The 144,179-nt window shown below is 42.7% G+C and overlaps 4 protein-coding genes across 5 annotated transcripts; 3 read left to right on the forward strand and 1 right to left on the reverse strand.

The window, feature by feature from the left end:
* Positions 1-6,928: 6,928 nt before the first annotated feature.
* FGF4 (fibroblast growth factor 4) lies at positions 6,929-10,063 on the forward strand. The gene is made up of 3 exons (XM_086472350.1): positions 6,929-7,232; positions 8,048-8,151; positions 9,887-10,063. The coding sequence occupies exons 1-3, from the start codon at positions 6,929-6,931 to the stop codon at positions 10,061-10,063; spliced, it is 585 nt and encodes a 194-aa protein (XP_086328476.1).
* A 28,449-nt stretch (positions 10,064-38,512) lies between these two features.
* Positions 38,513-42,629, forward strand: FGF19 (fibroblast growth factor 19). Its single transcript, XM_086472349.1, has 3 exons — positions 38,513-38,877; positions 38,978-39,081; positions 42,297-42,629. Exons 1-3 carry the CDS (start codon positions 38,655-38,657, stop codon positions 42,627-42,629), a joined length of 660 nt encoding a protein of 219 aa, XP_086328475.1. The 5' UTR covers positions 38,513-38,654.
* A 5,773-nt stretch (positions 42,630-48,402) lies between these two features.
* On the forward strand, positions 48,403-78,247 carry LTO1 (LTO1 maturation factor of ABCE1). 2 transcript variants are annotated; one of them, XM_086472150.1, is made up of 5 exons: positions 48,403-48,472; positions 49,075-49,180; positions 51,707-51,777; positions 52,756-52,873; positions 78,177-78,247. In XM_086472150.1, exons 1-5 carry the CDS (start codon positions 48,414-48,416, stop codon positions 78,195-78,197), a joined length of 375 nt encoding a protein of 124 aa, XP_086328276.1. In that variant the 5' UTR covers positions 48,403-48,413; the 3' UTR covers positions 78,198-78,247. The 2 variants fall into 2 exon arrangements, with proteins under 2 accessions (XP_086328276.1, XP_086328275.1); XM_086472149.1 differs by lacking the exon at positions 78,177-78,247 and adding an exon at positions 53,226-55,439.
* CCND1 (cyclin D1) lies at positions 69,386-83,706 on the reverse strand. Its single transcript, XM_086472455.1, has 5 exons — positions 83,509-83,706; positions 81,518-81,733; positions 80,682-80,841; positions 75,071-75,219; positions 69,386-69,541 (listed from the first exon to the last, which is right to left on the reverse strand). The coding sequence occupies exons 1-5, from the start codon at positions 83,704-83,706 to the stop codon at positions 69,386-69,388; spliced, it is 879 nt and encodes a 292-aa protein (XP_086328581.1).
* Between the last annotated feature and the right edge of the window lie 60,473 nt (positions 83,707-144,179).

The raw sequence follows: 144,179 nt of genomic DNA on the forward strand, positions 1-144,179 counted from the left end.
AGATCTCGTAGCTTTGTTAGTGAAGAGAGAAAGGTGGAAAGGAGACAGAGGTAAAATTGTTGACTAGAATGAAGCTGCTCTAGGCCTTGAATGGCAAGAGAAATTAAATGATGAAGTCAAAAATCAAGCAATGCAGTATGCCATCTCTGCAGGTTTCTTCGTGTCAAGGGGATTTTTCTGGACAAGGATCATTCATCCGAAACTTATTTACTGATACCTTGTGTGATATGAACTTGGAGTAAGAACTGGCTCTCATTGTAATCTATAAGGCCTGTCATTAAACAGCATAAAAAGAGTGAATAAAGAATGGAATGTGCCAAAACCTAAGACAAATCTTCTAGACATGTCTGATGACAGATGATTGATGTGTCTGTTGACAGATAACCTGTCTTACTCACTTCTGCAAAATGCTTCTTAGCTACATATCTGGTTCTTAGCTTCTCTTTCCAAACACCTTGAAGAGGAAGAAATGAAATTTTACCTAATGCATTACTGCTGTCACTAGCTTCAGGCAACACAGAATTCAATGAGTAACCTCCATGCTGGTTGGTCTTCAAGCTCTAGAGCTGTTATCTGGGTACACTTTGTGGCTTGCAGTTTGCATTTCCAAAACTCACCCAGCAAATCGTACAGTTGTTTCTAGCTGACTTCATGAGGAGTAAGGTAGTGCTGAACTGAGTACTTCTCTGAGCGAGCTCTCTGTTAAACTGTGGTTTTGGAACAGTTTTCAGGGCCTTTTGTGTCCCAGAAAGCACTATAAAGTTTTTGCCATTGCCAATACCGCTGGTGGTTATTAGGAAAGAAGAATATTTGGAGACATTTCAGGATGTCTGTGTTCTGGCCCCCACCCCACGCAGCCCATGAGGTGCAGAGCTTGTCCAAAATCGAAGGAGCCCAGCTGTGTCTCCTGGGGCAGGTGAGTGCTGTGGTCCTGCTGGACCCATGGAGCTGTCCTGTCCTGGGGGTCAAACTCAACACTGTAGGTTCTCTGCGCGCTGTGCCACGTTGGGAAAGCGGCTTGCCTAGACCAGGCTTTGTGAACCTCTACCACAACAGTTCATCAACCCTGACAGATCACACAGATCTTCCACAAGCTCTCAGGTCTTGATTCCCCTTCTGCCACCCCAGGTATGTGTGAAGGCGTCTCATCTGATGGCAGCATAGCTGCCCCTCACCGCCACAGCCAGCAATGGGCTGGGAAGGAGGATAGCAACTCCCAGCTCACGGAGGTATTCTGAGGATACGGCCACTACCTCCACAGAGGACTCAGACCTTGCAGTGATAAGCACCTTGAAAAGTCCAACAGTAAATAAGGAAAAGAGACATCCATTTGTTTCATGGTTGTGACACTAAAGGTCAACTGGAAAAGCTGGTCTCCTACATGCTCGGAGAGGTTATGAATTGTGCAGCTATGTCCATATATGTTCTGACAGATTTTAAGTGGTGCTTTGCTGGGAAGTTTTAAAATTCAGCAATACACGTCATTTGCTTACAACAGCCAGTTTTCTTCACATTAGCCACTGGTAAAGAATGATTCATACAAGAGAGGCCACATGTTGAACAGACTTGTGTAAACCAATTATGCTACATTCAAAGTCAGCTAAAACATTCTCACACAAAAAGTTAACTTAAGCTACTATTTCCCACAATAATAATAATAAAAATAAGCTTAACAAACACTTACCCTGATTCTCAAAACTCATTTTCTATTATGTTTCCTTTTACCAGTTTTGTTTGGCAGACTGTCAAGTAATGTATCAGCAAAAGTATGTGTGCCATAATCTGACAAAAGGAAAAAAATGTATATTTTTAGTTTTAAAGTGTTTATAATTTCAACAGGTAAAAAGAATACAGGACAAGGAAGAACAAAATAGCATATGCGGAAATGTCAGCAATGAATGTGAAAGTATAAGCATGTGAGCTTTAGCGTAAGAATGAGCCTGGCTGGGAACTAAATTTTCTTAAAAAGACCTACATTAGTGACCGGAGCCCTCTGAACATATTTCTCCATCTAGGTTCTTAGCAGACTTCCCTTCCAAGCTGAGAAAAAGGCTGCTAAGACGCTGAATGTAGTTCACAGAAAGTCAAACATCTGTGCCTTGATCTTCCTCCTCGGTGCCCATCCCTGCAGCAGTGGGTGTATATGAGCAGCACAGTCACAAGCTGGAAGTGTGAACTGCAGAATCCGAGCTGCTGAAGACCTACAGGAGCCACACAGATGGGTGCAGTCCTGTCCTCTCTGATCTCTGCTTTATGGGGAGATACACAGAGATGTACGACTGCGCAAACTCACCAGCAGCAGAGGGAGTAGCTGTGGAAAAAGGCCGTACCCATCACAAGCAAAGTGGTGTTCATCCTCTCACTGAATCCAGCCAAATACACTGGAGAGAGGTTATTGGTGGCTTTGTTATCTGCCCAGTATTGTAGCTGCCTGCTGCTATACTCCACTGCCCTTTTCCAATATATGACACTACAACATCACTCAAGATAATAAGGTTTTGATCACGGCAAGACACTCACAACAGCAAACAGCCCAGGCGCACAGAGATCAAATAGACCAGCTGCAAACAGGAAAAAAAAAAAAAAAAAAAGGAGTGCATATGACTCGCTAGCTCGTGTGGGGGTATGTGTGTTATGCAGGCAGCAAAGGTCTGGATGGCGAAGGTCTCCCAGCGACCCCGGCCATTTGGGGCTTGGGCCCCCAGCACCGTGCTGCATTCCAGCCTGCCTCCTCTCCTGGGACCACTGCCCCTGCTCACACAGAGAGGCAGCCAGACGTGAACGTGAGAAAACTTTCTCAGACAAGTCCCTTCTGCAGATCGCTGGGTAGTTGTCTTCCCAAATAATCATAATTAAAAGGGGCGTACGCAAAGGGGGAGCTGGGGTACAGGTTTGCTTTTTTACCATGTCTTCATAGCATGCAAACGTGGTGAAAGGGATTTTTTTCCCTAACAATATACTTCTCCATGCCCCTTCCAGTCCACTCCCCATCCTTCCAGATCAAAGGGTCTCAGTACAATATTTGCCTTCAGCAGAAAATCTCATGAGCAATATCTTTCAGTGTCATTTACATCTATTTACTAGGGTTAATAAATATGTAAACTGATTTTTAAATTGTGGATCTAGGCCCCATTAGACATACAGACAGAGAGCCAAGTTTGGATGACTGCTGTGCCAGTGCAATTGCAGAATAATTTCCTTAAAGGTTGTAAAGATATTCCAGATTCCTTCTTCTTTTCCCTTTTTCTTTCAGAATACATGATATGGGGCTTGAACTTGGGTGTGGACCTGAATTCTGTGAATCCTATCTTCTTTTTTACACTTTAAGCCTGGTGGAATTTGGAAAGCAGAGCTGTCTGAACTGTGACATCCCCATATGCTTCTCAGGGAACAGAGCCAATACAAAGATGAAGACATTTTACCTGTTTTAATATTTAAACTATTGCTGTGAAAGAGACACCAGGCATAGGGGGCACACAACATCGGAGCATGGCATGATATAGAAGATTCAGAACAATGAATTATGGGATGATCTGGAAACACCGAGCTCCCCCTTACTCCGTGAAAGCTGATGGCATGTTGGAGAGCCTTGCTGACACAGTTTCATGACTTCCAGAAGGAATATGCTGCTTTAACCGTTTCCTGTGACAATAATTTCCAACTGGAAATCCCTGTGTCACAGCGTAAAGACCCCAAAGGTCAGCAGCTTCCACTTGCCATTTACACTTGGTTCAAATTAGAAGTGCTGCAGTACCGCTTTGCTTTTCTCCCTACGGGTTTTTCACAGATACAAACAACTCTGTGATCGGAGGACTTCGAAGCATCACAACTAGTGTTTAATAGGTAGACTGTACATAAGCTTACACATGCGTGAATATATGACATTTGAAAGCAAAAACCAAACCTCAGAATTTCAATCTTAGCTGAAAACTTGCTGCTTTTCCTCTCAAAAATGTTCATTTGAAGCCTTTATGGGAAAAGTACCATTTAATTCTGTAACAAGTTTAAGAACAAACTTGTAGAAGCATCCCTTATTCATCAGGGATGTTGTGGCAACTTAATCTGATGTTCTGGACGCGCTGTGTAATCGTTTAGGACGATCTTGCAAACCTACGGACTCAGAGCCTAACAGGATGTTTTAGGACCTACTTCCGTACGTCCCAAAGGAATGAAGGTGTCACAGCTGGCCGAGCCTCCAGCGTGCATCCCTAACTTCAAGTTTCAACGCGCTTTCTAATTCACAGGACTAAGGCCTCAGAGTTGTTGCTTTTTTGGGTCAGAGACAACCACTGTCCGTGGCAGCACGGCTGAGCAGACCTGGCCCTGACCCGTTAGCTGTGGGCATTAGACTACACTTCTGCTGCAGGAGGGAAGCTGCTGGGTAGGTATGTTGGCAGAAGTACCTCTCCTTGGCCTTATCCTTCGGAGGGTAAACAAATTAATCCCAAACTAATCCACTGCTCTTTGCTAACAGCAAATAATTCAGATTTTGAAGCATTGCTGTTCTAAGGACCCCGAGGAAGGACAAGGTGTAGAGCCGGGCAGTTTCCAAACCTGTGAGCTGCTGCCTTTGCCTGATGCCCCAGCCCTTTCATCCAGAACAGATCCAGCAGGATTGTCAGGTGTAAGAGGGGCCTGGACGGACCTGATGCAAACGGAAAGGTAGTGCCTGTCTGTGCATTTGACCTCAATGGACTTAACAGCCTGTAAACCACCACTGAGAAAGATCTAAACTCTGCTAACACACATATAGAAATCTAATTGCTTGACATTGAGATAAAACTACATCTAGGAGCCTTTTACCTCTGTAGCACCAGGTTGTAATCACCCACAAAGAAGCAGCAGCCTCTTTTCCATCCTGAGAGGTGTGGTAAGAAAAAGACACACGCATACGCTGTGTGTACGCACCTCACAAGAAGAAATAAGAGCACATCATCTAAGTTTGCTTAGGTTTAGCGAAGGTCAGAGATTTTCGCACCTAGGTGAGCTGTCATCTGGCTTGGGGCAATTCTCTTTTCTCTCGCATCCTTTGCTGGAACAGCAGGAGAGCTTTACTGGCGTGAAACGCTAAACTGCCCTCAGGCTATAAAGGACTTGAGTCACAAACCACTTACACACACACACACTTTTGTATTAATCCAGGACCTTCCAAAATTGTCCTAATGCCTCCTCACCTGTTGGTTCTGAAAACCTGTAGAGGGCCAAGGCATAGGCTAAGGAAGGGGGCAAAACAGGGGATTTGCTCTACACCAAGTAATTCCAGACTGATGGGGTCAAAACTTCTACTTTTAAATACTGAGATTCATTTTAATGAGCTTAAACCAAGTGAAGTAATTACCTAAGAACAACTGCATCAGTAAGACACAACAGCAACATCTAAGTGCAGGCATAGCAAAGATTAGGAGACAATCATACCATTAAAAAGCGCAGCAGTACTTGTGTGAATGGGCAGCTTCTAAAGCTCGGGAACAAGCTCCTGTCACTAGAGCCCCTACCAGTACAGTGACCAAGAGGAAACTCCACGTCTTGTACTCCAGAGTAATGCTGTGCTTTCTGATTTCCTAAAGGGATATTTAAAATCAAAAACTTCACTACTGCTTTTAAGCACATGCTGCCTCTTTCAATGTTTTCCTCTTTATTAAAGCCTTGGCCCTTTCCTTTGATAGTTTGGGTTTTGTTTTGGGTTTTGTTTGTTTGTTTGTTTTCACAAGTTCTTTCATTTTTCATTTCTTAAACCTCCCATGCAACTATTTTGGCTTTTAATGAAGGGAATTTTTCTGCATCCAGCAAACTGTAAACCATGTCGCTTGGATACAGCAAAAGCTGAAATTCCACAGATTTCCACAAAGTCATACATTGTGTTGGGGGAAAGTGTGCTGGGCATTCTTTGATTTTTGTGTCCTACATTAGCATTTATAAGCACTTAGGAAAGAGAAAAAGAGAAAGAAAAGAAAAAGAGAAAGAAGAAAGGGGGGGGGGGGAGAAAGAAAGACAGAAAGACAGATAGAAAGACAAAAAGACAGAAAGAAAGACAGACAGAAAGAAAAAAAGAAAAAGAAAGAAAGAAAGAAAGAAAGAAAGAAAGAAAGAAAGAAAGAAAGAAAGAAAGAAAGAAAGAAAGAAAGAAAGAAAGAAAGAAAGAAAGAAAGAAAGAAAGAAAGAAAGAAAGAAAGAAAGAAAGAAAGAAAGAAAGAAAGAAAGAAAGAAAGAAAGAAAGAAAGAAAGAAAGAAAGAAAGAAAGAAAGAAAGAAAGAAAGAAAGAAAGAAAGAAAGAAAGAAAGAAAGAAAGAAAGAAAGGGAAAAAAGAATGGAAAAGAAGAGAGAGAGAGGAGGAAGCTGCTGTGATGAACGCAAAATATGACCTTTTCTTTTTAGAAGTTTGTGCTGTCCCTCTTGTTTAGCACCAATGCTACTCACCCTTTCCCTACAAGACTCTTCAGAGCTGTTAAGCATCTAGGGGTGATAATTTGACTTTCAGCTAAACCGGAGGGCTGCAGCAGACAGCAGTAGGTGGTGATGTAATAGGTACCAACGCACATGGATATATAAATATCGTGGCTAGGGCTAAAGCGCTATGGCTGAGCAGCTATAGAAGAAGATCAGCACTTCAGACAAGACTCCTGGAGTTGAGATCAAGTTCAGAAGCTCTTGCTGCCGGGATTTCCTCTCCATGCAACCAGCCCAGGGAAACCGCAGATCCTCGGGGGACTGAGCGCTGGGCTCCCTCCCTCCCTCCCCACCCCGCCTCGCTTTTTGATTTTTTTTTTTGGTCTGTTTTGGGTTTTGTTGATTTTCTTTTTTTTTTTTTCCTTCACCGCCCCCCCCCCCCCCCCGCCCCTTTGACCTCAGTATAAAGTGGGAGCTGGGGGGCGAGCGTCTTTTCGGAACGACCGGCCGCCGGCCCGTGGCTACGCGCCCTTAAACCGGGATGCCTCTCCCCGCGGCGCTGCTCCCGGCGCTGCTCCTGGGGCTGCTGTGGCCAGGGGCGATACGCGGCCGGTCGCCCCCGAGTCGCCTCCCCGCCGGGCTCCGCCAACGCCGCTGGGACGCGGCTCTTTTCGCCCGCTCCGTCGCTCGCCTCCCGGCCGAGCGCCGCGACGCCGCCCGCGACGGCGACTACCTCCTGGGCATCAAACGGCTGCGGCGCCTCTACTGCAACGTGGGCATCGGTTTCCACATCCAGGTCCTGCCCGACGGTCGCATCGATGGGATCCACAGCGAGAATCGATACAGTAAGCCGGCGACGACCCCCGTGGCGGGGCAGGTGAGGGGCTCCGCGCCCGCGGAACCGCCCTGGGGCGGTTCCGCGGGCGCGGAGCCCCTCACCTGCCCTGGAGAGCGGTATGTGCCCAAAGGAGGGTTGGTGCATGGCAGACCTCTCACTCGCTGGAAAAGTCCGCCCGCCCATGGCACCGCGGTGCTGCCCGCCTCGGTTCCCCGGAGGGCGGCGGGTGCCCGGGGTAGCGGGGCGGCGGCGGAGCCCATCGGGCGCTCCGGAGGAGCTCGTCGGCGCTGCTCAGCGCCGTGCTGCGTCCCCTTGTCGCCGGCAGGCATCAGGTGTCGGGGTTGCCTCAACATCTGGAGGGTTCGCAGTCCCGTGGGCCGCTCACTCTGAGCAGGGGCCGGGGAGAGCCCAGCTCTCCCCCAAACCTGAAAAGCATCTGCTGGGGACTTAACCCCGTGGCCCCATGACTCTGATATCCAACTGAAACAATAAGATCCGGGAGGGGGGGATATAAGCTGCATGATGACAAATGTTTCATTCGCCCCAAGCACACTGGCTTATTTTAACCTCGTCTACACAGAAGGAAGCCTGGGGGCAAAGTAAAAATAGATACTCAGCTAAAAGAAGAGAGGTCCCAGCATGGGGTATGGGGCAGCACGTGCAGTATGAGGCGGGGGTTCTGGGGCCACCCACAGCAGTGCTGGGGCATGGGGTTCCACACCACACTGGGGGTGGGAGCCTCTGGATGAGCGCAGCACTGGCACCACACACTCCTTCAGGGCACAGCCCTTTGTCCCCCTGATTCCCATGTCTCCTCTGTAGGTCTGCTGGAAATCTCCCCCGTGGAAAGAGGAGTGGTGAGCATATTTGGTGTTAGAAGTGGACTCTTCGTGGCCATGAATAGCAAGGGCAAACTTTATGGATCTGTAAGTAGCCACCAATTGTGTGCCTGGGGAGGGGACCATGGTCAGCTAGGGAGAGAGGTGTGCATGGTGCTAGAAGCTGCCCAAGACCCATCCTTGCCCCTCCTGGGTCAAGCAACACAGATATGCCCTTGCTGCCTTGCCAGCAGAAGGTGTGCTGCCCGTGTGTGCTGCTAACTGAGTTTTTGAAGTAAAACCCACTCTTTTGCATTATACTTCCTTGGTTCCCCCATAAAAAATATAGTTACCCAACCATGGGTACCCGTTTCGCCTACCACCTAGACCAACAGAGTAGTCATCTGTGTGGCAAGACCTCAAGCTACCCTCAGTCTATATCTTTCTTGTATTTAAGTACAAACAGCCTTAAGCAGGTATGGCAATCACTCACTCCATCTCTCAGAGTGCACTTGAACTTGTGATCAGTCAGGCCCCCACAAATGATCCTTTATGATGAGATTAATCAGTGCCTGTCACATACCTACAGATCACTTTTTGTTAATGCGCTTGATTGGAGAGTCTGTTTCCATGACAGTTCAGCATCCTCAAGCTTTGGTCTTATATTTATAAGGCAGATCTATTAGGAGAAAATACAGATTTTTTTTACATTGCATCTTTGGAAAATACAGGTGTCTTCTAATATCTACTTAGGGCAGACAATAACAGTGCATGTCTTTGCCCACGTTGAGCTGTCCTCCTGCTTTTGAGTTCACCTCTGCATGAGTTGCTGTGATCAGCATCATTTCAAACCCATGTTCCCAGGTCTCCTTCCTTATCCATGGCTTTTCTATTTCATGTTTCTCATGGGCACTTTGAAGAAACTTGGGCTGAGGAATAGCCAAACTGTATCTAAGTTAACTAGGGCATTTTCACATGAAGACATGAAGCATCCAGAATTATTTTCTGGGGCATTAGTCTCATTACAGAGGGTTTTAAAAGTCAGGCAGAATCAGTCACCAAAGTTCAAGAGTTCCCTTTGCATCATTTCTAAGGAGAACTGCTGCTTTGGTGTCCCGGGTAAAGTAATTCCCAGCACAGTGTTGAGCTTGGCAGGCTGAGACCTCTCTTACAAAACCCTAGGCTTTTGCCCAATAATAAGAGATGAATTCTTTTGTTACTCTCCAGATAACAACACACTTGTAACACCTGTCCCTCTTCGTACTTACTTGCAAACGAAACCTCTTCACTGGAAGGGTGCCTTTTGTCAGCTCTGTTTTCCTGACCCATTATCATAAGTTATCCAAACCCTTCCTTCGATTTTAAAACTAAAGAAGCAGAAAATACCGTCCAGGCTGAGTGTCTTTAAAATGCCTCTTTCTCCTCAAGTGACGTGAGAAAGTGCTAGCATTCAGATTTTTCTGAAGCCTCTCGGGCAATTCATTTCTGGTAGGACAACCACTGAGCAATTGGAGGAGCAGGGCAGCAGAGTCGGGCTTGGGCCTTACTGCACTGCAGCTCTGTTAAAATGTGCCCCTTTTCATCAAGAGTGCAGACGTAGCTATGAGGGTCCTTCCCACCTTTAGGGGTACGTGCCTGGCCTGGACACCGCATCCTTAATGATCTTCTGACTCCTGAGTCCTGTTTGAAGCTTCATTTGGGCAACCACTTCAAAAGACTGCTAAGGAGGGGGGGAGTCAACTGCACATTTCCCCACAGCACACCTTCTACACCTGGTAGCAAGAATATTTCTACACCTGATATTTAAAATTCCTTCTCTCTCATTCTTTCCTTTTCATTTCAGACCCATTTCAATGACGAGTGCAAATTCAAAGAGATTCTCCTGCCAAACAACTACAATGCTTACGAATCCAGGATTTATCCCGGGATGTACATAGCCCTGAGCAAAAATGGAAGAACAAAGAAAGGCAATAAAGTATCTCCCACAATGACAGTGACACATTTTCTTCCTAGAATCTGAGACATCTCCCTTCAGACCTACCTCAGCATGGGGGAAGACACAGAACACAGCCGGGGAAAAGAAACATGGTGCACTTTTACTGGAGAGTTTTATGCAAGAGTAGGTGTAAGATATTTAAGTTAATTATTTAAATCTGTATATATTGCCACAAAATTTATTTATAGTTCCGATTTTCTTTTTTAATTTCTGCAAACAAAACAAACCTCCAACCCAAGGTATTTCATTTCATGGTGCAACAGCAGAAGACTTCTGCTTTGTGGTTTATTTAATTCATTTCTAAGTTATCACAGGTGTGCTGCTACTCCGTGTCCTAAACCAGGCGAAATTCAATTCCTCTATTACAATGTTTTGCACTGTTTGTGTGTTGTACGGTGTCTACCGTTGTACACATGTTTGTTTATTTGTTTGTTTGTTTGTTTGTTATGGTGGCTTTATTCTCCTCTGCGTGTTTTCCAAACCCTCCGTAACTCCCAAAGAAGCTCTTGGCCTCCAAGAAGGAGCTGTGGCGGAGGTGCCTGGGTGGGATGCCAACGCGGAGCCACACACAATGCCTGACCTCCTTTGTGCGGCGTTGCTATTTAATTGGAACAGTATCGGTTTACCTCAGTACAGAAAGCGCGGTGCTGAAGAGCTACCCCACAAATCTGTTTTTAGATCTGCCAGTGCTGAACTTTGAACTTCCCTGCAGTCCGTCTTCTTGGAGCTGCCAGGCGGTAGAGAGGCTTAAACACCTATATAAACTCGGAGGGATTGGGGTGGGTTTTTTCTCTTTAGATAAACAGGAGCATACAATCTTTTGTGGCTCTTGATGGAAGTTTGGATTTGATACAATTGCTTGGCATTAGGCTAAAAAATTGCATCTGTCCCTCCCCCAACGAGCGCACTGTGAAACACGCTACCGTGAATTACACTTCATTCACATCAAATTCCCTTTCACATTTGGAGACTACATTCATTTTTCAATGTTTGTAAAACTCTATAATACTCATAAGTTTTTAAAAGGCAAAAGCATTTGCTGCTTCATAGAACACACAAGCTCCACAAGGAGAATTTAAATTGATTACAAGGAATTGACGTTATTTTGTACTATTTATTATTTTTGGTGCAGTATTTGGAAGGAGAAATATGCTGCTTTTTTTCTGTCTCATTCCCTGACAAAGTTGATTAATTTCTACCTCACTAACTCTCAAAGCCAGTCTCCTAACAAAATCTGCATGGAAGGAAGGTACACGCTTTTCTGCTTGGCCTTACAGTTCTGGAGGAGTGCCTGGAGGAACAATCGTAATCCCAAATCTCTCCTTTTTTCCATATGTAGCCAAAAGTATTCAGGATAGAGTTGGTTGCATCCTATTTGAGCCTTGTCACGTTTGAGCTATCTTTATCCAGTGGTTTACTTTTAGTAAGGATAATCATGGTGAAAATATTTGCAGACAGCTGTCAGGCTGCAGTACTATATCGTCATCAAGTAACCCTATATTTTTCTTTATATATTTTGCAAGTGTAACTCATGTCTCTAATGTGATGAAGGAAAAGACAGATTTGATTATGTGGGAATCTCTAAAAGGATGCATTTGTCTTTTTCTCTTTTCTTTTCTTTTCTTTTCTTTTCTTTTCTTTTCTTTTCTTTTCTTTTCTTTTCTTTTCTTTTCTTTTCTTTTCTTTTCTTTTCTTTTCTTTTCTTTTCTTTTCTTTTCTTTTCTTTTCTTTTCTTTTCTTTTCTTTTCTTAAAAGATACATCATCTTTGGGGCATCAATATGTTAAGTCGGAACCAGGACTAACCACAATGTTTGACTTTAGAGGATGTTTACAGATCATCTTCCAACCTAAACTCGTTATTTCTGACTACATACAAATCTGAATTCAGTGCATTTTTTTTTTCTCTTTACATTCCTACACAAAAGCCTTTGTTCCTTTGTAATGGTATAGATTTGCCTGTATCCTCTACTTACACATGACCTTGAAGACAAAATCTTACTTACCGAAGTTCAGTAAGACCAGAGCAGACCAGGACCAGATCTTAAGCCAGCTGCTGTCAAAACAAAAATAACGATTAAGAAAAAGGAAGACAAATCAAGAAAGAACGCCTAGGAAATGTCATGCCTAAGGATTTTAAATTTTTTTTCCTGTCATTTGGGGGATTTCTGTACTTTCTATGTTTTCTGTATGTGAGTAATCATTGTGTAATTACCATCACTACCTCTGACAACTGATGATTTTGTTCCAGATTTCAGATAGCAAAATCAGACCACAAAGATTTTCTCTGGGAATGGTTCTTCTTTGTCACTTTTCACTCCATTAAATCCTCAGCCAATGGCCTCACACAAGATATGTTCAGAGATAGTTGTTGTAACTTTGAAATATTGTGGTAAGACCTTGATAACAATATTACATGGTATGAGCATTCACCATTTACCAGAAACTGTCTGTAGTTTTATACAGGTGCTGTTCAAGACTGTGGTGTATGTGCTGTGCACACTTAAATGCATAATAAACGATAAACGTTTACAACGTATGTCGCCCTGGTATTGCTTTTAACTCTTTAGAAGGGAATGCATCCTGCAACAACAGACAAAAAAGTGCTATTTCACTTTGCCAAAGACCGGGGAGTCTTTGCACCTATGCCAGCGACTTCAGGACTGACAGCCTGGATTTCTTACTCAGCTAAAGTTCCCCCTGGCAAAGTTGGAAATTATCCAGGAAAGCCCAGCTTCACGAGCTCGGTAACAGATCCGCACATTTGCATCTGCCACACGTCAGTATTCTTGTATCTTTTGCGTGCTTATTCACAACGGTGGCTTTTCGTGCAGCGTCTGATATTAATGAGCAGAGACAGAAACTGGCTTAGGAGTTTATGTTGCTGGATGTTAATGTTACAAATGAAACCTAATTGACTTTTTCTTGGCTTTAATGAGTGCTGCTCGCTCTCTCTCTGTGAAGCAGAACTACATCGATGCAAGAGGTTGCAGGGTTACCTGCTTGATTTAAGATACTGTCTCTTTTGAAATTGGTGATTATACTCGCACAAGTGTACAGAAATACACTTTGCAGCACACCTTATGGCAAGGTTCTTTTGCACAACTTTTATTTATAACTAACTCACACACCTGCACTCATACACGCACGCGCGCTCTATCTCAGCTCTCTGTACTTTCAGTTTTCCGCCCTTCCTAGGATTAGGGGAGGAAACATAATGGGAATGACAATATTCAAGTTTGATCTTAGGCACCCCGACGGTCAAGGGAGTTTGTCCAGCTAAGTAAGGGCCATAGAAAACAGAAAGCCAGACCCCAAGATACAGACTTCTCCATTTTCCATGGAGTGATGTTTTTTTTCCTGTCCCTGGTGAAGGGGAAGGCAATAGATGAGCTAGGAATGTCCAGTGCCCTCGCTCTGAGTAAGAGCAATTTCTCTCTGAAGTTGTATAGGCTCTATAAATATGTAGCACAGGTGGGTTTTTTTTTACTGGACAAGTATAGCTGCAGCGTGTTTAATGTCCCTATTAATAGAGACAGAATAAATAGGCAAGCGGACATATATATATATATATATAATCATTTTTCATAATGAACTTTTTTGGTTTTGATGCTTGTATAAAAGAACAAATGTAAATTTATTACTGCCAGGACTTCTGAAACTATAACAAAAAATATGGCCAAGGATAAAAATTTGTTTCAGCCTTGGGGAGACATCCAATTATAATTTCAAAATTGGAGATAAATCCTAAGACTTGGCTCTTGGGAAGGTGAGATTTCAGAGTAGTAGCTTTGCAGGTTCATAGCACTGAGAGTACTGGTGCTGCACGTGTGGTCCTACCCACACAAAAATATAAGGGCCTGCTGCCACCGCAGACGGAGCAGCTTGAGATGTCACAGAGAACTCTAGAGAAACGTTCCTCCTGTACCATCACCCGTTTTTTACTTCATTGCTGAGCCAGCTTTCCTCACATTGCCTTTGGAGGTAATAAAAGAAATGCATTAAAGGTGAAAATGAATTTTAACACCCTCAGAAAGCCTCTGATACACCACATATTGCAGCATTTCTGAGATCACTGAGAGCGTTGCCACACTCCAGGCATGCCCAGTGCTCCTGCCATCCTCCACCAAACATTTCTCGGCACAGAACAGCAGAAAACCTTTCCTGAGGACGGATTAACCCCTTCCATAAGCCAGGCACGTATTCCTCCACTCAGTGATGGCCCAGCCTGTCCTGTAGGACAAACGAGGAGCAGTGCCAGCCTGGCCCCATGCCATGCCCCTGCGTGTCAGGGAAAGGACAGAGACGAGGCTCAGAGCCCCATCGTTCATTTGCAGACTTGCATGTTTTAAATGGCCTGTGCTTAACATTTTCTGACTCATCCGTGACATCTACCAAGTTGTCTGTATCTAATCTGTGCTAATAAAAATCAGCATGACAAAACACTGCCTTGTATATAAATAGCCACAGGTTTCAGAGCGGTCACTGAGTTTATAGTGCCAGATTCAGTTGTTCACACTTTACCACTTGGTTTCCACCACAGTATGTTAACTGACCACGCAAGTGGCCAATTAAAGAGAGTCTGTTAAGAGGTGAGGAGTCTTTTGATAAAGGCTAGCAAGCACTTCAGCAAGAAAGTTGAAAGGGATTCCCTGAAACACTGCAGCTCCCTTTATATGACACAAAGTATTGTTGCTTGCCAAGCACAGATGAGAACAGGTTTTTAACGTAGAAAACCCAGTCTGAAGCTATAAAAAAAACCCCACCAAAAACCCCAAACCAGCCCTGTTCTTCTTCTACTAAATAATCAAAACATGGATGGGATAGTACAAAATTGTAATACCTAGCTGCTTTCAGGCAATACAACACACAAAAGGGAGGCACAGCCTGATTTCAGTTTCCTGCGCACCAGCTGTGATTTATGGACTTCAAACAAGAAACATTACCCTGAACTGTTTGTTTTAAAAATTGATTACCTAAAAAAAAGCGCTTAATAGCATGCCAAGAAATGCCTATGGCCAGTCATTTCGGGCAGACAATTACTTAACATAAAACAATGACAATTTCTGATATTGCAAGTTTCATTATACATTAAAAAGAAGCTGGTTATGCTGTCAATAGAACAGGTTGATTGTTTTTTCTTTTTTAAGACTATCTATAGATACTTTAAAAATTATAAAATTCAAACAAATATTTCTGAAAATCGAAGATGATTGTTTTTTTCCTTTTTGCAAGCATGTCAAAAATGATGCAATGCCTTCTGAGTACGATATTAGAAGATATGTCTTGACCATGCTAAAGACAAACGGAATTTTAAGAACCATTTCCTAGCAAAGTCTCCTGCTGCTAGTGGACTCGCAACCTGAATGGTCCTGTGCTGGGACTGAAGCAAGTAAATAAAACAAAGACGACAGTTGTTAATAGGTTCCCTATATGCTTCGTTACACAGGCAGAAATTACAGAGTGAACGGAAGGTTTTTGAGGAGAAAGTAGTTCAGTGCCACACTGGAGAATCAGATGTTAGCATTATCTCTGCCACCAGGTAACATGTGATGCCAGCAACGTGGTGCAACAAGCGGTCCAGCCCTTCTTTTCTGAATGCCCAACATGACAGAAGTGTGGTGAAGTGGGTGAGCACCTGAAATTTAACCCAGCCACGGCTGTGTGGTGGATATAAAGGATGAGTAATGACAAGCACTATGAAATACCATGCCAGGGAGGTTTCAGCCTGGGCAGTTTACCTTTTTGACACTAATATCTCTGTGCTTCAGCTCCCCGTTTCCAAGCTGTCATTAAAGACTGTTCAAAATATATCCATTAATGTATTAAAATTTGTGAGACGCAAATACTGAACTTGTGAGAGCGTGCGGTCAGCAAGTTGTTCAGCTTGCGGCTGAGCAAACTAAAGTTAGGAATGGGTGCTCATTTAGTGAACGTCCTGTGTAGTGGGCACTGAATGGGGCAGGACTCCTGACAAAACAGGTGGTATATGATCAGATTTTAGTTGCATGGGCAGGTTAATTAAGTTTTTATTAAATTCCAAGTGGTGGATTGACCTTGGGTACCTTCTAGTATCATTCTGTCTGTGTACATGCAATTACATTTTATTACTAATCATGCTATTTTATTGTGGGTAGATACAGAAGTACTCATTCTCTATGACTCCCCAGGCTGTGTTGACCCTCGCTATCGTTCATTCACACTACTTCGTATAGGTTAAAGAAAGTGATTTAGTGATGTTTGTACCAATTAACATATTCCAGATTCAAATTGGTTGCTAATCAGGTTACCTCTGAAGTACAAATCAGATCTTTATCAGCTTAAAGATACGTGGCAAGTGTCAAAGCCACTTGGTAAAACTCTGTGGTTTCTGGGGAGCTACTATTTACATACTTTTTCATTATCTCCGCAGCTACATCTGTTTGCTTCCAGTGCCTTCAAGAAAAGTGTTTGTAATGCTAGCTGGGGCCACTACAGCTGTTTAATGTTGTTGAGGTTAAGGGGGCCTGTGAGAAGAAAGGGAGTACCACCTGCAGGATAGGCATCCATTAGAGATGAGAGAGACCCCAACCTTGTGGGGATCTTGTTAAAGACGTTTAGAAGAAATGTCCAGCTGTGCACCTCTGACTGATGGCTGCTCAGCAAGCTTGAGAGCTCACCTATGAGGAACATTTTGGAGCTTTTGTTTGATAAACCTCTTTCATAAGCTCTTTCACTTGGCCAGATGGTAACTGGGCCCCCTTCTGATCCCTGTCCAGGATGGGGATTGCCCCAGCTTGGCTCCCAGCGGCTCATGGCTGAACAGCACAGCGGGATGGATGGCCTGCACAGTGCTCCACCACCAAGCCAAGGCTGCTCCAGTGCCTCCCCGTGCCCACCAACACCGAGACTCAGCACCACCATGGCCGTTTCCCATCTGCAAGCCCCCTCCCAGTCCTGCAGCAGGGCAGTCCCCTCCAGCCGGGAAAGACCAGGGAAAGCCTCGGCTCCTCCACCAGGCAGTACCTGAGGTGAGGACCCCTGCTCTGCCAGGCCTCGGTGGCCCTCTCCTCTCCCTCCCATCTAACGCTAACCAGCAGAGTGGCTCTGATTTACCTGGTGGGGAAAGGGCACGTTACAGCTCCCCGGCGCTCGCCTTCCATGTCAAATCCAGCTCCGAAAAACCTTGGTGCTACTCTGAGTAGGAGCTCGTCCATGAGGAGTTACACATTAACCCAGGCAGTTAACTTGCTATATCAACCGTGTGGTCTCGCTCTGGAGCCAGAGTGTCTTTTTGTCGGTGCCTTTCCTTCAAACGAGGTTTGAGATAAGCGGGCTGATTTCCCTGGGCACAAGCGTTGTAGACAAGAGGTTACCGCAGTGCAACGACCTCGGATCTCGGGCGGTGCTTGCCCCAGGAGTGGCCATGCCCGTGCGGCTAGGCAGGTCCAGCCTGCCAACAGCCATAACTTTGGCTGCAATTTATTATAGCTTTTCCACAGCCCCTAAGGAAAATTACCTTGGTTGCTTTTTCCCTTGTTTTTGACCTTCCTCCACCGGGGCTGGGTGACTGGCACTGCCTTTCTCCAGCAGCCCTGCCCATGCCTGACTTCCTCCTTGTGGCTTCTGCCAGAAACATCCCACATTCAACCCAGCACCCTTCCTTCTTCCATGTCGTCCCATTTTGACACCTTTTCCTCTTTGGCCTTTTCTCTTTTTCCCTCATAATCCTGCTTTGATTTTCTACTCACCTTTTCTTATGTTTCTTAGATGTGTTACCTCCAACTGCCCTCCATTTCTCTACCACCTTTTCTACTCTTCCTCTCTCCCTTGAGATCTTTTGTTACATTTTAGCCTGGAGACCTTATGAATCACATGAAGGCCAAAGACACTCAGGCTTTAACCAAGCATGTACCTGGACCTGCCTGCTGTGGCTGGCATGGGTCACAACAGTGTGATGCAAACTCTGCCAACATGGGAGCGACTCGTACCTATAACCGATCCTGTGACTTGGACTCGTTCCTGCAGATATTAATACGCATGGACTACGGGCTACGCTCTTGTCAGGGTGGATTTATTTCCATAGAATCATGGATTCATAGAATGGTTTGGGTTGGAAGGGACCTTTAGAGGCCATCTAGTCCCCCCACTCTGCAATGAACGGGGACATCTTCAACTAGGTCAGGTTGCTCAACTTGATCTTGAATGTTTCCATGGATGGGGCATCTACAGTCTCTCTGGGCAACCTGCTCCAGTGTTTCACCACCCTCATCGTAAAAAAATTATTCCTTATATCTAGTCTGAATCTACCCTCTTTCAGTTTAAAACTCTTTCTTACTGCTCCGGTCAGTGTCTGCCCTTGGTTTTCATCTTCTGCGTTAAGTTCAAGCTCCTTTTCAGAGTAGCACAGAACTTCTCACTTGCCTATATTTTATTTTGATCCACATATCTCCTTTCCCTCAGTCCTTAACAGTTTCTCTCCCCAGAATCTGAGGCCTGCAGAGGTAATCAAACCAGCCTTCAGCGAACAATGGCCTAGCTGTGGTGGTGAAGAGTTCAACACACGCATCCGTCTGAAAAACAAGGTTTATTAGCCACAAAGTGTCACGGAAGCAGACTTAGAACATCAAGTGTCTGTTTACCAGCCAGAAAAGCATAAAAAACAGGTCCTTTGTGTTCCCTGATATGTTATCAGATATGATTCACTGGATCGTATCTGTTCTGGCAATCATAGCGCGGGCAATTCAGCACAGGGTTTTTTAGCATGCTTAGCATGGTCAAGGAGAAGCACTTATATATTTATAGAACTATATAAGTTATAAATACAACGAAGATAGTCTTATGCTGTGCAAAGAAGGTATGCCTTGATGGCATAATCGAAGCAAATTTTATTTTAGGCCAAGAGATATCTACATAGATGGCTATCTCTACACATAGCTTTGTGTTAAATAGTGACTGCATTTTAAGAATTCGAATGCAGAAACGCTGCTGAAGTCAGATCTATAAATGAAACCTAAGAAATTACATAGTAACATAAACTGAAAGTCTTTGACCTTGAAGTTCAAGATTCAGAAATTTAGTGTCTTCCACAGATCTTTGTTCTGGTAATACTAGTCACATGCAAGACAGTCACTTGTTTTAAAATAACTCTTGTTATTTATTCTGCTCATTTTAATATATCTCTCTATATATAAATTTTAGTTATAGAATAGGTATTCTAGCCATAAAACACCATTTTATTCCATACCTTGGCAAATAACTCACGGAGTTAATATTTTGAATTAACGATTAGTGAATAGCAATGTATATGACTTTGTGGAATCAGGTACTTCATATGATTGTTGTTCAGGCTGTTCTAGACTAGAGCTTGTCCAGTAAACGTTACAATTTTGGAATACATCTTAGTTCTTTGCAGTTTCTCTCCCCAGTGTCTGACGGTTGCAACAACAATAGTTAATGTGTTGAAAAACTATCAAAATAGTTCCTATGGTTAAAAATTGAGACCTTTCATTTCAGTCTGGGCCTTTTACACTTTATATATCTCAATGGCAATGTCCACACTAGAAAAGTGACTGTAACTACCATGTTTCTAAACAAAGTCCTCCTATGCATACCTGGGTGGCCTCAGTATAGTAAGTAGTACATATCGTTAGGACTTATTTGGTCCCTTTAAGCTCCAGCTTACTGGTAGTCACAGGCACCCAGCAAAACAAAGAAAGAAAAATAGATTAGTCAAAATAGTTTGTGAATAAAGGCTGAAAAATCAATACCTCTTCAGGTTTTAACTGGTAGAGAAAGGATGTCCAGATACTTTCTGCTGGTGAGTCAGGTGAGTGTGAATAAGTGACCTGGCAGAATGAAGGAATCCATGTGCTTGAAAGCATACTCCACATTATTAGTTTAAAGCTCAGTGTTTAAACACATGTTCTTACTCTTCTGCAGAATGATTACAGAAAATAAATAAGGCTACCAGTGGAGTCATTGAATGACCCAGACTGAATTAGTGATTAATAGTCACAAAAATATTCTGCAGTAATCACCTTGTTGTGACTCTTACAGAAAGGTGAACAGATGCAGAAACAAGGACTATATATGCATTTAATAAAAAGTTGTATGTGTTCAGGTGGGTACCGTAGCTGCAGGTTGAAAATTATCATATTCCTTTCTCCTGGTGACATAAATCTGAGGTTTCCTTCCATTAGATTTTTGGAAGATGATGCAGTGTAAATTTGCATTTGTTCATTGTTTACACTCCCCAGAAGTTAATTAAGAAAAATATGGAAGCAAATATGTGCCTGCTTGCCAATTTATTCTGATTCTATTCATAGGAGCATCAAACACGCTGTACTATTGATTCTGTGGAAATTCCCACTGGCTTCACAGACATCTACTGATTTCCAGGGACACAGTTGGGCACTCACCTGTACAAGCTGCTGCATTAACGGCATTGCTTTTGCCTGTGACCACCAATAAAAATATTTCTTTCTGTTGGCAGTGGGAATGCACTAAACGATATATTCCTGATAAAAGGGAAAAGCGCATGAACTGATGACCATAAATCCACATTTAAGGCAGAACCCACATGGGTTCTTTATACGCTGTGCTGAAGGATCGCAAAAAAATCCAACAGCCCCAGCTCTATGAATGTGTGTATAGATATGAACATATATATATACACATGCTTACCTCTGCTAGCTATCAATATCTATTCATTTTTTACCTTTCATGGGGTCAATGAAATTTCATGGAAGTGTGCAGTTTCCAACTTTGTTCAAAAGTGTGACACTAGGGGAGAATCCATGCAATTATTCTGTTACAGAAAATATTAAAAACATCAATGTTAATTCATTTTATAATTAACACAAGCATTTAAAAAATTGAGCTACTACAGAAGTCTGTTTAATGACACACAGCTTCGGGATATTTTTGTGGCTTTCTCATCGATTTTCTGTAAATAAAATTCACTTGTAAGTTAATAGAAATAATCAGAAAAACTAACTTGGTTTTTAATAAATAGAGGGCCACAACAATGTTGGTCATAAAATGATGCGCAACAAAGAATAGCTTGTGGTAAAAATTTTCCTTTTTTCCTGCTAAGGAGATTACAAGGTTATCATTTGTAAAATAAGCATATTCCCGTTAATTAAATTAAGGACTTGGGCTGCATAAGCAAATACCAATCACAGGAAAGAGAGAGAGGGATGCTGAGTTTCACACATAATTTGTTTCTGGCTACTTAGCAGGGCTATGACAGACATTTGCTAAGTAGAAAGCAAACATTTACTATTTAGTTCACCTATGCAGCTAACACCTATAAGCCTCCATTAGCAAAAGCTGCCTCCTTTGGCAGAGTGGATGGTTTGCTGTGAAAAACTTTTACTGTGATGGCTTTAAAAGAGCATTTACTGCTAAATTAAAGATGTATCAGCACTGGCTCACACTTTTATACTTTATAAGCTGCAATGTCCTTTGTATAGCAGCCCTGATTCAGGTCTACTGACATGAGTAGGGAAGCTCCTACTGACTTCAGTGAAGTCAAGCCCTAAATCAAATGCTGGAAAGAAAATACACCCAGCGTGTCCCTCCAGATACGTATACCAAAATAACCTGTCAAAAAAATTTGTGCTCAGCCTTGCACGGGTACACGATCAGTGTCTTTATAGGGTTTGGAAAAGTCTTCCCCGCACTGCCTGCCCCCTGAAATGCCAAGGTAAATGGCAGTCCCTCTTCTCCAAGGAGGAATGGTTTTGCTCTATCCAGCTGTTTCAGAGGTGCAACCCATGCCCAAGGCAAGCTCCACAGCAAACCAAGCCAGGAAGCGGGGAACTCCCTTTTGGGATTCATGGCTGCACATCCCACTCATGCCTGTGCCAAAAACTTGCAACTTCAGCCAACTGCATTCAACAAGGAGTCTTGTCTTAGGGAGGCATTAATGCAATTTTGCTAAATGTCAGCTCAAAATCGTGGCAGCCTAAACAAAGCGGGAGGAATGCTGTGTCATGGCATGGGCTGCAAACTGGCAGAACACGCTGAAAATAACAAAGCGATTTCAACTGGAGTTTTGCAGGAATGTGTTCCTGGGGAGGAGAAAGGGAGGGAGGACTGATGGGCTTGGATGGGAACTGGCTGTTTGAAAACCTGTCTTGTCTGAGATACATCACTTTTTAGAAATTAGAAGATAAAGTGGGAGATTCCATCATTTCTGTGTTTATTTTTTTTAAAAAACTATTGTAATGGGTGGATGCTGATGTGGTAAAAGCATTATTTACATGGAGGTTTTAGACCAAACTGAGTACCACAAAGAGGCAAGCTGATGAATTGCTGCTACACGTTTTACCAGTTTGGTCTAAAAGCTCTATATAAATAATGTTTTAATTGTGCAAGTGTCCATCCTTTGTATTTTCTTTCTATTTCTATCCTGGCCTAAATGCAACAGGGTAATTAACTACAGGATATTTACCTGTGTTAGTCACCAAAGGGTATCAGAATGTAAATGAGCTCAGCTACGGACTCATTGAACTGCTAACTGGGATATGAAACTTCCTGCTTGCACCACCCTTAGTGTCAGAGGAAGGAAAGATAGCAAATGTGATGCTTTCTTCTGAAAGGGCTCAAGGGAAGACCACGAAAACTAGAAATCAGTAAATAATTTGCACTGAGTACCTTGTTTGAAACAATAAGGAAAAAATTTTAGCAGCCACAAGGATAAAGACAAAAGAGTGTGTAGGATACCACAGAGATTTTACAGAAGAAAGTTACACCTCAACTCTGTGGTTTTGGACCAGCCCCCCTGCCCACAGCTGCCATGGTGGAAGAGGGAAGTCTTGGAACTCCTGCTCCCTGGAAATACCAGAGCTGTAAGCAGTGGTCATAAAATAGACTGTTACTTCCATTATAAGGTGTTGAGAACAATGATCCAGATTGTAATCTTCATTTTATAAAGTCCCTCTGACAAATATTGCCAGAGATGGAAGAATGACTCTATGTGGACCTTTTTATCTTGTTCTGTAGATATCTGCAGCCAGCCACTACCAAATTGGGAGGATCCTGGACTAGACACATCTTTGATCTGACTCGTTCCAGCCATGCTTATGTCCTTGCAAGCCTGTCCAGGCATACTCTTCCTGCTACAACAAAATATCCAAAAGATGTTAAACACCATGGTTCTGGATTTATCCAATCCCTACCTCAAATAGCTCAACATGAGACCCAACTGGAAAGCAGGGAAACGCTGAATTCGGAAAATCCTTGGTCTTATGTCCTAAGTAGCAAACTCTTACACTTAACGTAGCAATCTTAGAGCCTCAAACCTGCTTATTCGTGAGGGACGTAGCTGGCACCAGGCAGCGTGACCAACACAGCAGTTGCTTGGGAAGACGTGGCCAACTCTAAATCAAACAGAATCTCAAATGCGATGGCATCTTTTGAAAAGTCTTTCAAAAAGTAATGGCAGTTACTGCCATTTCTGTGTAAGAACACGTATACTGCTTTTGAGCTGTGACACTGGGAAGTTTTCCATAGACATTACTTCCATAAAGCAGTTTTTGTACGATAGTGACTTTTTGTCACTCCTTATATGGACTGAAGTTGAATCTACGAGTAAAAAGTAATTAAACACGAGGCTAGAGAAGCTGACATTAATAAGATTTGTGTCTGAACTGATGCCATCGCATCTCCTTCAATTGTCAGGATATCTTCAGCTCTTTCACAGTGTGCTGGGGGCACTCGGCACCATAGCAAAGCCTTCACGTGCTCGTCAGCGGGTCTTGAGTCGGCTTCTGAGAACAAATTCCAGTCCCCAGCCCTGGCTATTGCCTAAGTCTGTGGGGCCAGATTGCTTATTCTTTGAAGGTGAGTAAAAAGAAAATGAATGAAACAATCACCAAGTTAACAACATACAATTTCAAGCGAGCTAAAGAAAAAGAAGAGAGTGACATTTGTAAGTGATGTGTGTCCTGCTGATCTTTTGTAAAGCCAGCTGTGAAACGTAGCTGCGATGTCTGTTTATAGCTAGGTGTGCAGGCTTCCAGATGTGTGAGTGTAAAGCCTGCAGACATCAAAAGGACTAACATTCAAAACCATTACCTGAACACCACCTTTATGTATTTCAAAGGGAAACCAGCTGAACTTTCCCTGTAATCACTATCTCGCAACATCCCTTTAATGAGCCAGCTAGTACAGGATTGTTGCGTCAGCCAAATAAAGAGGATGCTGGTGTTTTCTTTTCTTCTGCTAGGAGTTGTTCACGTGCCTAGGATCCCTCGCAGCCCTGCTGCTCATACAGGGGTTTGAATAGGATTTTACAGCAGCATCAAGTGGGAAAAGGCAGGCTCAGCAAAGCCATTAAGTGGTATGGTGGGCAAAATCTGTGATGGTTAACTGGAAATGTTGGAAAAAGGCCAGCGCTCAGATCTTGGGATAAGGGGAGACACGAGCTGATAAGCTCCTTACAACTGCATTTGGTACTTTGTAATTTGGTTACTTTGCTTTCTGGAGCTTAAGAAGTCACCTCCTAGCTCAGGATGGTTGAATATTCCATGACAGTGACAAATGGGACTTTGTAAATTGCCCACAAAGAGTGTGCATTACTTTAATTAATTAATCAACCCATAATTGTTATACAAATAGTAGCCAGTGGACACTTTCTAATATGAAACTAGCATTGTGGCTGGTATACATTTCAGAGAAAAACTGTTGAACTTTCTGTATTTAGGATGTGCACATGCACAGTATTTCCTACCCTTCTGGGCGAGTGACTCCCTAATCCGTACCCTGGCATTTCTGCACCTTGGGTGAGTAACCTGTGCATTTGAAAACGATTCAGAGTTGTACTTCCAAAGCAACCGTCCAAGTGAATAATACTTTCCCTCTGCAGTGTTCACAGAAAATACATTTGTAATGTATTTAGTGGATAAAAAAATATGAATGGATACCTCTCTGTCACTTTATCCATTTTTCTGCTCTCTTACACTACTGTGGCAGAGAATCAAGAAAGGGCAGTTTCCGTAGACAGGAGATTTAAGACCCACATGAACCACATTGTTCAACAAAACCATTAAGAAAGTATCTTAACCTGTGAACCCATGGATGAGAAATTAATTTCAGATTAAACCCCTACTTGCTGTATTGCATTCCAGATAAGAGGGTCATTCCTTAAACTCTAATTCTTTCTTCTATAGTCACAGAAAAATCTCAAAACTCTCAGCCAGCTGTAAACAGGACCATCTACCCGCAATTTTCTGAGATAGGTGACCTGCCTCATTTCCCTATTACGACTTTGTACAATTTGCATTTTTCTGTCTGGGAAAACTGGCATTTTCACAAGACCAAATTCAGGGGGTTTTCCCCAGACTTCATCCCTTTTGATCCATATTTATTTGTTTTTAATCTATCAGCCTGCTTTGCATAGCTACCTTGGAAGTTTTTGCACAAGTAAATAAGAAGTCGATGATAATCCCTTCCATAATTCCTTAGACCTACACTTCAGAAACCTGAGAACAAAGAGCTAGGAATCACCTTGTAAACAGAGATCAGCCCACGCCAAGAGCAGGCAGGCTGATGTAAAAGCTCAGGTGCAAGAATCCACCGCAGTTTGGTTCGCACTCTTCACTTCATTAGCCTAAGCTGGCAGGGCAGTGAATTGGGATATGAAGGACAGAGTCAAAGCATCTACAGTGCATAATAAAACATTACCATGTTTTCTGCTGAGCAGATAAATGAAATCTACAGCAGAGTTTATTAGATACCATGTCAAGATTTGGAATTACTTGACATGCTGTCTGTCATGCACAGAAAAAAAGTATTTATTTAAGAAAACAAAAGACAGTATGAATATCATTGATTGTCCCATAATTGTCCCTAGGTGCTAAGGACCTATCATCCACACTGGACACAGCTCAAGAGGCTTGCTTCAGGCAAGGTCTAGTCTGGTCCCATTGACTGAACAGCCATTAGCAGTTAACAGCACATCAGGGGACTTCACTGAGCACATATTCAGGTTTAGTTTAATCCAAAGTGAACTAAGTCCACGTGCTCGGATATCACTTACTCCAAATAGCAAACAGAAGCTCAGCAAGGAGGGAAATCAGTTTCCCTTCAAACCATTTGTCCTGATTTAAGCTAAAATGCTGCCATAAACACACCCTTTTTCCACTGGGATACTGCACACCAAAAAAAAATCCAGCGATTTGAATTAGTCTTATTCTAAAGCACCACAGACAGTTGATGGAAGGTAGTGAACACAGGTATGTACACCTGCAAGCAGAAAGTACACCTGCAAAGTACACAGGTTAGATAAAATGCATTCAGCCACCTGCTTCTCTCCCCTGCCACAAAGCTTTCCAGACCAAGGTTGCTTCCTTCTTGAAGATACTGTAATTTTCCTGTGGCATCCTCACCCTCACAACCAGCCGTGCTGCTGAAGGACTGAATTTTATTTCCCACTGGCTGCCAGCAGACGTGAGACAGGATTACAAGGTCACTGGCCACATCGTAAGGGTCAGGGCTCCCTCCCTCTGCCAAGTACCCATGCACCGGCATCAGTGCGTGCTGGTGGAGATGCTCACAGGCACAAGCAGCTCCGCTCCCACTCTGGGCTCACAGGAAAGCCCTGCAAAACAAAATCATTACCGGTCTTCTCATGGTATTTCCAGTTTCTTTGTTTTACTCAGTTTGATTTAGAACGTGAGCGCCACAGAGTCGATCTGGTTTCACTGGGCTGTAGAGTAGCATCCCATCGCTCACATGAGCAGCTAAGCAGAAGCAGTCGATCTACCTTTTCCTGTGAGGATCAGTCCTGAGAAACAAAAGGTTATTTATTTTCCATTGCTTGTTCAGTCCTTCTTTTGTTGTTTTTTTTTTTTTTTTTAACTAACACCATCATGAGTAACAAAACTAGTTCGTGTTTTTACTTTCATTTAACTTAATTTTTAGGGGCTGGGGAGGTGGCTAAAGACCATCCATAGCTCAGCATTAATATTGAAATCATATAAACACAATTTGATAAAATATTTAAGTTCTAAGCACTCCTTGAAAACTGTGGGAAGAGGATATGTTTAGCTCTATATGAGCAGCTGCTAGCTGGCTGGCTCATAAACAGGCCCACAGTAGCCTATTTAAAGAACGTTGCAAACACTTTGGACAATGTGCATTTTATTAGGAAAAGGAAGCACTGAAGAATCAATTATAATATACACAGCAGGAAAAAGTAAACGCATTAACTGGCTTTAATGTGGATTAAAATGGTGGCGCAGGGAGAAATTCTATTTCAGAAAGGTCATTCATTTGCCTCTGCATTCCTTCCCCACATTTACATGCTGCTTGCTGGATTCATCAAAGGTCTTCATTATTCGCTCTTGGCACGCATAAAACAATCACTTTCAGATATAATGACCTAATTACTCAAACAAGACAAATGAAAACAAAATGGCAGTTATTTACTTCAGATGTTAGCATTTAACAGCTCTTCAGGAAAGAGATTTAAAGGACTTGTAGCATGTGTTTAAAATCTGAGAGCCAGTATCACCTAACAGGGTGGGTTTTGATGACTACAAGCAGTAGTCCCCTCCACCATGACTCTCTTGGGCTGCCCCAACTCATATTCCTCTCACTACAGACCAGGTAGCCATGAACTGCTGCAGAACTAGGATGTTTTCACCATGTTTCTCCCCCAGCTTCGCCGTGGTCAACTCCAGCTCATCCTGCACACCCAGATCCGGCCCAGGGGCTTTCAGTGACACTAAGACCTCTACAGCGGGGAAGGCCCAACAGCCAAACCTTACCTTTAAAGGTAATTTCTGCTCCCTCTAGAAACTTTTTCTACTGCCCAAGGAACAAAAAGATCAGATGTAATAAGGGAAAACTTTAGACTGGATATTTGTAAACTAATGCATAATTAGGGCAATTTATTGTTCAGATTTGCTGTCTCTGAAAAGGAGACATTGTTCGAAAGGTGGACCATCATGGTTTTGTTTATTTGGGGATGTTCTGTAGGATGGCATAGTAATGATGTAATCACTACCAGTAAATGTCACAGTCAGGCAATGACTCATTTAGAGCTCACATGATTACAGAAAAAAATAGATAGTGATGTTATTATGATGCTTATCAGTACTGTGTCATACACATAACTATATTAATTGTCTCAATTAAAAAGAGTTGATTCTGGGGACAAGAGTCAAAGCACGAACTTTTGAGCCTCTCTGCACTTTCCCCTACAGAGGTGTGTTTTGTTTGGTGTCCCAGTATCTCTGCAAGTGTGGAGTATGTGTCCAGTGTCAGCAAATGCTCACAAATATTACACAGCAGTTTGCTTGAGCCTTTTATATTCATGTCAATATACACTGTTATAGAAAGATCTAGTTCATTTCCTAATTACTAAGCATTTCACACTGGATGGCAAATGAAAGGCTTAAGCCCCAGTGGGATCATATGTGTCTGACCCACAAATAATTGTTTGACATCAGAAGGTTTATTATCTCCTAGCAGGAATGAGAAGCATATTTCTTAATAGGTTGCCCACCCTGGGCAGTGCAAGCTTTCCTTTGAAGAGTGTCTCTATGGTAATTGATGTTAATGAGCAGCAAGCCAAGGAGAAACACTGGGTCACCAGGTAGGAAGCCCCCCAAGAGATAATCTAATTACTCTCCAAAACAAATTACTTTCAACCAAAACAAATTACTTTCAATCACTCTGCAACAGATAAGATCAGTGGAGGGAGCTCAAAGCTGATGACAGCTGGAGACGGAGGCTTCACGAGTTTATGGATTGATCGCTTTTCTCTTTGGTCCGTTTTGTTGAATGACAATGGAGTGACAGAAAACTGGAGCCAAGAACTGAGCTCCCTTTCATTTCATTCAGATGAATGAGGAGGACCTGCCAACTTGATGCTCTTTGCTGTGTGGCTCGTTGATCTAAGACTGGGAAAGCTGTAGCCATGCATGTTCACATCTGTAACATGAGCAAAACTCTCTAGGAGTAAATGTACAGGCTGGGAGACTATAAAATCCCCTCATTGTTCTGCGCATCATTACGCTAGGAAGCATAAGGGAAAACATGACGTCACTGCTTATTCGCGCGTGCACATGAAATGTGAGGCAAAATGGAGCCTTCATTCTTATGGGGCCTTAACAGGCCTAAACTATAAATAATGATACCCTAACAATTTACTATCAAGAATTGTTGCCAAATGTGTGACTGTTCCCACTGGAGTGAATTTTTTTCCACGGAAGGCAGAATTGTGCCTTAGCTCCTTTTCTTAACAAAGTGTTAACAATATTGTTCTGAACATTTACTTCGTATTAATAATATTAATAAGAATCAAATATATAATTATATTATCTATAAATAATAGTATTATTCATATTCAGTACTGTATGGTGAAGTCAACCTGAAACACAAACTGCCCATGATGAATCACTTCATTAACCAAACAGTAAGATCTATTTCAGTGCAAAGTGAACTAGCTTCATAATTGGAAAATCTTACCATCTCCTAATGACAGTGCAGAAAGAACTTGGGTAGCAAGGGTTACAAACTACCAGCAAACGCTGTAGTTGATATGTCTGTCACTAGATTTCTCAGGAATTCAAGTGTTAAAATGCAGCTTTAAAGGAAATATAAGTAAGGCAGGCAGTTAGTGTGAGGGGTGAATGATTAATCAATGAGTTTTTATATCACTGCTATTTGCCATGATGGTGCAAAGGGTTGTCATTGCTATCTCTGTGTGTGTTTGGGGGAAAAAGTAAATTTGGGGATTAATGTCTTTTGAGAATGGGATACTGGTATTGCCACCGGAGCCATAAATAAGAAGGGTTTGTGCAGGGCCATTTACAGTTCTATTGCTCTTTATTTCATTAGTATTGGCTAGTTCCTTCTACAATATGATACAATCAATGACACATCTGCCTAACAGAATACAAATCACACTGATGGCAATATGTGACCTATTAGCCAAGAGAACGGAAAAACGGCTGCTATTGCCTAGCAATAGCAGCTCTTCTGCAGAGTGAGGCTACAGTAATAGAGATCAGTAGCTGTTTTGTTGCAGGCTTTATCTGCTAGAGACCTCTGATAAAGAGTAATATACAGGTCTCAGGGAGCCTTCACTATTGAATGAAACCTTGGTGCCCCACACAGAGCTATGAGAAGGACACCTGCCATGCTCTGGAAATCTTCTGAAATGTGTTAAAATTGGAATTAATTGGAGGGCCTACCCTTTGCAAAGCGAGTGCCTAAATCATTAGATACATATTCAAGAGTATATGAACAAGAGACCAATCCATATGAAAGAAGCATCACAACTCCACTTTTTTATCCTTTGGTCTGTTTTATGCACTTCAAGAACTGAGGTGTCCCTGTCTCCCATCATGCAAGGATCTTCCTGGTACTTCCAGCCATGAAAGAACCAGAGGCAATGTGGCTCCCATTTTTGGTCCATAACGTTTAAGGAATTTCGTTTCCAGGAAAATAAAAAAAATTTAAGATGCGTTGAACATAAAAACAGTTGGGATTTAAAGATAGTAAATTAGGAGCCTTCTGACCATTGTATGTCTGATCACAATTGTAAATACACATAAAAGAAATACTGAGTTTAACTCTACTTCTTACACCAAGTCAAGGTATATAACATACGCGATAGCCAGATAGTGGGGGATTTTGCATGCCATTTAATATTTGCCGTGATGTTTAGACAGATAAATCCTTTTGTTTAATGCAGGTATTTCATTTCACTTTTCAGTGATGCTTCAGATATTATCTCATACTGAAACAAGTTATTTAATGAATCTGAATTACCTTTGGAGTAAGACATCCATTACCCACTCGTTTTCTCACTAGTCAGATGTGTAAAACCTAAGTAAACTTGAATTACTTTCTAAAGACCATCCAGGCTCTTTCCATGCTGATTTGTTCTGCTTCTCTTACTTTCAAATGGCCTTTTAATTGGCCATTAAACTAGGAAATTATGGCTGATTAGGATCAATCCAAACGCAATGTTTTGGATGGGCTGGCTATTTGAATACCATTCTTTTGGATCCCATGTTACTTCTGCTTTGTCAACTAAAGGTCAATTTTAGCTACGTTGGCAGGATGCTTCAGTGACCTTTGCCCTTCAATTCTTGACCCCAAATGTCCCACAGCCATGTTTCGTGGTAGCAAATGTGACTAGTTAAGAAGCTGCAACAAGGAACATCAGAGAAAGTTACTCAGTTTCCCTGATTCATGGTAGATTGTGCAGCTACTGCATGGCTGTGGTATAGGTTTCCTTTCGGTAGAAAATTATTTCCTCTGTCCTCCAAGTGGAAGAACAGTTATTAATAATCTTCATCACTTTCCTCTTGAGCAAAGACATTGTAAAAACTTTCTACGTGACCATCACCTACATTAAAGATTGAATCTGGGTGTCTTGTGAAGAGGGAGGGAAGATAATATCACACTTTTTAAAATCCAGATAAACTAACTCTGTCTACTAAAGAGATTTTGAGGGACTTGAACAAGAACTTTATTTCTTCTGAGATATTTTTCCATGGTTTTAGGCCCAGGATATGGGCTGGGGTGAAAGATGGACTTCTACTGATTGAGCTGAATCACTTTGCTTTCCAGAAGTCGAGGATATGGCTGTGTGCAAAATGTTCTTAACAGCCTTAAATGATGCCATTAGGAAACTTTGTACTTTTTTGAGTTTACATTTCTTCAGAGCTCTTTCATAAAGAGTTTCATTATTTCTGCAACGTTCCTTCCTGCAGTATCATGATAATCAAAAGTGATGACAGTGGGTGAATAAGCACTTGTGAACTGAAGTGACACTTGGACTCAACGTTCACCTGCATTCACTAATCATTTACATCTCTCTAACAGTTTATCCAGTTCTGTTGGCGACTTGCAACTCCTAGTAATGATAAGCAGTGGAGTGTAACATGAAATAATAGGCAGCAAGAAAACTGTGAGTCTTAGCTGGCTTCCTTAACTCCCTTTCTACTTCTTTTATTCCAGGTAAATTGTTGTATTGTGTTAAGCACAGACCTCACACTCCTTTTTATTTGATCTTTGTCAAGCATTTGAAGCCCAGATCCCAAGCCCCAACAGCTGTCTACAATGGCATATAAGCAGATGTTCCCCAGACACATCTAATTCCTACCTTTGATATCCTTCAGTCTTAATGGGACAGTGCAATATGGAACTAACCTGTTATAGGGACAATATGAAGACAGGCACTTCACCTCTGTACTCCAAGAGACTCACTGTGCCAAGTGTCTGCAGATCTTACATATATATTGGCAAGTGTAGGATTCTCATAGAAAAAAAAGCAGTGCCAGCTTCATCAAACCGTGCTGTGATAGAAACCTTCCACAACTTTTAACAGAATACAGTGGTGATTTAACAGCAAACAAAGAATGGAGGTTTCTTGCTCTGCAGCAGTTCAGACCCCTCAAGCCTTCCCTAAGAAAGCGTGAAGGCAAGCCTAGCTAGCAGTTTGAGCTGACAGTAGCTACGAGGAAACACAGCTTTTTGTTAGCACAACTGCTTACATATATGTTTGTTCCACTGATGCTATGACTCAGTGGTGTGGGACCATCCTCCCAAGACGTCTGCAGTGTATAAATTTTACATGCTGAAAAGCCTCGGATGAACGACTCAAAGGCATCTTACCTTTGTGGGCCATCAGGGATGACTGTAGGGTAGTCTGAGCCTCAACATCGCATGAGCCATAACAATTCTCCCATCGGTTCTCAGTCAAGCCTAACTGGTTGTAGCTAAAATACCATTTAGATGACCATAAGCCTACGAAATACTATTAGTGATGTAATTTATTATCATCTTCATGACTAAAAGACTTTGTGGTATCAATTTTACAAGTCAGGATTATTACCAGAGGTGCTTACGAGAAAGCCTCTGCTTTTAAGTGGAGTTATATAGGAGATACATAGCGGGTCTGTCTTCAAGTGAAAGGGAGGATTCAGTGCCTCACCAAAGAGACAGTCATGGCTAAACCACTTTTATCCTCCTTCTTACTTCTGACTTCCAAAAAGTCACCACCTGAGAGCCCCTGGGTCAGTGCCCTTGTTAACAAAGAAAAAAATTTTGCACCTCCAGCGAAATGAAGTTAGACCTTCATGGAACAAATTTATCCCAGGTGATGACTCAGTGAAATTGCTCCAGGGTCAGGTTTGGTTTAGTGTGCCTGTACTGGTCTCGTTGCTGAAGCCCTTGCACATCCTACCTTCCTGCTATGCTCTTTAGGACTGATTTTGTGGGAATCGTCACTCTATTAGACTGAGTAGGATCACCTGATTAATTGGCTCTCCAGGGCTTTGGACGTATTTGAACAGGACCACGGCTCTAAGTATGCACCCTTGTGAGTTTGAAGCAAAACTTTGGTAGAGAATCTGTTTCCTTTTCTTTGTGGTGTATCTTCTTCTATGGACCATTCTCTGTTTATTAAAGGAAACATTTCCAATGGAGTTGCAACTCGTCGTAAAGGCAACATTATACAGCCACTGACAAGAGTACAGGTAAATGCTCCATAGATACTGCTTTTGACTAAGAAGCTGGTGATTTAGAATTACACTTTTCTGAAAAAGTTTTCCTCATGGTTTTCACAACCACATTGCATAAACAAAGTCCAGGGGCATTACTCCCTAGGTCAAGCTAGAAATGAAAATATAACCTACTGGCAAAGAAACTTGCAATTATTCATTTCTGCTGCAGGATACAGGTTCACTCAAAGCATAATCAAAAATTAACTTTAGTTGATTTAGTGTAAATAAGGTGCTGGAGAGCTACTGTACTGAATACGTTCCCAGAAAATCGATACAGTTTCTTCTATACCAGAATTACGAAGGATTTCATAGCACACAGAAAAAATGGGGTGGATTAAGTATTTCCAAAGTGTGAAATAATAACTTACAGCAATGAAAAAATCAGAAGCTGACAGGACTTCTGTGAGCTTTAAAGTAGACTTAAACAGAAGGTATCATTTGACTGTAAAAGCTTCCAGCCAATTCCAGGCTAAGTATTGCTCTCAGGAATGCATTGACTGATAGCAATAGTTAAGAAAGCATTAGATAGCAGAATGGTGAGAGATATTTGTAATTAGTTGTCTGGCTGTGTTCATCGGAAAGAACCAGCAATAACACATGCAACTACAAATTACAGTGGCAGCAACCTCCAGAGCGTTAACCTTCTTTAGCAGGGCAGTTTTAGAAGAGGAACCCCTCCAGAAGTTGATCATTTGAAGAATCTTTAAGTATCTGATGCATTTGGATTCTACTAATTCATTGGGGACTATTATACTACATTATTATCTGGGGAGAGACTCCATGAATGCTCATCCCATCGTATGACATCCTGTCAGTGGGCGCACGCAGCGGGAGCTGTGGAATCTCAGTTCTGCACTCATTCACAGCCCAGGAAGAAATATTGTCACCTTTATGCCTCTTGGATTGCAGAAGCAGCTGGGAAGCAGAGCAGTCCTTGACATATGGTGGAGTAACCTCTCCTTCTTAGGCAGGTTTTTTAATTTGTGCTCTGCTGATAAGGCTCTTTATAGAACAACCCATGCTCAAATAACCACATGTCAGTGCACTGTGTCTTCTGTTCAGCCTTCCCTCATTTGCCTGACATACTCTTTTCTACTAGAAGCAAGAGAAGAGACTGGACTGTTCTGCTGGCCCTGTGCCACGGGGAAAATAAAGGCTTTCCTTTTGCTGTCACTCCTGGGATGACGTGCAGGAACTACAACAGAAATCAGAAGCCAAAAGAATTAGCGTTACCATCTCTAGCTCTGCTTGGGGCCTTACTTCCCTCAGAGTATTTACAGCCTCTGTAACTCTCTCACTTCCAACTTCAGAAAAAAGTGGAAAAGAACATACAAATCTCTTCTCAAAGGTAATACTGTAACATATTCATGTAATGCCTACTCCTAAATTTGTGGGACATCCCAAAGATACCCCAAAGGAAGGAGAAAGTCTTTAAAGTTTCTGTACAATTTTCCTCTTTCTGCAATGACATATCTATCCAAAGTTTTCACCATGATATTCTGAAGTTATTCTACCATTGAGCAGATGTCTCTTCTAGTTCATCACATTTTGACCCTCACTCGGTCTTGAGTGACTCACCTATGTAATTTTTCCATCGATCTCCACCACAAGGTAGCCTGCTATGAACACCTTCTACTCATGGGTGGCTTCGTGCCCTATTTCTGATCGTTATTTGTGGCCACCTTCCTTGTTTCATTTCAGCTAGTTCCAGCGATGTTATTGCCCAGTGAGGCACAAGCCCTCTTTTATTTTTTTGACATGTTCCAAGATGTCAGTGTCTGATTTTTAAGTATAGGTAGTTATGGTCTTCCAAAACACATTCAGTTCAGCTTCAATGTTACAGAAAGCTGAAGTTCTTGTTCTGCAGAAATTACGCTGGGACATTGAAAAGTGTGGTGGAAATAAATGATTCATTACAACAGGTGACATTTGCTTTTGCAGTTGTGTACTATTTAGACAAGAGGTATTTTTGTTCTGCAAGACTTTCCTCCTACTTTGTTTTGTTTTGTTTTTTTCCCCCTATCCTCATAAAAGCAAAAAGTCCTACACCACCAGATTTCCTTGCTGCAGGCTCTGTTTATATATGGAGCAAGTCCAGCACTAGAAGTGATGGTGTGATTTACTCTGTAATACATTTGTTCTGCAGATAAATCTTTCTGGAAACACATTTGTAGGAACATGCAAAGACATGTGTCTTTCTATTGAACTTCGGTAAAAACATGCCAATAAATGGTGAAGTTCAGTGGCACAGATAGGAACTGAAATGAAAATCACGTGTTACAACTCTTGTATTTCGAAAACAGTGAGAGTCATTGGCTCATTTAGTGCTAGCTAGAAATAAAGTACTTAATCTGAGGTAATCATCTGGGCTTCTTTTCCAGAGCCAGTAAAGAAATAGGCACTTCCAGAGATTATTTAACACATGTCTCTTCAACAGCTGTTTCGAGATAGGATTGGTACTACCCAGACCAGATAAGTACTTGGAAGCACTTACCTCTGTCACTGACTACAGAGGAACTTGGACAAATGATTTAGATTGAAAGCTTCCTATAACAAGAGAGGCCATTCCAAAAAAAATAGTTAAGTGTTTCATTTTCATTTTATTAGGTATGAACCTTTAAACATCAGCCCAAGTAATATCACAGCAGTAACAATGGAAATAATTTTTAAATGCTCTCTATCAATTGTTAGGAAATTCTCATTTATAGCCAGATTTTCACTGATTTGAAATCTCATTTTGTGCAAATGATTTGCCCTTTCTGCCTCAATTTTTGGTAATCACAAGGGAATAATAATGCTCTCAAAATGAATCAACAAGTTGCAAGCATCAATTCCTTACCACTTGAAGGAAGTTTGACTTCTTGATGAAGGAAATAAATACTTATGATCATGAATATTATTCACACTGTAGTATAGCAGAAATAGGAATAATAAAATAGCTTCTATTCACCGAGATGCTGAACAAAATGAACTAAAAAAGTCTTCCAGATTCATTTCAGACCATAACCTCTGTGTGGTGGGTGCTCAATGCCTTGAAGAATGCATATGTAGCCAGGATGAGTTACATGCACAACTGCTGTGGGGCCCAGGGTTGCAGGGCAGTGAACTGCCTTTGTAGCAGTCATGTAATAACATTGCAGAATTCTGTAGAGGAAAAAAAATTAGAGTCTCGGATGCCTTAGCATTATTTACTGGGTTTATAATATTGTGAAATGCTGCGATGTTTGAAAGGCCAGAATTTCTCAAACTAACTCATGATTTGGAGAATGCAGCAGGAGACACCTGAAAGCGAAGTTGTCCTGATTTTTATTAATTATTCATCAACTGCACAGAGAGAATCGGGCTCCTTTTTGGGTCTCAAGCTGGCCATCAATAAAAATCCAAACCCACTCAAAATCAGTAGTTGCTTTTGAAATTGTTGGTGACATACAATCCCTTGCTCCAGGGAGATTGTGGTGCACGACCCTGATTATTCAAACATTGATTGATTACATGATTAATTTCATTACCATAAGCTACACATGGTAATAAGTGTAAGCATTTATACAATTGCAGGCCACCATCCCACAAGACTGTGCTTTTGTATGACCTTTCTCTGTGCGCAACCTCACTGAGCTAAGATTGCTCATAAGGAAAAGTTATTTGTGGGTTCACAGGAGGGAAATGCAAGTGTAAAGAGAAAAGGATGAACGTAAATAGGTAGCGAAATATAAAACCAGTATTTGAAGTTGATGGGAACTTTGTTGTTTCAGAGAAGTTGCTGGGGGCATGGGGTTACGTTTCGCTTAATCGTTATTTAATGTGTCCTGTGAGGAAGGATTTTCTCCCTTTATGAAATTACCCATTTTCTCTCTTGAGATCCGAGAAAATTCCTTTAACGCTCAGTTTGGATGGACAGCAGAAAAGTCAGCAGCAATCCTCTCAAGTGCCCCTAAGGTGCAAAAAGCATGCGACAAACCACAACGTGCGTGTCTGCTTCTTCCCATCTCTCCTGCTGCACCCGCTGCCTGAGCTCCCGGGGGGGACCCCGCGTGGAAAAAGCCCACTCACAGGCCAGGAAAAAAAAAAAAAAAAAAATCAGTTTGATGCTCAGATCGGGCCGTTGGCTGGGGGCAGTGCAGCTGTACTACACACACTTCCCCCCCCCCCCCCCCCCCCCCCCAATCTCTTTGTACAAAGGGGGACGGACAGGACGGGGAGAGCCCCCCCTCCCCAGGATAGAGCTCGCCGGAGGCATCCCAGCCCGCATCCCAGGTGCCAGGCTCCATCTAGTGACACAGCCAGGGATGGCTGGGCGGCAATAAAGCCCGGGAGCAGCGCCGTACCGGGCCGTGCAAGGGTCGTACCGGGCCGTACCGGGCCGCCCCGCCGGCTGCCGGTAACGGGACCCGGAGGTACCGCTCACCCAGAGCCCCCCGCCGCGGCGGTTCGCCCCCTGCCCTGGGAGGTGACCTCAGGTTTCAAAAAGCATTCCCCGAAGGCACAGCTCTTTTCTTGCGGAAAAGGGAAAATAAAGGGCGGGCGAGCGCGGAGGCAGGAGCCGAGCTGCGGCGGGGGGCGAGGGCAGCCTCCCCCCGGGCCGGTCCCCCTCCTCCGCCCGGCCGCTGGGTGGGTTGGGGCTTCCACACGCCCACCCCCGGGCCCCTTCCCGCTCCTCACATCGGGGGCTGATGGACCCGCAGCGCCGCCCGGCCCGGCCCGGCCCGGCCCCTCGGGGGGGGGCAAACCTGGACCGCGGGGGTCTGGCCCCGGCCCGACGGGGAGAGGCGCGGCCGGAGGCTCGAAGAGGTCGGGGGGTGGGGGGAGCTTGGAGGTGCGGATGGGGAGGGAGAGACTTCAGGGTGTCCCCTGCGAAATGATGTCACCCGATCAATATTTTCGGGGGGAGTGACCGACCCGACCAATTCCCGCTATGAAATGGGCTCTATATTGGAGCTGGATGCGGCCGAATCGATCGGGCTGATAAGGGCGAGCTATAAAAGGCCGGGGGGCTGACTCGGCCCGCGCTACATCCCCGCGGCGCCGCCAGCGCAACCAGCGCCCGCCCTCCGCTCCGCTCCCCTCCGCGCCCCTCCGCGCCGTTCCGCTCCCCTCCCGCGGCATGGGGCCGCCCCCCGCCGCCCTGGCGCTCCTGGGTCTCGCCGCCGCCGCTGCCGCCGTGTCGCTGCCGTTGCCCGACGCCGGTCCGCACGTTAACTACGGGTGGGGGGAACCGATCCGGCTGCGGCACCTCTACACCGCCAGCAAGCACGGGCTCTTCAGCTGCTTCCTGCGCATCGGCGGCGACGGCCGGGTGGACGCCGCCGGTAGCCAGAGCCCGCAGAGTGAGTACCGGGGGTCGGCGGTGCCGGAGAAGGGATGGGATGCGACGGGGCCGCGGAATTAACGCCGCTTTTCCCTCTGCCCCCCCCCCCCCCCCCGCAGGTCTGCTGGAGATCCGCGCCGTGGCGGTGCGCACCGTGGCCATCAAGGGCGTGCGGAGCTCCCGGTACCTCTGCATGGACGAGGCGGGGCGGCTGCACGGGCAGGTGAGATGCGCCCACCCCGGTGCCCGGTCCCGGCGGTTCTGCCCCGGGCTCGTCTTTCCCCAGGGAGGTTTCCAGCCCGTCCGCCGCGCTGAAGCGGCAGGCGAGACCAAAGGGCTGGGCATGGGTTGGTGTTTTTTAATCGCCGTGGTTGGTAAGGGGTTAACAAAGCCTTCGGGTCCGCTTTTCTCTATAGGACCGGTGATTCTTGCCACTGTTACTGCTGAAAGGCCGTCAGGATTGTTAAAATTCAGCAAGGGACATCATTTAGAATGTAAAGTTAGGTATTGCGTGTCCGCTGCCAAAATATACAGTCAGGGCAAAATCGCGTTTGTGTTTATAAAGCTCCATCGGTGGGTGGCTGCGTTTCTGCTGCAGAAATAGGTTGTCACACCATGGATTCTGAATAACTTCTCACTGTTCAGGTCAGCTATTCTGAAAAAACACCCAAGATTACTCCTTGGGAAGGAGGTGCAGCCAGACGGCTGCCAGGCGTACAAGCCCCCGAAACACGGGGCTGCCATCGCTGAGGTAGTACCAAACAGAAACAGGATTTCGAGGGGCAGCATGACTCCTCTCCAGTGTCTCACTTCTGACCTGCAATAGCAGCACACCTGTGGGACTTCAAGAGGCTGAGGAGTTGAGTGACCTGCTGACACCACTTTGTTAGGTCACGCTTTTTCCCTGGGTATGTCAGCATATCAGCTAGTCATTGCCAGCCATAAAAACTTGTTTTTTAAGCCGCATGAGTAAGTTGCCAACTCTAGAATTTGAAGGTAAGATTCAGATTCAGTCTGTGTGTAAGTGCTTTACAGGAGCCTGAGTTTCACAGAGTGATGGCTTTTTATTATGCCATAGTAAAGATAGAGCTTGACTCTGATTACTTTGGCAAAACTTCTGCTGATTTCAGTCGGGCAAAGACTTGGCCTGTTGTCAAACTCCCAGTATCTTCAATAAGAGCAATACTGATGCAGTGATGTTTTGAAACGCGTATGTAACATAGCATTAAGCTTTTCTTTCTGAATTTCCTTGCTTTTCTGGGCTAGAATCAATTGATGCCATGATAAGGTGCATAGATTCAGACAATGTGGTAGGTCTATTATTAGCTTAATGTTTTAATGTATATCCAAAGCAAAATGATCAATGAAGACCAAGCAGAGCCTGGATCCTGCTCCCATCGGAGCTGCTGGCTGGACTTTAGCGGTCATAGAATTTTAAAACAGGTTTCATGTAACACCATTTTGAAGGCATATGCATGTGCCTTAACTGAGACTGGGTTTGTTGGTGTATAGTGTTAATTGCAGTGGGTTTTCTTCTGAAAATACAATGTCATGTAGCCATGCCATGGCATCCGTGTGTTATGGGCACCTGCTGTCACCTCTCTGCTAACAGACCTGGCAGCTCTGCAGGCGATTCTGCCTTATCAGCGCTACGCTCAGGAGTGGAACGAAAGGGCAAACACGGTGTCTGGGGACTGAGCTGGGCAACGACTTGCACTCCTGAAACATGCCCTTTTTTAACGCCGGAAAACTGATGACTAGGGTTGGTTTTTGAACGTGCAGTGTGCTGTAGTCTGTAGTTTAGAGGAAATCACGTAACTGCTTAATGTACAGACAAACTAAAAATTCCTCCTGTGAAAAAATAATCTGGAAATACTTAAAAAGTGTTTGGTACTCATTTAGAAAAACACACTGAGATAATCCCAGTGAAACGAAGAGGGAATGATATAGGTGAGACATGGGGGGTGCAATCAATAACTGTTATTTGTAATGCAGGCTTGCTCAAGAAGCTTTTTTATTTCATCATCCTTGTTAGTGAGGCTGAGCACTCATAGAAATAAGGACAGTTAACAATTTGTATCGCACACACGTATTTTTATGAGATACAATGTATGTAGAAGAATAAATATTGCCTGGTTTTATTTGGAAAAAATGTGTTTTATTTTTAAATTACTTCATTAGTTTAAAAAGTGCTTTTAGAAGACACCCAAATGCATGTATTTAGTTGTACTCCGTATTATCAAGCGTGTTTGAGAAAGGACTGAAGAGTATCAAATATGCTCTCTATTCAGACAGGCAGAACATTCATGTAAGGACACTTTTATCACTGCAGACTGAGACATAATGAGCAATTGTCTTTTATTGACCGTGAGTTCAATCACCTGTGGTGGCTGAGCCTGAAATAGCACCGGAGTTGTAAGAAATACAGTGCTTGTGTAAGGCTCTGGAAAGGTCTGACCTGGTGATGCAACTCCTGATATACTATACTATATATCACAAACGTAATTCTACAAATTCATACGTAAGAAAATACGTTCTTCTACACAAAATTGTAACTTGCACTGGTATTAATTTGACTGTTCTAACTAATGCGGGATGAGAAAATAACACTGTGTTAACTGCTCCTTTGCAATTTCAGTAAATGCTGAGTAAAAACCAGGCAATTACCTTTCTAGTATTGTTTCACTGATTGGCCGTGTTTGCCTAAGTGCTGCCTTTGGCAGCGCTGCCTTTCTACAAACTTGATCCTGAAGCCCTTACACAGGCAAATCTCTAACACAGCCAGAGTTTTATACCTGAGGATTGTTGGATTAGGTCTCATGACTGCAGTTAAGTACTGTCAGCAACTAAGCATAGTTTATCTAAATGAGCACTGCCATCTGAGGTTGTTTTTCCCTGTGCCTAGGACAGGATAAGTGTGGTAGCTGTGGGAAGTACACATCCAGGATTCAAAGCTTATTTAATGTGATGGATGTGCATTAACTTCAGGAGTTCTGCGTTAGGTCTTTTAACGGCCTCATAACCCAAAATGCCTAAGTGGGGAGTTATAGTAGGACAGGACAGGATAGGATAGGATAGGACAGGATATTTCAGTTGGAAGGGACCTACAACAAGCATCTAGTCCGACTGCCTGACCACCTCAGGGCACTTCATCTTGGTGGCTGTGGCCCATCACTGAAAGAACAGTCACCAGAGCGCTGGATCCCACCTGCATCCCCACCGCAGCCAGGCAGAGAGGCAGCAGCAGCAGCTCACCAGCATGGATTTGGCAGCAGGGTCTGCAAGGTGCCCCGAATCGGGGCACCCGCGGCCAGCCGGAGCGACACCCCCGCTGACAGCAGAGGGAGAAGGGCTGGTCACATCACAGGTTTATGTCGTGGTTGAATACAATGAGTCTGGTGGGTGTATTTGTAATTTTCATTACTCCTTGCTCCTCAGCTCAGGTATTCCACTGAGGATTGTTCCTTTGAAGAGGAGATTCGTCCAGATGGCTACAACGTATATAAATCAAAAAAATACGGAATATCGGTGTCTTTGAGTAGTGCCAAGCAAAGACAACAGTTCAAAGGAAAAGATTTTCTTCCGCTGTCTCACTTCTTACCTATGATCAACACTGTGCCTATGGAGTCAACAGACTTTGGTGAATATGGTGATTACAGCCAGGCCTTTGAACCAGAGGGGTACTCCTCGCCTCTTGAAACGGACAGCATGGACCCTTTTGGCATCACCTCCAAACTGTCACCAGTAAAGAGCCCCAGCTTTCAGAAATGACTTTGATCATACACACACACACATGTTTTTAAAGAAAAATTGCAGAATACTGCAGGTTTTTTAGCTTTTCATGTAGTGTATTTCGAACTTTTTTTGTATATTTCAGTATGGACCCAGCCTTTTCCTTGCCATGTGTTGTACCTATAAGAGATGAGTGCCCAGAGGCTGTTCTATAGTCTAAAGAGTTGCCTATCCATAGTTTTATTTGGAAAAGAAGGATTGAATAGGAAAAGCTTAGCAGTTTCATCAGTTCCTCCATTACCACGGTGATGATAAAATAATTATAATTTTTCTACATTAACTTCATTACCACGTATGTTCACCTGTTATTTCTGCTCATAGCAGCAAATGCAGAAAACCTTGTCCTCTTCAGAGGCCTTAAAGACAAACATTTGGAGCAAAACAGGATTAAGGAAAACCTAGCAAATGTGGTTACGCGAACTAGAGTTAACGCTGTTTCTTGAAAAGCTGCTGACAACGTTCTGGGAAAACTTTCTGTTGAAAGCATGCCACTGAAAAACCAATTCTGCTTGTATGTTGTGCTTTTTCTTCCTTTAGGAAATAAGGGAAGAAAGGGAAAAATTTCTTTGTTCCGTAACTGCTAAAGGGTACTTTGGAAAACTGGATCTTTGATTTCTTTTAAAGGCTAATTTATGTTCACTGTGGCATCAGCATCATCCAGCAGAGAGTTCTCATTAGCATTAGTGAGAATTCAGTGTGTGGTTGGAAGAGTGCACAGAACTACCATTTATGTTCATCAGGTAGGGAATGAGCAGTTCAAATTAGTGTTTAAATCAAGGTTCTGTTGTATATAAGCATGCATGTCATTAGCAAAGGGAGAGAAGGACTCAAAATGGGTGATGTATAGGTCAAATCAATCGCAAAACAGGATTTCATGTTTAACCTTTAACCATCAGCAATTCTTTCAAGCCCCTTCCAGGCTTGATTCTGCATCTGTGGGAATCAGTGAAGAGACATTTAGTGACTTAAATGCCACAGAACCGGGTCAGGCACACCATTCTTCCTGCAGGAAGGGCTTATGAGTGAGTACCTCCTGGCCAAAACACGGATGTCTGATAGCTTCATTTCTGTTCTCCCGTTGTAACAATTTGGCGAAGGAATAACGAAGGTGAAACCAAAAGAAAAAAAAAAAAAAAAAAAAAGAAAGAAAAAGCAGTGTGAGAAAAGAGTTCAGGGATTTTACTCATTTCCAAAGGTTCATTTATAATAGAGATCTCTATACCAAAAAAAGCTCTACTGGAAATACTGGTGTTCTTCTGACCTAGCACTTCATTGCCAATGCAATATTTATAATTAATTTATTGAATACATACATCTGTTTATTTTGTTACTGTTATTTATGCTCAAAATTCTATTTATATACTCCTGAAGGTGGGTTTTTTTTAGTTGTAACAAATTTCGTGAAGTTTTGTAATCATGAAAATTTAGCAAACGACAGCTTTTTAAATTTCTGTGCATTATCAGTAGTGTAATGTGTACATTTGCAATAAAAAAAAAATCGTCAGCCCAGTAATCTAGATGACTCTTTTGTCACTCCTTTAGTCTAGAGACTTCATGGCGCTTGAGCAAGCCGTGGCACCTGGCTCCGCAGCAGCCGTGTGGAGAAGGAATCCCTTGTGAAGGTGGCGTAGTTGAGGTGCAACAGACAAGGGCACAGAGAGTCAAAGGGGCTTTCCCAAAGCCAGGCAGTGAATGCCAAGGCTGGAATTGGAGTCTGTCTGCTGCCAGTTATTGGTGAGCTCCATGTGAAACTGCAAGTCTACAAAAACTCTCAGTTACAGACGGTTTTGGAAACAGCTCATTAAATGTTGACCTTGGGATATGTGAAGGTCACTCCATCTAGTCCTAAGTTACTGTTCTCTTAATACAACCAGTGAGTGAAGCTCAGTTTTAAGCTGCATGAGTGTGGACCTAGTTTGGTGGGCATGGTGGTGTTAGGTTGATGGTTGGACTCGATCTTAGAGGACTCTTCCAACCTAATGATTCTATGATTCTAAGATCATCAAGTCCAACCATTAACCTAGCACTGCCAAGTCCACCACTAAACCACCTCAGGAATCACCACTTCTACATGTCTTTTAAATACTCCCAGGGATGGCGGCGCCACCGCTTCCCTGGGCAGCCTGTTCCAGTGCTTGACAACCCTTGTGGTGAAGAAATTTTTCCTAATACCCAACCTAAACCTCCCCTGGTGCAACTGGAGGCTTTTTTCTCTCATCCTATCACTTGTTACTTGGCAGAAGAGACTGGCACCCACCGCGCTACAACCTCCTTTCAGGCAGTTGTAGATCTAGGCTGGCGAGTGCTGCCTGTAGACATCATCAGTTATACTTCATCTGCGATAAAGCAGTCATGGATTTGCATCTATTCTATAAAACAGCCCTTTCATATTCCATTTATGTCACTAAACCCTTTCATCTGCGCTGCTCACAGCCTTCGAGGTGCTAGACACGGAAAGGAGTGCTAACCCCCAGCTGCTTGGAGAAGGCAATTCCTCTGGGAGATGGAAAGATCCACTGTCAGGTGTGGTTTCTCTGATTCTTCTCTGGCTGAGCAAAATCCACCTGGAAAATGCAGAAAATCCTGCGTGTGGAAGGCTGCTCCCTTTTGAAAACGTGCAGCCAGGGAGAAAAGTGGTTACTTTTGCCTGAAAAAGATGTTAAATTCCATCAGGAAAAGAGACTGAACATTTCCGCTAGGAAATGCTGTGAGTCACAGGAATTGCAGACTTCTGGGCTGGCAAACATCTCCCACGGTGTTTCCTGTTCTGCTTTGTGCTGAGCTGCTGCCACACAGCCGGAGGGTTCCCGCTCCTCACGTACTGGGACATGTAGTCCTGATTTTCTAGCTGTTTTATTCCAACAGTTTTCAGGATTGGGGCATTCCGTTTTTCTGGTTTTCATATCCAGTTCTGATCAGCCACTATATTTTCTTTGAACGCTAGATACCTTTCAAGACCTCTTTGTAAGAAATAATAATAAAAACCCCGCAGAAAATAAAATAAAATAAATATGGACTTTTAATGTCTGGTAAAAAAAAATCCACTTTTGCTTTTCTGCTAAAAAACCCACACAGTTTTGATGGGAATCTCAGCAAATAACAGAGTTCAGAGGGTGCACTGTTTAACTTAACCTGTGAGACACTTTTTAAGTAGTTGTAACATCATTCGTGAATACTGCTCAAGAGCACAAAGATGAGCGCCCTTACGTTTGCGAACAGCATCTTGAGCTCTCTAGTGACTCTATTTGCTGACGCCTTTGGATTTGCATCTTCCACCAGCAGCACAATGTTTCTTACTGCAACAGCATGGTTAGAGGTTGGTTCAATATTTACTCAGACAGAGGGAAGAATGCCAGGAGCTAAATTACCCACACCGCTTCCTGGAGCACTTTAGTTTTCCTTGGAGGTTTCCCATCCAAGCTCTGACCAGACCTGGCTGTTTTGCTTATAAAATCTGACAAGATCACAGCTTGAGGTGGAAGGATTACTGGAAAATGCTTTCCCTGCCATCAGACACCTGACTCGGTCAGGAACTTGGTGTGCAAAACCTCGAAACACCATTGCCTCTGGTTCTGTGGGAATGTAAACACCACCACCACCACCGTTGGCTGTATACATCCCAGTAGATCATAGTTTCTCAAAGACAGTAGGACAATTGCAGTGCTTTCATTTGCAACAGCACATTTTATAGCCCTAAAAGGTTTTTAAAGGTCAGGTGTCAAATGGCTCCTTGTGAAGTCTCAGTTAGAGGCTATGATGTGCAAATACGAGTTGTTAGGGCGGTGGGAGGGCTGTAGGAAAGGAGATACCGGGCATCTTCATTTCCACTTTGGGGAAGTGTAAAAAGCTATAAATCCTTTATTCAAGAGCCATAATATCAACTTTACCTCTGCTTAAAGCACTGAAACTACGCTTGTGGAAAATTTGGGACCACTCTTTCTACTCTGCCAGTGTACTTTGTATATGAATGGAGAACGACACGATAAATCGAATAAATGTAGTTTCTTCCCTCAGAAATGTAGGGAAGCCAACCCTCCTTTTGGGCAGTGTCAGATGCAATGAAAGCAGAGATGCATTTCCCTTGGAAGCGAATGGGAGCGCAACAAAAACATCATTAGGACTCTGAATTCAGGGTGGATTTCTGACAGTCTAGGCACACAGCAATTTATTAGGAACCCTGTTGGATGGGACTGATGAAGCTATGTAAGAATGCCCCCAAATGAGGCTAGTGTTTTGTAGTCTTCTTGCCAGGACGTATTATATTTTCAGTGTTTTTCGTCAACCCCACTATCCACTGAGATCAAAGTATTTGTTTTTCATTAACTTCCAAAGCAAGATTCAAATTGTAGCTGTTAGCTTAGAGGAAACCTTTAAAGACACCTTATGTTTCCACTGACATCAGTGAAAAATACGTGTTTGCTTGTGGTTTTGTGGTTGTAGAGCAGGTAGGTATTCACACCTGGCAAACCTTCTGTGATTTCATGTGAGATCCCCTGGCAGCTACACTTCAAATTAATGCAGAAAACAAGCTGGCCAACTGATTACTGTCACTCTATACAAATCAGTAAATCCTGCTGCAATGGAGCATTTTTAATTACCTGTGCTGGTGCATCTGGTTAGCCAAACCTTTAGTAGCATGACTTTATTTTCACGCTAATGTAATTTTTTTTTTTTTCTTTAGAACCGTCTCAGAATTTCAAAGCTGTTTTTTTGAGTCCTCTCCCCTCCTGTGTTTGATTCGGCAGATAACAGACCCTCTATACCCTACTTGGATTGGCAGACTGCTTTGGTGTGCCCACAGCCACATTTTCATTAAATTTCTGGAAAACAACAGTGTAAGTTAACACTAAAATATATGCTTATAAATTAGTATAAATGCCTTCTTTTACCAGTGTCGATCTGTAATAACAAATAAACTTAATAAAGCAGTCTAGAATGGCACACTGCAGCGTGGCTTGGGTATTTACATCAAAAACATTTACATTTTGGGTATATATCATCAAAAATACACAACTCGAAAATCAGAAACGTCTCAGGTCAACGCAAAACCGCTTTGTGTCGGAGCCCAGGACTTGGGGGGCTGGAGATGAGCCTCCCCGCTCCTCGCGCCCTGACTTCGCCTGCACGAACCGCAGCTGACCGTCCAGGAGGAAGGTCAAGAAATCAGACAGAAGAATTCATCGGCAATAATTTTCTTTTTTTTTTTTTTTTTTTTTTTTTTCCCGGTACTACCGCCCCCGAGAGTTTTCATGGGAAAAAGCCCCAAACGGATCCTTTCGCCGTTCCTGCCGCTATTCTCCCGCGCCACCCCCCTTCCCGGCGGGGCGCTGAGGTCTCCCCACAGCCGCGCAGCCCCCGGCCGTACCGGGCTGGCTGCCGCAGGGGACCCGAGGAGCTCCAGGGGCTCCCCTCGACCCCCGGGCCCGGTGCGCACCCCCCCCCCCCCACCGCCGCCCCGCCGCCCCCCGGCTCTCCGGTGGCGCTGGGGCTCCCCCTGGTGGCGCCCACGGGGGCTGCGCCCTCCCCGGCGGCGGGGCGAGGGGCGGAGCGAGACCGAAGGAGGGGCGTGGTCATTGCCTCCTCGGGCCACGCCCCTCTCTGGTCCAGGCGCGGCCGAAGGGGCGAGGAGGGGGCTTGCGCGCCTGCGCACTGGCACCATTCCCCCCCCCCGGGCCGCGGCCCCTGCGGCTTGCCGTCCTTTCCCGGCATGCCGAGCGCGTGGGCGTGTCCGCAGCGGCGCCGCGGACGGGGCTTGGCGGCGCGATGGCGGCCGCGTCTCCGAGCTCGGACATGTTTGACGAGATCGTGATGGCCGAGGAGAGGTGGGGTTGGTGGGGGGGGCCTTGGCTGGGACCAGGGGACCTCGGGGGACAGGCGGGGACAGGGCGCGACTCCTCGGTAGCCGCGTAACCTGGGGGGGGAGGGGAGCCCGGGCCCGGGCCCTGGCCTGGGCCTGGGCCCGGGCCTGGGCATGGCCTTCCACCGCCGGCCGTAGGAGCTGAGAAGGAAAAAGTGAGGGGCAAAGGGCGGGTAATGAGCCCGGGGAAGGGCGAGGAAGGAGAAGGGTGAGGGAAATTCCTCTCCTTGCTCACGCTGAGCGATGGACCTGCTCGATCTCGGCTCTTCCCCTGTGTGGAAAGTGGAGCCGGAGTTGTGAGCTTGTAGTTAGCGGTGTTACCGTGGTGAAAGTTGGGAGCTGAATTGCAGAGAGCGTTGTTCTTGGCAAATTTTATAAACGTGTTTGGAAAGATCCCAGTGCGCATAGTTGCATATTAATTTAAATCAGTGTTATGTGATAATTCGAACATGGATCATTGCAGGACAGCATGCAGCATGTTTTTGTTTCTCTGAGTTGCTTGTGCGCAGCGTGGGTTTATTGTGAAATGAGAACAGGTGCTAAAGAACTATTTCTCTGTCTTTACAGGTTTCATGGTGAGGGGTATCAGGAGGGCTATGCTGAAGGCAGTCACGTTGGAGTTGTTGAGGGAAGGAGGTATGGATCGCTCCATGGTGCCAAGATCGGGTCTGAGGTAAACGGGAAGATACTTCAGAATTGCAGTGTTTTTGTCAGGAGAAAATTACTGTAGAGAAACTGTTGGGCAAAGCCTGATATGTTGGTAGTCAGAGGCCTGCAATGTTATGCTGCTTTGTATGTGTCCAAGAGGACCCATAAAACTAGTTTAAAGGTGCTGTTTTGATTTGGACAGTTAAGTAGATGGTTTTATTTTTTCTGAGCGTATTTGCTATATGGGGTTTTGATGATTTTTTTTTTTTCTGAAAAGGAGAATGAGAAGAAATAAATTCAGACAAGTTTGCTCAGGCTAAAATTACGATGGACTGTATATTTGTTTCAGTAACCCAAAATTGTGGCTGAAGGCCCCCGTGTACTATCTCCTGTGGCTCAGCATTAGGGAAAACCATGGAATGTTGAGACACCTTGGGTGGAGAACCATAATGGAGCAATTTTGGGTGTGTCTGTTGCACTCTTTGTTATTTCTAATACTAGGAGAGTTTGTTGGTTGAGACACAATTATTCTTTAGTAGATGGAGTTGGTGCTGTGTATTGCCACACAGCGGCGTGCCTGGATCAATAAGCCTTTCTGCCAATGAAAGGACCAGAGGATGGTGGTGGTGATGAGGCACCTTGACTTGTCTGATGTGTCCAGCTCAAGTTTATTGTAACATGGAGTTTGTTCAGTGCTGTACAATGTGCTTACAGTATTCGTGGTAGGCTTTGTTTCAGGTACAGCGCCACAAATGTAAATGGATTCGATGTATTGAAGACCTTTGGGTAATTTGGCAATTTGCCCTTTTGATATTTTCAAGTTTCAAAAAGTTGATTACCTCCAGAAAGAACAGTAGCAATGACATTGATCCATTTTGAAGTGGAAAACAAACTGCCAAATTCTGAAAGGATGGTTGTTGTACAATTTTGGTTTGCAGTTGGGTGTGATACAGAGATGGACAGTGATGAAATATTTTCCTACTGATGCTACAACTATGTAGTTCAAAGATGAGGATGTTAGTTAAGCAGCAGCCTCCAAAGGTGGGTGGTTTTATACAAAATGATCCTAGACAGAGCATAATAGAGAAGCACTCTAATCTACTTGTACTGGGGGAGCTGCAGGGAAAAGTAGGGTTGTAGACAGCGAGTCAGGTTAAATGAGAGGGACTTGGATAATCTTAGGCCTGTCAGCCTGTTTTGTGTCTTGGGCAGAATTTTGATGCTGATCTGATACTGGCCTTGCTTGATAGAGAACCAAAGTAAGACTTTATAACTAAAGTGTGTCTGGTTTTGGGCTTATCCCTCAGACAGGCTTAGACACAGTAGCTGCTTGGGCTCGAGCAGAAGGTTGGCGCTGTGCCTCTGTGGTCAGGCAGTGCTAATTGTGCTGAGAGGTCTGCTGCTAAGTGTCTAGGGGCCAGGTGTGTTTTACTGTAGTAGCTTGTCTTTACAGCAGTGGTAACAATCTGTCAGTTGTCTCCATTTACCTTCGGTCTCTCAGCAGTTTTGGGGCATGCAAATTAAATTTCTGTTGACAAAAAAATGATGTGGAAGCCTCACTTCAAACGTGCTTGAGCACTTAATAGGATGTTAAGTCCCAGACCCATGTTTGGGCCTTAAAAAGCAGCTCCACTGTGTACTTTAACAAACATAACTAACAGAAGACTGGAACTACCAAACACTCCCACTCTACTCTGAAGTGGTTTGCAGGCTACAAGGGCTTACAAGTCCAACGATGTTTGGTAAGTGTAAATGGCAGGTGTATAAACATGCAGACGTATGGACTGAAGTGGGATTAGCCTGTAATTTTGGACTTAATGTCTCAAATCAGTGAACTTTTGTCTTAGGTGTCTGTGTTGTTTTTCTGTGAATGCTAAGTCACCTTCAAAAGGGACTCCAGCTGACTGATCCATTCGGTGCATTGGAGAACTTGCCTATATTCCTGTTTTGTTTGGTGTCCAAAGTTGTAAGGAGAAGTTCTGGCAGCCAGGCTAGCTTAGTCAGCTCCTCGTGCCTCTTTCTGATTCCATGCTGCTCTCCTGAGTTAGGCTGCTAAAATGGTTTGCGTATTAACTCAGAAAAAAGTGTGGTTTCTTTGATGGACTTCATAGCTCCCTCAGTCCACCTTTTTGTAGGGCTGCGTGTGGGCTGCTTAAACTGACAGTGCTGCAAAAAGAAATACTTACCAAATCATCTTAAATAGATTGGTTTCGAACTGCCTCCCTACTGCCACACTTTAATAAATTTGGGGGTTCAAAGCATATAAGGTATGGCTAGTGTTTTGCAGAATTGCTTTTTTATGCTGCATTTTAAATATTTTGTCCTCTGGTGCTAAAGAGATTCTTACACGAAGTTTTCTGACTCTTCTACTATGTAACACAGATAGCCCTCATTGATCCCACTCTAGTTTGCTGAAGTTTCCAGCGTAGAACCGTGTTTGTATATCGGGTAATTTGTTTCCTGAGGAATGGGATACACTGTAGTGCTTTATTTATGTTTGACTAGGTGCGCTACATGTTTTCTTTTTTTCTTCCCCTCCTGACATTCGCAGGTCGGCTGCTACCTTGGGTTTGCGCTGACGTGGCAGTGTCTGCTCCAGGAACCCACGGACGAAAAGAACAGGTAAGGTCAAAAAACACCCAAACCTGTTCCTTTAATACCGTTTCAAATGATGGTGTCCAGTATTGCCTCTCCCCCAATGCAAAAGAAATACTGAGAAATAGAAGAAAGGTGAACAGGGAGCCACTAGGGTGGTCCTGGACCATGTGGTACTGAAAAGTCCATAAGGGAACGTGGTTTCTTCAACCTGCAGAAGAGAAGACAAGGGAGATACACAGTTCTGCCACGTAAGGGGAAGTTCTAGATGAGGTGGAGACGTGTTCCTTGCAGAAGCGCACAGTGAAGGGACAACAGGCAACTTTCACAATTTGAAACCAGTTAAGTTCCAGTGGGACCTGAGGAACTTGCACTTTCCCGTGCAAGCAGCTAGGCACTGGGACACGTTCTCCAGAGAGACTCTAGAAACTCTGTAGATTTTCAAAATCTGGGTGGAGATGGCCCTGAACAGCCTTATCTAGCTTTGGAGTTTGTCCAGCTTCTGCAGAAGGTGGACTAGACCTCCAGCCGTCCCTTCCAACCTGCATTGGTCTATGACTTTCATTCTTTTCTCTGTAATTTTTTTTCTGTCCAGTTTTGATTAATTTATCTAACAGAATTGCCACAACACTGTCAGCCGTTTTGATAAGTGTTCTGGTGAGCCTTTTTTATGGCCTTTCTTTATTGCACTCAGTCATCTCATCCATGTTTCTAAAGATTCCTCAATATTTCTCAGGTTTTGGCAGGTGAGTTGAAAGGAAAACCTTAACTTTGTCAGTTGTGCTACAGCTTAATTTCTGATTGTGGCTTAAAGATGTATCAAATGGAAACTCTCTGAGCTAAATGGGAGAAGTTGAATTAAAGAAGGATGGAGGGCTGAGTTCTACGCTCTGCGTTATTATATAAAAGTATTGGTGCAAGTTTCGTATTGAGAGATTGAAAAAATTTCTGTAGTAGCATCATTAGTTTTTCTGTTTTGATTTGATTTTTTTTTTTTTTTTTAAGCAAAAAGAGAAGGGCTCTGGATTCATTAATAGGGATGATTCAGAAATTCCCCTATGAAGACCCCACTTACGATAAGCTGCAAGAAGATCTGGAAAAAATCAGAGGAAAATTTAAACAGGTTTGTAGGATTAAGTTGTTATTTTAGCACAAAGTGGTATTAATTTCTGAAAATACTTAGTCTCTAAACCTGCTCAAAAACACAGTATTTGTGCAGAGCGATTATTGTTCTCCTTTTGCAATCATAGTAAAAATACTTGAACTGAGTGAAAATACTTGATAGTTGAAAATTCCCCAACTGATAGCAAGTGTGAAATAAAAGAAAAATATTCTTTAAGTGAAAATTGAAAATATTATTTGATGAGGAATTACAAGTGGGACAAGAAGTGGTGAAACGGAGGAATTTGGAGTTTTGTTGAACATTCTTCTTGGAAAATAGATGCTTTGAAACACTTTTGTGTATTCTTTTTTAGGTTTGTTCAATGCTAAATATTCAGTCTGATTTTAGAATCGGTACTGAAAGATCTTCACTAACATTTTGAATATAACAGATGAAGATAAACATGGATGACCAAAGAAGAAACTTTAAGAGGACAGATAACTGGAAAAGTGTTTATCTACTCTTATTTTAGACAAAATCAAAATAGTGGTGCTAAATATTAAAGGAGAAAGGGAAAACCGTTGAACTTGCAATAGTACTTTTCGTATGTCATGTAACATTCGTTATCTCTAGGTTTTATTTAGGATGGCTGAAACACCAGCATGTAAACCTGTTAAATAGGAATATTTGCTTTAATTGCTCATTAGCTTTGCACTGACAGATTAATTCCTCAAAAGGAAAACACGTGCATTTGCAAAGTTTCCCTATTTAAAGGGTGTGTGCTGCTTAAAAATCTGTGTATGCAGATCATTCAGTTTACACGATGTGTAGATGTTGTAGGTGAAGTAAAATACAATGGGTTGCCTGCAGACTTTTCAGTAGGAAACCTTTTTGTGCATAAAGGGTAGAATGACAAATGAAGTCAGGGTGCAAAGGAGGAAGATTAAGATACCGGCTCATAAAGTAGCTGTGGCTCAGAACGTGAAATCTGCACTTTCCACGAGTTCTGCAGACTGATGCAGTGTGGGGAAAGAAACCCACCAAACCCCAAAAGCTAGCAATCTGAAGTGATCAAATGAGGGAAATGTGACTGTCAGAAGAGTTGTGGTACTGATACTAGTAAGTATGAGTAACTTTTGTCAAGGAATAGCTTCTTATTTTCCAGTCTTGAAATTGGTCTCATTCAAAAAAATGGATGCTGTCAGCTAAATGTATCCAACTATGTTAGTTTGAGAGAGATACAGTTAATTATTTTACCTGAAAAATGTTTCAGGTTGGGCTGCTAGGTGTCTTTACATTCCATTTGCAATACAGTTACCCAATAAATACATACTTCCTTCAGCTGTAACGTCCGCATGCCCGGCCAAGTCTACTGGCCCAGTGTGGCTTCGTAAAGACAGGTTTGGCGACGATGGGTGTCGGAAGGTGTGCGCAGGGTAAACTGTCTCAGGCAAAGGACGTGGTTTAATGCGGCCGTGTCCTTGAACAGCACCACTTTGTGCCCTCTGGTCCACGTGCATGTGGATCAGTTGAGTTCAAACTAGTCTGTTACTTCTTGTCTGTTCCCTGAGCGTGCAAGTTTGCCAGTGTCAAAGGCTTTTCTTAATCACTGGGTGCTGGTGCCCTTTGTGTGTTTAATTGTCTTAGATGTGTAAGTGTTCAAACAGCTCTGATACATGTAGTGGGTGTCAGGGCCATCTAGTGGAGGAGGTCGTTGTATTGTGTGAGAAATGGATTATAAGTGTCCACAAATATTTACGTAGATAGAAGTTGTTAGAACGGAGTACAGCACATACGTACACCAGATACAGCTCTTCTAATTGTGTGGTGAGTTTCTCTGAAAGGAAGCAGCGCTGAGGTAGGCTTCATTCGTAGCTTGTTTCCTCGTTTGAGGCCTCGGTAGGGACGTGATGACATTGGTGGGCTCTTCGTTTAGGGCACTTTTGCGTGCAGCTGGCTTTTCATTGATATGCAGCTAAACCACTGGGAACCAGGACAAGCACCAAACTGCAAGTACATGAAAACAGAAGCAAAATACAATAGCATGCCCTGTAATCTCAGGAAATAGATAGGCACAAACAAAAAAGGTCACATGCTAAAGAAAAGAAAGCTCGTTTGACTTCAGAGGAATCCAAATTGGAAAATGTTGTCTCTGCATCCACAAATCAGTTTATTTTTGCAGATCAAAGTATTTTACCTGTTTACTTCAAATTAATGAAAAGTACTGAGTACTCATCTGTGATTAACTTTGACTCAAAGTATTTTTTGTTGCAATCCATGAATTATGCTCTGAATAAACTGCCCCTGGATCTTGGTCTAAAAAGGTAGTTCAGTTGTTCTTCTGAGTGATAGTACAAGAAGTGAACGCTGGCGGTCTAAATATTCATGTTTTTAAATGCAGCCTTTTTTTGGAATCTTTGCACATGGTTTACAAAAATGTGTGTACAAACAAGGGAAGGGATGTGAGAGCTCAAAGTATCTGTGAAGCATTTGATTAATAGAAGTGTGTATGATATGTAAATTATATGCAAAGTACTACTCTAAAGATTGTTCAACTAAGAGAAAGGATCTTTGTAGATCAAATGGTCAATGATTGAGTTTGAAAATTGGTTTGATAGCTAATTTTCTTGTATTGCTTTAATTTTATTTCTAACAAATTAATATTAGTAGAATAAATTATTATATAAATATGTATGTATACACACATATTTAACTATAAAGATTGTAGCAACCAGGATTTCAAACCAGCAGCCAGCTTTAGGGTTGCCTGTTAGGTCTTTAATTTAGCTTTGTATGTGTGTACATACTGATGGAGTCTCTTGTTCCACAAGTCTGTATTTTTCTGAGTATCTTCTATTTCATGTCTTGTATGGGCTTGATGGTGTTTATTAAATGAGGTACGGTTCAAAATTCTGTTGGCTGTGTAGTTGTATACTTTTTTTGGTGCCAATTTTTAAAACTGTTTTCTGCAACAGAGTTGTGAGGTTTTCTGTGATGTTCAGGGCTGTAACAGTGGAGTCTTCACACCGCACTGTAGGGGTATTTTTATACCTTATTTGCAGCTAAGGAGTGAAGGCCCAGGTTATGTCGAGAATACTGATTTGCCTTAACCAATATAAGATGTCTAATGTAACTCATTCCAAATAATTTTGCATTTTGAGTACTTAAATACTTCAGAATGTGCTTCTTGCCAACACCACGAGTGGCTGACTGCCTGGCTTTTTTGCGTGTTTGTATTTTTGCCTGTGTTTCTTAGATCAGTCACCTAGAAAATAAGGAACATTCCAGTTAGCAAACACCTGTGAAAGGTGTGTGCTTAAGCCAGCTAGAATGCTACTGGGGGCAAAAAAATCCATCACAGTTTCAAAAACCAGTATTCACTTTTGTGAGATGTAAGCGTGCGGTTTCTTTTCTCCGACACCTTTCCTGTTATGTTAACACCTTCCTAAAATCTGTAACAAATGAAACCAAATTCTTATAAATGGCTTCATTAGTTTCACACCCTGCTGACTCATCCTGGGTCTTGAATGGTCAGGACTGTGGTGGAAGCAAGTGTTACGCTGTAATTAAAGACCCTGTCAGTAGATCTGTGCACAGAGAGGCTGAATAAAGCTCCTGTGGACCACAGTCATTCAGGTGTTTCGTGGTTTGAGTGCTTGGCTGTGCAACTTAAGTGTCGTTTCAAGGACTGGGAGGAAAAGATACGGAAAAAAATGCGATCTTGTAGATTATAATATTGGTTATTAATCAAGTAGGACATAGAGACTGTGGCTTTGTGCTGTATCATCAAACAGGTTCGAAATTTTGCAGAAGTACTTGATCTGTTAAGAACAGTAAAGATGGAAAATTTCTGCTAAAATTATTGCAGCTGCTAAGACCTAAAGATACATCTGTATTCACCACCTCCAGTTATTGCTCAGTAGTAAGGGAGGAATGTTTGAAACATTTAACTTACAAATTTCTGACTTGCCTGGGCTGCGTTCTGTCTTGTTTTGTTTCTTCATGATCGTCTCTCAGCTGAAACTGTGGAATACAGAGTTTTATTAAAAGGTGGATACAAAGCTAATTACTGCTAGTGTACTGCAGTCATTGCAGTCCAGAAGGCTTGTAATTTTTCTTTCTATGATATGTGATGAGTACAAGAAATAGTGAGTTTGGAGGCATCAGCAGAATTCATTCCCTGCAGAATTGCGTGCTGCTTCAATGCTGTCTCTTAACCGTGGGATCATCAGCTGCCAATGCCAGATCAGCCATTGCTAGAACCTGTAAGTCTGACTCTGTAGGTTATCTGTGTCATTGTACGGCATTAGTACAGTGAAAAAAAAAAAAAATAGGATGGGGTTTGTTCAAGCTTCCTAGTAAAATTCACAAATAAAACGCTTGTTCTATTTTCATTAAGCAGCACATTTGTTGTAAACTGTAATATGAAGGGGATCGATTTCAGCTTTGAATGATCACTGTAATCAGCAGAAATGGGTGAAATAAATCAGAAAACAATCTGGATATGCAATTGTTTGCTTAAAAATCAGTCCTGTAGGAGCAGTCTGGCTCATTCAAATCCCATTATGTTTTTCTGAAACAAGGTTAGGATAATTTACATGTGGATGTGTAAGGAAAGTCTGGCTTCCCAGTTTGGCATTGCCTTGTTTGGTTAGGTGACTTTGATCCGATGGCTATCGAGGTGTGAGATGCATAAGCAATAGTGTCTTCTGGTGTGCACGCAGAACCTGTGCAATCCCATGTCGCTAGCTTTGTGCATATACGCCATTTAGAGGAAGAAAAATTAAAGACTGGTTTAAACACTTTTTGTAGGGTTATTTTTGCTGAGTAAAGTACACGTTTTGGTCTGTGTCTTTAGGATTTCTAGAAAAGTAGCACATTTTTATTCATTATTTTTTAATAGGTCGATTATGTTGAGATAACATTAAGAGTTTTCATTTTTCAGTAGATCAGTTCCAAAATCTAAAAATATCTAGATTTTGGTTTTAGAAGAGATGCAAGAGAAAACTTGAGCCCTGTGATGTATTTGTAAATGCTTATTTACACCATGGCTGTAAATACACCTTCCTGTATTGGAACGAAGGGAGAGCCTTCTGTCGAAAGTCTGCCTGCGCCCTAACGCTCCACAGCGCTTTAGAGTGAGAACGGGACCCTTTTAAGATATGACTTACCCCTAAGAAGGAGTTCAAATATCTGAATTTTTGAGGTTTTAAATATGTAAATCCTGTTTGGTTGATACCTTTTTATTCTGTATGTGTCTACATCCCTTTCTGAGTCCTTTCTGAATGTAAAGTTTTAATACCAATCTCCACATTAAGGTATCACAAGAAAAGAGCATTAAAAATAGAATCATGCAACTATAGGCCTGGATCTAATATTTATTTATTTACTCACAAGCTGCCAAAGCTGTATGTTTTATTAGATGCAGCGTTCTGTTTCAAGATCTGATTTAATAATCTTAGATTATTTTCTAGTTTTCTTCTCAAATAGAAGTGGGTGCCTTTTCCCTGGGTGGTTTGTTTGAACATTTGTGGTTGGGTTTTTTTTGTAAAGTCCAGTAGTTACTTGGCAGTGTTGCATGCTTGAAAGGGAACGCTGATGGTGTTAACAAATGTCGTTTTCTGGAGATAAAGGTGTGGGCAAGCAAGATGAGGATAAGACTTCTTGTGAGGGTAATTGCTTTCTTAAACAATTTCTGCAACGATAGCAGCATGAGGCGCTACGCATTTTTGACAGAGTGCTGGTGTTGGTGTGCTAATGATCTGAAGGATATAGTTTGAAATCTGCTGGAGTATTAGAATTATCCTTCTGGATTAGAATCTTTATTTCTGATGGGAGTTTGTTCAGGGCACTCCAGAGGAGGTTATAACCAAGCTGGATCAGGCAGATAAAGCAGTTTTGTGTATGATACTATATCTCACCCTGACCTTCTGAAAGAGAAAGGCTTTAATATTTCTATTAATGTTATATTTTTTTACATTCTCAGTGCTACTCAGGAGAGTGCCTTTTGAATACTGCCCTTTGCAACTTCTTATGGCAATGGGTTCTGGTCTAATTACAGCCTAAAACTTCAGCTTTCATACTTTGGCAAGTAACCATGAAGATTCTCATTTCGCAGTCTGCCAGAGTTGTTGTTTTAACGCATAAAGTTGTGACAGTACACGTTACCCCAGAAATGTATGTGGCACCAGAGAAAATGGAGATTTGGGAGGTGTGAAATGAGTTCTGCGGCGAGTTCCCAGTTGGAAATTTTGGCATCTAGGATTGACTTACAAAGGCAAACTAGAGCAATCTGGTACCGAAGTGCTTCACTGCGTCCCTGTGTTTGGAGTTGCAGAACCACCTCATCCTCTATCGACATTAAAAGTAATAATAAAAAAAGCTTTGTGCACTGTTTTGAAAGCAGTCTTCTAAGTATGTAACTCCATGCACTCAGACCTGAAAATAATGGCTTCCTTAGCAAAGACAAGAAGAGATCTTGGAGCTCTTGGATTCTTTGGGATTGTCTAGGCTACACTGTGCAATGGGGTGATACCTGGGCGAAAATTAAAGCCAGCTTAATGGACCAGAAAAAGTATCCCTATGTTAGAACAAAGCACTGATGTAGCTGATGTGCAATGCTGTTAAATACCCAAATAAATTCTGTTTTAATGCTGCTTACACAGTTAGTTCATTTGTAGCTAGCTTGAATATCTTTTCAGCATCGCACTGTCAATATTCCTGCCTTAGTCACAGGAGTGTGTGTTCCCTAAGTGTAGTAATTACATTCTTGCAGCATTTTTCATCCTAAGATTCTTTAAGTACTTTGCAACTCCTGAACGTACATACAGCTTTACCAAATGATGTAATACTATGTGGGAGGAAACATGGTCACTAAGCTTATCGGAAACATAGCCAATGTAGGAGACTTTGGAAATCTTGTATTAACATAAAGTAGTACCCATTCATTCTCATGAAATATTGAAAGATAAAAAAAACCCAGCCATAGTAAGCGCCAGTTGATTCTAAAGTCTCGGCCCATCTGCAGTCTTGCTGTACAATGGTTGTAATTGTCCTGTCGTGTTCCATGTACATAGGTAATTGATCAGGAATATGGCATTCTGTGTCTGGTTTTTGCATGGCAAAATTCCCTGCAGAAGACTTCTAAATAGGGATAAGAAACAGCATATAGCTTTTGTTTTGAAAAATTAAGAAAGCTTGGTTATAGTTGTGCAGGATTTGTATGGATGGCATCTGAAATAGTGGCATACTGACTGAAAGAGTTTAACTGATATTTGGTTATAATAAAATTACAGAGTTTATTTTAGCAAAACGTTTAGGTAGAAGGAAGGTTGATAGTTCAGTCTCTACATCCTGACTCTGCGCTAGACAGAACCAACCTCAGTGTTTGTCACTGTCCTTCATTTTTGACTGTCTAGCAGCATATTTTGCTGCTTTATCTCAATGTAATAGTAATTACAATTTTTAACCTTCAGCATCTTCAGGATTCTGGGGAATAATCAACACCGCATGGAATCTTTCTTGATAGTAGGAACTGTGAGTCAGCAACCCTTTAATTTTTTTAGTTGCAGCTATTGTTCCAGCAGCAAGCTTTACTGCTATTGTCCACTGTTTGTCCAGCTCACGTTTACTGGACTGTGGGAACGGATTAGGGTTTCATGGCTTTTTTTTTCCTTCTTGCATAAACTCTTGATCAAAGACATTCCTTGGATGACAAAACACTGTATACTGTGTCACACAGTCCTGACCAGACTGCACGAACAGTAGTTTAAAAACACATGCCTACATTGTTCTCTAAACTGGCTTTTTTTTTTTTGCAATGTATGTGCAGACATTGAATTTTTGAGACCCCGTTTACCTCCTTTAAAAAACACACATACAGAAGTTATTGTCGATAAGCACTTGACAGTTTCTGAAATACAAGTAAAAAACAAATTACTGTTTCAAACTAAGACTATATAATAGGATGTCACTTTTCAGCAGAACTAGAGGTTATGTCTGCAGTGTATTTCCTTCTTGAGGAGACCTTGGTCGTGGTGCAGTTAGTCAAGTACACTGTAAACGTAAAACCACATGGACTTGTGGCATCATTTTATGTGAAGAATGATTTGAGCACAATTTGGGAATTCATAATTGTGCTTCACCATAGGTACATGGTTAGAACCACATGTTGAGAATCTGGGTCATTATAGTTTTATGTCTTGCTCTTCTTTTAAGTTCTCTTATGCAATAAGATGGGGACAAACTTCACAAAAGTCCAGTAGCATCTTTATTTCTCTTCTCTTTATTATGAGAAAGAAACAAATCGTGTTAGAGAAAAATGTGGAGAGACTTTTTCAAGGAGCTTTGACTTGTGATGTGCCTGAAATTCTCCTTCAGCAGAAGCAGGGGGAGAGGTGGAAATTGATCCCTGAAGACACTGTAAGTAGGTTTATAGAGGGATTTAAAGAGGTGGTTGGAAGGTGGTTTGAGGATGAGGGAACACTTGGGTTTCCACATATGTGCAAGGCTTTGCATGTCCTTGTTTGACTCTGCAGCACTGAGGAACTTTTCTGATCCTTTGCAGTCCAAGGGTCTCCATGAAAAGAGAAACCTGAATTAATATGTGGCTGGTAGATGTATTTTCTAAGAACAACAGCGTGGTCATAGTGAATAACTGAAACAGCTACAGAAATACTGAGTCAAAAACATGAAATAAATGTATGTCTATAAGAAATAATGTGGGTTTTTGAGTGAATAATTGCTGATGCCTTCTGGAAGTCTTGGGAAGATGTTACAATGTCTATGCATATACAAAGAACATAGCTGTATTTAATCATATACATTTGTTGGAGATCTGATCTTCATATTTCAAGTAGCCAGCAAACCAAATATAAAGAACTATGGCCTGCGGGTGTTCAAGGAGCAAAAAAGCTGTTCAAAAATTTATTTTTGAATAAAAAGATTAAGATTAAGATTTAAGAAAAAGATTAAATAAAAAGAATAAAAAGAAAAAAAAAAAGATTGTTTGAATACAGGGTATTAACAATCTGTAGTGATAAAATCTAGTAAAAGGAGAAATAAAACATCAAAAAGCTCAATTGTCCGTTTCAGAGAGTTTGCCATCAGAGTAGTGATTTAGGACACGAGGTCACTCATTCGGTGCAGGCTCAGGTGAGTTGTCGTAATGCTCTAGTGGTGGTTTAGTGGTCCTTGCTAAATGGTTTGCCCATCTCAGCCCAGCTCCTTGGAGCTTGCTGCTAATGTTGCAGATAACATCCTTACGGTGGGCAACGTGTTCGCTGTCGTAGGGGACCAAGCATTTAATGGAGTACAGCTTGCGGTTGGGTTGAGACCGGTGTCACAGGGCAGCCAGGTGGGATGGATGAAATAACAAAACTGCACAACTCAGCAACGTGTGATCTAAAATTCATTCACTTAGCAGGCTGGGAATGGCGAGTGGGTAGCGGTTTGCATTCTGTGATGCACACGCTCCACAGGCAAATCAAAGCCCTAAACCTTCACCCCATGGACCGGGGAGAAGAGGGCTCCTGCTCCAACCAGTCAACATGTCAGGTCCTGGCTTGGAGCGATTCCTCCTTTGGTTCAGCTTTTGTGATGGTATTGGGTACCTGTACCTGGAGCTTTCTCCAGCCCCGCAGAGTTACCCTCTTAACCAGTAACTCTGCTCTATGTATTTGTCAGCCCAAGCAGTCCCAGGCCATTCTCTCTGACTTTTTCCCTATCTAAGGCCAGTTACTGGTGGGGAGGAGGTTTCTGTCACGCTCTGGTCACCCACCCTAAATGTGTTACCACCTGTGATTTTAGCAACAGTTGCCTAATAAACTGCTTCTTTTGCTTCTCTGTTTTCCAGTTCATGCCAGATTAGTCAGAGCTGAGCAGATGTAGTCAAGGTCTCATTTGACTGGGCAGTCTTTGGCTTTCAGGTAGGCTTCCCCCCTTGACAGACATGTTAGCAGGAAAGATTGTACTGTGACTGTCCATTAGCACATATTTTGAATATAATGGGAATATAATTTTCTACTGCAGTCTTGAAGTGAGTGGACAGACTGGTATTCTGGTTTTGAGATGGATCACTATGTGTTTTTTTTTGTCTGAAGTAAACACTAATTGTATTTCTTTAAGGATATTATCATAAATAAGAAAAGTAACAAAAGCCATAACTAAAATGAGGAAAGAGATCAAGTCCACAGGGATGGATTTTTTTTTTTTTCTCCACTGTATAAGAGGGAAGAGCTTTAGCAGCCCCTTAACACAGCCTCCTGTGTCGAGAGGCAACTTGAGAAAAGTAAAACTGTTACTGTGTTGGTCTGTGTGTGGTAGTGACTGCTCCCTAAAAACTTGGGGCTGTTCTGTGAAGGAATTGATGCTCTGAAGACCACATGAAAACCAGCTTCAGGAGTTCAGTAGAAGTGGTGGTGTGTACCCCAGGAGCAGATCTGTTGGCCACGCAGAGTGAGGATGCTGCCTGTGTGCCTTATTCTTGATTTGCTGTGAGCAGTCTTTCTGCCACTAGTTCCCTCTTTAGGTAAGAGCCTTCAGGAAAATGATGGCTGTGAATACTTAGTGACTTCCCTGAAATATGAGACTTTAATACGTAGGCTTCCCACAGGCAAAAAGTAGGACAGATCTAAGTAGGGCTCTGCAGATGCTAATAGGATCATCAAGAAAGTATTTCAATTTTCCCTCTTAAATGACTATCAATCACCTTAAAGAAACAAAAGGGTAACTTCTGCCTTGCTCCTAAATTTATACTCCTTGACCCTAAAGAACAAAATCAGAAGTCTGGCAACTCTCACATTATCAGTGCAATCCAGTTGATTAATTTGCAATCCCTTTCTTATCATTTGGTTGGAATATTGTGTGGAGCTCAGTCAAAAGCCAGATAGGAATCCATGATTGCCATGCCGATGCAATTACTATTATCAATTATATTTGTGGGATCGTAAAAATACCGTGTTTGTCTGAAGAGATACATTTCCCATAAAATGATGCTGGCAGGAATTCATTAAAATGCCATCATTTATAGCTTTACTGCTTTTGTCCCATTGTAGCTTTTCAATGACGTTGCCAGGAATCTTTATTAGGGTATCTAGCCCACATGCCTGGGTCATTCCTATGACTCCTTTGAAATAATAGCTCCAAGCTTCACTTTCTCCTCCATCTTCTGGAATTTTCTATCACTTAAAATGCCAGATACGCTTGAACTTAAGTTGATTACGAGTTTTTACGTTTAACAGATCTTGTTTATTCTTTAATAAAGAGTGTGTAAATTTTAAGTGTTCATAAAAAGGTCTAAGCTTGTCAATCGGTCTGAATTCAGCAATGGAATTGAGGGGTTTGGGAGGTCTTTTGGAGGTTTTTCTGTGTACAAGTCTCAATCTGATGTGAGAAAATACAGTATTTTTCCCTTTAATAAGCTACAGCATAGCCTAGCTGAACATGCATTTTTTTTTATAGCCTATAGTAAATTGTTTTTCTTGCTACATTCTTGTCTTTCTGCCGTTTGCAATGTGAGTAATACTGGCATAGTTCACCCAACATTCAAATTTAGTAGTCTGCATTTAGAGATGATGTTTGAGGGAAGGAAAATGTAAATAACAGAGCTGACCATGTGGGCTTAAATCTACATAAGTCACAGAACACTTTAGTCGGTTTAATGGAGGTTTTAAACAGATAGGAAACGCAGAACCCAATAAACATGTTCAACAAAATGCAGGTTTAAATTTATCACTGAATCAATTTATTTTGTTATCAGAAAAAAGGGGTTTGTCCAAATAAAGATTTCATATGTCTTCACTCAATTTTCAGACATTTAAAATCAGAGGTGTTAGCCACAGTGATACAAAAGCGAGCCTTTGGGTTTTTACTGTTTGTTTTTTTTTTTGTCTGTAAAATATGCTGAAATTTTGCAGAAAACTGATAAAAGATCTGTGTGGAAAAAATGAGTAAATGAGTAGCTTTGACCAAGTCCAATTTAAGCTTTGGCTTGATCGGTATTTAGTCACTGTCATCTAGTTCAGATCTTCTTTCACTGCTATACAAACCTTCCAGCTCCTCGATAGGACCTACCAGGGTAACTTGGCCAGATTGAGGAGCTACCCATTTTGACTGGAAAAAATGCCAGCTGACACTTTGTACTGATAGTACTTTACCTGATCTAGGCCACATGGTTCAGGTTCCTGTCTGAAATGACTGGGAAGCTGACAAGCTGATACAAGCTCAGCTGGGATTCTTTTGATGCAGGTGGTTTCCCATTTATGGGTAAATGCATTCAGACACACTTACTTTGCACTAGACTATGAGTAACATGTTAGGTGTTATCTCAGGAGTTTCATCTTTCATTTCCTTTGCTGTACTTACTGCATCGAATCAGTTATGATGTGAAATTTAGTCAATGGGAAACTCAGGAGGCAGATACTAGATTTCTAATTTGCAACAGGAGAGACAAGCACATGACATTTTACGTAGACTGATTTTTTTTTTTTTTTTAAAGCAGAAATATTTTCACAGGGTATAGTCAAACACGTAGGTTAGAAGCTTGACCATCTCCACTAAGAACAGGCTGTTTCTGTGGTGTTCAGCTCTGGTAATAATTCATAATGCGCATCCCCAGTTTTCAGAGGTATTTTGTAATGTAAATTGGGACACAGGTTATAATTTTTCTCTTTTTACTTTATAATTATAAATACTTTCTGTCCTTCTAGGTCCAGTTCTTTTTTACTTATTTTTTTTCAGTAGGCTTTAACATTTTTTCAGTTTTAGTCCTTATTATCTTAGTGATACAATAGTAAGATGCAAAAGCTGTGTATGAGGTGAAGGGATGGAAAAGAAGGCTAAGTTAACCTTACGGCTTTTAAAACAAACCGTCTTCTGTATAGGTATTCTAGGACACAAAACCTTACATTAATAAATACAAACAAGCATTCTGTACCATCCAACACCTACTTTATTTCACCTTTTATTGACAAAAACCACCAAAGGGTATTTTACTCTTGAGTGATTACCTTAGTTATTTAAAAGAAAGTCTTCAGCAAAAAAACTATTTTGCTTCTTTAAAAATACGTATCACTGTGACAGGCAGTCACCTACCCATTGCTAAAAACGCCTACGGTTTCCTACAGTAACGACAGGTTTTCAGCATTGCAGCTATTAAAGCATGGAGAGTCAAAACCAGAAAATGTCATGTGGTTTACTCACTGCATCGGGTAGTTACTACCGTTCAGCACGCGTGAGGGCAATGGCAATTCAAAAAAAAAAAAAAAAAAGACAACAAGCAGACGTTGGGTTTTACCAATTTTATTTCTAGACTTTAGTTTTTTTTGCTGGAAACTTGTCTGTTACAGGTCTGTTGGTGAAAATGTGCATTTCAGACCAGTGATGCCAATAAGTACAATATAAAAATGTACAAATCTGAATTGCTTGCTTACTACAGATTGTTAAAATAATGTGACAAATAAAGCATCTCTGTTGGCACGTGAACCCACATATCTGGATTTGGCCTTTTAGTACATACAATATTTTAAAGAAATTTGCAGTACACACTGCCACTCAGTGTAACACAAAATACAAGCACTAACTCAATAATCATGTTTGGTTCAGAGACACAGAGATGCCACAAACAGAAGTGTTTTATGAGGTAAGCAGTAAGAAATGTTCCTGAAATTTGGACAGAATGTATCCAGTCCTCCTGGGTCCTGCGACTGCTAGTAGCATTGCAATGCTTTATTTATGCACTATGTAGGATCTTAACTGCATTTGCCTCAAAATGAGTTCTAATTCTGTTTTGGTTTAGCAGCATACAGGCAACAGCTAGATTATTCTTCAGCATACAACTCTGTTAGCTGGCTTATTTATGAGATTTACAGGCTTTTTAAATTAGCATTATGCTATAATTAAAAAAAAAAAACCAAACAAAAACAAAAAACTAGTATATCATAACAGATTAAACACACAAAATACTTAGAGTTCCAGAAGATAACCTATCATACCAAATGATGTGTCCCAACGGATGGGAGACCACATCAGGTGGCATACAAGAGTTATATTATAATGCACCTTTCATATATCAATGTGGCTAATAACACAGCTTAAAACTACTATGATAATAAACCCCAGATCAGACAAAGAATCCAGCTTTATAAAATGCATAACAACAAAAAAAATGACATTACTTGATCTTCTGAAATGTCTGCTGTTTTTAAATTAATGCAACCTAGTTGCAAATCGCGAGACCCATTCAGAATAACGTTCGATGCATTTCCGTTTGCAGTAGAACTATGAGGCACTGTGTACGAACATTAAAACCTGGTCTAGACACGGTTAACTGAAGTATGAGGTATTGTGAAACAGGAACCTTTTTGGAATAGAGCAGTAATCACATTAAGTAAAAATTGATCACATAAAAAATCTACAAAAAAATGATGTCAATAATATAATTTTCTATGAGAAAATTAAAACCTATAACATGGCAGTATATGACATTGTATAACAAAAAAAAAAAAAACTGATCCACAAAATAGCAGCAAAACACAATGACAAAGATACAGAAAAGCAATGTTAATTTTTTTTTCAAACCATGCTGGGAATTTATCCATAGCAGCTCAATAAAAATGGAGCATCCACTCCTTTTCTTTTCTCTTTTTCTTTTTTTTTTAATTTTAATTTTTTTTTCTTTTTTCATTTTTTTGTTTTTTTGTTGTTTTGTTTTTTTACAATCAACACCTTAGCGGCAGTTTTCTCACATACATTTCACCATCACATTCTCCTCGAGCATCAACTTCAACAGCTATGTCCACGTCCCTTCAGCTACTTTCTAAAATAATAATAAAAAGATACATAGCCAAGATGTGCAAATTCTCTATTTGTAGCTAAATAAAAAAATGGGGCATATACTGGAATAAGAACTTCTTTCAAGTACTCCAATTTTCGTATCTATTAACTATGGCGTTTGTTTCTTGGTTAGACTGCTTTTGAAAATGTATAGGAAGGGGCCAAATAGACGGCTTGGTTTTGGGTTTGTTCTTTGAAGCGTGTCCTTTTTTCTTTAATAAGCTGTGTTAAACTGCAACATCAAGGGTAGAAAGATTTTTTTTTTAAAAAAAGGGGCGATTGCATTATTTTACAAATCATACTGGCCTTACGAACATCCTCTGCAATAAATATTCTTTTTAGCCTTAACTATAAATTATATATTTTAGTGTTTAAAAACCTTCAGTTGTAAAACATCTAGCGACAATCCTTAAACTATGTGTCCTATATGTGAACCTTTAAGGCCCCTAATTTATAAAGATGAGTTGGCACCAAAGGATTCTAAACTTCAACTTTTCTATAGAAAAGGATAGGAAGATATCCTGGCAATTTGTGAATGCAATTTCTCTCACTGGAACACAACCTTCGGAAAAAAAAAATCACCTCTCCTCTAACACCATAGTTAAATGCACTTGCTTTGCAATTCCAAGTTTGCGAACAAGCACTTATATATTTCCAAACCATTCCATTAAAAAAAAATTCCCACACAATAAAAGAATGTATCTCCTATATCTAATGGACTGAAAGTGCTTTGAATGGAATGGTTTTAGAATATTACAAACAAACAAAAAAAAAAAAAAAAAGACTGAACTGTGGATTGAACCTGACCATAATTAGGCTGAATATCTGTGGGGTCAGACCAGCATTTTTACACAGGTAACTACAAAAATATGAAGATTACAAAAATATAATATATTATGTCACTATTTCGGTTTCTCTTTATAATAGAGTATCGTATGAGTAGTACATTGGCCTTTCCCAACAATGCTAAGCTGGAACCCTACAAATGCCTTATGCACAGGCAATCCACAGGCACAAAAAAAAGATTAACATATAATAATGCTGCATACTAACATACACTAACTTACGGGTTATGTTAACCATTTATAAGGTGAAGAGGATAAAAAAAACCTAAGGAAATAAAATAAACATTTACAGATGAATTATAAAGTGACTAAATGCATAAGCAAGCAAGATACAGAAAAGCCTAGAACTGCGTTAAAGCTATGCTTTTTAAAGAAAAAAAAAAAAAGATATTTCATTTACTATCTAAAAAAAAAAAACCCTCTTCTACTTTAAAAATGGTTGGTTGGTTTGTTTTGTATGTAAGAAATCAAATCTAATACCTCCCCTGGAGACATTTTGTGTGTTAATGCCTATTTTTACAACATACAGACAAGAACACTTTAATATAAAAACTAGTTGATTATTATTGTATAAAATCCTCTATTTTTGTAGCACAAACCCCTGGGGGTAATGCAAATACTATTTTTTTCTTTTTTTAAGACAGTTTTTGGGGTATTTTTTGTTTATTTGTTTGTTTGAAGTCACAGATGGAAGGGAGACAGAGCAAGAAAAAATATAACAAGACTGGTTTTCCCTTCTGGTATAAAAATGTCCTGGAGAAAAGGGTTTCTGGGGGGGAGATCCTGAAGCTGATTCCTTCTCAGATGCCCTTTCTTTGTCTGCTTTTCTCGCCAAGCAAACCCATTAGAAGTCCTCTTAAATGTTCACATCTCGCACATCAGTAGGTGTGCAGGAAAGGTCTGCTTCATCCTCTACAGTCTTTGTTTCTGAAGATACGTTGTGCTGCTGTGCCTGACGTAGACTGGATTCAAGGAGGGATTCGATCTGTTCTTGGCAGGCTCGTAAACAATCCTAGAGGAGATTAAACGGAAGGAGAGAAAGACCCAGAGTCCTTTAGAAAAACAGTAAGATCACAGACCAAATACTGTTTCTTGAAAAAGCAAAAGAACTATAACCAAGTTATCTGGGAGGGCAGCAGACTGACCGGAGTGTGCGAAGAGCAAGAGAAACACCGAACACTGACAGGATTGGACGAGCTACCCCGTTTTCTGCAGGATGCTAGCCTGGATCCAGATTTTGGCAACTAACCCTTGCCATCTTCTGTTTAATGGCCTAGGTGAGCACCTCCGTACCCCGGACAGACCATGACTGCCGTTTTGTTGTGAGTCTCAGCTCGTAGGTCCATAACTCAAAGGGATGGACGCTCCACTACAGTGACACGTGTAGTGACTAACCTGGGCAGGACCTTGGCACAGCAAGGTGTGGTAGCTTGCACTGCTGCTGGTCTGCCCGCGCTGTTAACGCTCCAGCAATTCTGTACAAGTCCACTCATGCCACCTTTTACCTCACTGCCCTTTATACCTTTTGAAAAAATAGGAACAGTCTGACTGGACGGCAAAAATCAAAATTAAATGAGTGGAGGTGCCAAGACATAAAACTGGGCCGGAGTCAGAGTTGGTCCAAGTATTGCTGATGCGGTGACGATTCTATGATTTCTACTTTCACCGCAGAAGCACTTGGGCAGTACAGTCTACTAGAAGTGATGGTCATAAACAGTGATTTTCCCAGGCTGTGTTCCAATAATGTGAAGTTCTTAGCAGTGCCATATATATATTTAGAGATACGCGCCCAAAGTTGCCTGCCAACTGCTGCCACGTCCAGCAGCGGGCAGCTCAAGTTAGCCAACCGACTGCTAACTCAGAAAGCATCTGAACAGAACAATGTACCAGACTTTATGACCCTGAACTGGAGAGATCTCTCAGAAGCACCACTAAGCATCTCGTAACCATGCATTGTAAAGTGCTGCCAAGCTTTCAGTTTGCTACCGCGTTCACCTTGAAATATCCATCAGGGTGAGATCTCTTTCCCTTGCTTCAAAAGGATTTTCTCAGAGCTGAATGCGCACACAATCCTACTGAGTGTTCGGGAGGGTGCAAGGGCCTCGCCGCTCGCACAGACTTCGGTGTGAATGAAAAGCATAAAGCACCAAGCAGGATCGCAACTCCTGTGGGGAAAGGTAACTTCCCCCAGGCATTAAACCATACCCTATGTAGATATATCCAATTCTACCTGTCGATCCACAGATATTAGAATTGGAGGCCTATCAGCTCAACCTGTTCAACTTTCTGCAAGTTACGGTTGTGTTCTTCAGAGCCATTGCAACGACACAAATGGTGCCTAAAATAGGCAAAACGAGCACGTGACATTTTGCCAAAATTCCTCCAGCATGCTGTTTACTCGTATCTTTATAACAAACATCGTAAGCTTTTTCTCAACATATTTAACTCTGCGTATTAAGGACTTTGAAGTCTCCTTTCAGTATTGCCTTTTCTGATTTAACCTATGACATGTGTTAGCCCTTGCGGTGAACCCAGTCTTCCATGATAAATTGCCGTCAAAAGTGTTAGGATGTGCATGACTGAGAATGAATGTTGTTTTCCTGAGAGGGTGACCTGCCTGCTGTTTTCTTTATTTTCTAGTTTCAATTCTGCCTTCATTCAGAGGCTTCTTGTGTGATCTACCAGCTTTTCACTGATTCTACTACCACAAGAATCTCCTCTGCCACCAATAAGGGCACATGGCGTTTGGGGTAAAATAAGATTAGAAACCCAAGCAAACAATTCTCCGCAAGTCCTTTCTGAGAGAGAGGGAGGTTAATCCTACCTCTAAGCAGATCAGACCATCAGTTACAGCTCACTGAAAACACATAACCTATGACCTTTCCTGGTTTAAACCCTAGTGTAATATTTCCTCTTGACAGAGACACACAGCGTTTTAAATGACAAAAAGAAACGCCTCATATCCTAAAGTCATCATGCCTTTGGCTCCTACATACCTCTGGCCTTCACAATAGGATCTCTATGAAGTCCTTTTACCCCTTATCAAGATATGACAGATCAATCCTGACTGTAAGGCTTCTACTTGCGTGTCCTGTACCATGCACCTCAGTCAGACGTGGAATTAGACGTATTAAAGAGTAGTCCATGAACACAGGTTTAGCTATTTTTTTGGTTTTACAAATCCAGGCATTTTTGAGGCTAATTCTCTTTTAACAAAGTAGCATGTTCAGTGTCCCAAACTGAAAGACAATTTATTTTCAGAGCAAAACGAACCCTGTTGGCTTTTTTGAGGGGGAGGGGGGTGGATTGTGTGGTGGGTTTTGGTGGGGTTTTGCGGTTTGTTTTTGGGTTTTTTTTTTTAATCCTAACTATTTGCATATAGCATGTTTGAGCTCTGAAAACTAAAACCATTCAAAAGAATTTCTATCAATACCTATTCTTCTCCCTCTGGAGTCCAGTCATGAAGAATTACATAGACTATGTAATTCAAAGGTAATTTTGGACCACAGAATATTTTCTTCCTGTGAGATTCTCAGTACAGCGTGTTGTAACTGTATTTTTTTTTAAACATAATCTTTACAATTTATTATAAACAGACTATGTCTTAAGTGAATGAACAACATTTTTTTACATTTTAGGCATTTTTGTTCATGTCTTATTCAGATGACTGTTAGACGAATAGTTTGTCTGCAGGAATGTACCAGAGCTAGCAAAACTAACTGAAAAATACCAAATTCACTGTGAACAACCTCACCAAAGCTTTTTTCATTCTCAGGCCTTCTTAACATTGAAAAGCAAATACAAAACTTGTGCATTACTCTGATAACTTCTCCCAACAACTTTTCTGCTTCACTACCCAAATTTTCAATGCCCACAGTTTGTTCAAGGTCATAAACCCTTCCTGGATTAATTAAGCTCCTCAGTGAAGGAAAGGAAAAAAAAAAAAAGACTTGCTAGCTTAACTGATGTGGTCAAATACCTTTAACACACACAGTAGACATGATCGGACTCCAGGGTCAGATACTGAAGGAAACAAACAACAACAAAAAAGAAACTGCTTGGAAATCCTTTGTTACTGCCTGACCCGGTCTGGGTAACAAGCACATGTCTGAAGGTGCCTCTGAGTAGGGGCAGGCAGGAGACGAATTCCAATGCACTAACAGACAGCATGGAAACCCAATCTAATCTAGTTTAGCAAATTTCTGGCCTGGAAATGAATGTCAGGTAAAATTCAATCTGTTTGGATGATGGAGTCAAGAATAGAATGATGGAAGACAGCCCAAGACTTCTAATTGTGATTATCTGACTTCTAATTACCCCTGATCAAAGGCAAAATGGGAAATTGGACTCCTACCAACGTAAACATGAACCATAAAGGAATTCCAATCAGGTGATATTCATTTTACTTTAGATTCAGCTTTCTTTGAGACTAAAGGTAAAAAAGTGTAATTATATAACCTGAAATCCAACAGACCGGCTGCTCTAGCTAATAGATAATCAGGGAGAATGTTAGCCATGTTATAATGCATGCTCTTAATATTTCAAGACAATCCAATATAAAGGGTATTCATTTGTGCAGCCTGACAAGGGGAACCATCACTGTGGAGTAACAAACTTCAGGTACATGCTAGCGAAACGAGGTCAGAGGAATAGCATTTGCTACCATGGATTACATAGGCACATCTTACGGGAACTTGTCTGTGCAGGGGAATCATGCTACATGTGAAACCAAGCCCTTTTCTCTGCCCAACGCAGCAGTAGTGAAAGATGCTGTTCCCTTATTCCATTACAAACACAACAGTATATGTATACATAACATAAAATTTTATGATGCTTATTTTCTCTAGCAACCTATACAAAAACCTTATTTCTACCTCTAGCTGCTCTAACACATAAATTTACATTTAGCAATGAAAGCTGGAGGGGAGTTACTTCCTTCTAAAGCTGTTAACTTTTAAGTTCAGGTCATACACATTGTGGCCTTGCAATGACTCTGGACAATAAAAAAGAAATAAGCAAGAATTCTTCTTCTTGCTCTAACTACTTTCTTTTCTTTTAAAAGAGCTCTGTCATCGACTAAATCAAGTCACATAAGGACATACTGTGGTTCTCCAAGATGGGAGAGAATCCACTTCAACGCTCTGAATCAGGAATGATTAAATAATGTTGTTTGAATTGGATACTGTCAGAACAGCAGCATTTTTCCTCAGTACCTTCTTCAAATATCTCACACTGCATAGTGGCCAACCGTACACCGAAATATCTACCTTGTTCACAAACTGACTGAAAAGCATCGCACATACATACGAAACTGAGCAGCATTTTATTTCAGCACTTGAAGTTCTTATAGTATGTAACATTTCAGCACTGGATGCATATTACTTTAGCTACAGTAATATAAATGGCAAAAATAGCGTGCTCAATACTGAGGCATTGTTAAGGGGATCAAAATAACAAGCTGAGATATCGTATTTGTCAGCAGTTCTTTCACATAGCCTATCAAAAGTAAAATACTCTTTTGTGAATAATTAATGATGATGCATTCATCTCTCCAGAAATCACTCAATCCTATCAACAAAGTCCCAATTATAAAAACCTAGTTTTGCAGTGCCTCGACTAGTACCGTTCTCTATGTATTTAAATTATTAACATGTAAAATAATTTAACAGCATCTCAAAAGATTCTGCCGCTAACCACAGAGTTGTCTTTATTTGACTCATTGTCCAGCACTTGGAGACCTCACAAGAACCTTTTTAAAGCATCTATTTATTGGTCTTCCACATTGTTACAAAACAAAGCTCAACTCTGCCCCAACTTCACACACCATTATGACATGGATCATTGACTTTAGGTCTTCCTTGTAGGCTCCCTTCCTGGCCCATTCACTCATGAAAGGTTTATTGCTCACTAGTTACTGATGTGCATCTCCTGGAAGCTGCAGGGCAAAATGAGAGTCCTGTGAGGACCATCTACCTTGTCAGAAAGTCGTGGGACAAGCATTTGTTCCGAAAAGGAATTCAATACCAGCTACTGTGCAGGTCTAGCACGTAATAAACCAAATTAGATCATTAGAACTCTTTTAAGAAGGGCTTTTTCACACCACTTGGCACAATAAAAGGCCTCGAGAATGGTCAAAGATAAGGTCAGAGATACCACAAGGTCTCAGTAACTATTTCCTCGTCTTATTTTCAAAGTTTTGTTTTACAAAGACTCCCGGTATAATTACCTACAACCAAACACAGCCTCTGCAACGTCCTAAGTCGATGCAGGGTTTCCTTTGCTTTGTCAGATACGCCTGTTACAAACATTAGAGCTGGATGTGGCATTCCTATCAGTGAACTGCAGCAGCGTAATCACAGATTATTAATGGATATAATGACAGCTAAATAACTAGGATGGACACAAGAGAAAACGTTCAAAAACTCCACTCTGAGGTTTGACTTTTAGCAAGATTTGCTGTCAGATTAGCTACTATGCAGTGAGCGGGCATTCATTCTTAAACTCTAAGGCAGGAGATCAACCGAGAGAAAGAGTCACTTACCGGATCACATTTGATAACTTGTGATAGGAAATGTGTGAGGCATTGATAGGAGAGGAAAGTGTTAGTGTTCCCCAGATGCAGGCCTTGCACAGCTGCTACCACACTGCCAGCTGCGATCATGGAAGGTGGGTTTGAAATAAATTTAATATCTGTATGAAGAAAGGAGAGAAAAAAAAAAAAAAAGACTGAAATGATTGCTTTAGGAGAAGCCTGCCCATACACATACACTCTTTCTCGCAGCATGGCTTCAGCTGCCAACTAGTGCACCCGAAAAGGTAGGGAAAATTGTGAGCAGAAAGGTGCCTCCTGCTCTGAACTGTTACAGGTCCAAACCTGTAAACACTTCTCCACATGAGCAACTGCACTTCAGCGAGTAGCCCTTCCTAGCACTGAGCCTGGGAAGCCATTCATCACTTGGAGGTATTTTTATCATAAGCAGGTCCCCCCTTCTTCAAATGTTAAAATACTCCGCTCATGTGAATAATGCCACGGGGGTCAATGGCACTATGCATCTGAGAAAACGTGTTCGCGCGCTGAAGCGCTTCGCATGATCGGATCCTAGGTGCACTCTAATAAGGAGTCCTTGGGCCCTTCAGAGCAGAAACCTTTGCACCGACATTCAAAGGAATATAGCTTTAATGAACAACAACATCAACAAAAAGGAAGAAAGAGAAAGACTGCTTAACCCTGTCAGGAGGCAGATAATCCATATTTAAATTAAGGTTTCATCTTAAAAATGCTTTGTCTCAACCTAGTCTCTTGTCAGTGGCTGCCATCCATCCTGGCAACAGGGATTTAATGTAAATGTGGCATAACTAAGTGACGGGGGTCCCAAGAATTGGCGGACAATCAGTTACATTCTGATGTGACACCATGCTGACAAGAGGCTGGGCCCCCTTCCAGACTGCATTGCTGTAGGTCTCTCCACAAAGCCACTCCCATGATTCCTTAAGGGGCTATCTCTGCCATTTAGCATGTTTTTGGTTTGTTTTTTTGTTTCGTTGGGTTTTTTTTTTATAATCCACATTTTAATGCTAAGACTCTTTCTCCTGTTGAATAGGAATGCGTTTGATCCGTGGCAGGGTACACCTTGGAGGAGAATCAGAAACAAAGGAAGTAAGTGGCACAAGTAAACGTCTAATTTTGTGAGGAAGAAAGGGAAATGCCACATTATACACAAGAACCTGAGATACATTCCTTCAGCTTTTATCAGAATACAACTTCCTCTGGGTTGAAAAAATATAAACCATCTGTCAAACCCTTGAATGAAATCAAAGGAATGGACAGCTTAGAGGGCTCAGTGGAACAGTTTCAGTATTAAATCATGCATCTCCTTTATTATGATAAAATAACTTTTGTGTAAATGTTTTACCAGTGAAACTAAAGACTTCAGGACTCTATGAAAAGTCCTCTCTCTGCATCTATTCATATACCCCTGACATTCCACTGTAGCCCTGACCCATACCCACCTTCAAAGGGGCATTTCACCCAGTGTTCTATGAACCTTCAAAAGTAAAACCGATAGGACGAATTGTGGCCAAACTTTTGTGATGCACTGCCAGCGAAAAGCCCAGCTTGATCAAAAGTCATCTCATTTACGTTACCGTGCTTAAAATAAATTTAGTTTATCCCCTTTTTCCTAATCTGCCCATTTCTGGGCAGATATAAATACACCCACCTTCTAGCAAGCTTCTCTCATTCTTAAAAATCAAAGTAGCCCAGACTTGCTCATTGACACTATACGTGACATTCCAAAGCCAGTCCCCCAACTGAAATACTGATACACGGTTGCAGGTGGACTTCAGAAATGAGGGATTTCAGTAGGCAAGCGTGACTTCCACCAAGATGGGGTTGCTCAGAGGGGTACAGTGGCAGCGCGTTCGCGACACTATTTACTGAGCTCCACAAACAGAACATGACCAAAATGTGTCAGTTTAATGAGTCTGTCCTGACAGGATCACGTTTGGGATTAATATTTGCGTTCTTCTTTTAAATGGAGCAGTAAACAAGAACATGAATTCATAGTCACACCCTCATTCTTTCCAAGGTGGAAAAGTGATAATGAAGTTTAAATGACCAGTTTGTGTCTGTCCCTATAACCACTCCAGACAAGCAGCATGGACTGCCTTTTTGTTGCAACTCAACAAGGAATTATTTGTGGCAGAGGCCACTAATTTCAGCATATTAATCAGGGGGCCCCTCTCGCCTGTAATTGGATGCCCCCAAGTGAAGAGTGTGGCATCATTGTCAGCCTCCATCGCCTCATCTTGCGCTATTGAGCGCTCAGGAACAAGGGGGCTTCGGTGAGATGAATTAGACCTGACACAGCCACAATGGGGTAGGGGGCCCCATCAATTGAAGCACACATCCCCAGTAGCCTATCTGAGACTTCATCCAAAAAGAATAAACAACTTCAGCGTTGTTAAAAAGAGAGAGAGAGAGAGAGAGAGGAGGGGGAGGAGAGAGAAGAATGCCAGCCACCCTGAAGGGAGGACAAAGCAGGCATATAGGCGCTGCAGCGCTTTAAAAAAAATTCCTAACAAGGCGAGTCACCCCTTTTCCTTTTTAAATGGAGCAGCAATTCCATCCGTCTGGAGAGCTGGGGGCTATGAATGAAAATCTTTTCATTGAGGCAAATCAAAACTGCGAACATAAATCACTTGCTGCAAGATGCAACAGGTTCCAACTGGTCACATACCTTGAGACTTCCAATTTTATAAAGGCCAGAGAATAGGAGAATTGTAACACGCTTGTTTCAAAGGGGGATCTTTCTTTCTCCATCCGAGAGGAGGAAAGCAACAATAATAATAGCAATAATAATAATATAAAAGGAGCCTGGTATGTTTTGATAACCAGAGGAACATAATGAAATGCTGAAGCTCCAATATTTGTTGCTATTCATTGTTACGCTTGTATAGAGCTGCAGTTCTCCCTCAACACTGGTCTTAACTTGGGCCAAAAGAGGCCTGCTTCCTTTTGAGCTCTCCCTGCCTTGCTCGGCCATGCCAAAGCCCCATTCATTAAGCTCAATTATGTGTTAACTTCAAACAACCCCTGGTAATTTTTTTTTTTTTCTTTTTTGCTTTTTCTCCCGAACCTACCACAGCACAAAGACATCCTTTGGTGAAAATGGATTTTTCAAAACTAAACCAAATCAAACAAATCCACTTCTACTAGCCAGACAACTGAAGAGGAGGGACCTTAGAAGGAATTCCCCTCACCTTCACCTTGCAGCATAACCTTTTTTCTGGAGCAAACACATACTCATCCACAAACACTTCCACAGCCTTCACCTTGTTAAGCCAACTGGCGGAGGTTTTGTTTTCTAAGCAAGCATTATTTTGCCGTCTCTTGTTAGGAGACCCTCCTTTACCGTAGAGGACACAGGCTGTACTTCAAGCAAAGGATCTACTGCACTTGCCCCCGAGGCCACTTAAGCGAGTGTCAGTGTTTCCAGTGGACTTTGGATTGGGCCGCACAGCATCCAGGCAGCACAACGCGTTTGCAGTCCATCTAGGTTCATTTTGGCAAGGGGAAATACAACACAGCCCAGCAACAGCAAAGCAAAGTCCAGATGCTACTTAAGCCACATGTGATCTTCACTAGCCAACAAAGAAGTCATGAGGAAAGCAAGAGGTAGAGAAAATCCTGACATCCAAAAATAATAAAAATACAGAGCCTAGTGGCAGCCTTCCTGCGCGCTCTTTCCCCAGGCAATATTCCCAGCTTCAGTAGGGAGCTGAAGAGGGCCCCAATTCTGGTGAGCTCAGCACGGGTTTTTTTAAGAGCTACGTAAAACTCCCAGAACATGGTTCTCATTTACTGATCCATTCTCCAGCTGTGGTGTGTAGCAGTGTTAAATAAAGGCTCTGGATGTGCTTCCTAAAAGAAATATAACAACACCGACAGTAGATCAAAGTACTGGACTCTTAGCAAGTCTCCAACCTTTGAACTACTCTTGTTTTCATCCCTGTCATTGCCAGCACAACAACCTAGGTTAAACATCCCCACATCCAAAGGGGAGGCCGGGTAGCTGTTCTTTTTAGCTAACAGCCGAGGAAGCTTCAAACTTAGCAAGTCACGCATTCAGAGTCGCAGCAGCCTTATCTGGTGGAATCTGGAATGGAGAGTTACGTCTGATTTTCCCAAAATGTTGCTGCAGGTAGTCTGAAGGCTGGTTGAAGGTTGTAGCTCTCCGAACACGGAGCATTATTCCAGGCAATCTAACTTACGAGCTGCCCGCTATGCTGATGTTAGGCCCAAGATGAAAAGCAATGCCAGTGTTTATAAATTTCTCTTTTATGGCTTGGTTGTTCTATCTTTAGGCCTTGCAGTAGGGCTGATTCTATGAAATAAAATTTTTCTTCTGAGTGCCTGCAATCTTTCTTCGATCTTTTTATACCAAATCCATCTCTGGGAAATAAACTACACGTTAATTTGTGCCATTGACCACACACATCCCACCGACGTTTTCAAGTGTGGGTACCTCTTCTCAAGTCCAAATGCAGGCCTCATCTCTTTTTTTTTTAGCACAACTGCTACTGAACAGGAACATTTACTAAAGTACTGTCTCCTTTACACTAAGTTTTTATCAGCGTCAACAGAGTGCCTGGCGTTCCTCTTTACGTGCTACTGCAAAAGCAGATTTGTTTTGGCTGCTTTTTCTTCCTTTTGCCATTCCTGGATTGGTCTCGCCATACTAAAAGAAAACGCGCTGAACCCGTTTTGTTTAAGGAGAGTATCTTCCCTCTAGAACTTCTTTTGTCCCTGCTCCTCCACTCTTTTCCTGTGGGAACAGCGAGATTTGGAGAGCAGAAAGCCTCTTCTAAAACTTTTTCTCCTTCCCACTTGCTAGGGTTCAGTGGGCGAAGCCGGTACATGCACAAATGCGTACATGCATAGTCCGCACGCAAACACGGAACTTCAAAGAACCAGCGCGCGCGCGCGCGCACACGGTGCCCTTGAAACCAAAGATCAGGCCTCTGCAAACCTGGCCTAGCGAACAGTCGGCGTCTTTGGAGGCCGGCCCTGCACATGGCTTCAGCACAGCACGTGGTCCGAAGGGTGCAGATGGCTCAGTCCTGTGCCAGGCTCTGTGCCGCGTGGCCCTCCTCCAATCCACCAGCCACCGACGAGGGGGGGGAAGAGGCAACTTGAAGAGGGAAGTTTTAAAACGCCCCACGCAGAGCCATTCACAAGCCAAATCGCCCTCCGCCTCCGAAAACTGTCTTTTAAGAATGAATCCACACAGGGAGGGACTCCCCGTACGGGCAGTGAGCCTTTTGCAGCCCCCAGATAAAACCCGGCGTACAGAAGTGAAGAAATCGTGCCGCGCCGAGCTGCAACTCCACGGCTAAGCTACAAAGCCGGGGGTACTTCTCCCTCCCTGGCACCACCACGCACTCGACTCAGAAGCAAAGTATCTTCTGAAAAAACTTACCTCTGCAAAGTAATCCACCTTCTGCAAACAAGGGGCAATAACCGGGGCTTAAACTACCTCCCCACAGCTCTGTGAGCTCGCTTTAGACCACAGCTACGGGAGGCTTTACAAGGCAGGGGGTAGGTGCGTGTAGGGGAGCAACACGCTTTGCTTAACGTGCAGGGCTCATACCTGTCGCGCACAGAGCCACAAAAGTCTGAGCATGTTTACGGATGATCTGCTTGGTGTCCTCTGCCAGAGGCATTTTAGTGAGGAAATGTTCAATGAAATCGTGGGGGGTCATTGCAGCCAGATTCCATTTCAGCTTATTCACCAGAAGCAGCTCCATTTGCTGCAAAGACAAGAGGGAGGGAAGGGGGAAGAAGAGAAGAGGAAGGAGAAGAGGGAAAACGTGGTTAGCTCCGCTCGCACACGCTCGGACCAGCAGTATCCGCAGCCGGGCGGGTCAGCCCTCAGCCCAGCCCGCTTCCCCGGCCGGGGGCCGAGCCGGGCCGGGCGGGCGGGGCGGAGGGGGGGTGGGTGTCAGTCCTCCCACGGCGGGGCCCCGGCTCAGGCGGGGGCCGGGGAACGAGGCGGGGCGGGGGGTGCCGGGCCGCCCCCCGCCGGGAAGCGCCCGCCGCAGCCCCCCCGCGGGGCCGCCAGGGGGCGCCCGCGCCCCGCCCAGCCGCGCGGTGGTGGCTGCGGCGGCGGGTCCGGCCGGGGCAGCCCGGGGGAGCGGGGGGCGGCGGGTCCCGGTCCCGGCACGGCCCCGGCCTCAGCCCCGCTCCTCTCCCGGGCCACCGCCGCCGGGGCCGCAGCTGCCGAGGCCGGGCGGAGCGGCTCCCGCCCGCCAACGGCACCCCCGCCGGCGAGAAGGCAGCCCCCTCCCCGCCTGCTGCGGTGTCGAGGGGGCTTCCGAATCGGCGGGTTTGGTTTGGGGGATTTTTGGTTTCGTTTTGGTTTGGGTTTTGGGTTTTTTCCTTTTTTTTTTTTTTTTTTTTTCCTGAGGTGATTAAACGTGAAATTACCAGTAATTCGTCGGGTCTAATGGAGTTATCTGTATAAATGCACAGTTTTTCTGCGGTCAGAGGAATAGTTTCCTTCATTTTTGAAGCCACAAACATGCAGGTAGCTCCGAGCAATTGCAATCGGCTTTTCTTGAGGGGTTCAAACGACAAAAATCTGTCCAAATAATTCATAGCCAAGGGGAAAACTTCCTCTTCGCACTTCTGCTCCTCGCAAACCTGGAAGAAGGAGAGAGATCGTTGAAGAATAATTTAATATAAGTGAAAGCTGGGCTTGTCCCGCTGCCCTCGTTTTCCCTGTCCCCCTCACCCCCCAGGCTTTGCAGGGCAAAGTTGAAGGAGCCGAGGGGGGAAATGCATTTGGGGGAAACGGATAAACAAGGGAAAAACAGAGGCATCAAAGAAAATGAAAGAGAAAGTCACGAGTGACAAAGTGGGGAGAAATGTGGCGTTAGAAATCCGCAGGCGATTCATGGTAAAAAAAAAAAAGGGGGGGGTGTGGGGGGGAAATCGAAGAGGAGGTCTGTCCCCATCTTTCCAGCCCCTAGAACAAATTTTTAAAAAGCAAAGAAAAAGGAAAGCGGAGGAAAATGCGAGCCCCCGTGTTTGGGAATGGGGTGCTGAGCCGGGTTTGCCCCCGGATTTATTTATTTCGCTTTTATTTTTTCATCTAATTTGCCGTTGTGCTGCCGATTCCCCTCTCTGGTCGAGACACAAAGGTGGCGTCCAGCCTCATTTCCCCAGACGTCATCTTTTCAAAAAATATTTAAAAATATTTAAAAAATTATTCGAGCTCTCAAAAAAGGTTGAAAATGAAGCGGCGGGGGTCCTTTACCGAGCCCCGTGCCGATGGTCCTGCTGGGGGGCTCCGGGGAGGCCCCCCGAAGTGAAATTCACCGCCTCCCTCTCTCGCCCTGCAGCAGAGCCGGGCGCGACATTTCCCAGAGCAAGGCAGGGCGCTGCGCTTTCAAAAATTAATTAAAAATAGATCGCGGGCACCCAGGGCTTCCGAAAAGGGATGAAAATGTAGCCCAGCTCCTGGGGCTCCCACTGGGAGCCCCCTCAGACGTGTCCCGCCGGGGGACGAGGCCCTTTCCAACTCGCTTTTCCCAGGCGACCTTGCAGATCGCCGCCGCAGCACAAGCATGCCTTTGAGGGGTGACCACAACTCGAGCCTCTCTTCGCGCTGAACAAAGAAACTTTCACCCTGCGACTCCCCCCGAGAAATACCGGAGCCCCTCCGGTCGGTCCCCCTGCCCGCAGCCCCAGCGGGGTCCCCCGGCCCCCGACCTTCTTCCCCCGGCCCCCTTCCCCCGCTTCCCCCCCGCAACACACACCCTTGGCTTGCACCCCGGGACTTTCTTAATTTTTCCTGACGATTAATAAACACTTTTGCTTTGCAAATAAAAAAGAACAAAGATGGCGCATAATACTGGCACGGGCAGCCACTTGCATACGTGTACAAGGATATTAATTTAAAATAAAATCCCCAGAAAAAATTAACTGGCAGGGTTTCCCAGCGGCCCCGCACGGCGCGGCCGGGGGCTCGGCAGCCGGGGCCGCTCCCCGGCGGGGCGGCGGACGGGGGGTAGCGCCGAGCGGGCTCCTCTCCGCCGGTACCGCCTTGCCCCGACGGAGGGAGAAGGTGCTGGGGCACCCCCCGACCCGGTGTGCCGGGGTTGGGGGGGGGGGGGGGGTATCGTCCACCGCCCCTCCGCGGCGGGAGCTGTCTGCTGCAGCGGGGAGAAAGAAGCGGCGATAACGGCCGCGGCGATCGTCCCCCCGGCCCCGCGTCCCCTCGTTACACGCGGGCGTCTCCGAAGCCAGAGCAACGTGTGCCGCGCCGGGGAACTTATTTCGGGGGGGGGGGTGGGGGGGGTGAGGGGTGGTGGTGAGGCCGGGAGCGGCAGGAGATGGGGGGAGCAGCGCTCGGGCTTAATTCATTTCAGCGCCGAAGCTTGCAGGAAAGGAAAAAACCCCCGAAAGATACAAACCTCCAACATCCATGTGGCGACTATTTTCCTCATATATGGCAAGATTTCTTTCTGCACGCACTTGAAGTAGGAGACGGAGGGCGAGCAGGTCTCCTCCGCCTTCAGCATGGTCTGCAGCACCCTGTCATTGAGGAGGTTGGCATCTAGGTAGGCTCGTCGGATGGTCTCCACCTCGCAGCACAGCAGCTGATGTTCCATGTCTGCCTCCGTCGTCTCCGAGTCAGTTTTCTGCAGCAGGACTCAGTCGCTCGCTCGCTCTCTCTCTTCCCCTTCCAGGAGTCCCTTGGATGCTGCTTCTGCTACTGCCGCTACAGCCCTCTGGAGGCTGCAAAACTTTCTAACTTCCAACAAAACTCTCCTGTATAGACCCTGTGACGTTACTGTTGTTAAGCAGAGATCAAAGCACGAGAGAGAATGAGAAAGAGAGAGAGCGAGCGAGCCAAAGCAAGGGGCAGAGCCCTAAAGCCATCCCATAGGCTTCAAGTCCTTCCCCTTTGCTTAGCTTATAGAGAGCAGGGTTTTAATGCAAATGCAAATGAGACAAGGGCTCGCTTTCTTCAAGGGCAAGGGAGAGGTGGGGGAAACCCAAATTGTCTCTTCAGTGTATCATGCATAATTTTAAAAATGGAGCGAGTTCTGCAGTGGGAGCCAAATGATGAATGGGGCTAGGCCACACACAGACACGCGGGGTATAAATACAAGGAGGCTCCGTTGGTATTATTTTACTGGGGGCGCCGGGGAGGGGGAGCGGGGCAGTACCAGCGCATCGCCGTGCGTTATCAATTATTATTATTGCCGTCGCCGACGCGTACCTGCGATATCTGTCGTTTCAAAAGGCGCGCTCCCAACCTGAACTCCCGCTCTTTGTAGGCGATCCCAAGGGAAAAGCTTTCTCCCATTTCCTCGGTTCTGTTTTTTTTCCCAGCCTAGATGGTTTTGCTGCACGCCAGAATTTTAGAGGAATTGGGGTCTCCCACCCCTCTGCCAAGACGGTGCTTTTTCTTCTCTTCCTTCTTATTTTTTTTTTTTTTTTTTACATTTTTCCTTTCACTTTAGAAGTTTTACCCTCCAAAAGGGGCACAGAGGTGGCAGGGGACAGGGCAATCGCTAATCCAAGCCGCAGTCGGCAGCAGTGCACGCCGGGCAGGCCGCACTCGGCACCCCACCCCCACCGCTCACAGCCACCCAGAAAAAATATCCCAGCAGAGCAGCAAAATGGTGGCCAGAGCTTCCTCTAGCACCTACAGGGAGATGAATTGGGGGGGGACGGCGGGGAGGGAGGTGCTGGCAGCCACCGGAGCCTGCCGGGGCCTCATCCGACGCGCCGCGCTGCCAGGACAGCCTGTCCACGCGTGACGTGCAACCACGGGGCCCCACCGTAAATAACTCCCATTCCTCGGCTGAACTGCTTGTGCCTGAAAACACTTCGCTTTGCTTCGTTTCTAATAAAAAGAGTCTCTTTTAAAACTCCTCATTTTTCAAGGGGTTGATAGGGGAGCTTGGGGCCCATTGGAGAATACCGGAGATGAAGCCACCGCACCACGGTGCGGGAGAAACAACTTGTCCTGCACCAAAAGGGAGTGGGGTGAAGAGGGAAGGCTTTAAATTTGGGTTCACGCCACCTTCTGCCCACCCGCCCCTCAAAACCTGAGTGCTCGGATTAACCCCAGCCTCGGCGCTTTAGCATCGCCTGGGTGCGGCACTGCTAGCAGGAATACCTACTGGTAGTACGGCACTGGCGGCAGCATCGCCGGCAGGCGGCAGGGCGGCGGAAGGGTCTCCTGGCCGTGGAGGACATGCCGTAGAGGACATGCTGTGGATGACATGCCATGGTGGACATGCCGTGGTGGACATGCCGTGGTGGACATGCCACAGTGGACATGCCGTGGAGGACATGCTGTGGAGGACACGTCGTGGTGGACGTGTTGTGGTGGACATGCCGTGGAGCCATTTAGCATCTCTCCTGCATGACCTGCGGGAAAAGCAGTGCCAAAGATCACAGGGCATGTTGTTGCACAGTTGTGTGTTTACGTAATCTCTTTGCATGAAATATCTGCCCACCTTGCCTAGTTTACCCATTTGCTTGACCATTTGTCTCCATTTTGTCTTCGTCTGTCAGGAGGATGTCAGAGGCCCGGGGGATCTCAGTTCCCCTTGCGCGTTGCAGCCCGTGGGGCGAATCTGGACGGTTTCTCGGTGAGGAAGCTGTTCCCTGCCTGCGTCCCTCTGCCTGTCTATTGTGCTTCGTACGCGGGACGTGCACTTCTGTTTTCACAACTGCAGTTGGCCGGGGAGGTTTTAATTTTTAATGAAGAAACACGCCATGACCCTGCACTCCCAGACTGGAATTCGGCCTGCCCGCCACACACAACTGGGGGATCGTATTTAATTGACTCCCCTGCACCCCCCAACACCTTTCTAGGGAGCAGCCGGTTTGGGGGCGCAGGGAAAGCCCTTGGGGGAGCCGTTTCCAGTCCCCTGGGCCGTGCAAGCTCTTTGCCTCTCAACATTTGCTCCTGGCCACGTCGCCCCGACTCGCTCGGCCTTGCCCCGGAGCACGGAGCCGCTCTCCCAGCCCTGTGCGGCACAGGCGCCTCTGCCATCCGCGCCCCCCCGGTGCCTCCCGGTCGGGGTGGGCTCGGTGCGGGGGGGTGGGGGGGTGTCCTTTCAGCACAAGGCCGGTGTTTCATTCATAAAAGCTCCCCGGCGGGGCGCGGGGCTCCCCGGCGGGCGGTGCCGGCGGCGGGGAGCGGCGCTGGCCCCGGGCCCGGGGGAGCCCCCGGCGGGCGGCGCGGGGCGGCGCGGCCGCAGGAAGCGGCCATTAGCGTGAGCCAATGGGGGCGCCGGGCTGTTACCAGGCGGATCGGGCAGATCTCGGCGCGGGGCTCGCCCGGTCCCGCCGAGACAAAGGCGACTGGTCAAAAGTGCCTGAGCAGCCGCCGCCACCTCCACCGGGCCGGCCACCCCCGCTCGCCCCGGTGGCAGCTTCGGGCTCCGCCCGACGCACCGGGCGGCCCCGCACCTGCCCGGGCCGGTGGCAGGACGGGGGGGGGGGGGGGGGGCGGTGCCGCCCGCCCCCACCGCTGGGGTCCCGCCCCCGCTGCTACCTGCCCGCATGGCGGCGGGGCTCCGGCAGCGCCCGGTCCCCGCCTGCCCCCCGTTACCGGTTCCCCCCCCCCCCCCCCCCAAGGGTCTGCTACCGGGCCAGCAGCACCGGCTGGATCCCGGGGATGCCTACGCCCCGGCGGCGATGCTCCTCGCCCGCCCGTCTGCCTGCCCGCCCCGGGGTGCGTGCTTAACGGGCGTGCCGCCTCCTGCCCCGCTGCCTAACGCGCCGGGCCCGCGGCGCTCCCGGGGGCGGGCTCCGCGATGCAGCCGCCGCTGCCGCCGCCGCTCTCGCCCCGGGGGCTTCCGACGGCGCTTCCTTCCTGCCCGCCCTCCCGCCGCTCCCTCCCCGCCTCTCCCCTCCTCTCCCCGCGGCGCCCGCTGCCGGGGACGCCGCTCCCGGCCGGCACTTTCTCATGATGTCATCCCGCCCCGCGCCGCCGCCGCCGCCGCGCCGGCCCTGCCAACTCCGGCGGGGGCGCGCCTGCGCGCGCCCCCCCCCCCTCCGCGGGCGCGCGCATTCCTCGCGTGCCGCCGCCGCCGCCCGCCGTAATCTTCGGAAGAGCCGCGCAGCGGGGCCGCCGCGGGGGGCACCGGCGGGGTAACGCCACCCCCGCCACCTCCCCCTTCGGCTCCGGCGGGAGCGAAACGGCCCAGAGAGGATTAAACCGGCACAAACGGGCGGGGGGCGGCAGCTCCCGGGGGAGCAGCATCCCTCTGGCCAGGGCTTCAGACCCTGGGCCCTTCCGCCCTGGCTCTCCCGCCTGTCACCTGCTTCGCCGCTGCCTCTAATTATGTCCTGCTAACGAGGCAGGAGGTGTCCTGACACCCGACGGGGGAGAGGTGACGAGGTCCCCGGGGTGCCGGGGGCTCTGGCGGGACGCTGGTGAGGAGAGCCCCCCGGGGACGGCACAGCCCCTGTGGTGGCACAGCTTCCCACCATGTTTTCCCGTTGGGATGTGCACCCACGGGGCCCAGTGCAACGTCTTCTGGATGGATCTGGGAGGTCCCCAGACCGTCACCCTTGGGGGGGCAAGTGCTTATGGGTGAGATGCTGCTCCAAGGCGTCGCTGGAGAAGCGGGTCCTGAACTCCAGCTCTGACCACGATGGCGGCCAAGAGGCAAGGCCACCGTATGGGGCCTGCGGAGGGAAGGACTCGGAAGGAGCAAAGCTCATGGAGGATTTCCATGGGGGAACCATCACCAGGTTTGGGAGAGGCAAGAGCCTTGGTGGGAGGGAGGGTGAGCCCGGCACAGAGCGGGGGGCGGCTGGCCGGGGGGTGGCAGGGTGAGGAGGCATCGCCGGGGGGAGCGGACAGGCAGGGACAGGCTGCAGCCACCTTCCAAAGCTGATGGAAGTTAGCCCAGGTTTAGCCTGGGTAGTGGAAGTAAGAAAGTGGAGAAGGGAGGCAAAAGGGCTAAGGACAGGGGAAGAAAAAGGAAGGAAACAAGGGCTGGTTTTGTTTCTTTCTTCATCAAGCGGAACCTCACGCTCAGCCATGCCAGAAACGAGCCGGTGGAAGGAGAGGCACCAAAGGAAGCCTGGCAGACAGCATCAAGGTGAATAGACAATGTCTGTATGCACTAACATCCTCAAAGTGAGAAAATGTTTCAGTGGAAAATATTTTTATTTTAAACCCAGCAGCCACAGTTTCTGTTTTTCTACACGCTGCTAACCCGTAGCCATCAGTTGACAGTGCATTTTGGTAGTACATCAGCATGATAATGACCAAGATAGACATTGGTGTTTGAGATGGATTTGTGAGCTATGAAAAAGCACTTATTAGCCACATAGAGCATTTAAACTTGATTTAGAAGGTAGAAAAGGAACATTTCCTCCATTCTCCAAACTGACACTTCCTCCATGTAGTATTGCAAAGCAATTTAAAGGCACGTTATAAATACTGTTAGAAGTTTGTTGTTGAATTGGATATTGTTAGTAGTTTTTGAAGCATGCTATTGTTATTTTTCATCTCTCTCTTCACCAGTATTGCAAAATAAAAACCACAGGGGGATGTTTGGTGGTGACCACAGGTTCAGTTCTGCTCCCCCTGAAGTCAGCAGCTGTTGGGTCACTGTAATGGGGCAGATTGCTGATGTGATGCTGTACTGGGGGGGGGGGGGGGACAGAAGGTTTACTGGAACGATCCCTACACTGTGTTATTCATTAGTGGCAAAGCCCTAATCAAATTTTGGAGAGCACCTTGCGTAATTCCCAGTAAGTGCCAGTAAATCAGTATGTATCATGTACTCACATACTGCAGAAAAGCTATTTCAGGAGTGTCTTAGGTGTCATCTTCTTACATTTTGTTTGCCTCCCTCTGCCACAAAAGATGCATTAGTAACCGTGATCCAGACTATCAGAGAGGCTGGGCTGGTGGGGTAGCTCCAGGGAGGCAGATTTGTTTCCCGGCTAAACACATTGGCTGCAGAGAGAGGTAGCTGCAGAGATCAACACATGTCCCTGTGCACTTTTCTGTTCAGTAAAAAGGAGTGATGATAGAAGCTTATTTTGGGACTCTCTGGTCTAAATACAAATGAGATCTGACATGTTTTTTGCCACTGTCTCCACCACCCATTCTCCAGCTCTCCCAGAGCCCAGAACCAAGACTATCCAGCCACACGCTGCACTTCTCGTTTCACTCTGCTGCCCTGTTTGCTCTTTCTCCACCTGCCTGAAAGTGGTAAATCTGCTTGACACATCTTTGTGACACACTCTTTGAGTAAAATGAGTACAAATAACCTCTGGGGCCGGCTTTTTGGGGGTGCTCAGCACTTCTTAACTCCAGTTTAAGCCGGTGGCAGTTCCAGGGGTCATTTCTTCAGTAAATCAGGCGCCTGGCTCCCCTGTAATCTCCTCACCTTTGAGGTTCCAGTTCCTGGTACATTAACTTGGGATGGAGGCAGAGGCTTTCAAAATTGAAGTCCTACTGACATCTGACACCCACCTAAATTGTTTCCGTGTTCTCTCATCCTTTCTGTTGACTTAAAAGCGAAGTCCCATTTTTGGGAAGCTCGTCTGCCTTGTCAGAACTTCTTGAATATTGCTGTTGAATACATTTGGTTGAACAACCACGATGACCAGAAGAACTTACCTCTTACTACCTAACATTTCCCACCATACGATATTCTCCACCAGGGGCAGAGAGGAGAGAAAGTGACCTGCTTCACTTAAAAGCAGTGGGCCACATAACGTAAATAGTTAGGATTTAGGATATTTCGTGGAAAGAGCTGCAGTTCAGTAGCACGAACAATCCCAGAAAGTCTCTTTCACTTCTGGTGTTCTGCAAATGACTTTCCCAACTCTTTCTAGGCGGGTGGGCATCATCATGCCCCCAGCAAGAGGAGGGCCTTGCTGTTTCCTGCAGGAAGACCCTGAAAGTGGAGGTTGCTGTAGTCACCTGCAAGATGTTTGCATCCCTCAGACCATTTCGAAAACCTCAACCTTGTAAAGTGGATTGGCACCTCTCTGAAGGACAAGTATGCGTTCTTTGAACTTTCAGTAAAAATCATTTGGCTCAAAACCAAGTCTCAAACACTGGGTTATAATTTTGACCTGAAGCATAGATGACAAAATGATAAATTTGCAAAACTCAGGCATTTTTCAGAGCACATGAATTCAATGGGAGTATTACCATCAACATCAAAGGGAGCAGGATTGAACCTGTAATGTATAGCACTAATGACTACAATCAAATAAACTTACATTGCCTGGGTTTTCTACCACCTTTTGCCTTGTGTGTGCACTTTTATGTGTGTGCCAAAGGAGCGGATCCAGAGTGCTACCATCTCAAAGCTGGGGCAGTTATAGCAGATTGGTGAAAACATAAATAATGATGCAGGGTGACAAGCTTTGGGGAATCTGGTCTACTTATTTTCATAAATCAGTAAAGGAAGTGAAGAACTGAAAACCTTGAAAGATGAGATTATATTCTTAGAGAAGTCTTCAGAAGTATTTATACTTCACTTGATCTGCTTGTGGCAACTGGTATTTTTTCACTTACTTGCGGTGCAGCTCGATTTGATTAAAATGAGTATGAAATAGAGTATCTTTGCAGAAACACATAATCCTAGAGTTACATCTTTGTATACTGTTTATTTCATATTCTTTTTGCTGTGTCTGGAATAGTGCACAACGTCAGCAGTAGCTGTTTTGTCCCCTCTGGTTAGTTCTCACCTGACTTGCTCTCCACAGAGCCACAGCTAGTGACAGAAGAGAATGTAAGGTATGATAATAGCCTCCTGTTTAACTCCATTGAATTTCTTTTGTTGGCTAATTTTCGTTTGTGTTTTACATCATTTTCTAAATTGCTCAGATTTACAACCTTAAACTGTAGATATTTCATCTTGGGGAATGAAAAAAAAAGAGGACTGATCTTTCTGAATGTGTATTACATTTCAGAGGTATTAAAGAAAAAAATCAAAATCAAACATGAATGTCAGTTTTGATTAACAGCTACATCAGAGATGCTTTGTATCCAAAGTACGACATTTTCTAGGGTCGTCACATTACCTAGGAAGAGTCTAGAGTTTGTGGCAGCATCGGTGTCCACTTTTAAAGTAAAGAACGATCAAAATTAAAAACGTGGTGTCATTCAATTCTAAATTACCTTTATCCTCCACATTTTCTTGATCCCTGGCTTGGGACTTAAGCAGCTTTATCAAAGTGTTTAGTCTGCTCTTGCCTGTTGATAGGATCCCCAGTCATTCAGAAAATGGTGAGGCTCAGTCAGCGTGTGTAAAACCTCGGGTCACTTGACTATGTCAGGAAGGTCTTTTGCATGCATCTAAAAAATTCGGAGGATGCTCTCAGGGGATTCCCTAGTCGTGATTGCATTGGGCTAAGAGGACATCTGGATGAACACAGTGAAGCTAGAGATTCTCAACTGGAACATGGTACGGCACACAGATCCAACACTTCAAACACCTGAAGAAAAAAACAAGATAAACCTTAATATTTATTTCCAGCCCCAAATACACACAGAGGTCTCTGCCAGGCACAAGCTTGTGTCGCATGCAGGGGTATCATGGTGTGAGTGCTAGTTGTGGTGTGTCTTGAAACGTACAGGTAATTTCCCAGAATATTGTGCTGGGAAAGGGAGGATCTGGAAAAGGGGAATGGCTACATTTTTGCTTGGAACGCATGATAAATCTATGGCCTCATCTTATCTCTCCTCTTTAAAATCTGTGTGTAGTTTGAGCATATTTTGTCCACAACCAAAGTATTTAATCAAATCCCAGCTTTGGCTTTGAATTCAGGCTGGGGCTGGAACTGGTTAAAGAAGCTGGATCTCAGCAAAATGTTAGTATAAAAGCAGGAAAACTTTCTCAAGAAATACCAAGACTATTTTTTCCTGTTTCTGGAGTAATCAAATGATGTAACAAAATGATTTGCAGTGATGGAAATGAGGCTAGATTGTGAATTATTTAGAAGCTAATTCAGGAAAAGACTTAAACATGTGTCTAACTTTAAATAAGTAAGTATACCAGAATTATTCATATGCTAAAAAATTAAATGTATGTTTAAATATATTGCTGAAAACTGGAGCCTAAGGGTACGGTTTAAAGTTAGAGCTAAACTAATCTGGACAGTTGCTGTTGCTGAAAGCAATTAGTCTTCTCCTGGTTTACTTCCCTGAAATGGCCCACACTGGAGTAAAACAAATGCAGTTTGTTGCCGATGACTGCCACTTCCTCAACAACTTTGAGAAGTATTCGTTTCTCATTAAAATGCAAGCAAAAGTCTTAGTTAATACTAAAAATCAATGGAGATACACTGAAGTCAGTTTTTGTACTAACACGCAATCCCTATTTGATTTCACAAGCTGCAGCCTGTTAGAGGAAGAATTAAGGCTAGCAGTTCTCACGCTGACTAGGACGCGTTCATTTCTTCTGCTTAGGGGCTCCTACACCCTCCTAGCAATAACTAAGGGTAAGGGAACAGCAAAGCAAGCATGTTGCTGAAATCCAGCTTGCCGCAAAGCGAGCGAGAAGAGATGGGGTCTTTTGAGATGCTCGCCCTTCACGTTGGGATGCAGAAGATATTGTGGGCACACGAGCATCGCTGGTGGCCTCTCAGCCTCGCTGAAACCAGCTGCAGAGAGGCTGGGGCTTCACCACTTCTGTCTGACCCTCTGTGAAGGTTTGGCTACAAGCAGGAGGACCGCACTGTCTCCTGGCAAACTGACTGATACTTTTCTGGAGTAAAACCATAGGGAGTGAAGGCTGTTCAGAGGACCTGACACAAAGGCAGGTGACCCCTTGGGAAGGTTAAGGCTTCCTGGACATACACCAGGAAGCCACGGGCTTGGGGAGACGATGCTTGCAGAGTTGTCTGTATCTTTAAGGGGCGTGATAGCAGATCTTTGTCTCTCGATGCAAACATTTAAAGGCAGCGGATGTCTAAGGACCCCAGGTACTCTTCTGGCAAGCTTTGTTTCTGTGGAAGGAGGAAGACTGGGGCTTGTGGATTTCTGTCATGGTCATTTGTGCTGCAGCTAAGCACTTGGCTGCCTGCCTATGGCGGCTTTGTGATAAGACTCTGTGCAAAGATCTAGCATATTTTTAATCAAATGTTTCCATTAGTTTTAATATATTGTACCCATCAGATTGCAGTCACTCAGCAAAAATCCAGCCTTCGACACAGTGTCCCATTTATCCTTGTTCCTACCATGCACCCAGCTCTACTTTGTGACGTTGGTTCTGGTTGTACAGTCCTGTTGTGGGTGGTTTTGGGGGCTGGTGCAATTAGCCTGGTTGGAGTAACTAGGCCAAGGAACATCAAGCAGTAAAATAAAGTCTTGATGACATATTTGGACTCTTGTAGACCATGGGTTATCTGATTTGCAAGGTCACTGCTATTCTCTGGGAAAGTTTAAAAGAATCTGCTCCTGTTTCAAGCTTAAAGGGACCTTCTTGACAATTTTAGGATGCAGTTTTCCTTTAAGTATATGCAGTGCTGTGTCGGTGAGTGTTTCACAGTATTTACTATCTGTATTTTTATTTCCTTTTAACTGCTCATTAAAGGCAAACAGAGTAAAATTAGTTTTAATGATCAGAAGGAAAAAGTGACTCCAATAAGGCTCCTTCTGCTACCAAAACCGAATGAAATGCAGAAAATAAAATAATACTAATGTGAAAATGAGAAACCTAAAAAGAACTTTAAAATTCCTTTTAATAATTGAAGCTGTCATCAGTAGCATAAATAAGGAATTATATTTCAAACATGGCTTATACTAGGCATGTCTTAAAAAGAAAAAGAGAAAGACAAATTGATAATGCCTGAAGAGACAGTCCCTGGGAATAAAAGGTGCAGAATTAGGCCCTGGGAAACCAAGTATCTTTTCCACCGTTCAGCCTGCAGAAAAAAGAAATGATGGCCCTTGATCTTTAGCAGCTCTAGCAGATGGACTTGGGGAAGCAGTAGGAAAATAACATCATTAAAAGTTTTGTCTTTCTGTATTTATGAAAAGTCAAGTTGTGCCTTGCTCAAAATGTTTGAAGCTATTATATTACAAAGATTTGGTATTAATATGATTAACTTAACAGTATTCTTCTGTAATACACATCATAAAGCCCTGTCAGAATGAAACTGAATGCTAAAAACATCGCATAATAACTTTCACAGACCATTACGGTTTAAGGCTACAGCGTGGGAGTTTATTACAAAGAGACCCTCTTACATCAGCATATACTTTAAGTCAGAGGTATTTCCCCTCCACGGGCTTTATTTTTTTGCAAAGTACGATGTTCTGACTTTGTTTATGTCCGTATACAGACTGGCTGTTGTTGCAATGGCAGGAGGAACCCCCTAGGAAGGGATGGAGAAGGCTATTATTTGCCTTTCATGGGAATCTGACTATGTAAACTGTTGGCCATTTTATCCTTGCTGGCTGTGGCAAACTGTCACCCCTCTGTTTCCCTCCTATTATAGTAACAGCATTATCCAGCAGGATGAGGTATGACTTTCCCTCGATAGTGTCTTTCATGCCACTCTGTACTGTTGGGAACAAGGATAATACACACCCTTGCCTCAGGGATTATAAATTTAATGCCTTTAAGGCACATGTAGTTTATCTCCAAAGCAATGTTCTACTTGTGCCATAAAAATGTCTTATCACCCAGTAGGAATATGGATTCAGATCCATTTATTTGACTCTGTGTAGATATCGGAATTTAAGGAAGGATCCTGTTACCTTGTGATTATCTCCTCAGGCTGATTTTACCCTCGTATAATTCAACGGGCACTCAGGAAGCTATTTCAGACTCATGTTGGGCAAGTGGGGAAAGATTGAATGTATGTACTTGATGAAGTTAGAGTGATAGCAAGATGTGAGCTGGAGCCTTTGATGAGAAAATCTATCATTCTCCATTGATAAAAAGTTTATGATTAATCACCGGCTTGATTACACTACTCTTTAATTAAGCTTGTAAGTGCCAAAGAATGGGGACTTTGGTGTGTTTTTTGTTTGTTATCTCCTGGCCGTGGCTCTGCTGGTGTGATTTTATAGAATCATAGAATCATTTAGTTTGGAAAGACCTTTAAGACCATCAAGTCCAACCATTATAAAAGGTCTTGCATTGATTTCCCCTTACTACGACTGTTCCCACCCCATAAAGGGGAATTAAGGTCATATTCTTCCTTGCTGATACTTCCACAGTTGGAACCATTTCAGTGGAAAGCAAAAATGTAGGTGAAAATATGTGGTGGTTTCATTTATATTGCAGAGTTGCCATCCTCTACCTTGGATACATTTTTCAGCTTTCCCCGGAGCTCTCAGGAACCCACACAGACATCCATGGGATTTTCTTCCACAGAAAACTGCTGATGCTAACCACGGATCTACAGCACAAGCAGCTGTTACCAGCAGTTTATAGTAACCTTGCTCACACAGGATCCCACTGCACTTCACAAACTAATCACATACAGCACCCCTGACGTGTAACGAGCACTGGGGCAGAGCGTGGCAGCTATTCAGCACAGAGAACATGGATCAGGATGGTTTCGTCCAAAGCCACAGGAGCCAATTCCATCTCTGGTAAGAAGTGTCCTTCGATGATCAAGGGCCAGAATGGAAGAGGAGTATTTTAGTTCTGAACATAGTATCTGGGAGAAGAAAACATTACAAATCTCAGCATGGCTTTCCCAGAGAAATAAAGGGCACTGATGATGCCTGACAGGCTGAAAGACTTTCGCTGATGGGCTTGCTGAGGACTTGGCTCTCCTTCTGACATGGAGCCTTTTTAACCCCTTTGCTGTTTTCTAGCATTTCTGTTGGTATTCACTGGATCATGCCTGATGCTTTAGTACTAAGCAGCCCTGTTGATAACTGCAGTGCAGTACTGTAGTCCCCGAAGATCTCCCCCATTCCCGTAGCGCTGTCAGCAGAAGGAGAAACAGCCTTGACAAAAATCCCAGCAGGACTCCCAGTGCGCAGTTCCTGCACTGAGAAGTGAAAATTCGAGTGGAGTGTGTGGGATTTGCCAGTGCAGCTTCCCTTGTTCCTAGCCCACCCTCTGTACTATAAAAATATTTTCTGACTAGTGGTTGTTATCCTTACAGCAGAAATGTAACAGCAACAACGTGTGATTTGAAGTATCAACAACCGGAAAGGCCAGAGCGCACTGCTTTGGGAGGGCTGTCTCGCAGATCTGCAAGGAACCTCAGCTCCTTTTGTCCTGAGAAGGATTCAGCAGCTGGAGTCAGTTAGGAATGGCCATGCAACTGGATGATAAAGAGGGACCAAACCCCCTCAGGAGAGTGGTTGGCCACTCTGTTTGCCATTGTCAGTGCCGGAATCTCCCCATGCAGTTTAGCCAATTTGTTCCAGATTGTTGTCCCACTCCAGGGACCACACACCATAGTACTAGCCGTTGAGGCACTTGTTCTTCAAATATCTGAGTCCTACATTGAGTCGAGTCCTCAGTAACTTAGAAGCTACAGTACTGAGTGTGTTAGTGCCTAAACCCACCTAAAAATCCAAGGTTTAGCCATTTGCACGAGTCATTCACAGTCTAGCAAGAATCAGTCCCAAACCAGAACAGACTGAGACCTTTGATGGTATCAGTCTGAAGATAAGGAGGAGACTTGCCAAGCCAGATGCTGGCTTTCGTTGCATGCCTAGCAGGCAGCCCATAAGGCATCCATCCTTTCACAAGTCAGGTCAGGAAAAGTCACTTGTAAGATTTACCTACTGGAAAGTGCAGGCAGGTGTTAGAAGAGGGTAAGAATCAGGCCACAGGTCTGTTACACCACTTCGAGCTGTCAGGTTCAGCATTTTGTCACTGGTAGTGACCACTGCTGGCCTGTTTCAGACAGTGCTGTCACACTTCCAGCCCTCAGTCCAGGGGAGAGCTGGCTGGAAACACCGGTCAGACACAGGTCTCTTGTGTTCCAATGCATCTTCTTACTAGGAAAGCCAGGTCCTCAACTCAGGCTGGATCTTCTTTCCTGCTCTTCTGATGGGGGAAGTTAACACAGTTAACACGCTCTTATTCACAAACCTACCTCTTCAGAAACCCTCTCTGCCGCCTTCACTTCCAAGCTGATGGAGCCCAACCAGCTCGGGGCCCTGGCTTCACTCGTGGTGTAGTTATCTCACCCGTCTGGCTCAGCTGATTGAGAGAGAGATGGAATTGCACACAGGTATGCAATTTTGGACTAGTTTAAATGATATCATGTAATAATAGTAATGATAATGGTAATGGTGATAATATCTTATGCTATAGATGAGAAAAATAAACTATTGTCTCAAAATGTACCTGACAAGCAGTACAATGCAATGTAATGTACTCAAGAGGGAGCATAGAAGTTACTTCACTCATTTTCATCCCCTCCTCTGAGTCTTGTCTAGCCTACGGGTTAAATCTGGGAGACAGAATCATCTGCATGAGAAATGTGGTATGAACCATCAGCCCAGGCTGATAGGAACTCCAGGCTCCCACACAGCCCATACAAAAGATAGTACTATCAGATGGAAGGAGGCTATATACATAGCGTAGTGTATCAGTCCCAGCTGGGTATCTTTGCAATGGTTTCCCACATCACTTTGGAGCTTGTTTAATGTATCATGATCAACCGGTAGGCTCTGCAAGACTTTCTCAGTAGGCTCTGCAAGACTTTCTCAGAATCAGTAGAATTACAACAAAAGACCTAAAGGACCTCAGCAGAAGGCAGACGTAATGATTGACAGTAAAAGTGTGTTCATGCCTCTCCTGAAGAATGTCCACAGCTGTCTGGGTTCCAAAGTGTTGTAAATTCATTGCTAATATTTTTGGTTTGGTCCGATCTGCATAATATTGTAATCAGGTTTAGGAAAAGCAGCAGCAATCTTGATTATTGAAGTCCTGTTATATGTATGATGGAACTTTGCAAAGCCACATTTTTTTTCTCAGCTTGCACAAAATAATCAGTTATATCTCTCCGATTCTCAGAAAAAGACTTGATCATGAAGCGATTGTAGGGAGATATTTTACTTGAGCGTGTAAAGACTTTCATAAAGTGTGACAGTTGATAAATGCCTTATCTAGTATGCCACCTTACTTGGTATTAAATTTAAATAGAGAAAGATAGCATGTTTTATGATGCTTTTCACCTCCTTTTTAAAATGCACCTTTGCCTATTTACTGTTTTGCAAAGTTTGGCAATTGGTAATGGATTTGCCAACCGTGCAAGTTAGAAAGTTTCTCTCTCTATTATCAAGATCAATGGTTTCCTCTCCTTCTAAGTGCAAAACACTTTCTTTATCATGAAAATGTTTAATTTCCATAAATAGCCTTCCCAAAGGCTAAGTAACTGCTAAACAAAACTAAAAACAAAGTGAGAGGAAGTACAATGTGAATAAATAGCTCAAATGCAAAGCCTGAATTCTTTCAGGAGAAGAACTTCCCAGGTGCTGAGCACTCTTGAGAGCTGCTTGCATTGATAAGTTCAGCATGGAGGTGCAAAAGCATCCTACAAAGCCTCTTATAACAGCCCCTGTCGACCTTCCTTCTTAGGCCAAAATCCAAAGCTGATTGAGTGCAGCATCAAAACTTTAGTCACAGAGATAGAGGAAGAAACAGCTGGCAGATGAAGATGACAGATAGAAAAAGGGTATCTTAGATGAGACTTCTAGTTGCTTAAATGCTGTCAAATTAAATATTGCCTTTCCATAATTTAACTCCTGAGAACCCAAAATATTATTCTACATGTTATGACACAGAGAGCTGATGCACGGTATGTTGGCAGTGATGTAATATTGACAGACAAATACAGCTATTGTATTCATAAATGTTCGCTTTACAAAGCAAAGAGCGTTGTAACAACATATACTTAATGCTAGGATGATAGACTGCAATGTAATCAGTGTCTTGGATGAATTGAGAACACAAACCAAAATAGATTAGCTGACAACTAAATTGTATTTATCTTGCTTGACAGGGCTAGTTCAATAATGAGTCATTTTCTGATCTAATGTTGCTGCCATCTCTAGTATTTTGGGTAATTGTTACTGCTGAGAGAAAAAGTTCAAACAACCCAAAGGCTGAAGGGGCAAAGGAGTGTTAGCATGTTTAGTGTGGAGGACTAGCATTAGTCTGTCTGATCCCCAGTGGACACAATATACCAATTAGTTGCATACTTCCTTGAGCCGTGAAACCGGGGTCTCGGCCACCTGAGGTCATTACAGATCTCATGGGGCTTTTGTGGAAGCAGTTACTTTTCCAGGCAGGATCGTAGCTGAGGGCCTGACATATCCTTCACATGAGCTGTGCTGTCCGTGCTCTGCTGCCTGCTGCACTCCTCTCCTCCAGTGGCTAGGGCGAGAAGAGCGAAAACCTTGCTCTGCTGACCCCGTCGGGCTCTTCCATGGGTTCTGAAAGCCCTGGGACGTAGCTGAAGGTTCGATTCAGCCACCTTTATGAACCCTGTCTTTGTCTACCCTGCAGTGATGGCAGCACATGCAGCCGGCTCCCCAGACCTGCCTCCCAACTAGCCAGCACAAGGGTTGATAGGAGCGTTAAGCAGCGCAGCCCAATGCTCAGGACAGGCTAGTAGCCCAAGTATTTACCCAGGGGCCTGGGTGGTTTTGCTGGCCAGCATATGCTCCGCGCTGCAGCCAGCCACAGCCGAGCCGACGAGCTCAGGCATGTCTTCACAAGCTGCATCACTTTGGGGACTGCAGCACTGATGTATCTATTTGTTGGTAATCAATGGGGATGAGTAGGAAACTCTTATCTCCAAGCTTGCTGCTTTGAGGATTAAAAGTGTTCTGCATTTATAATGGAGAGTAATTACTATTTTTGAAAATAGTTGTCAACTTAATTTTAAATAATAAAACTATGTGCTGAGGTCAATCAGGTTCCAGGTGGAAATGTGATATGGAAGACAAATATTCAAAGCAAGAATGGGCATGAATGTGATAGGGCTTCATCCTGATCAAGTTTACATTTGTTTAAAGGCCCAGCCCAAAGTCTGTGAAAGTCAGTTGACTGACGGAATAAATCAGCTGAAGTCAATGGGATTACCCTACTGTCAGCCCAGTATGGGTGAGATCAAAACCCAGATCATTATCTTTTTGTGGTTTTCCTTTTTGCATATTGAAAGGGAGTAAGTGTGATTGGCCATTGATTGTTTTGTAAAACGCCCCTTAAATTCAGTGGGAGTCTGCCTGTCTGTGGATGGTTGGCAGGATATGGCCCATAAAGCTAGCGGGAGGCTGAAGATTCATACCTCTCGATGTGCACTGCATCTGTTTGGTTTTGCTGCCAGAGGTAATCAGACAGTTAATAGCTTTTGCATAGAGAGCCAATTGACTGTGTGCGATGTGAGAGCCTAGCCAGGCATGAAAATATAAAATGAAAGAATAAGTTAAACCACCACATTCTTTGGGGAAATGCTAATGGGTGACAGTTATCACTTACCACCTTGGTCTCTTGTTCTTTCATCAGACTCAATTACTTAATTTTTCTTTTTGTGCATGATGACGATGCTTTCATGAAAAACAAGTCTATGGAAATACTGAATACCAGTAAGTCAGAAGAAGTGAAGGATGCAAAACTGCAGTTTTCCCATGGCCTGAAAATGACTCCCTCCCTGGCTTAGGGCAGCCACAGGTATGCTGTTAATTTTAAGTCCTCTTGCCAGAAGGCTATAAAATGTCTTTTCATCTTACGTTACATAAGTATCCAACAAATAAGAAGACTGTTATTACAAAGGCAACCACACCGAAAAAAGGTTTCATTTACTCTGAAAACCTGCATTAAAGACTTCTGATGTCTCTGTGTAACTTGTAGGTTGCTGAACACTGTTGGAGAGGAAAATTCATTGAATTCTTTTAAAGAAAGAAAAAGTAAGTTTGATACACTACCAAACTAGGAGCCACGTGATAAATCTTGTAGTAAACATTATGTGAATATACTCTCAAAGGTGACCTTCTATATTCTTTTAGCATACCAGACAGGATTCTGGAAAACAGTGGTAACATTTAACACTCTCTAATTAAACATTTCGGTGATCCTTCTGAACTAGACAGAAAGGATCCATATTTGTCAGGAGTGAAAACTGTGAGGTGCTAAGTACGTCTTAAGATATGAAAACACAGCTGAGTCCGAGGACTTGAGAGAAAGTGCTCGGCAGCCACAGGAAGGGTCTTCAAAATCCTTATGCATCTTGTCATCAGAGAAATAATTCTGCTTGGCTTCATTGTTGCTTTGCACTTTAACATGATTTTCTCCAGGAAAATAAAATACAGTTTTGTGCCAGTGAGATAAAGACATTGTGACACTGAGATAAGGCATAGGAGGATGCCTCTGTGAAGGTGATTCAGCGTGGGTTCAACATACCTCTTAGTAATTAAGGCATTCTTCCTGAAGTTCTTTAGTTATTTTATATCCTTCTACATCTTCACAAATTGATAGGCATCAGGTATATTTAAAATATGTTCTAAGTCAGTTAACTTCCAGGCAGTAAGGCATCCTCACCTGCTGATTTCACAGGAAAAAAAACCCCACCAAACAATAGAAGTCACCATGTGCATGTTGACATCCTGCTTGTGAACCAATATTGTCACAAGCAATAGGCTTAGAAAGAACAGACCAATCAATGAACATGAACTGACTTACAGTAAGCTAAAATTAGGTCCAATATCCTGATTGAAGTTACTACAATTAACTAAATAAATACACATTCTCAGTTAATTATTTTTGTAATACCATTGTGCCTAGAGGCCACATCTGAGACTGAGAGCCATCCATACGAAGCACTGCAAATACATCCGGTTAAGATACAGCCCCGGTCTTGAACAGCTTGCTGTTCCTATAGACAAAAGAAACAAAGCTGGAGACAGAAATCGTTCTTTATTATCTCTGTGTCACAGAAACAGGCCCAGAGAAATTGAATTGTCTTGCCCGACACTGTATAAGAATTATTTGGCAAGACTAGAGAAGCAAATAGAGAACATCAGTATCCACTTCACAAGTCTGCCCACCCTTTCTCTAGCACAAACATTTTTTTACCAGAAGACATCTCATGCACAGGACAGCTCTGGACTCTTGTTTCTTTGCAGTACATTCCTTCTTTTTCAAAGACAGCACAGTGCATCCTAGCTAGAGCTTTTGTTTTCTCATGGCTGTCGATGAGCCTGTGTCCTGTCCAGTGTGAAACGCATCGCCACTCTGTATTAACAAATGATATTTCACTAGCAAAAATTCAAGGCCTCAAACACACAAATCCATGAGCATCCACACTTCTGTTGACTGCTTTCACTGTGTTTGAGAGCTCATGTATATTCTTCCTCAAATCTAGAGCCAAGCTTTGCCTCCTTTGTGTATATTTGGAAATCAGCTATGTAGAGAAAACTTTTAAAATCTCATGCCAAATATGCCTTGTAAATCAAGAAATAGCCCATTCTTTTAGGTCAAAGCAACTGACAGTTATAGCCTTGTCTCTTGGAAATAAGTCTCAAAAACTTACTTATGTAGCAAATGCTTTGCCTAAGTTACTTTTGTCATCATTAGCCTTTCCTGATTAGTTTCTTCTGCATTATGTACTTGCACCTGTAGAATATACACCCACTGAAGCAGAAATTGTGCTGCTTTCTGACTCCTTCTATCTGCTGAAAAAAAATATAAAAATAGAAATACAGGGTATCCAGTGCATGGTGACTCTCCTCTGTTTTTAAAGAGACACCCTGCAGTGGCATCTTCAAGCATTTTAGGCCTAAACCCAAGATACTTCCTTTGGCCTTTCTCTCTCTACTTTCTGTCAACCTTGGTTCTTTCAGAATCAATGATAAAATGGTGCTGGCTTGAACTTAATCTAGAACTTCATCTTCCATCTCCAGACAAGCAGTGCAGTGATGTAACTAGTGCATAGTTCTCAAAGTCTCTTTCCCCCTTTCTCTGCAGAAAAAGAATCTCAGAAGAAAGCTGGAAATCATGAGGTTTCAAAAGTATCGTTCCTACCTCTTTACCAACCAACCTCAGATTTGTGTTCCTGGCTTTGATAGATTCATTTTGTAGTCAATCAACTACACTTGTGGATTTGAGGAGGTTTGAAAAATTCACTCAAAATAAATAGTCTGTTGTTCTTATAATCTTAACTATGGAGTTACTCGTAATGATTTGGTAAGGAAAATTTCATTTTCCAGCAGTTTAGCTATAAAATATGCTTTTATGTGAGTCCTTGAGTCCATCTGGAACTCCAGCAAGTCAACGTCTGTGCCATCTTCCCAGCCGTAAAATTATTTTCTGCCTCTTTGCCAGAGGAAAGGCCTAACTGACAAATTACACAACAGTGTGTCAAACAATAATTTTTCCCAGATAGCCACGTGTCTAAAACAAAATCTTCCTTTAAATAGCGTGGATGTATAATTTGAATACATGCTTATTTTCTAGTTCTGGAATATTTATTAACCTGAAACCCTGCAGCTTTAAGAACCATATTGTGAACTGAAGGAAAAGACAAGCAGCATAATAGATGGCCTAGACATCTCCCTTTTGGAAGCCTCCTGGCTGAGAAAGTGAAGAAGTGAAGGGGAAAAAAAAATAAAAATAATAATAATAAAAAAAATCCTCTGTGTTTGATGAATGCAAGAACCAGGTTTCCAAGCATGGAAAGAGCCTTTAGAAACACAAGTGAGGTTTTGATCCCTGGCCCCAGTGTCATCCATCTTGGAAAGCTTTCTGTTTTTATTATTTTAAACAGGTCACCAACAGTGGGATGGGAAACTGTAGATTTCAAAACAGGTGCCTCTAGAGAGTTTCATCAAAACATCGCGTGATTTCAAATGGAAATTTAATATTGGTCCTGGATCCCTTGCAAACAACCTAGCCTTTTGCCAGAGGGAGCCCCAAGTCCCTGAAACAGCAGCACCTCCTGATTTAGAGCAGTAAGCAGGCAGCATGGAGGAGAGCAGAGCTATGGTGCCCAGGGGATCTTTTCAGCTCTTGGGCCTGGGTCCTGAGTGCAGGGTTAGGGGTCGGGACATTTGCTTTTGTCCTGGTTTGACTGGGATGGAATCCCAGCCCAGCCGTGCTGGACAGGCCGTTAGCAGCTTGAGTCAGCCAGGGCAGGTGCCCTGAGTGAGCTACAGGGGCAGCCCACACCGTAATGTCATGGTCGTTATAAAGGGGGAAGGTTGGCTATGGAGGGGGAGTTTCCTGTGGGGTTCCTGCTGGCATTTCTTCTGCTTTTCCTCTGGCTTCTCCTGCAAACTGCTCTCTGGTTGATTGTGATGGCTGGATATTCGTTTGGCTGAATATGACTCTGTGTATCTCTGTTGGTCTTGATGGTGTTTTCATTAAATCTGTTTCACTTTTACCCAAGGACCTGCTCTCCTTTTTCCCAATTTCCTTCCCTGGCTGGTGAGGGGTTGTCAGATGATAGAGCGACTGTTACAGTTTAGTGCTGGGTACAGGCCAAAAGTAGACAGCTTTGCTGCTCCTCTCCTGCCTTCCCTGAGCTCCCATGGGAAGGCAGCTCTTGGGTCCCAACATGTCCTCTTGTCCCAGCTCCCCTTTGGACATTTGGAGCTCAGACCTGGAGCATGCAGCTGCCCCATGGGTTGCATGTGGTCACAATGACTCTGAATCTAGGTTGCCGCTGTAGAGAGAAGTCTGCAGTAATGAATGAAAAATATTTTCTATTTTCAGCGCTCTGTCAGATTAATGGAAATTTTGCAACTCGCTCAGACTGATGCAGTTAGGACTGTGTGTTTCCTGGTGTGAACAGGAACACAGTAGCTGTTTTTGTTTCCTGCATTTGAACATGGTGAAAATATGATCCGTGCCTTCTGCAACGCTATTTGCTGACACTCTTTCTTTAGGAAAGTAATTCGGGAAGAACAACAAAGAATTCTTCGGCGAACTTCCTTGCAGAAAAGGTTGTGGTTGTCTTGCCAGCTCTCAAAATTAAAACTATGTTCCAGTCAAAAATGCCTATTCAGGCTCACATCAAAGAGAAAAATGCGAGCAGGTCAAGGAGTTTAATTTCCATGGCACTTGCACTTGTGATTCACATGTAGGGCGCAGTAATGACTTACATGCCCATTGGCAATATTGTAATAGAAGGCTAGTGTGAATAAAAAGAGAAAAATGAATCGGGGATAACAGTAACGGGCCAAATTCTGTGTTCAGCTGGATGCGCGGAGCTCACTGAAGTTGAGCAGTGTCACACAGAGCATGATCTGGTGGTCTTTCTCACAGCAGCGTGTTCATGAATACATGCCTTATGGAGCACCCTTGCCACCGCTGGTAGCCTGGGCTGAGGTTTCCAGAAATGAGCAAGGGTGCTGCTGGGTGGATATATCAATCCAAGTTGCTCATGGGGGGCCTGGTGCCAGAGGGCTCCTTTTCACTGTTGAGAGATCAGGTCCCTTTAAAGATCTCAGGCTGAGCGTATTAGATGACTCCTGAAAATCTGGGTCTCGGGGCACATTTCCTGAATTGTTTGAGGTGTGTTTTCATACCAGCTTTTTAACTTCTTAAAATCTCTAGTTAAGGTGAAGGACTATATCTCAAGGTATGAAAGCAGGAGGTATGTAAACTTTTTAACAGTGTCTGTATATATTCTCCTACTACTCCTTATTTGCTTTTCTCATGGGACGATCCAACTAGGCATTACAGACTGTTGATAAATAGATTTTCAGCCCATTTCATTTAACCATTACTGCATTTCCATATCAAAGATTTTACACTTGGCATGCCCAAGCCTATTTTATTTGTAATCTTTTCTCAAATTAGAAGTTTGGAATGTTTTTTCATTATGTGTTTCATCTACAATGTACTGCCTTCATGTTATTTTTTAAGATGAGATCTTATACGCTACCTCAAGTCATTCTACAACTCATTGGCTCTTATTTATTCTGGCCTCCTAATCTAACACAATTTCTATGTTGAAACTTGTTGCTATTTTTTTTCCAAGGATACACCATATGATGTTAAGCATGTGCTGTATATCAAAGTGCAAATATAAACTAGTTGATAGTCTCTAGTCACACCCTGGATAGGTGTGGCTGTTGGGAATTTTTCACTTTCTGGCTGGAGATCAGAATGTGCTTAACATGGCTCCACATACAGGATCTTGGTCAGGAGAGAACTAGTTGGGGGTTTTTGTTGGCTTTTTTTTCATGTATGTTGTTTGAAGGGTTGGGAGCTAAATAGTTGTACTGTTTCCAGAAACAGATTTTTACTTGTTTGGCTATATTTAGAGCTGCAATTGGGAGATTTGAGGGTATGATAATCCACTGCCTTACTGTCTTTCTTTCTTTCTCTCTCTCTCTCTATCACTTTGCGGATAAGAGGATGGACGAGTTTAACTCTAATGTCAGCCTAAGGCATGGGGCAGAGCTGCACTACTCCAAGAGAAACTCCAAGGAGGAAGTATGACTCAGAGAGCTGCAATTCCTTCCACGGTTCCTCCTTGTTCCAGCCAGGGAAGTAAGTTACTTCGGTATTTGTGCTGCTAGACTAAAGCTTACTTCTCCCCTTGTGCATACAAGCCTCAGCTTGCGGAATAGAAAGAAGAGGGATAAGGTTCTGTGTCAGAAGCAAGGTGTCACTAACCTAGGAAAGGGCATTTTGCCGCCTTTGACACCTCTGCTGCCCAAGTGAGACAGGGACCACTCTAGCCCCATGTGGGGTTTCACTGTAAACAGTCAAACAGGCTAATGTGCAGCTCACCAGACACTTCTGAATTGCCTCTCAGACAATCACTTTCCCCCTGACTTTTATTTTCCATAGTAATAGTTTGCTATTATACTAAGAGACTGGCAAAGGATTTGTAAGCAATAATTCTCTTGCCAAAACAGAAACACTAATAAGGGTATTCATAGTGAAATGTTCAAAATCAGTATTTCTTTATGGTAGCACAACTCTAAGGCCTGAGAACACCGATTGATGTATGATATATTTGCAAATGATGCGTGTGACTATTTACCTGCCTGACATTCTGCTCAGCATCAACATCCTTTGGGGAAAAAAATATAAAATTTCCAACTTTTTTTAAATTTTTTTTTTAATCTTTTTTTTTTTTTTCATGGATAGACAGCAGAGCAGAACTACTGTACTACAGAGGGACATTCAATTGAGCACTACTTTAAAAGAAAGTATTTTACTGTCATATTATAAAATGTTAACTGAGACAGTGTCAAATGAGAGCACATACTAAATACTTATGTGATGCACTGGCCTGAAAGATAAAAGGGGTCAGGAAAACAAGAGAGGAATTAATCTGTATGCATATCAGCTAGATGATCCAGGTAGGAATAAAACCTCAGTACTTGTTACTATACCCTCTGGGATTACCAGGAAGAAGTTGTCAGGAAGTATCTTGCAATTAAAAAAAAAAAAAAAAACACCAAAAACAAACAAAAAAACCCCAACAAAACACACACACACCCCCCCCCAAAAAACCCACCAGGAGTGAGAATCAACTTCAGAAAATAGATCTGGCCCTCATATGTTGTTCAGCAGCACAGAGACACACACTCAAACTTCCTGCCTGAGTTATATCAGTTTCAAAAATAGCCTGTGAAAGAAGATTCAGGCTATTGGACCAACTTCTGCTTCAGCCAAGTGGACTGAACACAGAGCTGAATTTATTCCTCCATATGTGATTTTGTGTACTGTAACGTATAAAGTACGTGCTTATACTGTGAGCTTTGAATGACATCAGTACCATTACTCACCTGAGTGATGTACCTGACAGAGAGCTACAGAAAGATATAGAAAGAGAATCACTATTCATTTGAGCTGGTCTTTATTCCTACACTGGAATAAGTGGTGTAAAGGAAGCGTGCAGTTCAAGTGTGCAAGAGTTGCTTTTATTTTGCATCAGTTTATTCAGGTATTTTAAACAGGCTTAGTTAAAATAATCAATTGAGCCTTTTTGACAACTTTGTAAGAAAGCCTTATGTGGCTAATTCTTAAATATCACCAGACAGCAGGCTAATTGTGTCCAAGTGCACGTTGTTGCCCCAGGTAGCAGATAACTTCCTGTGTTGAAACGATGACTTGAGAGCGATATACTTGTAGACAAGGAAATATCATCTTCCAGTCCTGCTGTGTCTTAAAGTAATCTATGAGAACTCTCTTTAGCCGAATGCCTGTGCTTAGCCAAGGTTTTAGACACATTCAGGATGTATTAAACTCATACACCTTCTAAATTACTTGATGGTTTTGAGTTCCTATAGCTAGATTATTTAGTCAGGTTTCTAGTGCTAACAAGAGCAGAAGACGCTGAACTGCCAGGAATGTTACTTGTAGAGGTATGTAGTAAATGTGCTTAGCTGTGTTTAATTATACAGATATGCAATGGACACCTTTACCACTTTCTGTAGTTACCATCCCGTTCCCAATGCTGAGTAATATGGAACACCGCCTTTGAAATGGGATAATACTTTGGAATAGCAAACACTCACATTTTATGCTTCGACAGCTCTGAACACATAATCAAAAATATGTCAAAAGAACCTTTAGTAGATCAAATTATGTAGCCTTTTGAATAGAAGTAAATTCTGTATAATTCCCTGAAGTCATGTCAGAGGAGAACTTACTCTCCCTGGTAAATACTACTTTAACAAAATTGGATGGATGATTTGCTGTGAACAGTTCAGTCAAAATGTTATCTGTGTTTTATATAGCCTTCCTTTTTCTTTTCTCCATATTCCTCTTTCTCTTCCTCATCCTCTTTTTAACCTTTTCCACCTTCTGTTGCCATGCATAGAAGACCTAAGAACCTAAATGAAGGCATATATGAGAAACAGATGATAGAATTAGCAGTTTGGGAAGGATTAAAACAAGCCATTGCTAGCAGTGCAGAAGATGGTAAAATACCAATAATCCATATTGATATGTGACATTACGAATAGAGGAAGGGTTCATTCCTTGTATTATTTCAGTTCCTGAGAGTGCCCCTTGCCTTGTACATTGTTTAATATAGCCTGAATAAAATGCAGCTACAAAAGGAAAAAGGTAACACTGATCCTACACTAAACAGGATTTAATACTGTGCTCATCACTGCAGTGTCTGAGAGCAAGATATACTATTGCTGTTGCAGTACAAAGTTCATGGAGTATCAAGTGTTGATAATCTGTGCTCGGAGTCTGTAAATGTATGTACAAATGGATCAGATCCACAGCTGGCATCTGTCTGGCTCCAGATCTGGTCCAGTAAGTTTCTAAAGAGTAGTTCACGACAGACCATTGAAAACTTCCAAAGAAAGTCCCAGGGCACATGACAGAAATGGCCAAGTGGGACAGCACAGCAGAAGAAAGAAATCCTGTGGGTTCATTTCTTTAAAGCATAGAAGTCATTAATCATTTCTATTCCTTTCCATTTGAAACAGCTGCCTGCCTCCATTTGCTAAGTAACTGCTTTCCTAACCACACAGAAACTAAACTGTGGGCCCCAGAATTCTCGTGCTTCCACATATTAATAAACAGTTTTCCTCTTTCACTGTGTCAATGAGAGCACGTTAACATTCTTAGCATCTGGTTTTGGTAGTGAAGTAAAATGCTGATGTTTCCGCTGATGTTTCCACACCTTACGAATTTCTTTCAAAAATCTTCCTTATTTCTTATCTTCCCAACTGAAGCTTCAGAAGTTCAGAAGCTTGACCTGAAAAATCTCAGTGGCCTTCTACCTGTCACCTGCCATTTAGGATGTTGTTCTTTATCAAGTTAGAAAATAATCTCTCCCATCGTGCTTATTTGCTTATCTTCTTGTGAAACTGAGTTACATTTTCCACGTAAGCTCGTTACTTCAGAAAGTACGCTGTCATCTCTACGGGCTATTGCGATTACTGAAATGCCAGCCAGCAGGTGGAGACGCATGAAAGCAATCTCAATTCATAGACAGGCTGCTTTGACATTGCATTCCCATAGCCCTGGCCAAGCACTCGGGCGGGCCAGAGCCAGAAAATATAGCTATTGGTTTCATGGAAAAGTTCAGAATTAAAATCTTGGATTGCTGACAAACATGTGACGGAGCAGCTTCTACTGTACGGCTGCTCTGCACAAAGCTGCACTGAAGAGCCATCCAGTCAGTACCTTTCATGTATCAGTGAGTCGTGGAGGGAGGGAAGCTTGCTGCTGACTCCGGCCTGACCTTGATTCATTCAGTTTGTTCAACAGTTTAGAGCTGCCTGTCAGTATCAGCTGTGCTGAATGATGCAAGGAGCCACACACACTCTGGTTTATGCATATTCACTTTTGGCCTTGTGCTGTGCAGCGATGGGGCTCTGATGGCTCAACAGCATGCTTCACCCAGATGTCTTTCCACCTATTTGCTGTAAAAGTGCAGCTTGAGATGGTATGAAAACAGCTTTGCTTCCTCTGTTCCTTTCATAACTCCTCCCACCCAGTGTTTCCTCTTTCAAAGTGGAAACACCATTGTAATAGCTATTTCTGAAATACCCATGCCAAATTCAGGAAGTGCAGAGGAATACGTAAGTATGAGGAGGGGGAAAAGGAGTTTGTGGGTTATTTTGGGAGTGGGGAAGTTGTTTACATGACTCTGGGAGAAAAGCTGAGGATAATTCTGTGTTGCCTTCACACCAGTTATTAAGGTTCTAGCTGTAGTCTCTCTGCTCTATAGAAACCATAAGAAACTGCAGTACTGGGTCTGCAGAATACCTAATGTGAACTGATTGTCTTCGATAGAAAAATGCCATGCTAAAATACAGTACACTCGCAAACTTGTCCCTTATACCAAAAATCATTGCTGAGAGGGTGAAAGACAAACTTTAGCTGACAACAGTGACAGCATACATCAGCATGCACATGGAGATATGGAAAGGGGGAAGGAGATGGTGTAAAATTAGGAGAGCTTTAAAAATCTACAAAAATAATCTGCAATCATTTGGAGAGAATACATGATATACTGGCAAATTAGATTCATTGTGGAGATACTGGAAAAAATGGTATCTTGTTTTGCAACTCCAGACGCCTCAACATTTAGTAATTTGTAGAGAGTTTGGATGAATTATCGGAGTTTATTTTTCCTTTAAATGAGAAAGGCTCTTCAAACTTTGCAAATTCAATTTCAATGCTTCTAAAGAAATGTATTTTGCAGCTTTTCCATCCTTTTGGATTCTTCTCCTCCCCCTCCACTACCTCGCCTCTTGCACTCTTCTCTTTGGAGAGCAGGGTTTAACATGCCATTGAGGAGATAGCCTGCATGCAAAGTCCCTCAAACATAAACACACTTAAAGAACAGATTCATCACAGTGTGTTTCCAAATTCCATCTGCACCCTTATCCAATGGTCATTAGCTTAGATGTTGAATGGACATTCCTTAAAGCGAAGATTATGAAAACATACATACTGCTCAACAGTGATTCATCAGCTTCCAAACTCTCTGCTCAAGAGCAGTTGAGCTCAGAGTGACTCAGGCTGGGGACTTTGAGAATGCGGTGCAGGAATTAGTTACATTGAGCCTGCAAAACTGTCTTCAGATGACTTCTCTGGTAATTAGGAAGCCCTGTGTTCATTTGACTCAGGTATTTTTCTTCATTTCTTGTAATTTTAAAAGTTTGTTATATCTTAACTTGTAAATTATGCATAATTATAAGAGATTTTTTAGACCCTGACCCTGATTTTCCACTCAGGTTTGCAGCACTGTAACATCAATGACTTCTGTGCTGTCACCCCAACAGAAGAATCAGAGCCCACGTGAGCGTGCTTCTCAGTAGTTTACAGATGACAACGGTCACACACACTGCTTGATGATAAGGCAAGTTATCACCATTATTCCTTGACCTATTTTTTAGCTTGTAAATGACTGGGTTTAAATTCCCAGCCACAAACTGAAGATACTGTTTATTGATCTATTGTATAGGATTGCCTTGAAAGAGTTAGCATTTATCTTAGATGACTCATAGATTGTTCTGATGATGGATGTGTCCTCTGGTTTGCTCTGTGTGTGAATGCGTGCATCTCTCTTGCTCTCTCTGTGCGTATATTAGTATGTGCATATATATATAAAAACCCTCATATACATAAAAAATGGTTTGCTTTCATGACATACCCTTTAGAATCTTTAGTTCTTTAGTTTTGGGGTTTTTTTTAAGTATCACTGTTAGTAAGCAAAAGTACTGAGGCAGAGAGAAAAAGACTTGGATTACATAGGGAGCTACTAAAGATATTTGCAATAAAGGACAGCTGATTATTTAGGGCAGTGGAGTAAGGGTGCAGAAGGAGAATTGAATTCAAGTGCTGAATTATGTGGACATGCTTAGTATGTTCTTGGTAAGTTGCTTAATCTACATGGTGATTCAGTTCCCTGTTTATAACATACAGACAACGCTTGACAGTCTTGTTAATAAAAAAAAGAAACTATGAATGAATATGGACTGTGGACATGATGGTGATGACAGCTTACTCAGAACTTACACAGTATCCCTCCCGGCCAGACCCTGCTGTTGGATTCAGTTTTGGATCCTGCCTTAAACAATATTCTATTGCAGATCTCTTAAAATGCTGGTCTCTGTGGCACCTATTCAAACTGGAATTAGGTCCTCATTGGGTTGTGACAGAAGACAATGAAATTAAACTAAGGACATAATGCCAGTGTACAATTTTAGGGCAAAACACCAAAACAGTTGTCCCAGGACAAAGTAGGTTTCTAGAATAGGTCTCTAACGGGGCTGTGTTTGCACAAATCAAATGTATTAACAAAGTAACAAATTTTTTTTTAAGTACCACTTTGAAAGGTATTTTGGAAGCACCTAACTTGGCTATACAAGTACTGTTCAACCACAGGCTGTGAATCTTTGACAGCTATGGCCGCAGAGTATCAAGTAGGTGCTATTTAATGGAAAATAAAGGTTGCTATAAATTTATTTTAATCCCAAGCGCAGTTGGGTGTATTTTCAGATCCCTCTATTCCATCGTTACTTTTATGGGTCACATGGATGCATCTTGTACCTGTATATTAATGTCAACATTTGGTTTATGTTATAAACTTCTCTTCCCACAAGTACGTGGTGGTGTTGTATAGAATGCACATTCCCATAATCATTTCATATGTTTTCAGTCTTGAAAATAAAGTTTATATAATGAAAATACAATATAATTATACACATGGGAGTTCTGGTTTGGAGAAGGTTCAGCAGAATTCTTTGATAAAACAAGCCCCCAACCACAAAAGCTACATACAGTGATTTGACAGTCAAACATATATAATCACTTACGCCAAATTAAAGGCAGTGTCACCACGTTAAAAGCAGCACATTGAAATCCCTTATGTCACTTTTGGCCAACAAGTGACAAATACTGTAAATCTAACCAAATGCATCCTTGAATAAACTTCGAGCAACTTTTTAAAAAGGTGCTTGTGGTGGTGAGTTATATAAGGAAACGGGAGTGCAAAGGGTACATTTATATAGGCTGAGTCTATGATACTAACTGAGCTCTCACATAGTCAGAAGCCTGATCCTTTTGTGCTCTGCACCAATTTCTAGTACCCAGAAATGGACAATAATAGGGTTGTCACAGTGAAAAAAAAAAAAAAAAAAAAAAATCCAGAATTATCTCATTAGGCAGAACAGAGATGTTAATATCTGTGAAGTTAAACACCTCATTGTTTAGGTGGGATTTTCCATGTGCTGTTTCTGCTAACATCTCTTCCCAAAGCACATGAACCCTTTTTTACTCCACCAAAACTGCTTCTTTGTGTGGAAAGTTCATGGGCAAGATTGTCCATGGATACAAAATTTTGTAGCTCCACTGAGAGCAGCAGGATGATGCTGATTTACACCAGATATGGATTTGGTTCGCAGCATGTTTCAGTCTGAATTCACAAAGCATAGAGTAATGTGAAACAAGGAAGTGACTTTTGTGAAAAGCATTTTGGAAAGGAAAACCAAAAATGATGGATGTACCACTGGGGCAGAGGGAGTGGAGCCCGCCTCAAAGAAGACCTTGTAGAGCTGCCAGCCTTCCCACAAAATGTGCTGCTGCTCTCAGAGAGGAGGGGGAGGTTTCCCCAGGACAAATGCAGCCACACCAAGTACCCTAATAACTACTTTGTAGATATTTTTATGTACCGTCACATCAAAACCAGACAGAACTTCCAAAACATTTGAATTCAACCCATCGCTGATTAATGGAAGGAGGAGAAGGAGAATGGGTGGGAAGAATAGTCATTGTGAACTGCCATAACACTGGGCAGTAAGCCATGCTATTCAACAAATGAGACAATACGTTAAAAAATAAAACTTTGTTTTCAGGGGCCTTCTATATATATCAAGAACTTGATTCACAGACCACTAAAGTTAATGGGAATCTTTCCTTTGACTTTAACCAGCTACTGGTCCAGCTATTACAAAAGAAGAGTTATTACAGCTTTGCACTTATTCAGTGTCTCAAGATTAGAAAATTGCAAGGTTGAATATAACATCAAGACTTAGTTACTAACTGCAACAAATTACTCAGAATACACAGTCATCATTTCATCACCTGTATGTCCTCCATTTCACTGAGGAAGCTATTAGCATGAATTGATATATGAAGAAAAGATTTAACAAAAGACATAAAATGTGCATACTTAGAAGAAAGAATAGTTAATAATTTATGTTCCACCTGACATCGGAAGCTCTGCAAACACTATTATTTGGGGAGGAAAATCTGATTTTCAAATATTGCGTACCTTCTTATAGCTTCTTTCTGTTTCTTTTGCTCTGGAAGCAATTAGCTCAATCATATTATAATTCTTACATCTTCAACTATGCAACTGACCATATTACCATTCCAGTTAAATATGCAGCAGAGCCACTAGTCCTTTGTGAGGAATGGGATTGTTCATTTCAATAGGAGTTTGGGGTGGGGATAGTAAATCATTCTGTTCCTGATCCAGATGTGCTAATGGAAGAGGTGACCCTCCTCCTTTTACCATTACTTTGTTGGAGGTCCTGTCTCCACCAATCTGCTGACAGAGAAGGCAGTATGAGAACTTCCAAACTACGTGGCACAAATTAGCTGTGCTAAGTCAAATTCTCAATGTAATTCTCTATAAGGGGAATTAATTTCTTTTGAGGCCCATAATAAATTTTATCAAAGTTAGCTCATCAAGAAAGACTGAACTGTGAGGATACCCAGGACAACTTGCTGCTTTCACAGGTAGAGTGTGGCAGCTCACCTATGCTCTGAAACTCATAGAATAATAAATAATACGGGATCTCTCAAAAAAACACAGAAAAAGTGACACATGTGGGACCATTAGAAGACATAGACATAATTTACCTGGGGCTGCCATTTAATGCAAGATTGAAACAGTCTATCTAGTTTTGCCCAAAGCAATTGCACATACAATGCTCTGTCAACAGGTCAGTTGAAGGAGTAACGTTTGAGATGATGGGTGGCAAACAACCTAGAGGGATCCAGAAGGAAGCCTCTATCAATAGCCTTAATGTTAGTCACCAGAGAAGTGGAAAACAATTCCTCATTGTCTCTTAAAGGTATTTCTTCTGGGATGTTTTTTGACCTAACTTTTTTTAACCACACAAGACGCACCACACTTACATGATCTGAATCAGATTCCTCTCTTGGAACCATCAGAAAGGGGTAGAGAAAAAGTAACTTCCACGGTACAATACCAGGTGAAAGCTGGTGGCATTGCCACGTACTCAGAATCTGGGGTGGTTAGGTCCTTAGACCTGTTCAGCAAAGCTCTCTTTATCAAGCTTAAAGAGTACATAAAACTCAACAGTTTTCCGAATAAGTTTAACCATGCAGGCTGCACTTCCATTACACAAAGGGCTTCCCCAATATAACTGAAATGCATCCCTCAGTACTTGCACTCTGCCTTTGGGAATTTGAAACTAGCTATACTGATTTCATCAGAGATACTTGTGTTTTCATTCTCTGGTAATTTTTTTTTTTCCTCTATGTTTGGAACTCATTAATAGAAAATTGATATTTAGTGTCATTAAGGATCAGGACTAAAGACTCCTGCAGCAGAGCTTTGTCAACAAGTCAGTCATAATTCAACTGAAACAATATTCAGGTGTTTCTACAGTACAGGAAATACTTGGATCACTTTTTCCCTTCCTTTTTTATGTAAACGCAAGCATATTTAATATCCTGGACTTCTACTTGGTAATGTTGACAGAAAGTGACACTGCTGACATTGACTGGTTGACACTGGGAAGTCAAATGGCAGGAGCAAATTAAGGTGGCATAAAAGTTACTGTAGATATTTTTGTGCCTTCAGTGACAATACTTGCCAGTAAACAAAAAAGAATTCTCCTGGTCCATACTTAACATAAATATCACAAGGTCTCGATCTGTTTTCCAACCATGAAATGTCAGCTTCAGAAATTTCGCTGTAGAAAACAAGGATGGTTCATATCTCATTCAATTGTACACTTTTCTCTACCTGAAACATCAGAGATGCGGATGGTGTCACTTTTTACTCCCCGTGGCTGGAAAGACTTTTAATTTGAGTTTTCTAGTTTTTTAAAAGGCTTTGTTCTCCCTTATTAGAAAAGAAATGTTTAATCTGAAAGTTTGACCTTGAAGCCAGCTGTAGCTCCTCGTCCAAAAACCAGTGCATAGGCCCTCACTATGTCAAATTGACTCTTTTTCTTTGACTCAGAGATCTCAGCATGTACTGAACTTTAAACATAAACTTTTGCCTAAATTGGAGTGCTTTCTGAAGCAGAATCCTTAACTATTCATACTAAATATATTAAAAAAAGCAAGGAAAGGCACAGACAATACCTAGGAAAAGTAGATTGCTGGAGAAAGGCAAAATAGTCTGTCTTCCTCTTGACTTTGCCTAGGTCAAAAGGAAAAGTTGAGGCACTGGCTTCTGCTAACATTTTTTTCTTTCATCTTCTTAATAGCAGGAAGAGGAGTCCAGCTGTCCAAGACTTTCTGTCCAAGTTCCTCCCTTTGCTTGCCTCCCCTCCCAAGACCAGTCCCTTTCCTCTTTTATCCTTACACAGCAACATTCAGCTTTGCATTTTGAAAAGGCTTGAGCTGACTCTGCGCAGAGGTAATGGGTAGTTGAAGGAAGAGCGAAATGTTAATTTTAAAAAGTGTTTTGGTACCAGTAGGTAAAAGGGTTCTTAGCTAGATTATAGGAAAGAAGGCATTTTCATTCTTCCTGGCTTTTGTTAAGTTCCTAGATCAAACACTTTGAAATTTGTGCACCTAAAAAGGTGCCCACATCTCTATTTCAAGAAATTGCCTGAATGGGCATGGTTACTGCTGGTTAACTTATTTGAAAATATAGTTTTATATTTATATTTATTTTTATATTTATATATGAACTGAAGGTTCATGATTGCTTTATTCAAGGCTTCCTGATTGTAAATAATGGTCAGAGTTTCCATGCAGGAAGAAATCTTCAAGGCATTAGCAAGAATGTGGCTGAACAGATATACCTAGTGACACAGTCGGGGCCTTCAAAAACCAACATAGTTCCACTGCAGTGTACCAGCAAGGTCTCTGTAACATCTCACAGTCCTGGGAAGTACATGGGGCTGTTGAATGTACAATCACTTGTGAAGGTGAGGCGAGCTGCTAATTCTGAGTTACCACACAGATGCCGGTTGCGTACTCAGCCAAACTGAACTTCCAGTCTTCAGCCTTCTCCATCTGCTCTGTCGATTTCTTTTGACTTATCTTTTTTTTAAAGGCACCAATTATGCGCAAATCAAATGAGTCTGTTTCTTTAGGTCCATTAATTATTACATTCCATTTACATTTTCTGTTTACTTTTTCCCTTCTCTATGGAAGCTATTGAAGGTCTGATGATTCAGAATGCTCTGGGAACACTATGTGGCTTTCCTTCTTGTTTGCCCATTGTAATGGAGCTCATTTTTCAGTGGAGGTTTCCCATTATTTCCAGGAAAAATGTGGTCAAACCCATGTACTCCCAAACCTTTTGATCTCCTGAATCCTCTTCATATCCCAGATAAAAAAGTCAGTGATTAAGACAGAGTTCCTAAAAGGACACATAGTCAGGTTTCCCTTTGACCAAAATGGTTTCCCAGTGAATCAAACCTTTCTCAGCTCAGGGGGGGCTCAACAATAGACCCTGAAAAGATGGATAGAGCAATTGTCCTGCTTAGTGATCCACGAAAGGAAAGGGGTCCTTAGTGAAGGGAGACCTACACTAAGTCTGACCTGACACTGCAGGAGTAAGACAATAAAAGGTCAAGAAGACTAACGAGAGGAAAAATGCAGACAATAGGTGCCACAGCTAGCACACAGCTCCTGCCACACAGACTATGGGGCAGCAACGTTAACTGCCTCAGACATGTGAAGGGGAAGTGAAGCGGAAAGAACTTGAAGTTTCCTTCTTAAGAATTGTGGCCCAGCATCTTCAGGATTTACCCAGGCCTCACAGAGAGGTCAAAGTGATGCAGCTAGACTTGAGGTGAATGAAAACTAAAAATAAAGACTGGGGAGGAGAAAAATATGGACATATTTTAGACCGAACCAAAAAGCCAACAACTTGACAGTTGGGATCTGCAATGAGTTCCCAAGGCATTTTGTGGGAGGAAGCAGAGAAAGCTTTTGCCTAATTTTGTTAAAAACACCCAACAACTTGATATCGATGTATGTGAAGACTTGCCATGGGCATGTTTTTCTTCTGTATGGACAGAAAGATTCTTAGTTTACACTGTCTGGGCCTCAACTGAATTTCCTTCAAGCGTCCAGCAATTGTTTCTTTCTGTGTGTGAAAGAATCCTGGTCCTTGTGATCTGGCTGGAGACAAAAGGAGGAATCTCTGTGGCTTCTGCATGCATCCCTGTAGTCAATGGCATCTCCATTATCACTTCTTTGTAGCTGGGCCTTGCCCTCGTTAAACGGAACAGCCCCTTCCGACTTAGGTCACACAAGTACTCCAAATACTACTTTTGCATGTGTACACCAACAGGCCACTCTTTAGTTAACAACTAGCATTTTAAAAGCCTCATCAGACGACTAAGGAAGAAAAACTCTCAGTTGTGTTTGTCATATAAACAGCTGAACGTTTTTCCGGTTTAAACCACAGTTTTCATCTTTTCAGTGACCTGATCTTTTGACAGCAGGCGTCATGAGCACTGACATTTATCAGAGCGTCATTTCTGTGGACTAAACATTTTCTTATCCGTAAATCTCGTCCGTAAAAGCGATATAATACAGCATTTTAAAATTCAACAGGTTCAGGTAAGACAACTTGCTTTGCTTTGGGACCTTGCACAAAAATAACACTTTCCCAACACTGCTAGAAATCAGACGTAGCTGTAGAGAGAAGGAATTGGGATGGCAGTATTGGTTAGAGGATGGCATGTGGAAATTAAGCAGCACACCTGGATTTTATTCCCAGGTCAATTGCTGGCTTGCTGTGTGATCCCAGGCAAAGCCCTAGAGCTCCTTCTGCCTCAGCTTCCCTGTCTGGAAATTAAATCCAGTTTCTTAAGGAACTTTTCAGATCTTGGGTTAGAAGTACAGCAGATTATTATTTTCACCTATTTATTTTATTAGATGTATATCAAATGGAGAGAAAATTGAAGAAGCATATGTTAGTTGAGGAATGGTGTGAATTTCAGCTGGCATTAGACAACTAATGAAAATTACAATTTAAGAGTAAAATACTTTTCCTTATTCTGAGATGATGACTGAATCAAAACCAAATTCTTTTAAATGACATCTCAATTGGAAACTATTAGGTAATTTCTTTGGAGAGTGGAGAAGGGAGTAGACAATATTCCTCTTACAATTACTGAGTCTTCTACAAATGAAATGATTTCTTTGCATTCCACTGATGACCCCAGACATTCATGAAAGCTGTGTTTCTCATCTGATCTCTTGTTTTAAGTTTCCACCTGTGTAACTCTGCATTATTATTATTAACTCTATAAAGCCTGTAGATGAACACAGCACTTACAGGAAAAATGAAAGATGGACCTCTCCTTTAAGGAGCTAGCAGTTTAAGGGACTTCATTCCCAGAGCTATCTCCATTAGTGCTGGAAGAAATTCTACTCAAGACCAAACTGTATAGTGACAAATGCTTCTAAAGCCTGTAGAGTTACAAAAGACCAAGCAGAGAGGGAAGTAGATATTTATGCTGTGCTGAAGCACAGAATTTGTATGAAAAAAGAGAAAGGACTGGAGTGCCCAGATTTGCTGAATGTCTGGTTTCAACCAAGCCAGTCTGATCTGTAAGCTTCATCAGGGATTCATCAGGTTAGAGTGAAACACAGACAATTAAACACTTGCTCAGAATGCAGTGTCTAAACCATAGCTTGAAACCCAGGCAGATAACTCACTAGCAGGCACCAGGTGTTAGACTAGCTCCCTAGGTGCTTTTATCCAAAGCCAGTGAGCATTGTAGTTCTGAACTTACCATCTGTATTTGACAGGAGTAGAAAAAGGAGTAGACTATTTGCTTTGGCTCTGGGAATGTACAACTGAATGTCTCCGGCAGCTTATGGACTAGGATGGAGAATATAATGACCACTAATAGAGATCTATCCTCAAGTGTTGAGCACAGATCCACATACCTTATTGTCACAAAGAAAAAAATCACTTGGGATGTCTCTACACTAACACTGGAGCACAGATCTGCAGTTTGCTTCTGAAGTGACTCTCCCTGTTGTTCCCCTTGGTGTGCTTTGGATCACGTCACAAAGCACATGGTCTCGATTCTGTTTAGAGTCATCCAAACCATAAGGTCCTTTTCAGCCCCAGGAGCGAACCTGACTTACAGGCAGCCAGTGGGACTCGCCTACGTCTGGCCCAGAGTAGATTCCCTAAAGCGCTGGATGCATGGACCTCCTCTCCAACAGTTTTCCTGGACAAATCTGCTCCTTTCAGGAGTCAGCACTTACTAGTGGTGACACGGCCTTAGGGCATTTCTCTACAGCACTGTGACAACTGGCAATTGCAGGGGAACACCCTGGAACTGAGCTGAAGATGGACCCCCACCACCCTGTTGTCCTGCTGATCATTTTCCACCAGGTAGAACTGTTTCATCTGGCCTTTTCTTGATTGCTCAGAATTAGGGCCACGGCCCAAATTTTCTTAATTGCCACACACATACTACAAATGTGATTCATCCACCCAAATGTAAGGTCGGTGTAGGCCCCAAATCAAATGAGTCATGTTGTAGAAGTGCCTGTGTTTTTCCATTGTCTGTGGCTCAGATAGAGTAATGAAGACCAGCTAAAGTGTGGAGGAACTATTCCTACAGCACATGCCTATTATCTCAATTTTTCAGGTTACCTTTAATAAGTTTAATAAACACTTCACAAGACCTGGAAGGGAATAGTTACTCTTCTAATCATTCTGCTGGCCAGGTTTTTACAGTCAGGGTGTTTTTGTATTGCAGTCAGTGATTGAAAAAAAATACCATGTCACACAGGTGCAATTCACATATAAAACCAGTAAATCCGGGCTTCTTCTCTGTGGCTGATAAGGACCCCTGTGAAGCACCCTTCTGATCATCATAGATTTTTAATTGAGTTTAATTAGCCATTGAAATATTTTCCCAAAGTTTATAGTGTATTTTCCCTCACTGGAACGTTTTAAATCAAGATGATATCTTTTCCCAAAAGATATGCTCCAAATCAAACAGGGATTAAATTCCAGGGAACTCGGGAGGCTGACGAGCTGCAGCAGCTCACAGCTTTTTCTGTCTGTGGACACCTAAATATTTTACATTGGAAGTACAAAGCTCTCTGTAGCAAATTCAAATGTACTATTGGTAGGTTTGCTTCCTCAGCTGCAGTGTGAATGCGGACTCACAGGATGACAATCGCCTTTAGAGATATGTATCAAGGCTTGTTTTCAACCGTTTGCCTGAAGCTCAGAAAACCTTAAACTTAATGTACCAGAACTTTCTTCATTTGTTCTATGTTCGGTTTTAATTCTGATTTCCAAGTCCTCCCAAGGAATATCACACGTGAAACAAAGGCTCATCAAATTGTTTTGTAGAGGTAAAGAGATACAATCTTTAATATATTTTCAAAAGCTTTGCTTCATTTCTCACGAGGAAAGATTTTATTAATCAAAATGGAAATTTGTTACATGGGGCCCAAGATGTAACATTTTACCCCAGTTGGATCGGAGGATAGTGAACATTCTGCTGTATTAAGTCATAAATTTGGGCCAGATACTGCAATCAGTCTGCTCTAGACTCCTAATGATGTCAGTGTGAGTGCCATATATAGGTCAGCTACAAAATTAGACAATTTTTAAAAGGTGATCTATTCTCTCAGACTATGTCATGATTTATAGGCCTCCCACAAGGCCGTACCCCAAACATTTAGTGAAGCAATGTGCAAGTCTAACTGTGTTTTATCCAAAAAGAAGAAAGCAACCACAGCAACAGAACTGACTTTACAGTTCTGTTCTGCTGTATAAGGAAACAAAGAGAACATATTTTCCTGTAACTGATCAAAACTATATTAATTGCTTCAATAACACAATGTTCTCCACCAGCTTTTGGCCAATACCTGGCACGAATATCAGTGTCAGGATTATCCTGATTAATGAATAATAATTCACGCTGATCAGACAGACTGCGATGTGGTCAGTGCCATATTAAGCAGTTCAGTTCTTCTCAAATGTCTTCTGATTATTGTGGCCCTTTGTAAAAAGGACAAGACCAAGTAGGACATAAAAATTGCAGTATCAAGGTTAATTACTCACATGCCTACTTATGCTCACTGTTACTGTTAGACTCTCATTCATCTCCCCACTTGAATTTGTTTGCCATTTTCTTTGCTCCCTTCTCAATGGCCTTGTTTGCCCCTTTACTTACTGTTTTACAATTGACTACAGGCCATCTATCGTGTTTGTTACTGTGACTATATATAATACCATTACTGATAGCTTATACTTCTCTAGCACCTTCCACTTACTTGTTTCAGTGTTTCTCATGTGCCCTAACAAATGAAATGTCTCAATAACCTCGTGAAGTAAGGATGGCTCTGTCTGCTTTGCATGTAGGTCAGCTACACTGGGATAGGTTACAGTTCATGACTTGCCCAAGGTTACACAGGAAATGTGTGGCAGAACTCAGAATGGAAACCAGATTTCGCGCTCTCCTGCCTTAACAACAAGGTTATCCTTTCTCTTTGTGATGCTTTTGGGCAGTTCATATGGATCTACACATATGTTTCAAATGAGTTAAATTTCCATGAACTTAGTGTTTCGAACAAAAGTGGACGTATAAATGACAAAGGGCTAAATTATTGAAAAATGGCAAAAGCTGCTTGGAGATTTGCATACCTGGTCACAGTAGTTGTATACATAAATAGGTAATTGATTACATGCATAATCGTAGGAACTGTGCATGCAATTTTCTGAAAATTTTGACCAAAATGCACAGAAGGGTAACTGGAGAAAAGGAGAAGGAAAAAGTTTAATGTGATACACATGCATTGTGAGCACGGGCTCAAGCCATAAGGGATTCTGTAACTGGGCCTAGTTCTGCTGTGTGCAGTTCACAGATCTTGCTGTGCACACAGTCACCCTGATAAACTACCTCAAATTATGTTGTGGCTTGCATTTTCCTTCGTTGACCAAGTAGTGATTTTCCTCTTGTGCCAATTAAGAGAACAAGTAGGTATGTTCATCACTCTCTCACGTAATTTGTTCATCTTATCTTTTTAAAACAAATGCCATTAGGAAGTCTTGGGGGTTTAGGACTGTTTTCTGTTTGCCAATAGCTTGTAAATTGAACCTGTGATGATTAGAACTTTATTAAATAACGGTGCTGAGAGATGCTGAGCACCGTGGCACATGGAAACACCAAGAGACATCCTCAATGTGAGTGTTCCCTGAAGAACCCAGTACAGACCTCAATATACTGCTTGCCAAAATAAGAAGGTGTGGAAAACTTGCATTTTGAAATACATAGTCACAGAAAACTCCAGTAATTCCTGTTTGAGGGGCAGTTTCACAGACAGCTGTTCCCTCAGCTAGAGAGCAGGCAGCGTACAGTGCCAAATATTTAGCTGGTGTAAATCAAGAATCTTACTTGTGACCCAAACCAGAGCTATGGTGCTTTACACCAAGAGAGGATCTGGCCTGTAGCTTTCAAGGTGGCAAAAGACTATGTTTTCATCTGCAGCGTGTCTGGAGCAGATAGAAAGGCCTTTAAGCCTGAAGGTCCTCACTGCTGGGTTTATGTTTTTTGGTTCATTGAGTCCATTCCTTGCTGATTTGATAATGAGAGAAAAGTGTGCTGTTAGCAGCTTCAGAGCAACGCGCTGCAAATTTAGGAAAATGAAAAATCTTTAACAAGAATTGAAAGGAAATCATTGATTTATGGCAGGAGCTTCAGCTAACCGTAGATTAATTAAAAAACAATACAAAGATGAACATGGGTTGAGAGATGAGAAAAGATCGAATTTTGCCAGAAGCAGGACTGTTACTGGACTCAGGCATGTGGGTGGAGCGATAATAACACCTGACCATCTGCATACAGTGCAAAAAATCTTGTTGGCAAATGCTGAAATGTTACAAGTAAAATGCAACTAGCAAAGTATCAGCAGCTGTTCTGGAGGTGCTGTTCAGAATAAAACACACATACACGCGGCATTCTCTTACATCAGCTATGTAGGTGTATTTTTGTCCTATTTATAGAACTAATGCAACATGAAGGTAATCAGGCAACGCTGTCCAGCCAACATGTTTTAGGAGTTATAATAGATAATCTTGTCACTTATAAGAAAACACAAGAGCAAGGATCTATCTTCAGCTGCAGCAGTGGGAGCGACAATGCTGCTCAGAGGAAAGGGCAGCTAATGGCAATCCTCAGACACCCGGACCACTGCCGACTGGCAGGACATGTTTATGAACTAAAATCTGGGCCGGTCTGGGCAGAAAAGAAGGGAGGCTGACAGCGGGAAGATGATGGAAGGCTTGGAAGAGTGGAAGGGAAAAGCAATGTCCTCTCTTCTCCCCTCCCTCGCCCGTTTTCTACTAGGAGAGTATTTCGTGCCCAGCCTGCCCAGCCACAGGAATGCGTGAGAACTGCTTAAACCTCACAGAGGTACGAACACACAAGTAACCCCCTGCAAAAATGGGGAGCAGGAGCGGCACGTGCTGTGAACTGTAACACACCCTGTGTTTTAATTGTATTCCTGCTCTCTGCCTCCTTTCTCTAGGCTAGCAGAGAGGGGTGTGGGGTGTGGGTGACCTTTGTGGGGTCAGGCTTGTAATTCTGGTTATCTCCCCCTCAGCCAGACCTGCAGGGACAAGCATAGCTGCCGCGCCATCGAGGCCCGCTCCTCTCCCTGCGGCGCAGGAGATGCAGTAGTAAAGAACTGCCGTGAACAGCCGCTGCCATCTCAGCCCCTCTTGGTAGCAAGCCCTGCCAGACAGGTCCTAGTGCAGGACCTGCATGCCTGTGTACCATGGGTTGGGTTTTTTCTCACTCAGACTTCTGGTGTTCATCTGTAATTTTCTGTTTATTGTTAGCAATGACGTGTCTTGCAGATAGGTAGGAAGCCAAAGTGCCAAGCCTGAAGATTTTCTAATTGAGACCTGAAGTTGTTGGCAGAGCATCTGAGGCTGTTATGGAGAGCAAAGCAGCTGCCCAGCTTCTGCATTCTCAACGCACACAGCTTCAAATGGGCAGAGAGCAAGGAGGTATGGATCATGCACACCAGAAAATGGAAATGTTACCATTTTTTTAAAAATGTGGTTTCGTTCTCATGCTATAGTGATGGTGGTTTCACTTTGTGGACTAAACATAGACTTTCTTAATTATCCAATTCATTTAATTTGTAGAGTGGAGGATTTTATGAAGTCGGATATTGTGGCTGTGTTGGTGAGGCAGTAATAATTCAGAGCCACAGTTATGAAGTGCTATTTAGTAGTGGTGGGTTTATACTTTTGGTTATTGCGTGCATTTATTTTTTTGTTATGGTTTTGTAATTATTTATATTGGTAACAGTAAGTTTATGAACACAACTTCATTGTTGTGTTCATGTTAAAGAACAACATATTTTGCAGAACAATTATAGGAGATATTTCTCTCTATAAGCTACCTTAGCATTCAAACACAAACATGTAGGCTGATTGCAATAGGAAAACAGTGAATACACTTATTAACTACGGTCAAGAGATTGTATTTTACAGAGGGGAAATAGAGATAGTGTGTTCCAGCTGTTCACCCAGCCTTTTGTGCACTTTAACAGTGAATCTACCAGGTGGCTTATATTGGGGAAAAGGTGAATTAGCATGGGAGCCCAAAGGAACAATTTTATATTGGGCAAGTGGTGACGGAGATACTGGAACCTTTCCTTCTTTCTTCACTTCAATTCAGTCCTGTTGTGCTCATCACTCTGGTACCTGTGTACCTCATCTATCACTACCTGAGCAGACAGGGACTTGATTTTTAGATCTGGACTGACCAGTGGCATGTGCTTTCATTCCAGAGAACCCAGTCGATGGCTCTTGTCCCATCCCGTGAATCTATCTGGCCTTTTTTAATAAACAGTCCAACTTTGGTATTTCAACCAGATTGACAGAAAGGATGAGGCTGGAATGGACGTCTGGAGGTAATTTTGTCCAACCTCCCTGCTCAAGCAGGGTCACCTAGAGCCAGTTGCCCAGAACATGTCCAGACAGCTTGTGAGTAGCTCCAAGGATGGAGACTCCACAGCCTCTCTGGGCAACCTCTGCCAATGCTCTGTCATCCTGACTTGTCAAGTAGAAATGTGTAATCCTAAATACCATTGCAGGTCCAGCAAAAAAAATATTTTTGGTTTTCTGAGTCTTTGCACCCTGTTAGCTTATCCCCATGCCAGTTCCAAGGAGTTCCTGGTAGCTGCTGGAGTGACACAAACTTTACAGAGAACTGCCAGGGTAAACAACTAAAGGCAAGATATTAAAATCTCCTAAAAGAGAAGCACAAGTCCTGGTGAAAATTACTGTGATTCAAAACACCATTCATTAACTGCCATGGAGAGACACTATACTGGATCCTAAAAGCAGAACATTGTTATCCAGGCAGCCCACTCCCGGAGGACCGGAGTAGCTCTGCACTGTGGCTCCGCTGCTCTGATGAGAGTGAACTCTTCCAAATAGCTCAGGTTTCCTGTGCCATGTGCTGCTGCAGGCATTCTCTTCAGTGTCCTTAAATATTGTCCTTTAGTCATGAGCAAGGAGTTCTCTTCCCATCCCCCACCTCACCTCCCATTGCCTTGTAAAAGGCTAGAATTAGGGTTCTCAGGATGGTCTGGAGAGTAGCATAATGGTGGGGAAACGAGAAAGAAAGGGGAACTTTCTGTGATCAGTTTAACTTTGGTAGCAAAAAACTTACTCACTGAACACATCTTGAAGTTTTTCTTCTTGAGTGGAGAATCCCAGCAGTAGAAAAAAGGCGCTTTTGGATACAGCAGAGGGAAGTTTACACAGATGGTATGAGAGAACTGGCATTGTGCTTTGGAGATGTGGTGGGGCAGAGAAAAAGCTGCCCTAAATAGAAGGGACAAGATGCTGGGTTTAATTTAGAAATGCTATTGGCATTTTTGTTACTGGAATGAAGGCAGCCACGAGTCTGCAAATGAAACAACCCAAACCCTCCACCGCAATCATGGAGTGTAGCAAAAGTGCAATGTGTTGGCATTTCCAGGCTTTGATTTTTTTTTCTCTTTGTCTTGCCAGATTCTGGAGTGCTTTGTCACCTATTTACTTGCTTAAAGATAGCTTTTAAAGTACAAAATGTCAGCCTGAGCTGAGTATTGAAGCTGTAAAGATTTTTTTTAAATTCCAGCCATTCCTTTGGTTTAGCAACGGTAAAGCTCTTGCAACTGTTATCATTTGTAGTGGTCACAAGGAAGGAACATTGTCCAATACAAAAAAACCCCCACCACAAGTCAAGCCACTTAGCAAGGACATAATTTAGACGTTGGTTTGACAGCTTTTTTTCTACTCTATATGAATTGACCAAATTAATGTTTTTTTTTTTCACAGTACAAGAGAAAGTAGACTCTAATATACCATCCTTCTCCTTACTTATGAAAGTGCGCTCTCTCATAAAACTACTGAAGAACAGAGAAATATGGTTAGTAATTCCTTGATAAAGCTGGATTAAGATTTTGCTTTATTTATGTTAGCAATAATCATTGTGGTTTAGTGGCATTTAAAACAGCTGGAACCTTCTGTTTCAGTTGATGTTTTGATATGTCATTTTTTTCCTTGGACTTTGGTCCTGATTTTCTGGTCTATGTGAAACAGGCAAACCATTTATGTATCTCAGAGGAGTGCTTTTAATTTAGGAATTTAGAGAATTATCAAAGGTGGTTATTTTAATCTCTGCCACTCATTCAGATGACTTAGTCATAAGGGCTAGGTTAGAAAATAGATTTAGGAATCTAAACTGGTGCAGAAGTAAAATTCAAGTGCTAGTTCTTTAAACTAAATCTAATTCCTGAAAACCCTTGCTCAGCTAATGCCTAGGTACTTAAAGCAGCTTTAAACTATCCAAGTTTTGAAGTCCTGCACATGCTCAGCGGCACCTGAGGCTTGATAAAACTCAGTGGCGAGAAACCCCATGTATGACCAAACCCCTGCAAGAGCTGTACACCAGGAGTTCCCTCGCTGGAGGAATCCAGCTGGGAAAGGAATCCTCTGTGCACTGTTATCTGCGGCTGAGCGAATGTCTCTGCATGTGCAAGACTGACAAACACGTAGATGGAGCATCTTTAGTTCCAGGGAGTTGGGGCTGTCCAGAATTCTGCTGCGAAGTATTGGGAGGGGTGCAGGGACCGCAGCGGTTGATTAGTTTAACTCTACTGTGTGTGTTACAAATCTAAGTAGTAGATTAGATGTCAAGTTTATTGTACGATGGGGTAAGTTCCCAAACTTTTCACACTGCTGCTTATCTCCCGAGAGAACCTGAGAGAACCCACCCCACTGGGCAGGGCTTCCAGGGTAATTTGAGTGTGAAAGGAAAGCATAAGCTGTGGCATTGCGAGAACTAGTGACTCTTAATGAGACAGTCACAATACTTAACTAATCCTCATTCTTTGCTTCCAGGTTGCATACCCTGGAAAACTTGCAGATTTTATAACCCGAGGGTCAAATTGTTGAGATTAAAACTCCTGCGGGAGGTCGCAGGGCAAAATTATTTTTTTATAGGGGCAATCTGAATATCCAAGGGAGCTGAGAAACTCTGAAATAGGAATTAAGAGAAAAACATTATGACCTTATCTGGTGCTGTGTGACAAAACATTGGTCATAATCTGTGATTTCAAATTCAAATTATTTGGGAAAATGGGCTTGAGACATGTGAGTACTAGTAGGAGATGCTATGCATGTTGTGTCATCATAAACTTGGAGTCGGGAACAGCTATTTGCACTCACATGTAGCTATTCACCAGCATCAATCTGAGGATGGATGAACTGCTGTGCAGCTGTCTTTGAACAGTTCATGCCTTATATGATCTACTTCCAGCCTGATAGCACTTTGCTTTTGTTTGAATTAGGCAAAAAAATATCCGAACGTGAATACAACTCAGTCTTTTCACAGCAACAGCTCCCTGTGTGGCTACCGCAGTTGGTGAGCTGCACACAGAGTGGTGTGCGGTTTTCTGACCTTGGGACCTTGCATAAAGAAGCAGATTTTATGACAGATTTTATTTTCATGCCATGTCAGAACGCAGGATGAGTTTCACCAACTGGAGTAAGTGGTAACTGTGACATCAAGCTGACTTTCCTTTAATATCGGTCATATTTTGCTTTCATTTTGTTCTGCTTGTCTGTAATACGCTCTTTCCCATACTTGTGGATAAGGTCAGACTCAGCTGTACTGTCAGGGGAAAAAAAGAGACTGAAATCTCATCTCTGTTGCATGTGAAGGACGTGTGACTCTCTGAATCTTACTCCTACAATAGAAGCAAGTTGGGATTCAAGAATATGAAGAGAGGTTTCCAGTGAGAAGCTGGGGTTGAAACATGGCTATGAGGTGAGACTATGTTTGTTCCACACAGGCACAAAAAGAGAAAATAAGAAGACCCTAGAAGAACTAGAAATAAATTAAGCCCTACTTTTTACTTGCTCTATCTGTTCTCTGATTATCGCATAGGATTTGCATGAAATATTGATGGCACATTTTCAACCTGTGCTCGGGATAAGCGCCACTGCCAAGAAGTGATTCTTTTCCTTTCTTTCTGAGAGATCCTAGGGGGAAAGGTGAACATCTTCTCTAAAGGGTGAGTCCTTTATGGTACTGACATCTGTCAGATCTCCTACTAAATGTGCTCAGGAATACCGGGGAGATTAAAGAGTGGGTGTAAATGCTGATGTCCCAGGAACCACCCTCCCCTGTCTTCTGTGCTAAATCGCTGTAGGGCGCTTTGCAGGAGCCTTGCTGAGACAGCTCGTGAGTGAGGGCTCGCTGGAGAGGCTCAGGCCTGACCAGGAAGAGGCAATGTTGGCATGAAAGGGAAGCAATCAAAAGGAAGTGCAGATAATATCTATCACGCTGATGTCTGTGTCTGTGTAAATAGGTAATAGATAAGGTTTCAGGAGATAAGTTCTCTAAGACCAATAAAATTCCTTCTTTTCGTGCGTTGTAAATGGCTTCCTTTGTTCAGTTCTTTACATCAGCTCTTGACAGCATCAGTCCTCCACAGGGTGTGTGCATCAGCTCCTTGTTATGCAGGTTTGCATGTCAGGTTTGCATGTCAGGGTTGCCGGAGAGGCTCTGCTCTGCCTTTTAACCTGTAGCTCATAACCTTCAACATCTGGGTTTGCTTCTTAGAGGTGTCACTGTCTTTCAAATGCAATGTTTATAACTGTTGCCCAAGACTTTGTCACCTTGAGATTTGGCTGCAGTGATTCGCTCTAAACCAGGGCAGAGCTGAACCTTCTGTAGAATGCATTGGCCAATGCAGATGGAATAATAGCTATTAGACTGACTTCTAATTTTGGCAGTCTTAGGTCCAATTTATGCTTCTGCAGCTCCAGATGTAGATAATCAACATGTTTTATATTTGCTGTGTGAATGCAGAACTGTTAAAGAACAGTAGGCTGTTCTTTAATAAATAATAAAACTCTAGGCAAAGCCATACCCCACTGTCATTTCATAACGGACATGAGGTTTGACCGTACTTCAGTGTGGGTTGTGTGGTAACTTTTGTACAGGACTAGCTTGGAGGGCCTTTTTGGATAAGACTTTGAACATACTCAGAAAGTGATGCTACTGAAGAAAGTACTAACCAAAGCCCAGTGAGATCCAGATTTTTAATTCTCAGGGAATGTCTTATGGCTGAGTTTTATTTCCACTCCTAATGAAAGCAATAAAACAATCCAGAGAGCTATTACAAAGCATGATTATGAATAAAATAATTATTGGTCAATCAAGTGATTTGTTTGAATAAAAGCAAAATATTTCTCTTAGATCTCAACTTGAAATAGTATGGAAAACAAGAAAAAAATTTGCAATGCAAAATTGAAGGTGTCATTCTGAAACTGCAGCATTTAGTTTTCAGCAAGCTGATTCTTTTGTTTTTCCCTTCTAAAGGAACATTAGTCATGACCATCACTCTTATGCAGATGTTTTGTTTTCGTGAACTGGCAGTTCCTGAAAGTCTAAATGTAAGTGGCTTGTATGTAAAATACCTGACAATATGTTCAAATAGTGATCTAATCTCCATGAGTTTCTCGTCTGGCTAAGAACCTATAGTATCCAAAAATATCTGAAACAGCCCTACAGGTAAGGGTTTGAGTGTTTTCTCTTGGTCAGCCAGAGTATTTGTATGGACAAAATTATAATAAGGGAAAGAAAAGAATTAAACAAGTTGCACTGATTTTTCTCTTGGGCTAGAACTTCTTTTCATGAGATGACATTTTTTAACTTAAGTGGAACAAGCCAGAATACTGTGTTACTTTCGACAGTCTGTTGTAGTTCACTGTTATTTTCACGTGCGAAGTCTAAGGAAACCTCTGAAATGTTGTCTGGCCAACTGAAAAGATATCCTAGAAGAGCATGCATTTGTTGATGAGGTAAATACTGTTCACTGGTCAACTCCAGCTGCAGCTGTTTGCATTTTTAGCCATTGATTTGCATCGCAATCTTGTGTAGCACTGCTCCCTACTGCTTGACAGTAAGAGAGAAACCAGTCCCTGTAGCTGTCCACTGGTGTTAATGGAGACCCACTGACGCCTATGGTAAACGGTTTCTCTTATGGCGGCAATTAAGCTCAACAGTAGCTTTTTGGAATCAATGGAAATTAAATGCAGATAACAGGCATAAATTGAACATTTATTGGAAATAATTTAAATTATGTATAGTTGTGACTTAGTTAATGGAAATTAACGACTGCCGTTTGGGTAGAAGCAGAACTGCTGGAATGTAACGAAAGTCAATACAAGCAGTTACAAATGGCTGAGTTAAGGAAGTACTTATTGATATTAGTGATCTTCAATATTTTCCATTGGAACCATAATCTAATGCAGACCATATTGCTGTGGACTTCATCTAGAGTACAGGGATAAGGAATTGTTGATAATATTCGATGTAAAGTGTCACTAATCTGGTAACTTGCTACACTGGGTATTGAAATAATTAATGCAGCAGATCATTCTTAATTATAGTCTTGTATTTACAGACAAACTGAAACTGTGGCTGTTATTGATTAAAAGAGGTGCCATATTGCAGAGTTTTCTAACCCTGTAACTATATTGTTCTTGAATTTCATGTAGTGTAGCTTAGATTTTTACATCTGATGTGAATTACTTGAATGTCTTAAAGATCTGTGTTCCAGCCAGATGTGAGAAATGGCTTTGGTTTGGAAAGTTTCAAGGAAGGACCACCAAATAATGAGGAAAAAACCCAACTCTCTATTATTTTTTCCTCTACACCTTCAGTGGAAATAGAAAAAAAAACCCCAACAACCCCAGTTTATTAATATGACTTGAGATCCTGTCAGGAAAATGTTCTCTGCCTGCAAAGTTTATAATTTTTCGAGCCCAAGGTTATATACTGGACTTGATAAACCTCCGTAATTAAAGGAACTAAACATTTCTGTACATAGTATTACTATTTACTGTGCTTTATGCATGTTCTGTCACAAAGCCAATGCTTTAACTATGCAGAATTTCTGCTAGTTAAGCACCACTGGCTGTACTAAAAATAATTGGCTGTACAGATAGAATACATATATTCCAGTTAACCATGCTAAAACCACATATTTTTAAAATCTTTTTCTTGTCATTAAACTATTAGATTTTTATTTAACTTATTTAAAAAAAAATAATTCAAGTATTCAATTTAATATGAAGATGTTTCCTCTTTAAGAGGAAGATAAGGTCATGTGCTACTATTGTACCACATTTTGTTTTGTTGTCTTTACCTGATGGAAGTACTTTATCTCTCAGAATCAGTTTTGTGTTGCAAAGTTATGTGATAAAGATTAAAGACATTCTGGTTTTCCAAATATTCAGTGACATGTAGAGAAAACCTGTTCCTGTGAAATTCTCATCGGTGAACTGGGGATGACTGCTAGAAATTGACCACAAAAAGAGCATGAAAAAAGCAAAGTGTATTTATCTGCAAAGGGTAAATGAAGGTTGGAAATTTCTTTGGAAATACTTCTAAAGCTCTGTTGAACATACCACTGAAAAAGTGAAAGAAGTAACTGGTTTGTTATGCCATATACAATGTTTAATACTGGTATGTATTTCAAGCTAGTGGTAAAAACAAAGGAACTATAATAAACAGGTTACTATTAGCTCACAAAGATACCATCTGTACTTACCTGTGAGAAGTCCAAGGAGTACAGAGACCACGTTTCAAGTACTGAAAACGACTGGAAAATATAATTGGCATTATTCCCTTTAATTATACCTGGTGATTTGTTCCGGGATTTATAATCCTGACCTTGATATGCTATAAACAGAACCTTCATTTAAAAGGGATTAGGGTTGGTTACGTGTGATAACCCACCTTAACATAAACTCTGTCAGTAAGAAGATACCAAGTTATGGAATGCCTCCTGCCCATTCCCTTTCATTGCCAATGGCCTCTGTGCTGCTTCAGAGAACTCCTCCTGCCACCAAGTGACAACTGAACATCCTATGGGCGAGCCTTCTCGGGGTATAAAACGCTCTCTATTAAAACCATCAACATTAGCATTATTGGGGATTGGCAGATGTGACACGCACAAGTTCAATAAGCAGTGCTTTATGCATTACTGAGGTTTTTTGTGGCAAAGCATCCATAGAGAGAGACCACCCCCCCACCCAAGGTGACTCAACCATTCCGAATCCCGTGGTCTCAGGAAGGCAGAGGTTTCCTAACACAGGTTGGCTTGTGAGCTAGGACAAGGGCAGACCATGCGCAAGGCACTTCGGCACCCTCTGAGCTGGTCTGGTGGAGGCTGGTTCCAGCCCAGACCTGTTGAGTGCCCAAACTTCACACCTACTGTGGCCTCCCTGGCTCTCAAAGTGCTGTTCAGACCAGAATTAAAAAGCTGGGGCTGCCTGTGTGTCTGTATAGTCCCCTGATGTCTGAAGTAGAAACCATAAGGCCACTCTACTCCCAACAGAAACAAAATGCTAAGAATTAAACAATTTTCCTACGCGCAGCTCTCAAATGAACTGAACTGCCCGAGTCCTGGTCCTGATTGTAGCTCTTGTCCAGCTGGAAATTTGGGGAAAGATGGCCATTTCTTCGTCAAATTCCTTTCCACATGCCGCACACGCACACGCGCACACGTGGGGTTCTGAAGTGGTTACATCTTTACTGAGGGTTTTGTTATAGGTTGGGTGAAGCCTTGGTAGGAGAAATGGTAGGTTTAACCACCACCCTTCTCTTCTGAGCTATAGGAGACAGTTCAGCACATGTTTCTGCCCAAAACAAAGGCAAATGTAAGGTTGCCCAGGAATTTAAAAGATCTGGGTGGGGAGCCTTGTTGAGTTTGTTTTGGGCAGGGATGCATGTGGAAAAGAGGCAGAGCAGATTGAGCAGCAGAGGCGGGGCTCAGAAGCAGACTGGGAGGAGAGGTGGGCAGTCTGCAGGAGCTGTGGTGCACAGCTTTGGGAGGAGGCTGGAGAGAGTGATTTGAGTCCAAGGTTTGCTGGAAAGACCTTGGGAATGCAAACAGGGAATCCTCCTTCCGTTACATGAGTCAGGATACGTGATTTAATAGCGGTTCAAAAGTGGGATCCGTATATTCAGACCCATTCAAACATCCCAAGTAACAAAAAAATTGTGACTAAAACATACAAGACAGGAAGAAGAAAGAAGAAGAGATTGGCTTCCCTATATTCTTGAAATGCATGACCAAAACACCTTGCCACTACCTTTAGCCATTAGAGAATTCTGAAAGACTTGTTATTTATTAGGCCAAACCTGTGTCAACCTAAGAAAGTCTTTACAAGCCCATTTTTATATTAATTGAAAAATCACAGTGTGAACAAAATTATTTGAAAATGAGCAGATAATTCAGTCTCTACTTGAACATTCTGAACAGTGGATTTGGTAAATTCTGTATACAGCCGAAACAAAGAGCTGGAGACCTACTGTTAATAAACACAAGTGAAATATTTGAACAATCTGATAACAAACATTGAAACAGGCCCTGGACTGCTTATTTAAGCCACAGTTGTAACAAGAGCCTTGGGAGATTTACCTGTGGTAGGACTGCAGATGTGGTTACTCACAGATTTTGGTAGGGTTTTTAAACTCGTATAACTGTACTTTATTTCTATATATTTCAGCTGGGGCCAGAGTCCTTATCATTGCTGAAACAGGGATTTATAGCACTTTATTCCCTTTAGCATTCATGTAGAAGGCCACGGAGCCCTCGCTCCTAGACTTGCTGATATAAAGATAATCATCTTTGAAGTGAACTTCCTAGGAACCAAGTCCTCCTCCAGCTGGAGGCAATGGAAATGCTATTGCTGACTTCAGTGGTAGTAAATTTCAGTTCTAACATTTTTAATGACACCTCTTTTTAGAACAGATACATTTACGTGAGCATTCATTACTAATTGCCCCCATTTTTTTGTTCATATTATTGTTAAATGAGACTCGTAATGCATTTCTTATTTTTCAACAAAAAAAAACTTGTGGAAAGGAAGGACTGTCTATGTTGAGCAAATCTTTTAAATATTGCACTTGCTTATCCCCTTTGTGTTCTTTTTTTTTATCCATCCATTTAAACAGAAGGTGTTTATGATGTGAGGTTTGGCAAATAGTTCATAAAATGTACATTCTATTTTATTTTTTTATGATGCAGACAGAGGGGAGAGAGAAATCCCATCATATCAGCAAGTTTGTTTTTTTTTTTTCCACACTAAGTTACAGCTCAGCGTGACTTGAAATGACAGAGATACCAACCGCAAGCATCAAGATTATACAGTGAAAACACCAATTGACTCCTCAGAACGGCACTGTTAGTGGCACCGCTCTTTACTGTTATCGAAATGAATTCAAAGGGGCTGGGTTTTTGCTCTCAAATCATGCATTATGTTATCACTTTTCTAGTCTCACATCATTTATTTAAAAGCAATTGTTTCCTTGATTCACAGCCATCCACACATATGCGATACGAAACATTATGTGCCGTATTTTATCTCTCCCTGGGTAGAAGTCTACAACGTGTTGATGTCGATGTGAAATGAGGATGCTCAGCACTTCACAAAACCAGGCCCTAAGCAAAAGGCGGATGTAATGTTTTGACAAGTGCGAGTAACAAATGGACATGGTGAAGGTGGTGATTAAAGACTTATAAATACACCTTGGGGTTCTGGTGTTGCAATCCTAGGCTGCTCCTGTGTTATTTTTGTGACTCAGTTCTTCACAGAGTACCTCTGACAGTCCTGTCGTTTACTGCTCCTGTTTCCATGCTGACCCTTTACATGCTATTTTTGTTTAATGCTTCTTCACCAAGGGAAGAATTAACCTCTGCTTTTAGCAGAACAGGATAAAGCACTGACCTCTACAGCCACGAGTGTTTGTCCCGACTCCCTCCTTCACCGAATTTCGCATTGTGGAGGGCACTGGGAATGGAGCTCACCTCCATCTAACGTGGAGGCAGATAGACATTTAGCTACACGTCAGCTGGTCACTCACATTTCCCTCATAGCTGATGGGAAGAAACAGAACCTGTAGGCTGTGATTCATCTCACCTGTCTGTCTGAGATATTTAGGAGAATGTGGATTGAAACCCAAGAGTGCCTCACGCCACAGTGGGTAGTTCAGATACCGTTGCTTACACTGTGCGTATCTACCTTTGCTCAGCTGAATCCCATGCCTCGGCACTTTTCTTAATATCACCTTAAGTCCATGACAACTCCACCTCAAGTCATTTTTGGGGATTTATACAGACTTTTCAAAACTTTTCCCTGCTTGTCTTGAAGTCGCTTTGATAAACGGGCACATCACAGGGTTTACAACAAAAAATAAAAATGAAGTCCCCTGATGGCAGAGCAATATTCAACACACACACAAAACCATCCCTCTGGCTTTTACTTACATTAATATTTTGGTATCAGCAGGAAGCGGTGCTCCGCAATCGGGATCTGGCGAGATGTTTACAGTCTTGTGCATGGACTCATTCATGGTAAAAAAGAAAATGATTGTTTTGCAGATAAAAAGTTGTCATGCTACAAACTGAAACCAAGGAAGTTCCTTTGTTACTACTTGAGATGTTAAGTGACATGTTTGGCACTCCTGCCTAAAAGAGTCTGAGCTTCCTTTAAGAATTAAAATGCGAACTTAGTTTCTTCGATACCGTCTGACTTAGAAGCCAGAGAGCCTCTTGTATTGAATCCTGTCCTTTGAATCACGCTTTTTAAAGAAACTTGTTTATCTACAATTTCAGTCAGTGTTTTTAGAACAAATTGCCTCACAGTTCTGAAAACTGACTGAGCAAGATGACACTCAGTAGGGCTGGTGTCATCTAGCCTCCATACAGCAATACACTGCTTAATTTTGCTAACCGGGCTGGCCAAAAATTCGGTGAGGATCCAAATTCAAATCCTGGAAATTATGGCTACAGAAAATCTAGCTTTGAATTTGAATTTTGTAGTCTGGGTTTCCCTCTACTTCCTGTCTGAGAGCATCATTGCAGCAACTCCTTGCACAAGTTCGTATCTAATTGAAATGCTAGTGGCATGCATATGTGCTAAACGAAGGAATGTAATAAAAAATTTATGAGTTAGTTACCCTTTGAAGCAATAAGGTGTTAAAGAGTTAAAAAGAGCCCTTTTTTTTTTTTTTTTTTTCCCCCCACCAAGTCCTTCAGGCCAGAAACTGTTTGCAATGCACGGAGCACATTTGGGATCTGACTGCTATTATTATTCCCTTTTGCAGTGTGCTATATACATATCTTTTTTGATTTCCATGAATATGACAGAGATCTACACAGTGAAGCATGATGCAGTGATGTGAAACTCTCTCGGCGATTTTGAAAATAAGCAACCCATAAATCATTCACCTTAACCTGGGCCCAAATTTGCATGAAACGGGGGTCGATTGCCTCAAAAGTGAATTTACCAAAAGTCCAACCAATCCCAGCTGCGTGTGAAGCACATAACAGAGTTACAAAGGTACATTTCAGATGGCTTCAGGGTTCGTAATGGATGCTTTGCACAGCTGTAAAGATGAGTGGGTGAGGAGATTTAAGAATGAATAAAGTGTGGGTGGTGGAAATATTCCCTGGGCATGTCATGGCCAGGGGAGGAAGCACAGGGGCCTCCCAGCCTCCGTGATGGAAAGACGTCAAGGCTCCCTGGACATGAGTCCCAGTTATTTATTTATTTCAGCTCTGACACATTCCCACTAGGAAAGCAAAAAATGTGAAATTGATACCATTTCTTTTGAAAGCAGGGAGCTGATTGTGGCTGAGCAACAGAGCTGTCTTATAATCTGCTTCCAAATGTGTGGGTGCCTCTTGGGTTTCCTCAGCTATTTTATGGCCCATTTTCAAAGATTTCTGTAAAATCAGGCCAACAATGTCTGCATCCCCTACCACATCAGTGAAAAATTGGACTGTGTTTCAGAGTCATGTAAATTCCTTCTATAAGAAACATTTACATTTTACAAAGTGTAAATTTAGCAGACCACTTCACGGGGTGAATTCATCCCTCGTTCGTCTCCCTTGTTACAGTACAGTTACCCGGGAATGGGTTGACTGATAGTTTACCACTAGCGAACAGAAAAAATGAGCAGCACGTATAACTGAACATGACAAAGGTTTCTTCCCGGGTTGCCATGATGTGTTCAGACAGTTGATAAGGTAATTCATTCTTCCTGTTCCTGTGTTTTCATGAGAACTTACCTATAAGTAAACAAAATCCAAAGCCTGGTTTATGTTTCTTTATCGTATTATTATATGGCACAATAATGTAACAAAGCAGTCTTCTGACTTCTCCTTGACTGTTCATATTAATTGTTCCTAGACAGGTTTTCTTGCGCACATAAAATATATACAACACCTTTCATGTCTAAGATCCTAGTAGTTTAAACACAGTCCATTTCTTTATTGGTAACATATTTTCATGGTTAGGACTTGATTGGGCTGGGAAATACTAGAAATGTGTTGACTAACACACTGTTAAAATACAAGATGTGTAATGTTGAAGTAATGATGGATGTACACGGTCCAGGTTGAATGGTTGTTCACGGTCCACAGTTGCAACCGCAGCTGATACAGCAATTAAAAAGATGCTGTTCCCCAAGGCTCTGAGATTGCCTAACAACTAAGTTGCTCAAAATGGTCGGGTGAAGTGATGGCTTCACTGAAGTCTGTGACAAACTTCATTGATTTTGTAGGAGTGGAACATTTATTTTCATACAGAACAAGGTACATGCAATCTGAAAGATAAGTAGGGTTATTTTAGCCAAATAAAAGTGTTTTAAAGGATAAAAAAAATGTCTTTAAACCAGGGCAAGAATCAGTGACACTGATAGCTGTCATGTTCGAGGTTTTAAGGAAAGCAATGAAAATTCGAAGGCTGCCAGTATTTAATTCTTTTACGCTAAAAGACTCATGCAGCAAGAATCTGTAAGTGACACTCAACCAAGAAAGAGCTTTCTGAACAGCTGATGTGAAACTTGAAAAGAGGCAACATAACAAATGTAATGCGGGGGGAAGTGCTTTCATTCCAGTTCAGGAACATCTGGTTTATTGCAACAATAACTACTGTAATTATATCACTGCTGGAAAAGCTGCTCTAGGTTAGGTTAAGTTTGTGGTTTCTATAATAAACACTGCTTTGGAGGAGTGGGGGTTTCAGTATTTCAGCCATGTCAGATCATGCTGAACTGAACTGTGATTTGAGGCAAAAATAACAAAATATGGAAAACATAAAAGCATTATTTCTAACCATATATTTCTTGAGATATACACTTGGTTTATTCCTCATTATAGCAAGCGGAGGGCATGCCAAAGAAGCAAATTGTTGGCTGAGCGACCATGTTTCACTCATAAAAACTAAAGAAGTAATTTTTTTGTCAGTTGGAAATAGGCTTATTAATACTTTTAGTAATACATATTGCTGTAATAAATAAACAAGCATCCCGCAAAGGACATTATTCTCACTTTACATACAGGGAAAACTAAGGAACTCGCCTTAGGTCAGATAGCAGCTTAATGGCGACGGGGTCTCCTCGTAAGAATACAGGGGATTTTTCCAGATGAGTGTCTCTGTGATAGAGCTCACTACCCAGCCACTGTATTATTTCACTAGTCATTAAAAATGAAGTGTTTCAACTTGAGCACAAAGCTTTTCTAATGGAAAGTCTGAATCTACACGACTCTCACTACAGCAGAACCAACCGTATTCTCTCAGTTGCCAAGTGTATTTCCTGCATATTATACAGCAGCAAAAAACAATTGTCTATTTTCTTGGCAACAGAGTACATTTACTGACCGTAGCATCAGTAGATTCGTAGCACTGTTGTGGCTGCACTTGGATCTGCAATGGGGTAGGCTTGCACATGAAAATTTTCGCATAAACTGCAAAATATAAATAAACCCATTTGTATTCTACTGTTAGGGCATGACTAGACTAGATTCAAAGATAAATATTGTGTAAGTCTATACAATTGTAGTGTATCAACAATGTATAAAAAAGAATGGGTAAATATCTTGCTGATGAGGGGACGTAGGAACGTCATTCCACATACATGAATTCCCAGTAAAATGCTTTTTTACTACAGAAAGGTGTGCAACAGATCCAAAACTGCCTCAGACCTTTGAGAATTTCAGAGTGATGGAGAAAGAGATACTTTATTATTTTAGTTGGCTTCTCTACCTCCATCTCATGATTTGAGGTGTTTGCCACTATGTGTTCAGAGCCACACATTTGTACACAATAGATCAAACAGAATTTTCAAGTTATGTGTTTGCAGGATTTTAACAACTGACCCAGTATTCTTGCATGTTTACACTGGCAAAATAGTACCTGAGCAAGAATCAACTTATATTATACATGCAAATATGGGTTTGTGTGTGCAGCAGACTTCTGTTTTATAAATGAATGCTTAACACTATCTTTAGTTTTATCTCCTGCAGCTAAAATAATTTCTACCAGCTCAGTGCTTGGAATTGAAATGATTCCTTTGCTTCAATGCAGATAGAGTAAAATAATGCCAGAATGTCACACGCTATTTTCCTGGGTGTTATTCTACAAGAAAATTTCAAATTAATGCAGCGTAAATGGCATCAAATAAATGGCAACTAAAGAGTGTTGAAGGCAGACCAGTGAAAACATAATTTTCAAAGCAACATGGTAGAGAAAATAACAAAGTTGTTTTAAAGTTCCAGCAAAAAGCACGTTCACTGTTATTTAGGATTAGCGCTACCTGAATTCTCCAAGACATTATGGGGTTTAGAGCTAATGGTCATTAGACTCATCAGTCATACATGCCATTTTTCTTCCATAATGTTCTTTCTTTACATCTTTCATATATCTATACAGATAGACCACTCCTACATATGTGCACTCATATATACACATGTATCTTTTCTGGGGGAGTGAATCAACAGTGACCCAACTTCCTTCATTTTCATAGAAATCTTTTCTCAAAATCACATGAACCATAAAGGGAAAACTGACTTGAAACTTTCATATATCTCACCTGTCTGTCATCTCATCACCAGTTTTAGAATTCTGGCAAGTGGGCTGCTGAAATTTTTATTAAAAAAAAAAAATAAAAAACCAAAACATATCTACACACACACATATGTGATCATACAATTGATACTTCTATTTTATATATGCTCCTGGCTTTATTTCATAGTCTTTGACTACAGTCATTGCCACAAATGTCTTAATTCTCTGTGATTTTTTGCAAAAAGATTAAATCTCAGAATGACAAATGGAAGAATAGATCATTAACTGATGTCAGTCTTCATCACCTGTATCAAGAGGACTACAGAGCAATTTACATGAGATGAAGTACGGAAGTTTGTTTTCAAGACATGTGGAAAATACAAATGGTCTGAGGACGAAACAAACAGAGCTTGAAGCTTGCTCGACACTTGTACTAAATGCCAACTCCAATCTGGTCTGGTCCTTCAGATAGGAAAAGTCAAAAGTTAATGGTTTGCAAGCTGCTGGCAACAGCACTGGGCATGCCTTAACCATGCGAGCTTTAAAATACCACCTAGAACTGAGATGAACCCTTCACCTTTCTTTTTTTGGATGCTGAAAAAAATCTACATCTCTGCTCCTGCCTGCCGAGGCACTGAATCTTGGAAGACGTTGAATATTGCCTGGCTAATGCTAAGTGTCCTCAGATGCCTTTCTTGTCAATGACTCTAGATACCTTCCAGCACCAGGCACTCATTCAAAAAAAAAAGAAGTTAAGTTATTGCAGACTTTTCTTCAGTTTGCGTGTTGTCAGGAAGTCTGGCAGTACTTCAGATTCAGTCCTAAAATGCTGACCTTTCTCTCTTTTTACTCCAAACAGGGGCTGGGCTATGCTGTATAATCCATACCTTGCATGATTCCATATATAGACTAAAAGAAAAAGGAAAATATTTTTTTTTTTTTTCTTTTTTAACTAATAAAAACAAAACAAAAAGAAGAAGAATATCAAATAGTGGATTGAAACATGATTTAAAAAAAAAAACCCTGAAGATATAATTTCCAATTTTATGGCTTTTTCTCTTTTTTTTGCAGTGTTTGCTTAGCACATCTAGACAGCAGAAAAATTTGCTTGTGGCGGGCTGACTTCCTCCCATGGTGCTCATAAGTCATCACCCATTGGTTCAAGTGCCTTTCATCTCTGCTAAGCTCATATCAGGACTACTTGCGCCAAGGATGGCGCAAGCTCGTTTCCAGTGTTGGTCCCATGCTGCGCTGCAGCGAGAGATGTTTACTGGCGCTGGCTGCTCGTGTTTGCAGCTGAACTAGGCATGGGAAAGGTGGGGCAGCCCTTGGAACCCGGCGAGATTCCTGTTTCCTCTGCAAATAGCGCTGGAGATGTTCCCCTTGAGCTCTAAGGGCTTGTTCGCTTCAGGACTTTTCTCTTTTAGAATACTGATGGAAAAGCTCTCTTCTCTGAGAACAAAACCAAAAAAAAAAAAAGTGAGGTAATGAGGTCTAGCAGACAGAGCAGAGATCTGGGCTATTTGCAGTGAATGAAGCTTAATAGTTAACAGTTTTCCACCACATATAAAAGAATATGAATGAGAACTACAATACACACACACACACACACACACAGAGTAGAAAAAGAAAGATAAAGTTCCACTTCTACAAAGATCTGAGCACTCTCATATCAAGTCTTTGACCCCTCATTTATTTTTCTGAATTGCCTCGTTGTGATTCCAAGAGCTGGTTGTACTGTGGAGACTACCTCATTCACAGAAGTGCCGAAGGTATTTTTCTGCATGGATATAGAATATCTTCACATTAAGGAAACCCACGTTTTGTGGACACATTCAGAGATACACATTCTGATATTCAGACTTCATTCGCTGGTGATAGTGCAGAAATTCTACAAGGAGCCAGGGAGGCAACACAATCATGAGAAAAAACATGCCCTGATCGTAAGAAATTCTGTAGACGTCATTGCATGTGCTCACGAGGAGTGGGGTTTTGTTTGACTTTGTTATGCAACTTCAAAATGAAATATTTTCATGAAAGAGACTTTGTTTTGCATTCA

This window comes from Leptosomus discolor, chromosome 12 (assembly GCF_034619465.1).
Source record: "Leptosomus discolor isolate bLepDis1 chromosome 12, bLepDis1.hap2, whole genome shotgun sequence".
NCBI classification, from domain to species: Eukaryota; Metazoa; Chordata; class Aves; order Leptosomiformes; family Leptosomidae; genus Leptosomus; species Leptosomus discolor.

Excerpts from the sequence above, each read along its gene's own strand:
- FGF4 (XM_086472350.1), top strand. The coding sequence starts at position 6,929 with ATGCCTCTCCCCGCGGCGCTGCTCCCGGCGCTGCTCCTGGGGCTGCTG. Across the intron at positions 7,233-8,047 it reads CCACAGCGAGAATCGATACA|GTCTGCTGGAAATCTCCCCC; the intron begins GTAAGCCGGCGA and ends TCTCCTCTGTAG. Across the intron at positions 8,152-9,886 it reads AGGGCAAACTTTATGGATCT|ACCCATTTCAATGACGAGTG; the intron begins GTAAGTAGCCAC and ends TTTTCATTTCAG.
- FGF19 (XM_086472349.1), top strand. The coding sequence starts at position 38,655 with ATGGGGCCGCCCCCCGCCGCCCTGGCGCTCCTGGGTCTCGCCGCCGCC. Across the intron at positions 38,878-38,977 it reads CGGTAGCCAGAGCCCGCAGA|GTCTGCTGGAGATCCGCGCC; the intron begins GTGAGTACCGGG and ends CCCCCCCCGCAG. Across the intron at positions 39,082-42,296 it reads CGGGGCGGCTGCACGGGCAG|CTCAGGTATTCCACTGAGGA; the intron begins GTGAGATGCGCC and ends CTTGCTCCTCAG.
- LTO1 (XM_086472149.1), top strand. The coding sequence starts at position 48,414 with ATGGCGGCCGCGTCTCCGAGCTCGGACATGTTTGACGAGATCGTGATG. Across the intron at positions 51,778-52,755 it reads CCCACGGACGAAAAGAACAG|CAAAAAGAGAAGGGCTCTGG; the intron begins GTAAGGTCAAAA and ends TTTTTTTTTAAG. Across the intron at positions 52,874-53,225 it reads TCAGAGGAAAATTTAAACAG|GTTTGTTCAATGCTAAATAT; the intron begins GTTTGTAGGATT and ends ATTCTTTTTTAG.
- CCND1 (XM_086472455.1), bottom strand. The coding sequence starts at position 83,706 with ATGGAACATCAGCTGCTGTGCTGCGAGGTGGAGACCATCCGACGAGCC. Across the intron at positions 81,734-83,508 it reads TCGCCACATGGATGTTGGAG|GTTTGCGAGGAGCAGAAGTG; the intron begins GTTTGTATCTTT and ends TCCTTCTTCCAG. Across the intron at positions 80,842-81,517 it reads TTAGACCCGACGAATTACTG|CAAATGGAGCTGCTTCTGGT; the intron begins GTAATTTCACGT and ends TTGTCTTTGCAG.